At 32.8% G+C, this 116,218-nt stretch overlaps 5 protein-coding genes across 5 annotated transcripts; 3 read left to right on the top strand and 2 right to left on the bottom strand.

Moving 5' to 3' along the window:
* Nucleotides 1-47,794: 47,794 nt before the first annotated feature.
* LOC137919010 (carboxypeptidase B-like) lies at nucleotides 47,795-54,295 on the top strand. The gene is made up of 8 exons (XM_068761969.1): nucleotides 47,795-47,930; nucleotides 48,498-48,575; nucleotides 48,645-48,778; nucleotides 50,180-50,340; nucleotides 50,594-50,719; nucleotides 51,248-51,353; nucleotides 53,096-53,242; nucleotides 54,056-54,295. Exons 1-8 carry the CDS (start codon nucleotides 47,795-47,797, stop codon nucleotides 54,293-54,295), a joined length of 1,128 nt encoding a protein of 375 aa, XP_068618070.1.
* Nucleotides 54,296-54,521: 226 nt separating this feature from the next.
* Nucleotides 54,522-59,575, bottom strand: LOC137919009 (carboxypeptidase B-like). Its single transcript, XM_068761968.1, has 9 exons — nucleotides 59,513-59,575; nucleotides 58,357-58,450; nucleotides 57,836-58,030; nucleotides 57,367-57,500; nucleotides 56,781-56,941; nucleotides 56,585-56,710; nucleotides 55,848-55,953; nucleotides 55,378-55,524; nucleotides 54,522-54,800 (listed from the first exon to the last, which is right to left on the bottom strand). The coding sequence occupies exons 1-9, from the start codon at nucleotides 59,573-59,575 to the stop codon at nucleotides 54,522-54,524; spliced, it is 1,305 nt and encodes a 434-aa protein (XP_068618069.1).
* Nucleotides 59,576-63,370: 3,795 nt separating this feature from the next.
* Nucleotides 63,371-68,100, top strand: LOC137919007 (carboxypeptidase B-like). Its single transcript, XM_068761967.1, has 7 exons — nucleotides 63,371-63,620; nucleotides 64,071-64,225; nucleotides 64,635-64,795; nucleotides 64,888-65,013; nucleotides 65,471-65,567; nucleotides 67,299-67,445; nucleotides 67,837-68,100. The coding sequence occupies exons 1-7, from the start codon at nucleotides 63,371-63,373 to the stop codon at nucleotides 68,098-68,100; spliced, it is 1,200 nt and encodes a 399-aa protein (XP_068618068.1).
* A 273-nt stretch (nucleotides 68,101-68,373) lies between these two features.
* Nucleotides 68,374-74,734, top strand: LOC137918813 (carboxypeptidase B-like). Its single transcript, XM_068761727.1, has 8 exons — nucleotides 68,374-68,434; nucleotides 69,255-69,434; nucleotides 70,154-70,287; nucleotides 70,697-70,857; nucleotides 71,378-71,500; nucleotides 71,877-71,986; nucleotides 72,606-72,748; nucleotides 73,894-74,734. Exons 1-8 carry the CDS (start codon nucleotides 68,410-68,412, stop codon nucleotides 74,404-74,406), a joined length of 1,389 nt encoding a protein of 462 aa, XP_068617828.1. The 5' UTR covers nucleotides 68,374-68,409; the 3' UTR covers nucleotides 74,407-74,734.
* A 279-nt stretch (nucleotides 74,735-75,013) lies between these two features.
* Nucleotides 75,014-105,356, bottom strand: LOC137918921 (runt-related transcription factor 1-like). Its single transcript, XM_068761856.1, has 5 exons — nucleotides 105,171-105,356; nucleotides 103,817-104,033; nucleotides 87,437-87,634; nucleotides 75,859-76,020; nucleotides 75,014-75,507 (listed from the first exon to the last, which is right to left on the bottom strand). Exons 1-5 carry the CDS (start codon nucleotides 105,354-105,356, stop codon nucleotides 75,014-75,016), a joined length of 1,257 nt encoding a protein of 418 aa, XP_068617957.1.
* Nucleotides 105,357-116,218: the final 10,862 nt, after the last annotated feature.

Raw genomic sequence — 116,218 nt, 5'->3', positions numbered from 1 at the left:
TTTTGTTTTAAAACAAATGTATAGTAAATAAATTGTAAATAATAAGTTGTTGTAAATGCATCTTGTAAAGTGCAATAGTTTTGCAATTATAAAGTTGAGTAGATGTATACTGTATTACTTATAAGATACGATGTCTGTTGATTATATGAGAACTGTCCATTTGTAGATATCTATTGATACCTCAGCGCACTACCGTATTGTTTATACCATTGTTTTCAAAGGGCAATACTATTTTGTTAATTATTATAAAGCTTGATTCAGTTCTGTAATAAAACATACCATTGGTAATAACCATATATATGTTAATAATTTTAAGTTATTTAAATACTTACGAAAATTAACAGACAATTGACGAAATAGTGGATTAAAAATTAATCTAATATTTACTCTCACCTTCAAACATCAAGTTTGTAATTTGTTTTGAAAAAATGGTTGTGAATATTAGGTCCATCATGGAAATTTTGTATTTTACAATTAATATACGTAACAAATTTTGTTGACAACTTTTTTTTTCTATTCGTTAAATGTTCATCGCATTTAAAACCATCTAGTGCAATACTAAAATGTTACAATGTTTTTACAACCCATTAATCTAAGTTGCGTAGCAATTGATTTGTGATTTCCGCTTGTCGTTAAAACCATTTCTGTTTATTCGTAGCGGAATTAATTTTATAAAATAAAACTTTAAATGCGCACTCGTTTTTTTTATAACATCAATCCTCCAACTGTCAATTTAATTTGTTTAGATAAATCTACTTTTAGTTCATATACGTATTTTTTATATAAGATTGACAGTTCTGTGTAGTCATCGTTTCCGTCCCACTGCAAGAAATAGGACTCTCCCGAAGTTATCTAAGGAATATACCATATTCGCCATCTAGACGGATTGGCGATCGCAGTGTGGTATAGTTATGGGCAGAGGACGCTGCTGCCCATGCTTTGGAAAACTATTTGTGAGCAGCGAAAAACCTACACAATCAATGCATAAAGCGCGATTTATATAAAATCGTATTCGAGGAATTGAACCCGTGACTTACGATTGCAAGTCTTAATCTTCTACCGCCGAGTTACCAGTAATTTACAAAACATTGTCAACATTTTATGACCAGACTACACTCCAGAGATCTTCGCAAGGGACTTCACATATTTTGTATCATCGTCTTATTGATTAGTTAATAGTACTGGTTAGTTAGGAACCTGTAATGGAATTATGAAAGGGCACATATTAATGCATCAGAGACATTAATAGCAACAATACCAACCAAAATTTGGAAATAGTAATAAAATAATAAATTGTTGTTTCTTCTTGTAATAAAATAAGAACCGACCAAGATTCTAATATTCTAAGTTTTTTGTTCGTTTAAAAATCTTATTGTGAGATAATCTAAGCTTTCCATGTACTATTATCAGTACTTGCGCCTAATTATAATAAGAATATTTAATATCATTTTTATAAGCACATCAACAACGTATACACAAAGATATAAGAAAATCATAACAGTAAAATAATATAGTATAAGATGTAGACCACATTCTTAATTAATTTATATATATGCAACAAGTATAGTTTACCCTATATTAATCGATATTCTAACAATAACGAATAAAACATAAAATATAACAACTATAATAAAATTATAAGCTAAATTAAACAGACAAAAGAACAAGGCTTAGAATTCATTGAAAATAAGCAGTCTATGCGAACTGTCATAAGTGAAAGTAAGCCTTACCATGGGAGAATTGCATTCGATATTAGTGCAGTATTGACTTTAACTATGAATAATAAGACCAATGACAACGACCTAACAAGCCAGTGATTTTAACCTCATTTAAGAAATTGATTATAATTTAATTTTTAGACCAGTTATTAAAAAAAGCTTGTACAGCTTGTTTAGTTAGGATCTTTAGGGCTAAATACTAGGGTTAACAAAGTGAAGAGTCCGCAAAATCTCATGACCAAAACATTAAATGGTTAAGTCAAGTTAAGTATTTTTTTTAAATTTTTATTACGCTTTCTTTATTACAATGGTAACAAATAAATGAATTATTGTTTAATTTTAAAATCAAATTTTGATAAACATTTTTACGAGGCTTTCGATTAGAGGAAAGTTCTGTTCTTCTGTTTTATCTGCTGACCTGTGCTGCTTTCACGCTCGCTAAAACACCAGGTAGCAGGCATTTTATGGGAGAACGTTTCCAGCACTAACTTACCTAACTCTCTCACTATTAAGTTATTTTTATTTTAGCTTCCTCGCTATCTTTCTTACTTTCGTCTGAGTCGGTTTGTCTTCACTGCGTTCAATTTTTCAAAAATCTTGCCGATAAATGTTTTATGGTTGCCCCGATACTTTAAAATTTTACAGGGCCTTAACTATATGTTAATGGAGAAAAGTTAAGTGCGTCAAAAATATGCTAATACACGGTTGTATTGTATAATAATTCTGTATAGAAGGGCTATGAAGACGTATATCTTGCGTTCATTGTTACAGTAAGTTATTTATAGCAATATATATTGATATCGATATAATACAATAAACATATTTATTATACAGGCTAATAAAACTGATCGGGTGAAAAAAGTATGTATGGTGTATGCTGCGTTGTCGTCATTGTCGTTTTAGTCTATAGACATCCACTGCAAGGCTTCCCAATTCAAAGACTTCCCAAGTGGGAATTCTCTAGAAACTCATTTATGAGCAGGGGCAATCCCATATAATTATTGCACAAAGTGTGAATTTTATAAGATTGTATCCTGAGAATTGAACCCGCGTCCCGCGATCGTAAGTCTCAGTCCTCTAACGCAGCTCGTATGTTCCATTATGATACAAATTCATTAAAGCTATTTGCTGTCGGATGAGCTATACATTCTCCATTTAAATTTTTTTTAAATTATAACCAATCATCCCGTATATATGAAAATACTAGTGCTTTCTAAATATGAATTTTCATTCGTCTTATAATTTTTTAACTGTTGTGGGTGCGCAATTTCGCATGTGAAGCGACAGCATCAAACCAGCCAAGCCTATTAAGCTTATCTTTTGTCGAACACGAAAATAGCTGGACCGTTATCAACCTCAACTCCGGTAGTGTAGAGCAACAACCTTAATGAGCTCATTACTGCATCGCCCCAACGGCCGATACATTTGCATATCATCCGAATTTACTACGGCTATTTATGCATAGGTTGATCGAGAGGTGAATTGATATTCTGGCTGGCATCGGCAAACGAAACCCTGAAATAAATATCCCACCCTCATTAATTTGCGCCAATGCCATACGATGGACACACGGACGTACGCCTACTGTGGAGTAGGGCGACCAGGGTTTCCTGAAAATGTTCTGCGTTAGTATAATTTCTGTTCATAACGTTTACATGTTTCTTAACTTAGGACGATACATTATAATTTTAGCAGTAGCTAAAAAAATATTAGAATAATTCACTTTCATCATCAGGACGATTTTCAATTTTCTTTTGAAGTTCCAATAGTATACTGATTGGAAGCTGCCTTCATCCAGCGTCTTTATTAACAAGGTCTTCCGCCCGCCTTGTAGGTTCCACTCCCGGACCCTAAGGTCCCTGCGGCCATCTATTCTGCGCGCTAAGCCGCCTGCCAATAGGCACTTTAACTTTTCAAACATGATATATATTTTTTCACATTTTTAATTAGCTGCAAATTGTAGCGTTAATCATGATGCATTTGAAATATTCATGTATTATGATGTAGTATATATAAGCATATTAGATAAATAGGCGTGAATTTTTGCATGTCCCGGATTAAAACAGACGAAGTGTGGCCACCGCGCGTGTCACCTGAGTACGTACCGGCGATAATATATGCGATCCACCCGTGGCATCTGCACACATCGAGAAAAATCGATGCCAGACCGATTTGGACGACAATAATGAGATTTAAAATTGCGTAGTAATTAATGAGGATTAGTGAGATACTGGCAGTGATGAATGCGTTGCGCATCTCGCCATGTGCGCTAGGTCACTGACCTCATCTCTAACCGAACTAAAAACTTTTACTATTATATTTGTAATAGAGTTAGAGTTCGATCATAATCTATATTGATATAAATTCATCGACATCCGCCTTTGTCTGAAAAAACACACAATTAGTGACTATTTCTTGATGTAAAGGTTTAAATGACTGAATACTGATCTCTAATCCTGTATAAAATGATCTCTCTGAAATAAGTTATATAATATATTTTTCTTCAGGCGACTTCTGACAGTGACAAAGTTTGAAGGGACATATTACACACAATAAATAGTTTAAGTATAATACGTGTTTTAGAATGGCTATTACTTATATAGCAATACATTATATATTATTTCTGGAACTATTGTTTTTTTGGATAGTGTACATAAGACTACATATTGAATAACATCAAATGAGCTGTCCCCTTTAAACCTTACCTTACTTCTACACCTCTAACCAATCATCCTGTAAAGGCACGTACCACTGTGTTATAGCTTCTTTGAGATAAATTGAAACATTATAAATAATATTTATAATATTTCAATGGTTTATGTAAAACATCTCTAATATAAAATATGGCCTTCATACAGACTCTCGGTTTGCTAAAGATTATAATATAAATTAAAAGTATGACGTCTTGTAATACTATGTCCTACATTGCTCTACAGAGACGGTAAAAATTATAATTTGATGTCGAAATGTAAATATTGAAGATGTATTTATTAACCCTTCATTCCGTTACATGTAATAAACATTTCTATTTCGCCGGTTTATATTATACTCGACTGTTGGCAACCTCACAGTCGCCCAGCGAACAATGAAGAGGGATATGCTTGACATTTTTTACGAGAAAGAATCAGAAATGAAGGGATCATTGGACAAACAAAAATAAACAACGTCGTCCAACGAAATGGCTAGTTAAAGTTGTGGTGGGCAGGCTACATAACGCGCAGAATAGTTGACTGCGAGGGCCTCGTTATTAAGAGTGAAGACCAAGGACTAGCAAACGCAACAAAGAAACTTTAAGGTAGACGCCAGGCACAGGTCGCGTCCAACCGGTGCTATCGGAAATCTTTGTCTTCAGTGGATGTACTACGGGTGAAATAATGATGATGATGGTGATTACAGAAAAAAATCAGCATCACATTAGCTACAGACTTCGTAATGTTTTTATTTGGAGAACAACAGAAAAGAAATGGATAGTGTATGAGAATGTTTTCTCCATTTATTGATTTAAAACCTAAAAACTTAAGAAAATATTGCAAATAAAAATAAATTTTCTTAACCGAACACTGAAAATTTTTAGTATTTATTTACTTAACTCTTTATTATACAACAATACACAGAAAATATAACTCATATCAAAAAAGCAGAATTGGTTGTTATCGCAAACGGTAATTTCTCCAGACAAGCATTGGATTGACTTATTTAACAAAAAAAGTAGACTGTCCAGTTTTGAAAATGGATTTCAAATTTTGAATTTTCATAAATATAGTAATTATAACGTACATATCATAAATATAACAACATACTTGTACAGTTAAATACAATGTTACGATAAGCAGAAGTATTGAAACAAAATATTACAGTGATAAGTAAAGCTTCACTAGCCTATACAAAATATAAAGGTTTAGCATTTCTTACCAACACAGACAACTCGTTCGTAATTTACTATATGGTTTATATGGAAGAATTTTACTGTTTCTGCTACAATTTTGCCATTTGTGTTTCAAGAACCTTTTCAAAGTTGCTTTTAATTGTCAATCATCGTTGATTTTATTTACTGTAACAATAATAATATTAAGCCAGTTAACTTTTATCGTATCAACATTTTTTTTTAAGCAACCCAATATGTGAAGTCGTTTTCCTGATGTTATTATTTTTAAATTACGCTAAATAACCTCATTAATTTATTATAGAGATAAATTAATTCTTTATTAAACAATCGCAGCTTTTATGGAAATATTTCAAATATAGATAGATGCATAAATTATTGTAGATCACGATGGAATATACACGTGTATATATTTTAATAAAATTAGACATATTAACTTACATCTTGTTAATTCTTAATGTTTTAATTTTACTTTTAAATTTTTTTTTATGTCGTAAAAGCCAGTATGCAAAGTCTTCTTCCCGACGGCTAAGCTTTTACACGACTATAATCTACAGTTGCATCTAATTCTTTATCTAACTTATTAATACATATTGAATGTTATCGTGTAAAGGTAGCCTGTAATGTTTGCGTGTGTGGTATGTATGTGTGTATAGTCGATTCAAAACCCGTGATATTATTACCGCGGCTGCGATGATCCCCGCTATCGGTTCCCGTACAGTCCGTGTAGTAGTTTTCGCTCGGCGGAGCGCGAAATTATTGATTGTTGTAATTAATTGCAAATAGTCAACCGATAAAATGAATATCAATTTTAAACAATCTACAGTTATTGCAAACGCACGTTACCGCGGCGTCGGCAAACACTTGTTTCATATCTAAACAGCCACAGCGTGTAACCATTTGTTTCATTGATTATTTTCTAATTTTATTTAATAATTAGCTATGACAAAAAAACAAATAAGATATTTACGTAGCAACAATGTTCATTTGTTTGTTTTGTATTATTTTTTACCATAATAACTCATCTGCATACTTGTGTATCTAGTTAAAAAATAAATATTAGGCGTTAGGACCGCCGCACAAAGTGTATAAAGAGTAAAGTAAATGAATAATCATGAAGCGAGTGAGTCTTCGAAGATAGTAATTACTCATAACATTAAACTCTCATACTGAGCCTAAAAAGTGTTACTCTTCTTCGAGGCCTATTAAATAATAAATCTGATGAGATTTACAGGATCTATCGAATAGTAACTTCTGCGGCCAAAAACAGTAGAGTTATAAAAATATCTAATACAAAAGTAATTCTTATTAATCTAGAAATTTCCTGCGACCTACTCTTACGAATACAGTAGTTGTCCTGGCACTACTCATTGGCGCAAATCGCTTAATATAAGTTTAACTAAATTCAGTCTAGTTAAACTATAGTGCATATAAGTATAAATTTTACCTGAATGCTTGTAAAAACTAACCAAAGATTCCTCGTAGGAACACAATTTTCACATAAGAATATTGCGAAGCTATTCTACATGATGTTAGATGACATTTGAAGTAAACGAGTAAATGGTGAATCCGTAAGCTTTTAGAAATGTCTAGTTTACAAATAATAAAATAAATTGCATGATCCGGTCATTAATTTTCACAAAATGGCGACAATTTTTAATTACGTTTCAGCGTCATTATGGATTTAACCTATGAAAATTTTCGTCCCATAATTTTCGCTGTAGTCTCAGTGAGCAGCAAATGCATAATAAATTTCGGTTAGCTTTAATCTTCAAACAATTTTTCTCGAAAACAAAAACCAGTAACAGCAGTGTTGTTTCGGAATGTTCAAGAACAATATCCAGAATCACTAGAAATCACCAATCACCAGAATCTTTCTTTATCGGAACATCACGTCAATGCAATTGGTCAAATGAACCATCAAGTATTTGTCTAGGGTTGATGTTCTTACTTGCAAAACGCAGCTTTTATTAATGACTGAAAGAAAAAGAAAAACTTCATCATCATTATTCTACGTTTCCTGCTGGACCTAGGTCCTGGATATAGGTCCAATAGGAAGCGGTTTGCGTCTAGCATCTACTGAAGTTCTCAACAAGGCTATCTATCCACTTTGTGGGATGGACGTTAGTTATTGATCTCTTCATATAATGTAACAATGTTTTGATGTACTAAATACATTAATATTCTTAGAAGCCCGTCAGGTTTCTCTCGAATGAGTGTAAAACCGTAACACGAATTCCAATACAGAATGTTTAACGAAATGTTCATAATCTATTTATATTAAATACAACAAATTAAATTCTACATAAATGCGTTAACGAATTGCAAGAATTACGCACAATACGTCCTCTATGTCGCGCCATCATTATGTATTAAATGCGTAGGAAGTTAAATGACGACGGGCTTATCAACCAGTCATTTTCATAATGCAGCCGGCGTGCATTTTAGCCCGCCTATAATGCGAGCGTGCACTGCGCCACCCGCGGACACGGCGTATTAATTACATATATCGTTTAATTATTGATTTTTAGCATTAAACAACACGGGCATTTTGGCCGAAGCGGCCCCATGCCGGATTTATGCGCCGGTCATTATGTATCACATCTAAATGTCATTTACGATACCCGATGGGGGTTTCAGGGGATTACGTTAGGCCAATAAGATTATCCTATCACTAAAAAATTAGTTACAGTGCAGTTTACCAGAATATATTAATGAAAAGTTTTAATACTTCATGACATAATTCATATACACTATGTAGGCAGAAAATAGATAATAAAAAAATAATGTAATGATTATTCATTTACAATATTCTGTTGCATACCCATTTCATAAAAAAATATACTAATAAATGGCTAAAGATATACTCCAGTCCCAGGCAAAGACTTAACATCTGCTATAAGAAAAATAATTATTAATTTTTCGAAATGATTTCTAAATTGTTGTTCTTGTTATTCGTCGCTTCCTAGCTTTTTGATTATCCTCCTCCATGTACTTTTTAATTATATTAAATCAATGAAACATAAAATGTATCTCGGTAAGTTGCAGGACTTATGACAGTCTTCAGTCTAAATTTCGTTAAATATCCTGGGTCCATGTCATAAGCTTACCAAAACTTAATAATAAAAATACCATTTATCTCGCACTAGGAAAGTCGATGAGTGCTGGCAGCGCCAGGCCGGTCGTCGTGGCGATCGTTGAGGAAATTCGAATTGAGCTTCCCAATAAAATCATTTATCAAAAAAAGAGCCCACGATTAACTCGGCTGATTTTTTTGTGATAACTTTTACAATCCATTTAAGACAAGTGTATCTATTTGTGTGTGCGATGTTCGCCTAAAACTGTGTATTATTATAACATTCCAATGCAGATGTGTAAACGCAGAAAATTATTGCAGTCAAAAAATGAGCACTTGTAAGCTGGTAGTTTCCCAACTGAATCATCGCAACTATCCGCAACTAGACGAGCCTGTCGAACTTCAATCGTGGGGGCGTCGGGCGTAATTTAAAACCGCACCGCACACCCCCACGTGCACCCTTGCGAAATTAAGTGCTAGGCGGTCGCTACGTGACACCGGCAAATGCGCCGTGCCTACCGGTGTGTGCCCGCCTTAATTGTGAAGCTTCATTTGTACCGTGTCGCCGCTAGCGCCTTGGATATACGAGTAATGCCATGTGGGGACGTTTAACGATGAATAGGAGCGTGTTTGTGAAGAACCAGGTAGCTAATCTTAAATCCCGCGAAACATAGCCGAAGCGTTATTTTAACTCATAGAATTCCTTGAAAAAGCCGTAAAATTGAAGACCAAAATACATGTTACATTTTCAAAGTCTTAATATTTCAACCGTTAAAAGAACATATTTCTAGGAAGAGTGTAAATGGTCGGCAATCATAATACTTGACACATATCGGTTAACAATCACGTAATGGAGTCGAACTTATAATGTATATGTTATCAAAATCACTATTCATTAGACTACCACGGTCAATAGAAAGTAAGAAAACACAAGTAATTATTCATCATCGTCTTCATTTCAGCTGTAAACCACTGTTGGACATAGACCCCCACAGGTTTCCAATTAAAACGGTTGGAAGCGGTCTGCGTCCAATGTGTTAACAAGGTCGTCTGTACATCTTGCGGGTAAACGTTCTATACTGTGCTTGACGGTTTGAAGTCTTCACAACAAAACCTTAAGGCCTCAGCGGCCATCTATACGAAGCCTGCTCGATGCCACAAGTAATTATTTTTCTTAGTCGTAAGAAGCAGCTCTAACTAGAATTATTGACGTCTCCACATCTTCAGTGGCATAGCATTGTGTGCGGGCGAAACATAATTAACTTTATATATTCCTTTGTAGAGATAGACATAAAAGCATCCGATGAGCATGACAAAAATAAGAATATATCTATGCAGACAGGTCTCAGAGCTACTGTATAAGCGAAATGCCGTACAAGACACGAGTAATTACGGACCTTTCACACCACCCCCTTAATTACGAGCGTCTTTGTGCTTTTGTTTATGTGAAAACGCCAATTATTGCAATAACTGTGTTCGCATCGTTTGTCTATGGCGACTACACTCTGTCATCTTAGTGTTGACGCTTTGAAAAGGGGAAGGGAACTTAATTAAAATAATTATACATTAGCTGCTGTTGAATACAATGAACAAATTACGGATGAATATTTTGTATATTTTACTCCAATTAGCGATAGCTTATGACTTCTTGGAATCTAGAATAATCTGCGAATTATCGTAATATGTATTTCGAAAGGAAATAAAATATTAACGTGAAACAAATATAATGAAGTAAAAAGTAGCAGTTTAATTTTAGTACAGAAACATTTAGAATTATGAATATACTGTTCAAATATTTAAGGACTGCAGAAATGTATTTTTGCTGTTGTTTATTTTACAGAGTTTCATAAAGTTCATTTCATACATAATGTATTGTTAATTTACATTACTTACAATAATGGTCTTTCTTATTAAAATCACTCAAATCGACTTAACTAACATACTTCCTGAATAATAGATTATGGTAATCTTATGAGAAAAAATGATTCTTAACAGTTTTAAATTTTCATAAAGATTTGTATCTTTAGACTTAAATATTAACTTTTAAGGACTATATAGATAATATCTTAAAGATTTTTATTTCTTTATAAAGATAGTAACAATAATGTTTGGAATATATTTGGTTGCATTAAAATACAAATGATTAGGGCAATTTTCAATTAGACAGATCGATGGGGAGCGAACGCGGTGCACTCCGAATGGGAATATTTTAATTATCGCCAACCCTGGGCGTAAATTTCCCACGACTGCGATAAAGAATAAACATCAGCATTGTCTTGAGGCCCAAGAATTACAGCCCCGTAAAGCAGGGTTGTCAAAAACGGGCCTATGTTTTTTTTGAGCATGCAATAAATATGTTCATAGCACCTAATTTTCTTCTTTATAGGCCAAGAGCTCTGTTTATAAGATTGTAATGATCCTTAATGAAAATAGTTTATCGATTGTCTTATATATTTGCCTAGCTAAAATAATATTGAGTATAGGTTATTTACAATATTAGTTGAAGCGCTCGAATCGACCATAAATACTTTTTAGTTGTAACATATTTATTGCAAGTATAATGATTATAACGTGTGTATATTATAAAGAAACATGTCACATATAAATGTACAAGAAACATAGTGGTAAATCATGTACATTTTGATAAAAATAAATTAACTTTATTAATCGATAAATATTCCTATTTGTTTTTCTTAAAGGACACGGACAGGTATAAGAATAAAAAGTTTTTTCCGACTATTCGAAATTATTTTTAACACCAATTAACTCAATGTGGACAGACAAACGAATACAGAGTAATGATTTGTAACTCTATATTATTATGATTGTCAAGATATAACAATAAATGTCAGGTACACTTTTTTATGGTTCTGAAGTGAAGATCACAAATCGGCAAGCGCAGAGCAGGACGTACGTACAGCCACTAGATGAATAGATAATCTTGTTAAGGCTACAAGAAGACGCTATTTGCCTTTTCAGTGCAGTGCAAGTGCTACCACTAATAAAAGAATAAAGAGTTTATAACATTGCTATAACTTGTAAAATATGTAGAGAGACAATAAGACATAGTTTATTGAGTGGGTAATATATAGGGTGACAGCCCTGGGCAGCATTGTCTCAAGTCGTCGGAAGCACGACGTTGTCCCGGCGGGGCCATTACGCGGTCGCCGCCTGATTACCGCCCCCGCCTTGATTTCAACCCTTGCTTGCCCTTGCCCGCCCTCCTTCACCGTTATCAACACTACACGGAGCATTCGCTAATCTTATTAATTCGTTACATTTTTCTACATTACCTATAGCGTATTAATTTAAATACATATCCTTTTGTTTTCTTTTCGTTCATAAAGTTTGTGTTTTGAATTTTTTTTACATTATCAATAGCTAAATAATGTATTTAGGTAATTTTTAGTAATTGACGCATATGATTGATTGTACAAAATAAAATCTGTGAACATTCAATGATTATCACAGGTTGTTATGCTCATCACCACCATTATTTAAGCTGAAGGACGTCCACTGTTGAACATATGTCACCCCATAGAACATCAGATTTTACCTCGGCTCATGATATTTATATACTGTACACACTCTTTTCAATATACGCAAATTGTAACATTTGTATATCTTCGCCAAAGAAGTAGGAACAATTAGGGGTATCTGACAATCATAAACCTTTTTTATTCTTATACGTCATTGATATAAAATACACTTATAAAGTAGGAATGTGACCACAAATCACGAATTAATTACTCATAAATATAACGTAAAATGATTTGATAATCGCACGTTTAAAAATAAGAGTAATATAAAACAAAGCATTCAATTTCATCAAAGTATATAAAGGATAATCACGTCATTCGAAACTGGAACTTTCTAGTTGGAGGTCTGACTGTATCTTGTCTCTTAATTAAGCTGCACTTAAACCGGTGCGGGGTTAACCGTCCGCCGCGCAAATGCACTGTTTACTGCAATCGGTTGAAATTCAGAGCCACGTCTAGTATATTTTACTCTTAGAAAACTTTAATTTCACGGTCCGTCCAAACGAGCACGCTAATCAGCTCTGCTTGAAGCCACAAAACTATTCGCATGCGCTTCGCTGGAAAGAATATCTTTAATTTAAATTATACCAACAAATAACAGCACAAAATAGTAGTTTTGTATTGCATGATGTGACGGTTTAAAGAACTTCACCGTTTCACATAGGCCTTTACGATACATTTCCAATAGAATAAGCTAGAAACGGCCTGCATCCAGAATTCTCCAACCGTACTGAGTGGTTTTTAACTCACCTTATTATAGAACGCCTTCATCCGATCAGAGGTCGTGTGAACAACAGTCGACTTTAACAAGGTGATCTGTGTGCTTTCACAAAAAAATACTAGAAACTATCCGCGAACCAAAACATATGATAATCGAAACCAAAAAATGCCTTTGAGCTACGTATTAATTTTATTTATTTTTAAATAATCAAAATTATCAAACATTTGTAGTATACCTACACGGAGAATATTTACACATAAAAGCACTCTATACAACACAACATATTTGAATTTTTTTTACGTTTTTTTATATTTTGTAAAAGTTTTTTTAGTTGTAATATCAGGGCGCAGACTGCGGACATTGTTAAAATCATCGATAGATATTTTATGCAGTCTGTTCCCAACCGGTATTTTTGGAAATCTTGGAAAAGATCTATATCTAGTAGTGAATATTCTACAGATGAAATTACGATGATAATAAATCATAGTTTACGATTCAAATTACGTAAGAATTATTCAAAAGCTATAAAAATAGAAAAAGAAATTAATTTGAGATATATAAAAAAATTGTAACAGCCGCCATATATAGAGATCCTTGCAGTTACGGGAGGCCGTTACCATTAAAGCATTGCTATCTCGCAACATTAATACACGGGCACCGTTTAATGTGACCGACGAGAAATAAATAGTCCTGAAAATTACCAGAGCACCCGTCGACCCCGCCCGCCTCTCTCCACTCTTCTACTTATAGTTTATCGAAGCTTTAACACAGGACATAATTTAACAAAAAGTTTCTTTTAACGCATAAAAACTATTTTCATGATCTCCAATTTGGTCTTTCAAAGTTCAATTTGTGCGAAATGGTTTTCACCCAATTTATTAATATGAGTTCCCTCAAATTATAATCTACAGTCCGTGCAGCCTATAACTAATAAAATGGTTACTAATTTGTCATGCTGTATGCCTTCAAATGGTCATTGTGAACGTAACTTTCTAATTAAGACAAGGCATTTAGACCACGTATGGAGATCGATTCCGTAAAAAAGAGATCAGTAGGCGAACAAAAGTAAACGAACTAGCCCAGCGAGTTTGTAACTTGAAATAGCAGTGAATAGAACACATGGCATGGAGCACAGATGGCCTCTCGGCTCCTCAAGTTGATATGTTACGTACATACATATTAGTATTTTTTTTGTAACGGTTTGTCTATTTTTTAAATATTTTTAGTTGAATTAACAGTGAGCAGGCTATATAGTGCGCGGAACTAATGAGCGCTGGGGCCTAAAGATGCACACTACAAAGCGGACAGGAGACAGTGTGAAGGTGCTAAAAAGATGCTGAATGCAATCCACTTCTAACGGGTCCTATAAGAAAACGTTGCATGTTAGAGTTCCATGTGTCTAAATTAAAATTTTAACAAAAAATTTTACGCAAAAAAAATATCACATAATTCTTTCGCTACAAGTTGTGGACATCTTGCGGCTGAAATAATGATAATAATGATGAATCTATCAATTTCACGTCATACGTATGAGTACATATTAAAGTAATAAAATCTTATGTTTTAGTTCATAAAACCAAAACGGTAAAGTCAACCTCAAGACCCATTTAAACTTATGCACAAACTTGGAGAACTATACTTACTGCACGTAACAAGAACTATCATAATAACGAGAGAATTGTTTTAAAGTTTGGTCGTGGACAATTACCTCGCGTAATGTGTCAAGCAAGTGTCTTTGTTATTCCTTTCAAAGTATTACCCGCTTTGTCATAGCGGTTAAGTAGCCTTTATAACCCACGGTAAAGCTAAGAAGAACTTGCATAGGTGATTTTCTCCTGCTTGCCTCTGAGTGAGCGCTAGTTCAGACAGGTGTGCTCTACAAGATGTTCTGATACAAAAGTATACTTGTAAACCAGTGGCATAAATATAGCATAGAATTTAATATTTAAAAATATCAAGTAGGTATTATCATGAAAAATATATAAATAAAGGGATCAAAGGGTAGAGTCAATTTATTCATAAAATTTAAATTATTTATTTAATTTTCCAAATCAATTTCTTCCTATTCAAAGTTATCCCTGACTGAAAAATCGCACTTTTGCCAACGTCTTTTTCTCCTGTCTTCGAAACAGTATCTGAATAATATTTTTCCAGTAAAGCCATTAAGATTTCCTTCGATTCGGTAACGGTGTCCCTGCATTGACCTTTAGTCTCCTGAATTGCTAGAATTCCCACAGATTGAAGTTAGTCGAACGCTTTTTTTTTTCTAAAAAAATTAAGCTATTTTGGCCCCAATCGAAACTGAAAATTAAGATTTTTAACAAAAACACGTGTAACTCGTAGATATTTCAACCTTTTGACAAGCACACACTTGATAAATGTCATTGATAGTCCTACCAATCTAGAATAAAAATTACCTGCCACTATCCGGGTGTTTTAAATAACAATTTCACCTTACTTTTTGATCACAGTACCATTATTACATTTTTAAGGCACATCAACAACGTGAAAACAAACAAATAAAAGAAACAATATGGCATATCTTAAAACTAGTATAAACCTTGACCCAATGACTTTATAATGACAGATGTTTACATCTTCACTTAAATAAGGTACGACGAAACATTTTCTTAATCGGATACTGGGCTTCTTCCAAAGAGAGGCAAGACGGTATACAGTCAACGTCAATAAGAGCAAAGAAATTTAAAAGGAATAGGTCAACGTACGAAAATAAAAAAATAATAAAAAGTACAAAGTCAAAAGGACGAAGTCAAGTCAAACTAATTAGATCTTACATTCGCTTCTCTACATCTCCTCAAGTTGTTAGCTAAAAAAACGCTTAGCGCCATCTACACACATTTCTTAAAACTACAATCACACTAGCGCCACTTCTATGCACACTTACAAATTTCCTGTAATTGTACGCTCACAACAAAAAACAATGTACGTGAAAAATTTTGTGCTACAATTTTGTAACAAGTGTAGAAAATATTTGTAAACGAAATTCATCTTTACTGCGAATATAATATAGTTTAGTTTTCAGTTCAATTCGGGGAGTTTTAAATGCTTTTACTTCCAACCACAAGAGCTGTATCACAAATAAAAGAGCGTATGTACAATTAACTCTGCTAAGCAGTATGACTTTTGGGAAGTAAGAATACAGAAGAAGTAAACGCGGTTTAAAAGAGCGCAAAGCTATAATGAAGCGTATGAACTTATGACATTTTGGAATTCTCATATAATGTGGGGTACCCGTGCCCCTTCCGTAGTATGTGTGCGTGAGCAGGGGTGTGTAAACGAGCTTTCTTAAGTCCTCCGCTTTCTTAAGAAGGCGAAGAAAACGGAAAGGTTCGCACTTGAAGGCGTTTTGTTAAAAATCGTGACTTCTTGGTGCGGTATGCTTCCACGAGAGGGCGCATTTCATATTTTTAAAATATTTACTAAAAATTATATAGAAAATTTTTATCCAAATATTAATAATATGGTTTGAGTTAAATAGTAGTAGCTAGAATAGAAAATGTATTTTTAGATAGTTTTGTAAATTCGTTGCAACCTATTGTGTTATTGGAGAAAATTCGTGTCGGCGGTTATGTTATATATTAAGTGCAATAACCACAGGATAACTGTGTCCGTTTCGTGGATAAGCGGGTGGCAATCCCTCCCAATTGCGGCCGCGGCCCATTGTCATCTTAACGAATCGCGTTACGCGGTTAACCGCAAACCGGAGCCGACCAATCGCGACCGACGCCATATATTTTCCTTTATCCATTTTTCCGAGGGTGAAAATCTTAGAAACCGCAGCGCTAACCGCAAACGGCAGGTGATCGACCAATCCCAGCTCGTAAATATAACCGCAAGCCACGCCCATTTAACCGCAAACCAACCACAAGTCGAGACATACACATCTCATTATCGATTAGTCATTGTTGTCGTTTTTACAACTGATGTCTTCTATGTGTAGATACACTCACCTTTCACCAACTTACATAATTTTATCGTAAATATTTTTAAATCGTGTAAATAGATTTTGACTTAGAAGAGCGATTTCAAGTAACATTATAAATGATGTATGAAATAAACAAGTGGTGGCAACCCCAAAAACTGGTCATCTGCGTTCATCACAAAGATGAAATATCGATTCGAAGCTCTGCTGAGAAAGTCACGCACACACTCACACGCCTGCATGCGTACGCACGGACACAGCCGCGACCGCATTATATTCATAATGAATACAGCTATCCCACTCGGCGGCCGTCTTTGACTTTGTATAAATATACTTTGTCTCACTCTAGCGGTACTTGAGCAAAGGCTTTCGCGTCGAGGGAATGGGACGGGTGCGGGTTAGGAGTCTGTCTTCGGGAGGTCGCCAATTTCTATTTCATTAAGTGGCGCGTCTGCGACCGCAGCGGATCGATGAAACCTGGCCACCTGAAAAAATATCATCGTGGACAGTATTACAGACACACGCTTACTCGAACAATAATGTATTACTATGTAGAACATCAAAGGAAATTCTATAAAAATTAGACCAGCTTATCTTATACTATATAACTTCTTATTTACGTATAAATACAACAGTCACAATACAAATGTATGGTATGGAACCCAAAAGAACTGAAGACGCTGTCTTTGAAAAGAGTCACATTCCGCACGTGGAAATACTGACTGATAATAAAAATAGTAATTTGACAATTTTTTGTATTTACCACATCTATTTTTCTTTTTTCAAGGTCGGCAACCTAGTTTGTTTATTGTAAATATTCTTATTTAAGTATAATGTGCTAGCCGAATTCATTTCCAGAAAACCATACAGAAAATTGTAACATATTAATCTCTGTTCACTTAAATTTACGTATAAAGTGTAGATTGTTGAAAATAGAATAAAAAATATCCGATCCGGTAATGAACATAGGACACTGTAGATGCTATACAATGACATTCGACATACGACAACTTTCTCTATTTTACCAGTATGCGTTTTGAAAACTCCAGTAATAATCCATTATTCATCTAGGCAATATCATGCAAAGATCAACCCTTAACCATGTATGGTGCCTCAAGACTAAACATTTTTTTAAAATTTGGTCATTAGGAATTTCATAAAAACGAAAATGTAGTGATAATTTATTTTATTCGCCATCCACAATACAATACTGATCGGGCTGAGAAAGTTTCCCGAGCCCCGCCATATAGGAACACCGAAAGAGTTTTAATTGGTACAAGTCAGAAATAAGCCGTCGTTGTTCTCACAAGGTCAGATATGCGAAGCCATTTCCTCTTCGTAAAAAAGAAAATATAACTAAAAAACTTATGTACATTTTTACTAATGTCATCAATATTTTGGCGTAATAAGCTAAGGCGACAATCGTTTCTTCATTCATGAGGTTTTTCCGCTCGTATTAAGAAACATCCCTCCAGTTTTAAAATTAGTTTGTATTCCATTTCATAGCGCTTTTAAAACCGCTGTACAACATCTATGGTATACGTACAGCGAGACGGGGGATAGTGTTAGCCGCTCCGTTTCATCTGTTCGTTATCAAAACTAGCGTTGGGGGCACTCAAACTCTTTCTCCGCCATCACCTTATCGCTCTTTCCTAAAGCGATACAGTGGATTTCATAACACTACAATTCTATGTAACTTGTTTTAGAATTTTCCCTGATTCGTTATACAATGTTATTTTCCTACTCTTTTCAAAATAAAAGTTTCTTTAAAAAAAATTTGCCGGCAAGGATGACCATAGTAACATTATCGTCCCTATGAATACAAATAAACTTGCCCAACCTCGCCGTTCGCTTTCTCAAGGCGCGGTACAGCAGTTTCGGTAGCATTATACCAACCACTACGTTTATATATATTTCCCAACGTTAATACCAACGTAATAGACCTCTTCGTTTGAGAACGTACGAGAAATATTTGCACCCAAATTGTATGTTTGTTGCTTTGTTCAAAATCACTAATTACTTTTCCACCTCGCACGACTCACTGAAACTGATAGACGCGGCAGAGTTCGACTAATTCGAAACGCGGGAACGCGAGTAATATTGTATTCAAGAGTGTTTCCTTTGAAACTCGTATTCTTATTGTGATTTGAGTGCGCATTAAGAATTCATCAGAGGACATGTTGGCAAGAGTCGGGGCCTTGTGAACTATACGCGCACACTTACGCACGAATACTGTATAAAGAACTCTTTCGCACAGAGTAATTTATCCTAGAGCACACAAATTAATAAATACTAGTTTTTTTATATATTTTTTTAGTAATTGTTGCAATAAAGTGTACAATCTATTAATAATTAACTTAAATTTGTGACTAATGACGATTTATATGCTGGTAGAGGACCATCATTATCTTTTTAGTGGTACGACGTCCACTGTTGGACATAGACCTTCCCAAAAATATTTCAATAAGACCGATAGGAAGCGGTTTGCATTCACCGTTTTCCCACAATCACGTCTATCCACCTAGTGGGTACGCTTTATGCTACGCATGCCAGTTCGTGATTTCCACTCCGAGAAGAGAAGGCCTTTAAACCTTACATTTGTTCAGCGCGATATGTGACCTGCCCACCAGCTCTTAAATTTGTCAATCTGCTGGACTATTTCGGTTACTTTTATTTGTCTGCGGACCTTCTCACTGCTAATTCGATCTCGTAGAGAAAACCAGGTATAGCAAAAAGTTATTTAGTAGCATATTTTTTCAGTAATATTCCAAAGTCGTAACAGCGTTTAATTTATTTAAATATTTATACCTTTACTTTTTCCTTCTGTCACTTAGAGTGATCTGCTGATATACCAAAACAAATTGCCTAATCTTTTTAACATTTTTTTTAATATCGTTGCATTAATATGTACTATATTCATTGAATCTTTATTTGCTTACTCTTGATTACTGCAAGGCTAATAATTAAATCAGTAGCTAAAAATCTAAAAATTGGATTAGTAACTTTTACTGAAGTCAATGACTTAAGAACTTCTACATACAATTTGTGTCAACAGTAATGACTTACGATACAAAAACCTTGGTCGCTCACTTCGGGTTACATTAGGCTACAGACTTTGGTCGAGATTACTTTGCGAGATTCAATAAAAAATAAGGAGATCTATAGGCGAATGAATGTAACGGAAGGAACTCTGCAGAAAAGTGGAGTGAAGTGGCTGTGGTCGTTTGGACTCTTAAACCACAGATCTGCACAGTCGTCGGAAGGTGCCACAGGCAGACAGGTCTACGATCAGCGGCGCCCCTTCGACTTGACTATGAATATCTAAAATTTAAAGGAAATATCGCTAAACTCTCAAATGTTAAATCGCTAAACTCTCTAAAGGCTCTTAATGTAAAATCTCTAATAAATGTGAAATTACTTCATTTACTGTTATTTTAAACGAAGTATCATTTCAAATAAGAGAGTGAATTAAATGAAAAAAGTGTAAAAATTGTAACTTCATAATCAAAATTAGAGAACTACGTCTCTTTTAAACCATTACTCTATGTCGCCTTTCGTTTTTGTAAACTCTTTGTACCAAAGATTGTTGCTAACTTGAACAAAATTATCTTTTATGTTTTTATATACTGTCATTAACCGAAAGTTATTTGGCTTAAGACATTTCTCTATAATTAACGTAAGTGTAAAACACTATGTTTCTATAAGCGCATAATATGATTTTTAATTATAGTGAGGCAAAGATAAACATTTATACAGCCACTTGCACATATTTAACACGGGATTTTACAAGGAAATAATTATCACTGCTTTTTTATTCAATACAGAAAAATAATTATTTATATGATGACCCAATTTCTTACATTTTTTTGTTTATGTTTACTAATGACTTATTATATACAAGTTAGCGTTATAAAAAAATACAAATCAGTTTTAATTTATCGACACTTGAATGATTCGTTTAACATGCACTAATTTCATCTGCTTTTGGTCAATACAGGTTTGTACAAGGTGGGAAAAACCATATCAATGTCGTCGGAAGATGCTGGGTGCAAGGTGCTCTAAACCGGTCCTATTGCAAATTTATTTATAAGGCCTAAGTATAGCAGTAGACGTCTTGGGACTGAAATAATGATGTAAATATGGCAATTACAGATTATTTGTAGCATTTAATTATCAATGTTTTATCATAAATAATAGTAAAGTAGTAATTAAGTTAGTCTACTAACCTGCACGGGTCCGACAGTCACGTAGTAATACTGATATTTACAATGGTAGGTCGCGGGTTCGATTCCCTATATAATTCACACTTTGTACATTATTTAAATAGCACTGACATTGCTCCCAAAGAAGTTTCCAGAAGATTGGCAGCAACGTTCTTTGCACACCATGAAACGATACTGCGATCATTAACCCTCCCGCCAAGCCAGTGGATTATGGTATCCTTCATAGATATCTTTAGGTGAACCTCCACCTTGCAATGGCCGTCTAAAGACTGAAACGATGACGAAAAAACGAGGTGATCATTTTTTCTCTACGCTTCTTCTTCTTTGTGTGAAGATCGTCTCTTGATTTTAGGATCATAACAGAAAATTTATCGTCATCTATGATAATGTCAAATACTGTATTTGAGACAATACTTTCGAAATTCTATTACATTTTACAGCACTATAAAGTCATTGTAACGGCGTTTTTGAGCACTGGTAAAAATATGAGGTATCCATCTAGCACAAATCTTTTCAACAACAGCATGATCGTGCAAAACAATTAAAATTTAACTCATGTTAATTCCAAAATTTCTCCGAATATTTTGATAGAAACCTCGACAACTATGGGCTGATACGACGATAGGTCTCTGCTGATCAGGGCAGAGCAGAGATTCCCAAACTTTTTTTTCATGGACCACTTGCAAAGTTTACTTAGTTTCATTATACTTCCTGTAGCTAAATTTCTACCATATTTCCAAAGCTCGACAAAAAATTTAAAGATCAGATTTAACTTTCGAACTTAACGGTGCTCTGAGTGAATGCCAACAAAGCAAAGTTGGTCAATCAAAAAGTGATTTAATCTAATTTTATCAAGCTAAAATATTAACTCTTCACTATCGAAGACAGATAAATTTTCGTAGGTAGGAGCCAGAAGGAAGCAAGAGCTTCTAAATTGTGAATCCCTATTTCTTTGCGACGATAACGTGGACCATCATTGAGTCTCCCATGATCATCTGTGAGTCCTGGAACTATTTTGAAAATAAGGTTGTAAAAGAACAGAGGCGTGACTAAAAGAACATTAATAAGTAGGATATAACATTGTAATATGGCGGAGGCACACCATATTACAATGATATATTTTAAATTAATACATAAATTGCTTAAATAAATATAGATTAATAAAATATAAACTTGAAAGAAAATTACTTTACTATATACTTAATAATAAACAGAGGTACATAGTAAATAAGTCCATTACGCATTCACATAAACACCAAAATTGCATAATACACCCCTGTAGATAGTTATGCACATGGTGCTTCTAAGCGATTTACATATGTTTGAGGAGTTGTCCCGAAGGTGACCGTCCGCATTCATTATTCAAGAGAGACTAACAGTTACTTTGCGCGTCCTCTTCACGTAATATACAACCCTATAAAGGTGATGTAAGATTTATAGCTAAACCTTTCTGGTCCGGATTAAGTCTATTTCAATATTTACAAGAAAATTGTGCTTTAAGAATATTTCAGATATAGTTTTAGGCACTCTGATAATAATAAATGAATAAACAGTAAATAAATAATTAATAAATTCCTAATTATATAAAATAATTACTAATAAAGCGACTGTAGTGTATAAATAGCAGCTATAAGGAACTCCGCTTATCGAGCCGTCTTATGAATTTTCAGTTTGATTAAATAAGTATAATTTTGTACTATTATTTATAAATCGATCTACTAGCCATAAAGTTAATTTTGAGATAGTAATACTTACGCAATGCTATCTGGCTGGATTGATACAATACATACACAGTAGGTATGTAATAAACCTAGCACCTAGATAAACTAAATGCAAAAATACGACTAAATAATTTTTAAGCTAGAACCAATTATTACAAAGTTAAACACTAATTAAATGAAATCGCTCACCGCCGCTAATAATTCTAACAAAGAAGGCTTTACTCAAGAAAGCGTCTAACAAGCCGCTCCGCCCGATAGAAATTTCAGCCCCCTCTAACCGGCGGGCCCTTAAATTAATTAGCGAGAATATTTTGAGGGATATTATTTACGTAATAAAGCCTTATTTAGTACCCCTCAAATGAAATATGAGCAATTGAGGAGAGTAAGTGCTAAGCACGTGCAATATAACCACGCCGTTGAGAAGGGGTGTTCTCAGGTGCACAACGCCAGATGATTTTTTTCTATCACTCATTTACAGCTTTGCCCGATTTTACAAAATAGAACTTTAAAAGCACTTAGTTGAGACCTCTGTACGCATTTCGCGGATCATCAGTACCATCGTTTCAGCCTTAGAACTTCCACAGCTAGACTTATGCCTCCACCATTGATTTGCAATAAGATCAGCTGTAAGCGGCCTGCATCAAACGTATTTCAACTTTGAACAGGTCAATTGTTCACCATTTCCGGTCCGGGAACTTCACTCCAGAACCATAAGGCCACAACAGCCACCTGTTCTACGCACTATTTGATCTGCACACAGTCGCTTCAACTTTTATCTCGTGAGGCATATCGGTTATTTTTGTTTGTCCACGAATCGTCGCATTTATAATTTGATCAAAAAACCGCAACCATAGCCAGCTCAACACAACAGCTCTTCATGGCCAGTTGAGCGATTGTAAGCTTGCTAATGAGGCACAGAACAAATAGACGGAACAAAAAGGTAGTCCCTCACGACTACCTTTTTGTTCCGTAAGCGTCTGTTCATATTGATCGTAGACTATCGTCAGTGACTTAGTGATATTACACAATAAAATATTTCTTAGTTCAACTAACGCTGCTTACTTGTTTTACGAGTGCTAGTATGAAACCATTCGCTCACGTTTTTGTTTTATCTGTCGACTTAATATTTCTGGATTAAATACCCAAGGGTAAAAATCTTTTCAAATTAAATCCAGACATAATTTTATACTATATATTGATCCGAGAGATTTATAAACATGAAACAGAGGCGGTATCAAATACTATGCACACTAATTTTATTTTGAAGTCAAATTTAGTAAGTATTGAAACTGACTTCGAAATTAATTTTAATTATGCTTATACTATAATATTTATTGAAATATACACCTAATAAAACCCTTCCTATTATTATTTATCATTTGAACATATAGTTTTATTAGAATAATTCTATTAGAATTTCCTCATAATTTTTAAAGTTAACTTTAATAGCAGGATTTAAGAACTTACAATTATTTTCAAAATGCAATTATAATGTTTATTTAGTTATTATCTATACTTACATAAGTATACGTAATCCGTGCAATATTCATTTTATAACGGTTGATTGGTTATCGATGTTAAAGTTTTAATGAGGTGAACTATAGCTTATCTGCTGAGGATTAATGACACCACCCAAAGATACGACCCATTCAAAAATCAATGATTTCAGAAATAATAAATAACGTAATAATAATAAATATTGAAAAGGCGTTTTCTTAATTCTGATTCGTATTGAATTTAAATATTGTTTACAATCAGTCCATGCAGACTTTGTACTGTAAGAAGTTATTGGCCTGAATTCAACAGCAATAGAAAGAATACATATTTCAGAGCAATCACTTTATACAGTTTGGTTGAAATTAGATGTAAAACCTTTTTGATGATATATGTCTATATACTAACACTTTTTGTAATTGGTAATATATGTAAAAGCTTTAAAAATTTGATTATTCTGTATAAAGAGTGCAAGATTTAATAAGTGGATAACCAAGCTAATCGATAAGTATTTTTAAAAATACAAAAAAATCATCAAACAGTTAATATGTTGATTGAATTAGGCTATAGAATCAAATCGCACCTACAAATTCTATTCTCATTATTGGATCAGCAAAAAGTCAATACACGCATTATTTAAATACAATGGCCGTTCGTTAGGCCGGCGGTGGGCCTCAGGAGTTCGATGCAAGATTTAATTAAATCGACTCCCTCTCCCCTGACTCTCCACCCCATCCCCTACGTCGTCTGCAATTTCCTAGAGACTTGATTTATTATGGGGCATGGCCGCGAGGTGCCGCCTGCGATCTCTGACGCGCGGTAAAGGATTGAGGGTAGTTTTTCTTATGGCCGACGAAACCGGCCGGTGTTGATGAAAATATATAGAAGAAAATTTTATACTGTGTTTTGGTTGACTCTTATACAGGGTGATAGGTTGTAGGTTTCAAAGCTTTAATACAGTGAATGTGTAGCCTATTTACTGTCAATGGATGTAAGTGCACTCTATTAATAATCAATGGTTTTGGAAATAATAGATAACCTAATAAAATAAAGTGAGGAAAAGCATCCTTAAAATTCTGATAACTAATTATTAAAATTAAATACTGTTACACGCTGTCCCTGTTGACTTTATTTATTATTTCGACAAAAGTTTGCCTGCCGATTGCAATAGAAAGTATAAATTAACGTAACATTTTTGAGAGAAACACGTCTGATAAATGAGCTATACATTCCATGCTTTTAAACTTTTTTACCTATTTCTAATCAGCGGGTCTATTTGTAGTTAGTTTATGTATTATAACAGTACTTTGTATTGTCAGTAATCTGTAGTGTCATATACACAAAAGATTTATTTTGCAGTGTTGTGTAATTTTCCTTTGTACTATTACTATTGTTAATATAGGAACAATTATAATAAATAAGAATAATATTCTCATTTAAAACACATATGATCCCTATGAAGTGACTCAGGTCAAACAAATAAAAAAACACGTCAAGTAAAGTTGAAACAAATACATCTTTTTTTTGTATGTTTCATATTTCGACTTCCGTGTTTATATTTCAATATGATTACATTTATGCGAAAATGAAACAATTAGAAAATGTATATACATTATATAGAAAAAACACGTTAATAAATTACTGTGAAAATTTTGTAATAATTTAGAATAAAGATTGCATTCGTTATTTTCAGCACGCTATATGAAGTATTCTTTATGTTGATGATTATTACACATATATGATTATACAGGGTGATTAGTAAAAGTTGTAAAATATTTGGAGTTTTTTGTTGATAAATCAGCTTTACATTTACCTCTTTAAAGTTTTTACAACTAAAGCCTATCACCCTGTATATGGCCTTTTTAGATGAATGAAAGCGATCTACCAGTGACGCGACATAAAGAGATCTTTATTAAGCTAAAGCCTTTTTATTCTTATGTAATGTAAATCGAGAAACGTGTGAAGTAAATAAAGTCTCAAAAAAGGGTTTCAGCCCCGCTGGCCCCGGTGTACCGTGTTAAGTGTATTCCCTTGTCCAGCGCCGGCTCGGGTTACTTTTTCTCGCAGTATATTAAGACTGCAAAGTTTCTTGCGTCTCGCACTACAGGGTAAGGGCTACGCCTTTATGATTTACGACCGGTAGGTTAAAATAATTAGATTTACTTATTCCAATACATATACTATCTTTATTGGTTAATTTAGTAGCAAGCTACATCTTTATATATATTAATATATACAGAGCAGTCGAAGCTTAGTGATAAAGCAACCAGTCACGCTATAGAGCTTTCTAGTTTTACAACGCTCATGTTATTGTTTGTAGAATTAAAAGAAACTATATTTAGGCAACTCATAGCCTGTATTAAAATAGATCGACCATGAATATACTATTGTAGACTCATAATGAGTACAAGATTATAGAACTGGCCAATTTTGAAAAAATAGTAAAATGAAAGAAATAACAATTACAAAAAAAAAGTATTAAACTCATCGCGTACATTTATTATCATCGACATTTATAATCATAAGTTATCGGCAACTTCAAAATTTCATTTCAACGTAATTATATACGTAACACTAAAAATACTTATTTTATTATTTTAAATGATTTCCTATGCGGTGACAATCCACAACTGTCACGATAGACTACGGTTTGACAAGTTCAAACGAGGTCGTACTAATTTCAGTAATAATATCCGTGAGAGATGTCTATCACCGAGGTTGCAATATACGATACAGCCTTAAGAAAATTTTCTACCTTAATATTTTAAAAGGTTTTGGCTTTATCTTGACCTAAAATTAAAATATTTTGCACAATTATGATCATTGAACCCTCACAGCGTGGAGATAAAATGATTGCTTTGTGTTTTAGTCGTCGTTTCAGCCCACAGGAACCCACTGCAAGGAATAGGCCTCCTCCACAGATATCCATGGGACGATATACCATAATTATCATGCTTAGTACGTGGATTGTTGATTGCAGTGTTATTACGTTGCGCCGAGGACGCTCACGATCGTACATCTCAGTTTTCTACCACTGTAGTTTTGGTCAGGCTGCCTTAAAAGATGCATATTTGCAACAATAGTTCTCAACAATAGATCTCGAATAATAAAACAGTAACAACAGTTTTCTGTCGTTCTTTACCACTGTCACTATTTTATACGACTACATATACCTTTTGGAACTTATTTTTATGGAATAGAGTTACAATAATTATTAAAAAAAAAACTTTTAATAATAATAACGTTTAATATAAAATTTTTAATGTATATATTAAACTTATAAAATCGTCGTTAAACTTAATATGAGTAAAATATAATATGTTTTCTTTTGTTTATCTTTCGCAATAGGGCGACGCGATACATATCAGAGCTGGACATGACATATCTTTATTTACAATAAATCGTGAGCGTGTATGTCAGAACTTATATCACAGAGATACATTTTTTCTTTTATTTATTAACATATTGATATTATGTTTTTATCTAAAATCTTTTGTCAAAAATGGAATGAATTTAATAAAACCATTTCAATGTCTATACTTCTTTTAATCTATTTATTGCCTTATTACATTCCGACTTTATATCACTGATCTGTATTCGCATGTGAATTTTTAAAGCTAGGATCATTAATAAATTATTCTCTTTAGCTATCTGTGTCTTATTATTATTTATGGTAAATTTATTTTAGTATATTATACTATACAAAATAAATTAATATTAATTCTTTTAAAAAATTAATAAATTCACATTTTACAAGAAAATGGTTCATTATTAATAAAAATATATCGAGAATAATACGATAAATTTTATTTTTCAGTTCACAACACTATTGAATGTCAAATAAACGAAGTGAAAAATGTAAACGTTTTGTAAGAAAGTTTATAATCGCAACTCACGGGTCCGCCGTATCAACGCTCCCGGGGTTCACGCAAAAAGACGTTCAGCGGCCAAAGTTCCCTTTAATAAGCAACAAACTCAGTCGGAAGCTACTTTTCATATCATCCCTACTAATTAATCAGGCCGGAATCGAACAACAAAGTATTAAGTTACGAACCGTAACTCAGATCGTATCATTTTAATTAATAGAAATTTAAAAGTTTTAGACGTCATACCTATCAATGTATTTATTTATATATTCATCAGTTATCTACTATGCTTTAAATTAAAAACTGATTAAACCGGAACAAAAAATAATTAATGGATATCTACAACTAAATTAATATTTTTTGGTTTACCTACAATATTTATAAAATCATGATTTTTAATATTTAGATCGCTACTAAAGCCTTAAGGCTGTTGAATGGAGACCACGGACCACGGCAAGCACAACACAGAAAGTCCATTCACAAGGTGGACAGGCGATCGACAGAAAACGAAGGATGCAAGCCGATCCCAAACGGTCTTATTGGAAATCAATGAAGGAGGCTCATGTCTAACAATGGACATCAAATCGTACGGCTACACTGATGATGATGATGATGAATCAGATCAAACAAAACTCCATCACTTTTAATTCTAGTAGATTATTTAATTACAGAAATGGGTAACGTAAGGTTTTACGTATACGACTATAGTCAATAAATAATCAAACGGAAGATGGGCGAATGTGACCTTGTTAAGAAACCAGTGGCCATCAACGTCGGAAAAGCTCTATTTATAACAACTATCAATATAACAAGCAAATTCAAATTAATCTAAATAAAACAAAAATTATACACAGAGGATTTTCAATTTATAATAATTATATTTTATTGTAGTAAAGGAAATAGTATAATATTTCACAAAATTATATACATAAATAAATTTTTTATAATAAAATATCAAAAATGTTTTCAGAATCAAACTTTAATTTTTGTTATATTTATTTCTTTAACCCGCATGGAAACAGTTGTCTGGCATCGTTAGATATATAAAAAACCAATGAATAAAACATTTTATAGCACAAGAGTCTGAGTCTTATATAAAATTCATATTAAAAATTCAATCGCTTGACCTAACAAGTATCAAACACCCCAATCATAAAAGAAACGTTACAGAGAAGGGAAATAAATATAACGCTCGTTGAATTATTGCAATAGTATTTTGTCCCGGAGGATTGGAGGTTCATGTGAGTCCATAAATCTCAAGGGTGGACAAAGAAATGATAAATACAAGCGCGTGCGTATAAGTTATGACTAGACGATGATATACAACGCGGTGGAGGGCTGTGAAATTCTTCGGTCTTATGAAGACCTAACTAGAAGATACTTAGATATTATATATTTACTTATAGTAATACTAGTTAACTTATTCTTACCAATACTTTTCAATATACAAGGAACGAAACTTTTAAACCTAACTTTTCCCTTGCGTGGCAAAGGAGTGTTTTCTTACATTAAAGCCTTTAATTAAACAGCATTTCCTAACCTAATTGTAAAGCTTAAGAGAAGAGAACAAAAGAATACTATGTTATTGTTAAAAACCCAATGAAATCAAAATTCAACGCTATATTTAAAAAGAACATTTATGTAAAAAATGTCACCTTAATCATACATTAAGACAACCAACTAAATAAATAATCTAGATAAGCGTAAATTTACAAATAATAATTCCTTTAACTATTTTAGATACTATATAAAATTTATTATCATCGCATGCTTATTCAGATCACATTATATTTACTATTACTTCACTTGCAATATTTTGAAGAATTTGAAAACGTAAGTTGTACTAAACTAATTAATACAGACGATGATGATTATTCGCTAAAATAACTGGCGCGGTGTATTCGATTCATCACATTTGCACACTTTCATTCTTGTGTCGCGCAGTTGCGAATTACTAACTCAAGCTACTATATACGCCAAAACGTAAAATTGATCTCTAAATAGCGCCTACTAGAATAATCCTGACTCAGTCCCGAGTCGACGACGCGGAGCGACGCAAACCTTAGTTAATCATTCATACGGATCAGAAGATTAAATTCTTGGGCCTACAATCTCCTTTGTATCGCTAAGACATTTGATTATAAAAGACAAAGCATTATGGCAACTGAAGTCGGTACGCAAGTTCGGCGTTCTATTAGCCGGCCGACGGCTCGATTGCTATTAAAGGATTAGCGTGGGGCACAAAGCGATGGCATTTTCTCTCCTTGCCCCTTGTCCGGTGACCTCTCCCTACCCCCCGCTCCTGCCCTGATCCCTCCATCGGCCTGGGGCGGCTCGCCGACCGTCAAGACCTTTCTACATTTGCATAGTTTTATAGATCAAGCTTAGATTTTTTTTTCTTTTGCTACGTTCTTAAAGGATAATGGATGCATGGCATTTTCTTTAGCACATTTTCTTACTAAAGTCTTAAAGTCAAGTCTTTGAAAGGTAACACCGTTTAAATTACTTCATTCAAGTAAAATTCAATATAAACCTATTCCAAATAAAATTTCATTGCAACATTGTATGAGTTTCAAATTGGTTATTAATTATCTAAAATAAATCGACTCTTTAAATTTTATACGATATATACGCTGAAAAAATGAACGGTAAATTATTGAATATATTCCATTCTGGTATACCCATCTATTCTCTTATATAACAATCCGTGGCAAGGCAGGTTATGTCAACACGTTCCTGTGCATTCCTCGATCACCGTCAGCATCCACTTGCATATCTTAAATAGCAGGCCATCCATCACTTCAAAGCACGCTTGGTATGCGTCTCCGAGCGCATTCTAATACCGGCGCATTATCAAACTACCCTATCGAAATCTGTTATGCATCGATTGACTTCTGATTAGCACAATATAATTTATTTGTGGTCTTTGATTATTGGAAGTTTATGTCTTATTTTATAACGTATTTATAAAGATTGTTAAATTAAAATTAAAATCTTTATAGAAACATTTTTATCTATAAATAAAAGGTGTGGCAAAAGGGCGACAGATAATGATAGGCGCGAGAGGATCGCACGTGCCTGGAATGTCGCGCTCAATGTTTGACATGTTTGTGTTGCGCTTGACACATGCAGTGACTGATTATTATTTACTTGCTACACCATTTCGTAAATTCGTTCATTGAAAAAAAATCGATTAAAAACTATTGGGTTTTTAATCGATTTTTTTAATTAAGTAATTAATTTAATTAAGAAAGAAAATTTATACAATTTTTTTTAATGCATGATTTCTAAGAATATTTTTTATTTGTTAATATCGATCTGTTTCTGTATAGAAGAATATAAGCTACAACAAATTGATTTGTGGCATGAATAAAAGCGAAGATGCTAATCTGGGACAAAACTTCCCCTGTCGCCAATTCAAAAAGAGGTTTCATTCGCAAGAGCGAACATCAGGAATAAGGAGGTGGCAAAACAGGTGGCCGCTAGGGCCTGGAGTAGGTATGAACTACAGGACGTCCACTTCCCCGCCATACCGGCTACTTCAATTTGGATCTTTCGAAAATTAATAAGGATACCCAAGTCGAGTAATAAGCTAGCTACGGCTAAAACGATAATGATGATGAGTATCAGAAATTAAACAAACCATTTTCACCTTTGTACCATCAAGATTTTCAAGAATTATCAAGATTCACTAGGAGTCGAACTAGGGTGCAATTACAGTACGACTCGTCGGTCCCGTCGCGCGCCACTGCAAATTGTAGTTGACGGATATTAATTCATATTCTTTTATGTTCCTCTGTTTATGTCCAGACAAGCGTTTAATTCAATAAGAACAGTGGAGCTACGAAGGAAGTAAAAAAATATTGGATAGGTGAAACCACAATAAAAGTAGTATATCATAAACTATTTAAGCAAAACATATAGAGTTTTAGTTTATAAATGACTTTCGAATTTTTACTTGCTTATTATAGACATGTGTCAACAAAAAAATTACAAGATATACAATAATTTACATATAACATAGGTTTGTTACAAAAGAAAAAGATGTTTTTCCTTGATAAACTGTATCGTACTTACCTGATAAAACCGAATGAACTTAAGTTCTTAATCCTATAGTTTTGACTGAGTTTCGCGCCATAGAGATACTTTAAATAAATATAAATGTAATCATTAAAAATATTAGACAATGGCAAGCATAAACAAAAACAATTTATTTATTATAAATTATGATGTGTGAAAAGTTTATAGGAAAAGCAAAACGGAAAATTTCTTATTATCGTCGATTATATAAAATATTAATGTAAATTACGTTTGTATAAATGCCGCATCAAAAAATTAAAAATTCTGTTATCCGTGATAAACCCGTCGCAAAGTGCTACTTACACTGATTGGGCAAGTTTTTCCTATAACTCGAGAGGCAACCGTTAACATCCATTCTTCTGTGAAATTGGCCTCAAACTTTGATGAACATAGAGGGCTGGGAGACTTACGACTACAATGTTACGGTAACTACAATTTTCTTAAGGTTTCTGTTAAGTATAATAAGAAGTATAGTCATATCTACATAATATATTTTAGTCACAACACGTGCATAAGCATTATTTTAGAATTTGCTTTCTCAATGACGATAAATACGTAACCTAATATTTTTTTACAACATTCCAAATTTTTTAAAATTAATATATATTAGAAAATTTACGAAACTGCAGCTTCTATAATTCGAAACGATTTTGTTTTAGAATTACCAGTAGGTAAATGAAATATATAAGGTTCTTGACCACTTCATAAATTACATCAATTAATTATAATAAGAAAGTTATTGTTTAAAATCAAAAGTGTATCTAAATCATTTGGCAGTTTATAGTTTCGAATATAAAAAGTGCCCATACGGCAGCCAAAGCCGTCGTTTATAATCAATATCCTCTGTCCGTTTCTATAAAGACAAACGTGTTAAGCGTTTTCGTTGAACAAACTTCAAGATTCAGTTTTTATATTCTTTTACTTTTGCAATAAAGTTCAAAATTCAGTAATGAAGCCGCTTTGAAACGGACCGTGTAATATTGGCGTGATCACAGGCTTGACACGTGGGCCGTACACATCCAAACTTCGCCGACGTCTGCTGCACTCCCAAGATATCCGGATCGCCGACAAGTTTAACGTATCGATACTCGATTATTTGTACCGTGAATTTCTCTACGTATCTGTGTTGTTATGTATGTGTTAACTTTCCTCCTTCATTAACGCAGTTCGTACCAAAGAGTACAGTTCAAATATTAAACAGATGAAACGACAATGCACAAATACATGTGCAATATACACTGACTAACATTAATTCATTATTCATTGAAATTGCTTTTCATGTCTGAATCGAATACCATATTCGAAAGTGTAAGAGATTATTTAAGAAAAATTCCTGTCTTTAATGCACTTTTACATCAAATTATTTACGAAATACGGATGACACAACCTAATACTATCTAATGCGCTTATCGCTTATGCAGAATCGATAATGTCACTAATTATGAATTTTGTTATAAAAAAATCTTTGTTCTAACCTCAAAATTGCTTTTATTTAATAACAGAAACCACTACACATCGTAATTCTTATAATTATAATAAACAATAGATTTTTCTAATATTTATGTGGAATTTAAATATGATTTATGAGATCCAAGAAGGTCTGCATTTGTAATATTTGATTCGTTTTTCTCGAAGACAGATATAGAATGGTTCTAAAACCTATTCATATGTATGTTTATAAAGCTTAGTAAGAAGTTTCAAAAGACTACATCTCATAGTTAAAATTACCGTATGAACCCATAGGGGCATTACACAATTCAAAATAGATGTTTCCTACGCAACACAAGCCTGTAACAGGACGCGAGGGTCCATAGCGGATGTCTTAAGTGGCTGAGAAAGGGCTCGGGGCGTTTGAGGATATTTATATTCCCAATATATCCGAGAGGTTGTCAGTTGCCAACTTGAAGACAACTTTCCAACTAGTTTCCCGGAGGTTCCCGACAGGAACTGAACGTCGAATTTAAAGTTTGTAAGGCTATTTTGTTGTATCGTTAGATTATCATGGATTATGTATACATATATATACATATATATATATATATATATATATATATATATATATATATATATATATATATATAAGCTTTAAAGGGGTGAAGTAAAGCTCATTTGTTGCTTTGACAATTATTTTCAAACAACCTTTATTTAATGATTACTCTGAAATATCTATTTTCTGTATTGAAATGTGACAGTCTGGAGGCCTTGAATTATTAATTTTAATACGTATTAATCTGAATTTTCAATCCCCTTTTTAACTTCATTATCATATATGTAGGTTCGAAGCTATATTGACGAAATAATGACTTCGTACGTGTGATAAAATACCAAATTCAGATCAGAAAGAGCATGATGTGCTTCAAAAATAATATCGCTGAGTCATAATGAATTCGATTTTATCTTCGCAAATCGATTTTGAAGCGATCAATTTTACTTAACGTTCCCAAACATAACGAAGGAAAAAGTAAAAAAATCACATGACACCATCAAATACATTTTTTAGCGAGTCACTTTAATCCTGTTATATCAACAAGGCGTTTAATTCCGTCGACAATAGAGGCGTCGCTTGTACCGACGGCAGGGGAGAGTCGGTGATCGAGTGGAGTCCCTTGGGTGACCTCTGATTCTCAACACTTAAGAATGAAGAAAGAATGAATAGAAAAACATATTTTAATTTCATTTAAATTGTTTATTATTGACAGGTTTTTTTATACTGCTTTCCTCCAATTTTACTGGTACAGAGAGATCTACGAAAAAAAAATGCATTGCAGACATCCCTCACCGTAGATGATGGTCTATATAAAGATCTAAAAATAAATTTAAAAAAAAAATTAATTTCATTCAGCTTAGTGTTATATACATTATCATTATGTACAATGATCTTTTCTTGATGATGATCTTTCTACAATGATCTCTAAAAAAAAAAACTATTTTTTGCTTATTTCTCTAATAGATTCAGGCGTTACTTTGCTTTAGTCCATCCTAAGTATGAAAGGGACTAATATATACTTACTTACGGAAGTAGCTATATATGTCCCTTTCTTAATTTGCTTATTTCATCGAACACGGGACGGATGAATGACAGGACAACTGAAGAAACCGTTACGTGGTAATTTTTTTTATATTCTATCATATAATATCCCAGCGGACGTGGAATTATACTTAGGGCTACCAAGAAAAAAATTGTCTTATACCTTTTCACATAATTTTTAACCACGAAGAACCTGCGAGGTATACAATATATTATTCAAAATTAAATTAAAATTTTTGTAAGACGAAATGAAGTCTAGAGCTGTCTAGGTTTAACGTTTCCTCAATATCTTACAAAGTACCAAATTAATAACAATATTGCTTACCGGCAGGTAAATTTACGTCCGATTATTAAACTATACCCACGGGCTAATAATAGTAATAACGAAGTGCATCAATTATTACAAGGAAGTCTATCTCATTGTAGACCGGAAGAGCGAGGTGGTATTTGTACACCGAGCCGGTCCTTTCACTGTTTGCTCAGCGAAGCTCTCATTTAGCAAGTTAGACGTCCGACAAAGCCGCTCCCGTCTCATTTGGATAATGCTATGCAAATACGTAGATTTTGTCAACCGGACCCCTTTCAGTTCTCAGTGTCCTCGTAATTGTTTAAATTTTTAAAAGACCCCGTATTTACCCTGTACCTGCAGTTTAATTTTGTGTGGTTATATCGGCGTAATAAATTCATGTATGGCGAGGAAGACTGCACGATTTTTATTTTTTAGACATTAGAACCGTTCTTCATCCATATTCACTACAATAGAAACTACTTTTAACACTAGATTGTCTAATGAATTTATATAAACATTTTAATTTCAATTAGAAATATAATTACGTATTTCATGTCAGCAGTTAGACGACCTCTGCAAGATATAAACCTCCCATAAAGATCACTGCGATGAAGGTCTTGCGCAGCCCACACTCAGTCACTTTAACTTATAACATCGGTCCACCTAGTGGGGCCCACGCACGCCGCGTTTACTTTACTACGTTTACTAAGAATACCTTTCGTCCCAAACGATCATTGGTAATGTTTACAGCTAAAGCTTATAACGTTATTAAAATTTAAATTTGAAAATGTATAACAGAAAAGTTAGTTATATTGTTCTGTTATCTGTCAATCTAATTTACAGTTAAAGTTAACAGCAGTGTCTAATCTACAAACTTTCGTACCTTTTAATTCATAATCACCAGACTATAATTTGGTTAGTGGATACTATACCGTATACCGGCGTATTGGCGCGGCGCCGGCTCTGGCGTATACGACAATAAAATTTCACGCAACATAAAGCAAAAACACACCCCTACGCATTACCACTGTTATTTCACATGACCACACAAACCAGATCTCCCAACTATCGTACGCCTTTCCCCCTTTCGATATGTTATTATTAGAACGAAGAGGGGAGCAGTGGGTCAAGCTTTTTGGCGCATAAAACACATCTTGTTATGGTAGTGCGGATATCGACAAAGTTCTCTCGGATGTAGAGATAACTATGAAAAGGAGAACTATAATAAGAATCGTTTCAGGTTTGTTGTTCTGTTCTTTAGAGTAGGTACGTTAAGGAATGTTGTTATAATATATTAATCAAGATGTTTAAGTTGTTGATTAAAGTCGCGGAGAATCGCTGGATGATCGTTGCTATCTTTGAGGAAGGCCTATTGCAGTGGACGTCAGCTGACGTGATGAATTTAATGGATCAAGATGATAATCATTCAAAATAATGTTTACGTTAAAGGAGATGATATATAAAAGATGAATATTTTTGACATTAATAACGAGCAGATTTTACGTCATATGCATATATAAAAAACATGCTTTGATCCATGTCAAAACCTCCACAGTCGTAATATTAATCTTCATAAATATTCAACACAAAGTGTTCTTGATTTCTCCTTTTTCACAATGGCTTGATGTCACAGGTTACCGGTTCGTTTTCGTAGTTTCAATGTTGAACTTACGTTTTTTGAAATATTCATTACCACGTGTTACGCAGTCTAAAACCTGACATTAAAATATGTGACATCACTACATTGATCTTCTGTGGTATCCCAACAAAGTATATTCCTTTAACAAATAACCTTATCCGGTATAAGTAATCAAGACATCTTTCTAGAAAGTATAAAGAGTAACTTCAACGAACTCCAAAAGCGACAACCGATAATAAACACTCTAATAAGAAAGTCTGCTTTATTTCTGACGTGACGCGAGTTATCACTAACGTCAATATAAATGTGTATCTTAACGAGGACAAACATTATCTACTTATTATTAGCTCTTTCTAACATGTTATTATAAAAAATTAATACGGCATTTTACAAAACAACAACACTTTTACACTAATATTTGTCAATGGAACTATTCACAAATTGAATAGTAATCTATAATGCTTTTGAAACAAAATCTGTCAGTGTAATGTTATAAAACAGTATTATTGACTAATAGAAAATGTTTGAACAGTGGAGGGCCAGCGGTAAGGTGACTTGTTACGTAGGTCGCCGGATCGATTCCCTATATACGATCTTATACAATACAATAAGTGTGGATCACTTTGTGCATTAATTATAGAATTGTTACTGCGCATAAAGAAATTTTCAGGAGATGGGCAACAGCGTTTTCTGCATACCATACACGATAACACAAATTACATAATACCACATTGCGATCGCCAACCCGTCTGCCAAGCGTGGTGATTATTGTATATTCCGCATAGACGTCTTTTGTGGAGGTCTATGTCTTGCAGTGGGCGTCTAAGAGCTTAAACCACGGCATTTTTACTCGACACATGCTTGAACTTAAATTATGATAGATTCCAACGCGCCCTAATCTGGGAAGGGCCCACAACAATGTCAAAGGGATTTTTTGTGGTAATTTTATTCCCAAATTTGATTACTATTTAATAATCCTTTAGGCTATGACTCTTTTTTTACTTTTTACTCTCTATTTGTTTCATAAACGTCAAGAGATTATTGTTACAACCTACGACTATATTTTCAATAATCATTTAAAAATATGAGATACGAAGCTCTAACTGAACTATATAATAGAAGCTCTAACAATATGAATATAATAATTTAAAATATTTATATAATAAATATTTTTACAGTTAATGATGCACTTTATAAAACAATAATAAAATAATTGCATATATAATGATATGATGAAAAATGTACATGATTTTCAGATGACAGTATAATAATTCATTTATGTAATTGTGTATGAAAATTTATGAGGTAAACTCTACAGTAATAAGCGATGCGAGAGAATCCACCCGCGTGTGAGTTTACACTATAGCAAATATTTCGTGCAATTATTGCAATAATTATCTTCATAAATTTCATTAAAACAACTTTTAATTACGTAGATAAACAATTAAATCTCACCTTTATTGTATAAGCTATGGTATAACAGTGTAATAATTTCAGGCAATAAACCATTTACGGAAACGTGCGTGGTGTTATGGTGTAATTACCGACATAAAGTTTAAAGGATGGTAAAAGTCAACTTAAGCAAAATGTATGTACCGAAGCTATGTTTTCTCATTTTGAAATTCTGCTGAAAATATGCTTTAATATAGCTACCGGTACCGCTATATCGCGCCTTAGTTACGCGCGCGGTGAGGCGGGGGAGTGTCCGCTCCGCTCCAATAGTACGCTGTCAACGATTGTGACAACAGGGCTCGCGCTATTTGTTTCTCAGTCCTACCTCGCCGCTTTACCCTAAGGCGCGATACAACAGTTTCGGTAGCACTATGATTCATATTTTTTACAATTTTAGTTAGTTTTTTATACGTTAATTCGAAAACAAATCTTGCTGTACACTAAAATACAGATATCTAAAAAAGTCGCGCCATAACTTTTTCACATATATTTTTCATGGTGAACAAAATAAAACAGCTCGCAGTGTGCCCCATTCCTTGGAAACGTCTCGAACACTAGCGGCGGTGTGGGCGCGGGGTGTAATTTGAACAAATGAACGACGGCTACGGAACTAAATTAGATTCGCGCCGGACCCGAGCCGCTCGCCAACAGATTACGGAAGTCGACCGACGCGGCCTCTGCAATTTGTATCGATTTACACAACTACAACTATTCCGTGATAGCCAACCCGTGTTAAGTGGCTATACTTCATTCGTATGCTTTTCAATTCTATTTTCATAGACTATTTATAAAAAAGAAAATTAATTTCTTAAATAAAACTTTTCGTAACAAAACATTAAACTTTTCATCGGCATCATTTTCCACTCCTAGCTTCCTGATTTTGTATAGTTTCCCAATAGGAACGGTACCTCAGCTAGCTAATAGGTTTCACCGTGTAGGATGTATCTCTTGCGCTTGTCGATCTGTGGCTTCCTCTCCGGAGCTTTTAGCGCTGACAGATGCTACTTCTACTTTCTAATCCGCTGGCCATGTCGGTTATTTTCATTTATCTAGGGATCGCTTTATTCCTTATTCCGAGACAATCATATATGATTCACACTTTGTGCATTATTCGTAAATGATTGGCATTGTTCACAAAGAAGTTTCCAGAGAAAGGGTGGCAGTGTCCTCTGCGTACCATAATACCACACTGCAATCGCCAATCCGTCTGCCAAGTATGGCGATTATGGTGTATTACCCTATAGATATTTTATTTATTATGGGCTGAAACAGCGTCGAATCAGTATCGTTAGACCGCTAGAAAACCAGACAGAGTTTGTTGTGGATTCTGCTAAAATCTGTGCGTGGTTGAAATCCTCGTAGCTATAAGTTGAAGAGTTTCTTATAAATTAAAAGCTCAGTATAATTATAGTTTCTATCAATTGGGCTCTTCTAGAATTATGCTCATGGCGTATATAATTGGTCACTGTCAATGATCCTATATGAATAATGACATGAACCAATAAATAATTAGCACTGGATTCACCTGGGGATTAAGGTCTTTTATACCCTGTGTTAGAGACAGGAAACTACGTAACCGGGTAAAATAATGTCATAATCATTTTTAGCAGATAATGCCGTGCTCACGCAGATAAATTTAGTGAACACAAAATCTTTTGGAACGTCATGGAATTTATTTTTATAATTTTTTGATAAAAGTAAAAATTATAATCAACTCTTCTCTATTTAGTAATATTAATAATAAACATTAAAATAATTACTTGATAGGCGCAATATGGTCCCACTAACTAAAATATCATTCTAACGTGAATAATCGTTCAAGAATTTCGGATTTAAATTTCTAAAAGAGGTGCAATCACTCGGAAGCTGCCAGAAGCAAAACGCACATCCTTTACAAACCCAAATCAGGTCCATATTGACCGAATGCAAATAAATTTCCCGATCCGGTGTTTGAACGCGCCGGTCCACGCGGGCCCCTGCTCGCCTCCTAATCAAAAAATTGAACTTTCAATAAAGGGAATCATTAATTCTTTTTAGGGAGAGCTCCTGGAAGATTCTAACGAACTCCGCAACAATCTTGGGATGTTTTGTCGGATAATTATTTGAAAGAAATACTCAGTGGGGAGAGGTCCTATTTACTTGCCAGTGTCTTGTTTACTACACGTTTGATTAAAATAAGTTTTTTGTTACATTGAATGCTTTCAACTTTCTTATTTAATTCACTCTAGGGACATAGTCTCTTGTTAGGGAAGTAAAGCTGCGCTACAATTCCCAAGTAAGGACAATTGTAGTTTTTTGGTAGTCCCATATCTACTATGTTTTTAATGCTAAAATATTCTAACGAGTAAGGTGGTCATTTCGCAAAAACTTCGACCGTTGATCGCAGTCACACTCTAAGAATACACTTTTTGCTTATTACATTTAATAACTACAACTAACAATTATAATAACTTTAGAGTCCATTTTGTAAATGTATTATGAAGTAGACGCTTTAATAATATATTGAAAATATTTTTCTATTAATTTTATTACTTACCAGCAACTTAATAAAACGATAATAGTGTTAAGTTTTTGTTATTAAAATTTAGTGTTAATTATTTTAGTTATTACTATGTCTAAACTTGTGTGTTACACTGTACCCAAAATCAATGGTTCATGAAATAATAAACAATGTAAATATAATATAGTAAGAATAATGATTCAGACTACTAAATATTAAAATTAATAATTAATTACCATCTGTCTGTCTCTCTCGAATTTGTAACGCCAGGGGGTTTCGGCCTGTCCATTCTAATAGAAGAAATACATTTCTATAACGCATTTTAAAGTGATCACTTCAAACGGTGATTGGAAATAGACGTGAACATTTTACTAAAGATTTTACTGATAAATGAGGTATGTATTCATCTCTTTAAACTTAACTAATTCATCTTAACTAATCATCTGTATAACTTATATAATTACAGACAATATACGCAATACACCCACAAGCATAAACTCATGAACGAAACCGTAAACTTGTAATCAGCGATCAACCGTGACAACGAAGTCTCTTCTAACCGGATATTGATCCGTTATTTTTCTCAGAAGCTATTAGAGTAATGCGGGCAATCCCCGACGTGGCCGGGCGGCTGTCGAGAATTAATGATGTCCCTTATTGGAAGCAGAATTTTTTGATTCCCTTCCCCTCTAGCCGAAGGCGTAGGAAGCCAACAAAAGCTTGTTTACACGCCGATGTTCGCATTAAAACAGACTCTGGCCGCTTTAAGGCATTTAGGGACCCCATTGTGGATTATAGTATCGGATTGTCAAAAGCGATGTTGCGTTTTCGACGCTTCCGGTGCCTGAAGGGTTCTTTCATAAATGAAAATTTCTTCACATCTGCAAAACAATAACATAATACGCTATTTAACGTTTGATCCTTTTTATTGTTGTTTGGTTCACTAAAGTAATCGATAAACAATGAAAGTAATTATTAGAAACTGCTCTCCCCTACGAAGTACGTGATTGTCCATCATTACCTGTATTTAAAAAGCGAGTCAAAGAGCACTATTTATCGCTAGTTGTCTAGTATATATAATATTTTTAGTTATATATGTTATATATGTATTTATGCTTATATTATGTATATATATTATTTATTATGCTTATTTATGTAAGTATATAATATGTAAGTATACATTTATGTTCATGTTCAAGTATGTAATTATGGTCAAAAGTCGTATCTATTGTAAATATTTCAATTTAATTATTGTGCACGTTGTGTCTGCCTTACTTTTTATGAAAATCTCCTTCCGTAGGCCTACTGGAAGAAATTTCTGGTTAGAAATAAGTAGTGCCTGTTGTGTCAGTTATATTTGTATTGTTACTTTAGTGTTTTTATTGTGTACAATAAACTGTTAAATAAAAATAAATAAAATAGGTTTGCGAATTTTAAAAAGTGGAATATTACATGTAATAAAAAATTAAATAAATGCTAAGTTAGACTGTGATTATTTGAGGTATTGTATCATTAAAAATATTTATATCTTAAAGTGTATTACTGTAAAAATTACATCTACGCCACATCGGCGAATGGTGACCACAACTGATGCACCCTGTATGAAAGTTTAAAATATATATCACGCTGACAGCTATAAGAACTAGACAAAAGCTGAGTTTCATTAGTAAATCTAAAATGTCAATGTTAACTACTTTTTGTAAAAACAAACCGCACCTGCTACGTTTCGTCATATTTATTCAAAGTTATTTTAAGCTAGTTGATTTTTTCTTTACATATTATTAATCTCTTGTCGTATCTGTCATAAAGTTATTTTAACTCATTTAAGATACACAAAAAAAAACTCGTACGAAAAATAAATCTGAAATAATTCGTTGAAAACTAATTTTTTCAACTTTTCGAACCCATAAACAAATATATTTTCATTGACACGTTACGGCTTTTACAAAGAACAATTCCAAAATTATCTCAACAAGCCAACGACTAATTAGGTGCTTGTTGTCAAAGTGCCATGTTAAGGTAAGACTCATAATCGTTTCAATCCTTAATCAAGATACACTAGTCATAAAGACGGCTGCACTTTGATCAATTACCGAAACAAATGACGCAGTGAGAGTAACGCACCACAGCCTGCATCCGACGGTTCGATTCGGCTCTCGCGCTAAACGTAGAACGAAATAATACACGAACATTAACACGAACACACTAAGAAACTTTGTTTACTGACTGACAGATCAATATTAAGGAATACTTTTGACTCTTTTAACATGCGTGTATCAAATCACGTCGAGTAATATATCAATAAAACGTGCATTCTTCTATATAGTAAGTTGATAATTCAAAAATTGCTTGTAAGTTAGAAAAATCATAAAAAATTAAAATGTTTATCAAGCAAAAATAAGTGTAATTTTCTGCCAGTAATAAAAATCTTTAGACGATAATACAGCTTAAAAATTATTTACTTGGCAAAATTAAAGAATTTGTGAAAGTTATTATGGAAGTAAAAACTTTAGTGGTAAAGAGGTTCTCTATTCTAACAGAAATGAAACACTTTAGTGTGAAGTAAACGGAATACTTGGATTGACAAAACAACAAGGCTCTTTAAAATATCTTGGAAGTTATAAAGCGTTCCAACACTCGCGCAGCGTATGAACGGCTCGTTATGAAGATATTAGTCAACGCGGTATTCCGTTACGGTGGCATTACTCGAAGTGCATCAACTATTGTGGCGGCGTTCTAGACGGCGAGTCGCATGTCAACAAGATGTTTGCTCTCTCCTACTAATAACTGTTTTGTGACTGTATATAGCTTTAAATATGGCAGCCATATGATAAAAAAAGAACTAAAAACAAGACTCAATTTGTTGTATGCTCTTCTCGAATCAGAACATGTTTGGGGCCCGCTTTAAGTTACAGAATATCATTTTTGAAACTATTTTTTATTATATTGGAATATAAGTAATCACTATATAGGAATCCAAAATCGTAAATAAAGTGAATAGATTAATAAAAGTCAAAGGATTGTTTCTGTTCACTTTTAATTTTTTATTTCAATAGGTACTTTTACATTTCATAACTTATTTGTTATTTCTTAGGTCATACATGCTGTTTCTTTAGACTCAAAACATACATCGTAACTTGTAATTATTTCGAGTGCTTTTTTTGTAGAATCTTTAAATGTTTTATTATATTTATAGATTCTACAAAATATATGAATATATTTATTTTATCTTTATTCCGTTACATAGAATCACTCATACGAAACGCAAGACGGACCGATCCACATTTCAATTAGCGGAGAGCCGGCATTAACGCCACTATCTTCATGCTAATCGCGTTAATTACTCTTCCGCAACTTATGCCCGCCCAAACGTCCCCGTCGCCTTTTAGACCAGATTAGCTTGCAGAAAGTTTTCTTACTGCGTTTTTGAAATTTATTTTTCCTTTAAACTTGTTTTATGTGCCAAAAATAGAATTGCGAACAAATTTACATATCCAGTGAAATAAGGCCCTGTTTATAAGACTTATTTTTAAATCTCAGACATTAATTGGAAGTGTGGAAAAATATTATTTGTATTTACCTGAAAAATAACTTAAAATATTTTTGTAAAGCCCAACCGAAACCGCTCTACCGCTTGTTAAGTATGTGCACTCGTTTATAGCGCAATCTTTGTTTTTTATTTAATAACACAATTCTTATTAAAAAAATGCATTAAAATAGTGATTTCTACCCTTGTATGTAGGATTAGATCTAAGTATGATAGCTTTCTTTCTCTCTTATGCCTAAAGGACTTCGGTATAGAAACTGTGAATGTATTACTTTTGACTTAAGTATTTTATGTATTTGAAATAATACCTAATTGCTAAGTCAATTCACGAAATTGTAATTGCATGATTAAAGTTTTCATTATAAACTGTACACGTTAACTGTAATTTATTATCTCTATAACATGAAGTCTAAAAAAGACTAAAATTCACACAGTAGGTACTATTCCCGTTAACGTCAGTCGTAACCACTTTTTACTCGACAAATTAAGTTGAAAATTAAGACAGGAAAATCGTCAGCCTACTCACATAAGCCACATGTCCGTTACAATCAATCTCGTTTGTCCTAAATTAGACAGACTGCTGCTGCGTGCTGTTTAAACTTCTGCTGGAAAAGTTTGAAAGGATTATTCTGATCCTTTAAACTATACAAATGTTACGCTAATAGGTTACACTTGCGCTTTTGTGGAATATTTACGTAACTTTTCACTATTACATGGATTCGCCGTGCGAGTGCTAGGTCTATCAAATTCAAACGGTTTTCGTGGCTGCCGATATGCGTACTAGATTTAAGGAGGCCTCATTTTAATGGTTTACAAACCCAACTAGTCTCCCTTCTTAACCAAATGTTAAATCCTGTGATAGCTAAATTTGAATATAATATTGCTATAGAACAATATCATTTAAACAAATTCAACGAACCCATAAGACATGATTACCCAAGGTCAAACAAGGAAAACGTAAGACACCATCCGTAAGGAACTGTTATGCTAGAATAACTCGAAGATATTTAACTTTCTTGATATGTAACAAAATCAATTTCTTTCGAGATGCTACCAATCACCTAAATGTTATAACTCTAAGGCCCTACTGAAGAAATACTTTTTTCTCACAAAGTATGATGTAAATAAATTAAAACCTTCACTTATCAAATTGGTTCTAATCTAATAATCTACATGTTAGTGTAATATCTTCTAGTAATAATGGTACATGACCTACTTTCGCCAACACACTGCGTCTCCAGTTTGGCGATTATGTATGGCGACTAGATCATAGTACTTGGTTACCTCTAGTTGTCTAGTCTTTGTGTATATTTATTTGCCGGGAATAGAGACTAGTTTTTTTAAGTCCGGTCTAGACGTCACTGTTATTCTACTTTAAATTAAGAAACAAAATAACACACCAATAAAAGTAATGTTCAATTAAACTATTATTAATATATTTTAACATAAAGTTTTAGTTACGCTAATCGAAAAGAATTTTAAAGTTTTAGATTGCACAAATAAATATGGTTAGTGAAATTTCTTTGGTTAAAGATTTTTTTGGAGCAAAAATTTTTGAGACAGCATTTATTTTTACTGTTTGCATTTTCCCCCCGAGAGCTACCACATTTACGTGATAACTGTTTCATATACCATGTATATATTAGCAGACTATTAAATTAAATTGCAGTAATTAAAGAAATCACTGACGCGTCAAATATTTAAATTTGACTTTTGTTTTTTTTAAAAAAGTCAATTTTTTAGTAACAAATCAATATAGTATATCTGTAATGACTTTAAAATAGCTTTTAAATTACTTTAATAATACGAATAATAAGAATGAAAGTCACTCCAAAGAATAAGTTCATATAGAAACGACGATGTAAGTAACGACGTAGTAACGAAATGGCCGACTAAAATCGGAATAAGTCCATTTCATGATTGCGACTAACTAAGGACGACGCCTGGAAAGCGCTTCGCCGATTTTGTTCACTAGACATTAGGTTTACGTGCACCAAGTTAAATTCTATTGTTAGTTATAATGAAATCTTTTTTTACCACCGTACAATTAATCTAAAAAAACGACGATAATACTGAATCTTTTGTTACATAAATATAATTATTATATAGTTATTTAATACATATAATTTTTTTATTGTAATAAGTACAGTGAAACGAAAAAAAACACATAAAATTTAATTGAATTAGACAGATTGTTTTTAAATTCAAGAAAAAAAAGTGACTATATTATCTGTGTTCTCATAACAATATTAATATGAAAATGACAAGTATTGTCATAAAAAATTAAATTAAATTATATTAAGTTAAACAATTTCACTTTTTCAAAATTTTATGTTTAAAAATGTTCTCCAGGAATAGATGATATAGAGAAGAAGTAGAATTTTAAAATTCTACTCCGCGATTAAAACATTCTGTTTGTTCCTTGTTCTCTTTCATTCTATTAAGGTAATTTTTCTTTACAATAACATCCTTCCGATTGCTCATAATTAAATAACACATTTTCTTTTATCCTCTATCCTTTATTATTATCTAACCTTAATATATAATTATTATCCTCTAACCTTTTACTAAAGGTTTTAAATTAGGCTTCTTATTTATTCGAAGGACTCTTGTTCTAATTTTACAATATCTTTATATACAAACTTATATATTATTGAAAAAATTACTTACTGTAAATAATAGTTTTTATCTTCAACTCATAGACCGTGTATTGTTCTGGCTGTAAGGATACTAGACATTTTCAGAGAAAGAATGTAGGCATGATACAAACAGGTGTACTCAAGCGTGGATCGACGATCTGACATTTTGAGAATTTTTTAGTCCTAGAAAATGTTATGTATATGATATAAAGAAACCATCTTAAATATTCCATTAGCGATTAGTCCGGTTATTATACAATAATCTCGTGCACGCGCCGAGATTCGAACCCATAACTCACGATCAGTGTCATCTGATAATCTGAGTCTATCTATAAACCTCTATACTACCCCTGCACTGTTATTACATAACATATACAAAATATAAAGTTTTCAAGTTCTTTAGATTTTGACTCCGGCCACCGAATCTAAAATAGCAATGGATGAATATTTATCGCTACTGTCTGCCGAAATTTTGTACTTAAATAGAATGATTGATGAAGAAGATGAAAAGGAACAAAAAATAAAAATTAAGGCAAGGGGTACACAAACAAATGTTAGGCGTCTAAAGAAAGGTACGTTAAAGTATTAGTTTACATTCTAGCTTAGGATTACTAAGTACCTCTTTTAAATTCATAATCCAAACTTTCATCTAACTTATTGAGAAATTTCATTATCATCATCATTTCAGTTGTAAAACATCCACTGATAAACATAGCCCCATAGATTTCTAATAGGATCGGTTTAATGAGTTTTCATTCAGTGTTTTCCAACCACCTGAATAAGGTCACCGTAAAACGTATGAACCGCGCTTATTAGTCCGTAGTCTACACTCCAGAACCTTAAAGTCCCAGTGGCCATCTATCCTAAGCGTTATGTGGCCGGCCTACTGCCACATTAACTTGCCAATCCAGTGAGCTATGTCCATGACTTTCGTTATTTCGTTTATAAATATGCTTTCAATATATTTTTCTGTTTCTTGAACAAAGGTTGTCTTAAATTTTCTCGGAATATTCCCTTAAACATGATCAATAAACACTTAATTAGAATCTATACTTAGAGATCGCATATATATAAAGTTCATCTACATTCCACTATACTATTTGGCAAAAATTATCATTAAATAATTCTTTCTCAACCAGATAAATATAGTTGTGTAATCGCGAGACAACAAGTATTCAAAAAAATAGCTCCAACACCGAAATCAAGACGAAGACGAGGTATCGACTATATTATTTGTGTTTAAATTAAATCAAGAATGTGTTTTTGATGAACTAATTTTTCCCCAGTGCAATTTATGGATTGGAAAAAATATCATAGACTTAGTGTAATTTACTCCTTCATGGATGACTTGGAAAAGGATTATCCCGCCATTTGTACAGTGTCAGATATTGGTAAATCTGTAGAAGGTAGGAATATAAAGGTAAACAAAACACTTTCGTTTAATATGACTTTCATTACATTTATAACATTTTTCATTTTTCGATAAACGTTCTCTCAGAGAAGAGGTAGTTGAGACTTTAATTTTTCAGGCAAGGTTTATAAATTTGCGATAATTGTTTTCTGTTCTAATCGCTTCAAAAATTATAGAAAATAATTTTATGTAAATATTTGTCACCCAATGTAATACTATATAATTATTTTAATTAGCTCCTTATATCACTACACTATTGTTTTTATATGTACCTAAGGCTGTTGTTAGTCTTCCGTGTAAATAAATGAATGAATTAGTAATAAAAAAACTGAAATATTATAATATATAAACAAATAATGGTAATTTGGAATATGTAGTTCACCTTTAATTCAGAAACAAATCTTTACTTTCTTTAAAATTCATTACATATAATTATCTTAATTCATGTTATTGTTCCATTTATAGTGATTACTTTTGTAAGTCATAACAAGATCGTCGCCGTTTCAACCCATAGACGCCCACTGCAAAGTATAGGCCTCTCCTAAAGATATCTATGTAGGAGGGTATACCATAATCGCCACGCTTGGCTGGCGGGTCGGCGACTGCAGTATAGTATTACAATAAGTAAAATGGCAATCCTACGCAATTAATGCTCGAAGTGATAATTATATATAAGATTGTATTCCGAAAATTCGACCTACGGTCACAAGTTTCAGTCCTTTACCACTACGTTCAAAAATAAACGACAGAAGAGCAGAATTTGAAAGAAACTAGAATCAGATTGAAGTCGCCTACAATGGCATCCTTCAATTTAAATATACGAAGGTTCGAAACGCTCCACGATGAGAAGAACCAAAACGAGCTTGCATGAGCTTTTTTGAGATCATTTTCACAGTTATCCTTAATAATGTTACTACTTTGAAGGGCCAATAATTCTCAAACTTAATTGTCACTTAAGTTGTGGTAGCATGTCGTAACTTATTTTTTAACAAGTTTTAGTTTATCTTTTTAGATCTCCACAATGGTTGTAAGCCGGTTAAATAGAAGTGTTTTGTAAAACCATATTGAATTGCCCATTTAAGGGTCACAGAAGTCGGCAATTCTGTGTGTTAGTTAGTTACTAATTTTATGCAGCTTAGAGAAAACTTATCTAGACGAGTACTCCCTACAGCTCGTTGACTTTTTTGTGACATTAATAACATTCTTATATACATAGACACGATTATTACAAAATTATAGATATCGACTAAGTGTTGTCATAATTTTTCCTGGATTGTTTTCTCTGAGAGAGTGTTTAGCTCATATATTATAGATTATACGTACAGCTACCTTTTCGTCATTAAATTTTCAGCGACAAAAATAAACTTAAACGTATTTTTTCTTTCATTAAAGTCATTGGTTTTGTTTTAGATGTTAAAGATATCCAATACAAACGTCAGTAACACGCCCGTGTGGTTAGATGCTTGCATTCACTCCCGAGAATGGATCAGTACAGCTGTCGTTACCTACATAGCGAATAACATCGCCAAAAACTTTTATTATCTGCCACAATCAATAACTAACAAAGACTGGTAAGTTAAAAATTTTCAACGTTATTTATTTATTTAAAATCCTTTATCTTAAAAATAATTTCATATGACTGAATTATTGGCAACTATAGATATGTATCGTGATATAAAAAACACCGCATATAATTCAGAATATTTCCGAAATGATTCGTCAGCAATATATTTATGTTTTTGTTTATTTAGGTCATCGATGAAAGGAATCGAATAATTTTCTTCTTCAGTTCATAGAATGCTTATATAACTGATTATTTTATAGGTATTTTGTGCCGGTAGTAAACCCAGATGGATACGAATTCACGCACACGAACGAAAGGATGTGGAGAAAAAATCGCGCAAAACACGAGGGTAAAGTTGTCGGAGTCGATCTAAATCGAAATTTTAGGTAATTTTTATAATACGTTTCAATAATATCAAATCATAAACTTATATATTATCAATGTCATAAAATTTTGAGACTAGCGGCATTTTGTTCGAGTTAAACAATGAATAAAAGATAAATTTGTAAAATTAGTGTGTCTAGGTATAAAAATAATGTCTATTTCATTTTTGGAAATTTAAAGAAAAGATAAATCTTTTCACTATTACAAAATCTATCAAATATACTTATAAAGGAAAACGTTTAAAAACTAATTACATTTATATATTAATGACAATTACACGATTTTTGATGACTTCAAGCCATATTTGATTTGAATATAAACTAAATTTTTCGTATGCTTTGTATTTTAAAAACAATTAGCAGTAATTCCAGTTGTATTACGAGTTTTAAATCTCCTCTCTTTTATGTAGACCTGTGTTCTTACTGTAAAAAATTACAAGGATTTATACAAAGCGTTCTTTTCTACAATATTGTCTTAAAATAAAATTAACTTTGTAATTCTACATTCATAGATTTTCACGTCCATTTCAGCTGCGGGTGGGGTAAGGATGGTGACCAAGGTTCATCTGCGGAACCAAACAATGTATTTTATCGAGGACCTGCGCCATTTTCGGAACCCGAAGCTGTAGCTATTAGGGTAATACTATTTATTATTTTTCTACCGGCTTTGCAGATTTTTAGCGTCCTAGGTAACGGAACACATATATGATAATCTGGTCTATATGTGTAAAAATATTAATAAATATAAGAATAGAGACATACATAAGGTTAGCGCTAGATATAAAGATAAGCTTGTTTATATCCATCTTTAGGATTCACATAATTACTCTTTAATAAGAAACTGTGTACGGTTCCATGTGTGTAATATCTCTGAATATTCATGTAACTATATTAAAAAAATTGTAAAAACTCCTCTTACAGTTTGAAAGACTTTTTACGTGGTACAAAGCATTATAATAAATCACTTTACTACTATATTAAAGACATTATAAAAGTACGAAAACAAAGACCATCTGATTTAATGTGGTCTTTTCTTAGATCAGGGCGCGCTTTAAGTGAACAGATACGGTTGTACATGTACTCAATCTGATTCTAGTTTTTATCAAATTGGGCTTTTCCAGCATTCTTCTCATGAGGTAAACAAGTGGTCACAGTAAATGATTTTATGTGACGGAAAATTTACCAACGATTTCTTAAAAACCACTGATACGCCGTTATTTTTTATATCGATGAGGAGCTTTATAGTTCACCATCATCATAATTATTACATATTTTATTTTTTATTATATTCATTTTTTGGGCTCCACTTTGAGGACCTCTCGTTCCCTTATTTTAAATCTATGAGAGGGACTTTTGTTTCAAATAATTTTTCAGTAATTTTTTTAATGGCGTTCCCTTCCTTCACGACTTCTTTCACTATACCTTCTTTCATTATTTATATTTTCTTGTTAATTCGTTTTGTTCATTCGCAATCCTTACACACATCGCCTCTTTTTCTTCGCCGCATTCTTTTAGTATTACAGTTAAGTTTAGAATTTTTAAGTTTCCTTATTTCTATTATCATTGATTCTTATTTTACAAATGTTTTGTTACTAAATCTTATTTTTTTTTCCTTTAGCTTCATTTTTATATATTACCTTATTGTTTTAAACCAATGTTTTAATAATCTGTGGCGGCGTCCTTTATTTTCCATCATGGAGGCGATGGTGCCACTATCTATACTTACTTCCAGCTCCATTTCGGACTCCCTTGAAAAATACGGCAACAGCTCGTAAATGCATGCCTACGGCCTGGTCCACCGATGGGTCACAGGTGCACGAGGGAGTCTCCCTGAGCTTCTCCTGTGCCCCATGAATGTTGGGCCAGAACGGTGTACAGCTCCACTGTACGCAGTGTCATTATTACATGTTAGGAACACAAGTATATTTCATCATCATTGCATCCATCGAACGATTAATGCTGGACTTAGATCTCCGATTAAAAGCGGTCTAAATCCGGTTACTAATCCGACAACGTTTACAAGATTATCTGTTCACCTGTGGGCTATATTGCATACCAGTGTGCAATTTCAATAGAGGTTTCATTCACAGCTTCTTGACTTCATTGGAAAATCTCTTTGTTTATTGACATTTATAACTTCCCTGGCTTAGGGTTGTAGCTCTGTTTCAGAAGTTTGAGAGCTCTGAAGATGCTCAGTCTTAGGCCGCTTTACATCAACTAAACACTGGGCTCTCTTAGCCCCCAAACCTTGGCTTAAGCCATTTCATTGGAAGGTTGCTCAGAGCTATCACCCCTGTTTAGGATTACGATCCATGGATAACTGAGGAAACCAAAAATAAGCTTATCTTGCATTTATATTAATGAATCATTCACTTACAGGATGCTATAATGAATTCCAGAACAGCATTCAAAGTGTTCCTGTCGTTCCACAGTTACTTCGAACTGATAATTTTTCCCTGGGGACATATTGATGACGCTTGTCCAGACTATCTTAATTTATTAGAAGGAGGTGCGGTGATGTCAAGAGTAAGACATTTATATTAAATAAAGATCATTTCTAAGTCTAAATACAAGGCTTTAGAGTATTATTTAAGTCATATATTGACAAATATACAAAGTTATAGAATAATTTTTACTGCTACTTTATCTACATTTGAATATGCTCTAGAGGTCTTATGCTACCGACACTATCGTATCTCGCCTTAGGAAAGTGCGGCGAGGTGGGGGGAGAGAATAAAAGACCATGACCACCGCTGCCGTAATCTTTGATAGTGGACTAAAGGAACATAACACATCCCCCCGTCTCACCGCATGCATACCTAAGATGCGGTACAGCGGTTCCAATATCAATATACCACAATATTAAGCAGAAAAATAAATAATTCAGCTTTGAACAGTAGGTAAATTATTTAATTCATCTGGTGAAAATTACTGACCATAAATAAATCTAAAACAAATGTTCCAACAATTTGCACTGGAATAGCGTCTTTTTTCGGACTCCGTACTCTCTTTCTTTCACAGCGTTAAAAGCACCAATGTTCAGAAAATCGGTATTAATTAATGATTTATCATATTTTGGCAATCATTTCACTAACCGAAAATTCATTGCTATATATTTTTGACATATTCCGAATTGTAATGTCTAACTCTAACTAACAATCGCTAATGATCATAAAGTATTAAAATTGAATTCTGAACTTGTGATTATATCTTTTGTCACGTTAAAAATTTCAAATTATCAAGTTAAGTTTGACCGTTAGGATTTAAATAAAAAGTATCTGCTTCTATTCGATTGTCTTTATCAAGTCTATTGTCGTAAAATTAATAATTTCTTACCAGGCAATTTACGAAAGCAGCGGTATGATTTACAAAGTTGGCAGCACTAAAGACTTGACGTATAGCGCTTGCGGAACTAGCATAGATTGGAGCTACACTATAGCCAACATACCTTATTCGTATATGATAGAGCTACGAAGCAGAAGGCACAAGTTTCGACTACCTAAGGATCAGATCATTGAAACGGGAAAAGAAATTTGGAGCGCAGTTGACAAGCTTATGGCGTATGTAGATAAAACTTAATTATGGCTAATATATGACATTTTAATCCAAATATTCTAATTAAGGAACAAATTATTTTGATATTCGTTTTAGTGAGAGTACTATTAATTTTGTTTAAACTGGTATGTTTTTAAAATGTTTGTATATACATAAATCACGTTGTATTTAAACAAAATGCTTAAAAATAAAGTATAACAATCAAATAACTAAAATTGTTTAATTTAGCAATACACATTTATAGTTTACATCACATTTGTTTATTTCTTATGTTCACACAATTTAAACATTTCTTTTTATCGACGTGTTGGGCTAAAGCTTTTACACCACTCCAGACCTCTTCACAACACTCCAGTATTTCTTCCTTCGGTAATGTAAATTTGTGTTCCTTGCTCCTCAGCTCGACTAGATAGGAGAAAGGAATTCGCGCGAACCCGTAACTCCAGTCGATACTCGTGCCGCTGGCTGGATACATTAAGTCGTTGAAATTACCAACCTTGTACATACGACCACTTGTATCGAAGATTGCCTAAAAACATAAATGAGAAGTTCCTTTTAAAGCAGTACTGAGTAATCAAACCATATCTCACATACACTACTAGACTAATATGTACTCATCACACTATAACAAATGTGGTTGTTCGTTGGCATCTACAGTTTTAACATGTTAGAGGTCTTAGAGCGTTAATAGTACTTATCTTACAACAACAGTAACCTGATATGTTACTTCCGGAAATACGGGCTATATGCATTTTATATTTATTAAACTGTTTTCTAAAACCGAACGACATTTTGATCATTTTTGGTCGAGTTTGGTTGGTCTCGAGGAATCCTATAGATAATTAATGTCACCGGCGATCTGGGTAAACCGAGGCGGGTGGCTCTTTAAGCTACTCCCAAGCTACGAACTGTTACATTATTTCATTATATTAGGAACCCACTAAGCTCTTAGGTCACTCCGTGAAATAATTTGACTCAAGGACTTCGCTCAAATAACGTATAATGGAAGGTCGAAACATCGTCTTGATCGGTTGATATTATCTAATTATCGAGAAAGCTTCTACAGATTGCACAATCATTATAATAAATACATCAGTTAACATTACCTTAGCCATGACAGCGCCTCCCTCGAGCAAGTTAACGTAATCAGGACACGGATCAGTTGTAAAACACCAAGGAAAACATATAATTTCGCTGTACGAGTGTAAAGTTATGAAAATTTTGAACGGTATACTTGAATATAATATTAAATCCTGAAAAATAACAAGTAAAGATTTTAAGTGCTTATAAATATAACCATTTATATAGTAAACAGTGAAGTAATAATATTTGCCATCGCTCGGAACAAGAGCAAGAGTTAAAATTGAAATGAAAAAAATTTACACGCGCATTGTATCGAACCTGCTCCAAACAAAGCATGGAGAAAGTGTATATTTAAAAAGACGTAAATTAAAATAAAAAAAACTATTAATCATCATTTATTTGCGCTACTCTGTAAATGGACAAAAAAGAAGAAAAGGTTTATGTCACTAGTTCTTTTTATCGTACCCTGTAGTTTAATAAAAAATCGTCAAACCTTTATTGCGGCTGTTTCTGGTTCAGAGAACGGATGAGATCCCCTAAAATTATTGTGGTTTGGATCACCACTAGAGTGTAACGTTGTGCTTTCTCCCCATTTAATCCTGCAAATAAAATTATTACTATCAAGATATTAAAAACGGACAGAGTATTGAAAGAGAAAAGTACGGTCGCAACTCTTATGCTTGACTGCAAAAAACGCTAGCAATAATGTTCCACCTTAGAACCTCTGTAGCTAAATTAATTACATGATATTAGGAAGTACTACTAAAATTATATGTTAAAAATGGCGTCGTTTCACTTAACCGCAGATTCTCTCTCCTCACGCCCCATTCTTTCTTTCAATTGTTATAAAATGTTTTACACATCTATAAATTCTAAAATTGCGGTTTCTTTCTACTCTTTTACTCTCACAATTACAAAAGAAGTCCCCTCAGAGAAAAAAACACGATCTATAATTACCAAGAAAGAGTTACAATTGAAAATATTTTCGATCGATCCCATCTCACAATTATTTTAACTCTCCATCAATGTTGCAAGTCGTGGCATTTGACTACTAGACTACAATCTCATAGTATCTGGACCTACATATACTACAACGACTTGAAATATCTACGAAAAATTACGCAAGTATTTATTTTACTAAAAAATTACTAACGCGGTATAAAAACCACAAAACTGCAAATAAAAAACAAAAACTTGAAATTGGAAAATAAGATTGAGAAAAATAATTACCCAAAATTTCTATTAAGATCTACTCCGACTATAGAAGTGCCGAGACGCGATCTATTCTTTCTCCACATACGATCACTGAGATGACTATAAACATAGCCGTCTGGATTCACAACTGGAACTAAATGCCTGAGAAAGATTAACATTTAAACATCGTCACGGAGTTGATAAACAGTCTAATAGAACACGGCGTGTTTACCAGTCTTTATTAGTTATGTTCGTTGGCAGAGAGTCAAAGTTCTTGGCAATCTGCTCGCCTATGTACGTGACTACACATGCACTGATCCACTCCCGGGCGTGAATAGTGCCGTCCAACCACACCCCGGTGTTTGTTGCGTTGCTGTTGGAAATTCTTAACATCTGTAAAGTCAACATTATTATCTTCTTAAAACTGTACCACATATGTAAAAAATGTACGTGTATAACCCGTATCACATTGAAAATTACTGGAAACAAAAAAAAAATCTTAAAAGAAGTCTATAGTATTTGTGTGAATGTCATAAATATATTATGTATTAGATATTATATTAATTACATAAGACCAAAGAGAACGATATCTGTTTAGCATGTTCGACGACTATCTGTAGATACAACTACAATTCAACTACGAAAATTGCCTACGTAGACTTTATTACAAACTTTATTACGAATCAAGATAGAAGAGAAAACTATTTGCTGCATATAATTCTAATTTATAATTATATATGTAATTTCAAAATGCCGTTGATAAAATAATTTTCTCCCATATTTGTTATAGTCAAAGGTAAAAAATTGTTTGTACGTACCATTATATCTCTACCTTCAACTGTGGTACCGATTGCGCTTAAAGTACATGTAGATGGATATTGCGTCTCCAAGTCTTGTAAATGCTTATAAATAACATCAAGGGGATGGTATTCTTTCCAATCCATCACACGGGCTAAAAATATTTACTATATACACGATTTATTTTTTATTATTTCGGCAAATTGCACTGTTAATGAAGTGAAGATCACAGACCGCCAAGCGCAGCTGAAGTCGTCCGAAGTCGCTCGATACAGGCGGCATTCAACTGGTCTTATTATAAATATATATGGACGCCTATGTCCAGCAGTGGACATTCTACTGATGAAATGATGGTGATAATAATATTCGCCCATATTTTCTATTTTTATCAATGACCGTCGCTTTTTTTACTATGAAACCATTACACTTATAATACAAATTACCTCTTACACATCGGTTGACTAAATACTTCATTTAAAAATTGCTTACGTTTTGGTGATCTGCTTAGGAAGCAGTAAGAATTAATTGGGCTAGAAGCATAATGCCTTCCTAATATGTCTGCATTTGTGTCTGTTACTTCATATAATATGTTTCGATTTTGCAATAACTTTTGTAATTGCATCACTCGTGTACCCTCTACCGCCACGTTAATTCCATCTTCGTTTTCTTTGCAAATATTTATAGCTGCAAATGTTATATGTAATCTAGAGCAAACAGTATAAACGACAATACATTTGTAACTGATTTAAGATATAATATTAATGTCATACGTGCAAATAAACAATTAAATTGAAACACGAACCCGAAAATTTGTACAATTGAAATATTACCATATTCGTTAAACATTTAAATGAGATTATCATAAAGTAATGAGTTGTGAATTTTTTTTTACACCGCAGAAGTGCATTTTATTAAAAACCAAAGTGAAAGCCAATGTTTAAGTGATTATAGATTTATTTATTATTACAGATTTTCGGTATAACCTGGTCGATAAAAAAAAATTTACTCACTGCCTTTCACGTCCAAATTTTTCAGGAAACTCTTTTGACCTTCTTTTATATTTTTTACAGACCATATTTGATATCTCAATCTTTTTTGTGACACCTTGACAGATTTAAAGTAATCTTGATATTAATTTTTTAGTGGGAACTTTACAATTTGTACATCGAAATTTTAACGTTTGACATTTCACCAACAAAACTCAGGCCAAATGATTGCGTTGCAAAGTAAATGACGTATGGTAATGAAGCAATTATACCAACATTGAAAATATTTTGATGCATTTGTTTGTTATGATTCTTTTTGAAGTACAAGGTTTCATGTAATATAGCTTCATCTGACAAGATGATTTAAGATAACTTTCCTCATTCGTAATAACTAATATTCAGTAACACCAATGAAGCATACAAACTAAAGTTCAAATTGGAGAATATACTGAAAAATAGACCATATCTTATAATACGATGAAATCAGTGTAATTTAAAATGTCATTGATATATTTCTCATAGTCGAATGTTTTATAATAATTAACCATTTAAAAGCTGTAAAATTTATTTTAAAACTTGACTAGGTGATTGGTTATAGGTTTAAAAGCTTGAATTTGTGAATATATTCAAATAACACCATCATAACGTAGTTTTCCGGTTCCGATATTGCTCTTGGTTAAGACACGGCTCATTTATGCTAACTTACTTAACATCAACTCAACTTATTTAAAATTGATGTAATGACGTTGCAAATAATGATTGGATTGTTACATTATTGTTACCGATGTATTATATAGTTCATATTATAACTAAATGTTTTAAAATATGGTAATGACTGGACTGACTAGTCAGGGACAGAGAGAAAAATAACTTATTTAATGTGTTATAATGTGATTATTGAAAACAAATATTTCTTACTATGTTGTAGTTACGCTATTTATTTCTGAAACTATTGGTTATTAGACAGTGTACCGTACGTTAATCAAGGGCAAATGAGCTCTTAGCTAGCATTTACCCTTTAAAATCTTTTACACCTATGTATAACCATACTTTTATTACACTTTTAATACTCTTATAGGCCAACTAACATAGTTTCCATTAGACAACTTATCACTTCGATGGTTATCGAACGAGTGACCGAGCTCCCGACTCAATAATCAAAACGCTGTTTCAACCTCACCACTCTCAATCCTTTTACTGGAAGTTGACACATAAGAGTAACGGGGTCGAATAGTGTTGCCATTTAAGAAAAATAAAACTACCTTTTATAAAATTCTTACATTCAATTTAATAAGACAAGAACTATGTACGTACAATAATGCACTATCATAATGTAATTATATTCTCATCACTGCGAAGCTCTATTAATCACGAACTTTGACTGATGACAAACTATCATTAGCCCTCACTAAATTATAACAAAAGGTAAACGTACATTGAACTTAAATATTCAGAATAAAAAAAAGAAAGATTCTTTAAGGAAATTCTTAATCAGTGCATAGACAGAGATGGTTGTGCAAACAATGCGCGTGTAATCAAGAAGAGCGAGTCAAAGAACCAAGGCGCTAAGCTTGCGGAGCCGCTCGATAATTAGATGTAATCAGATATTTTCCGTCAACGGCCCCTTCCCTGCCTCGACTATGCACTCCCTGTTAATGAAATAGACTCCCCTACCATTAGTTCTCGCACTCACATTAAACTCGCTTTATTAATAACTCGAAACATATAAAAATCGGTTTTAATGCCTTAATTTCTCCTGGACCTTCGTATGAATTTTGTACATAGAACCCAACTACACAAAACGCTTTTAATTTATGCCGTATAAGTGCTAAATCTCTATTTTTGTTGAATAAAAATCCCGAGTTTTATTATGCATAACCGTTCAGTTTTCCTTTTGTTGGTCTTTTTTATAATTTTAATTTTAAATTTTTTAGTGTTAATTTATAAGAAAGGCGTTCGATTTTGTTATGTAATATTTGATGTTTTAGAGTATACGTAGAAATATGCGGATGCGGGTAGCGCAAGCCGTACAGTAGATGCCTATCGGCAATAAATTAGCGATCTTTATGTTTGTAAGTATGGAATGTCGATAGCTCTGATACACAAAAATCCTGCTTAAATTTTTTATTGATTTTCGAGATTATTAGGAGCCAATGGTAGCGTAGGTAGCTTGGGCAACCCGCTAACCAGACGGCGGACCCCAAACGGCGCCACCCCTCCCGCCGAAATGTCGCCTCGACTCCGTCTTACGGCGTTTATCTTTTTAATTGTGACGGTCGCTTGTTACTCGCTACTTGGATTTACTTTATAGTGATCACCTCTGTTGCTTGTTAGTGCTACGCCCTCATTGCGTTCCCGTTCGTTTTTAAAACATTACGTTCTCATTCGTCGATAATTGGCAGAAAATGTTAGAGTATAAAAAAATAAACAAATTAAACGTATGTCGATAGTAAAAATTGTCCGTGTGGATATTATGCTTGATGATTAATAGTTTGTCCAGAAATCTCGTGTTCAGACAGAACTAAAGTATTTTCCTAAATTAAACAGGTCTAATAAATCAGGTAATGTGTCACGTGACTCGTTTAGGACGATATGGAAGACATTCCTCGCTATGTTCGATAGCAAAACCTACGCTATTACCTCAAATTATAGAATTTTTCATACTTAGTTGTACATATATAGTTTATTTCTTTTAAAACTTATTAACCTTTTGAAAGACCGTTCTGAAGAAGGTTAAGTTCTGGAGTAAAGATGGCAAGCGCAGCGTAACACGCTCACCCACAAGGTGGACAGACAACCTGATGAAGGTCATCGGAAGACGGATGCAGTACGCTCCCAATAGGTCTTGATGGAAATCTTATTAAATGTAGAGGTCAGACTAATTTATCAGGCCTGTATTTTTGTAAGTAATTGATTGATAAATATCGAATCGTTCGTTTGGACTGTCGGTGAGTTTGAATCCCTTAAAAGATTGTTACGCCGTTAATCGAAAATAAGAAACTTCTTCGAAATTATATTGTGTCGGAAGTTTATATATTACCAAAACTACTTTAGTGAAGTAAACAAAGCTGAAATAACGTTTTATAAATACTATTGAAACTATTTCTCCAATATACAAATATTACAGTTTAATTATTATTTCTTCTAGTTCCACATAAGATATTTAATTAATTTATTAACGCTAGTACAAGGAAATACCGAATTTGAATGCTATAAAGTTTAAAATCGTGCCTTGCAAAATAAATTGCAAGGTTCGGTAATTAGTCGCTAAATGCAGAGAGACCGCGGGGTTGGGTCGGGTGGCGGTCACCCCAGCTTTGTTTTTCATTAGACGGCCCGACGTCGAGATGCACACCTATCTGTCGCGCAGACTTATTGTACGACGTGCAAACTACTTAAACACGTCTTCCTTTTTGTGCGTTTGTGTGCTTTAATGTTTATAAACGCCGATGAATCAGGACACTTTTCAATAAACTGTTGTATTTTAAAACACTAAACATGAGTTTTAAACATTCATATGAATTTTAAAATCATAGTTATTTATGTCTAACATAATGAAGTTCAGTATAGAAAATAATACAAAAAGGTACATTTGTTTTTGACGATTAATACATAGTGATTCGTTATACACACAAGCAATAACGTAAGTAAAATAAGTAACGTAATGATGATGGAGTACGAAAAAATGTTTACAAAATTCGGTTTACAACATATTAAAATTAAGAATTCTTTACTATCTGTCCTTGCAAAATTCTTACCGTCAAAATTTGTCGGTAAAATGTGACATATTTCAAAGAAATCAATTCGTACAGGATTTGAAATATGTGTAAAAGCTTTTTAATGATAAATAATACTTTCACCCTTTTAGAACTTTCGCATCTAAAACCAATCACTCTGTATATGTTAATTAAACAAAGAAAAGAATGTTATTTATTACTGAAAATTTATATCGTTGAAGCCTTTCGCGATTTTCGGGCCCATTTTTCCAAAAGACATTGAAATTTTCACATGCCTGCAAATCGCTATTGGAACCTCGGCATTTCCTTCACGAATGTTTTGCTTTGATTCAGCGAGTGTTTCCTGATACAAAAGACTAAGGTTATGATATTTCCGCATAAAAAGAACACAATAACATCCGGAGCTCGTGATGGCCACTCAATGTCACAATTCTTCATTCTTTTTCATTTCAATATTTCTCGAACGAAGGTCGTATACTGGAACTAAGCAACATACACAAATGGCAACGACAAATGGTTAAACTACGAAGAAAGGCGCGACCAAATGACGCTACTTTGTTCGTCTCACCTTGCGGAACGCTGTATTATCTAAAAAAAAAAGAATTATCTTTATTATGGTTCATTATGTCATACGAAAGATACGCACTGTATGATAAAAGCTTTTCTCAAAGATCGCTGCGCTGATGAACGGTCTTGCGCTGCCTGTGTACAACAACCCCCAGTAATCTTTACTAATTCGTCGATACATCTGATGATGAATAAAAATGAATGATGATAAAAAAAATGGTGATGATGAACCATCCACGCCACTTCTACTGGCTCGCGGTCGCCTTCCGAGAACCTCTCGTCCTTTTAATAATCAAACATTTTGCCAATTTTTTGTGCTACATTAAATTATAGCAGAAGAATGAATAACATTTTTTTAATTTCTTTTTGTTATCTATTCCAGAATGAAATATTTTCATTTGGATAATCTGGCAATAGTAATTACGAGAAGATATGTCAATTTAGAACGTCCTTTTGACAATCACTAATTCTCACATCACAAAATGTCCCTAAATCAATAAAATCTAATTTAATATTTAATATGAAACCCTCAAGTACATTTCAGTTTTTAATAAAATAGAAAATAAGCCTCCTAAGCCATGTTGTTTCCTATTTGTTAATACTCAAAGATACATTTTACAAAATATGGTTAAATTATTACAATTGTGATAACTGACCCATTTTATAGGCATCTTTATTTACTAAGTAAAATAAAAATATATAAGTACAGGTGTACAAATATTATAATAAAGAATATGGAGTATTATATTGTAGAGGAGAATCAAAAAGTGAAAAAATATAAAAGGAAGTACAATGAACTGGTCTTACTGGATATAACATATGACGATGATTTAGAAGTGTGCAGTTTATTGGATGAAAATAAACCATTTCATAATCTGATACAACGCAACGAATATTTGGATCTCTACCACGATAAGCCTTTAATCGAGGATGAATCGCCGCCTGACAATTTATATTCCGTTAAAATATCCGAACCGGCGATCAGTAAGTGAAGTATTTAAATTTTATTTTTAAATATTTTTGTTAATTTTCCGTTAGCAGACAACAAACAATTAGAAACGAGTAGGTTTGTAGACAAATGAATGTAACCGACAAGCCTCATAGGGCTCGGAACAAATGGCCACTGGAGCCTTAAGTTTCTAAAGTGGATATCACAGACAGGCAAACGCAACGTAGGACATCAACATAACAGGCGACACACGACCTTGTTAAGGTTGTCGGAAGATGCTAAAAGCAGGTCATTTACAATCGGTGCTATCAGAAACCTATGGAAGAGACAAATGACTAAATAATGATGACGTTGATAAATTGTAAAACCATTTTATGAGTAAAAGTGTATATGTCAAATATAATACAATTTTAAGTGTTTTTGTTAAGTAATTCTGTTTTAGTCACGTATAAATAATGTAATCATATTTTTGTTTCACTTTGTAGACGCCGATCAATCACCAAGCGAAGAAGAAATGAATTGGAGCGACTACCATAATTTAGAAGTTATTGAAAATTGGTTAGATAGTTTGGAAAACACTTATCCTTCCTTATGTACTGTTGTACCTATTGGTACCACATTAGAAGGCAGATTAATTAAAGTAAGTTTTGTTGAAAAATATTTACATTATTGTAATTATTCACGTCGTAACAATTATCATTTTAAATTGGCATAAAACTTTTAACTATGTAACTAAACGTTGTACAGCAACATTTATTTAAATAAATCCTGCTCGATATTTATCAACACTAAACGATAGGAATTTGCATAGTAACTTAGTGCAGTGAATCTCATATACATCTAAGGTGTGTTATCGCCTCGTGTACAAAATAGAATGCATCGGATATCGCTTAGTAAAGTAAGCGATTACGTCGCATTTTATCATAATCTAGGATCTAAAGTAAATTTGGTTTTCTATTGTTAATACGATTTGATTTCTTACAAACCTAACCCATGTATAATATTAATCAGTATAGAAGTCATTTTCTTTTACCGTTGCATTATAATAGGTTCTGAGAGTTTCAAACAGCGAGGTAGGCAATGCAGCAGTCTGGGTTGATGCAGGTATTCATGCTAGAGAATGGATAGCGCCTGCCGTCAACACCTTCATCGCCGATTACGTGGTGCGAAATTTCGATTCACTCCCTGAAAGTTTTACTAACAAAGATTGGCAAGTATTTCTTTCTTATTTGTAATTTAAATATTAAAAAATCGAAATTCATAAAGCCTAGATTTTAAGCAATTTATTAAATACACACTCAGGTATTTTTTGCCCGTTGCAAATCCTGACGGATACGACTATTCACACAAAGTTGAGCGACTGTGGAGAAAGAACCGAGCTTGGTATGGAGGTGAATGTATTGGAGTTGATTTGAATAGGAATTTCAGGTGAATATTTGATTTTACTGCAATAAAATCAACTATAGTGTTACCGAAACTGCTGTACAGGGACTTAGATATGCACGGGAATAAACAGGTGAAAGTATCAGCCGCTCCGTTCCTTCAGTCGGCCATAAATATCTCGTCAATTTCTCCTTTGGCCCCCGCCACACCGCACGTTCCTAAGATGCAGTATAGTGATTTCGGTATAACTTTACTGGTGTTTTAAGTATCTAAGCTGTTATTAAATATAATAGAATCCAGAGTTTTTGATATTTAGAAAAATTTAAGATCTTCATAATAACGATGTTTATTTATGTTTGGCAGTGTGTAAAATTCTCTAAAACGGTCACGATACAAACAGAACTATGCTTTAAAACAGTTTTAATAAAAATTATTAATTAGTATATAAAGGAATATTTATTATTATTATCGTAATACTAATAATAATCTGCGGATGATCTAGTTTCGCGTGGGGTGGCAGAAACTCATCGACTGATCCATCTAGTCCCTTCTTTCGCGGTCGACAACCATTTTCCGAGCCGGAGTCTTCAGCTATGAGAGTAAAGTATCAATCTCTTATTCTATTTAATAATGTACAGGTTGATTGGTTACGGCTGAAAAGATCTGAAAAGGTGAATATATAGCTCATTTGCTGTCAAATGACAGATAATACAAATCAATGGTTTGAGAAACAATAAGTAACGTATTCATAATATTGTAAGAAAAAGCGTTTACAAAATCGGATTATTATGTATTTAAATTAATTATTTTATACTGTGCTTGCAGACTTTGTATCTATCGCATGCAAATAGAGTTTCAGAGAGATCACTTTAAAGCTTTTGCTGAACAATGAGTTAATGCCCTTTAAAGCATTTACGCCAATAAGCAATCAACCTACAATATATAATTATGTAGAAAATGGCGAAGTTAAGTGATGTAAAAGTCTTTGTCCTAAATGTTAAGCCGTAGTTATAGAAATATGATTCAGAGATTCATGATTATAATGTAATGTTACAGATAATTATAAAGACGTTTTATATACCGATACAGGAATAATCTGCGAGCAAACAATAACTTTGACGGAGCAAAAGTTTCTCTAGTTAAATAATTCTGCAAAAATCACGCAAAAATATGTGTAACATTTACTTAATTTTTTTAAAGTTTTGTTGTAATTCCTTTCTACCACCAGTGTTTAATGTTGATTGAATTGAAATGTTGACAGCTACCCTAATTTCCCTTATGACAAATTATTATTATTAAATCAAAAATAAATAGTAATAATAGACCATCTATTGTTACCGTTTATTTTTAATTAAAACGATTTATTGAGTGTGAAACATTCTTAACGATTAATGTCTTTACCTGGTGTATTAATATAATTTAGTTAAAATAATAAAAAATCTGCTCGCTAATAAATATGTGTAAATCCACTATTACTTAGCTGTAATATACCGTTGATACCAAAATCGTGTCATCCGCGATGGACGAAGAGATTAAACAGCAAATAGGATTTAGTCGTAAATCAATTGCAATGCATCGGTTTTAAATCTATCTGCAGCTTTAAAATAACACTCTATTTATTCACACACTAATAGCTACGCTATAAATGCTACGGAGTACTTTTGATTATAACAAATTATGATTTACGGTCAGGCGTAGAACTTTTAAGTAAAGGATGTACGCTTAAAAGGTTAACTTTTGTGTTTTAAATAATTTCTTAGAACCAAAGCATCCTGACCTCAATGAGTACAACGTGACCTGATTCCAGCTGGCGTTAGGTGTGTGAGAAAAGGTCTCTTTCCGGGCCTTTTCTCACACATCTAATGCCAACCGTATGAGAAATGTTACCAAGAAAATTAATATCGAACAGAGGTGACATTGAGTGGCCACCATGTAATCCAGTCTTGAGGTTTTTTTATCGCGTACATCTCGGAAGCAGAACCGTCTACAATTGCCCCAAAAACACTTTCTAAATTTCTAAAAAAGCAATGCGTTCAAAAAAAACTAAACATGCAGGCGTGTTTTTGACAACCTTTGTGTCGCGGTAGAATATTCGCAAAGATATGGAAAATAACTTGACAATATAATTACAAACAATCTATTACATTATTTCCTATATAAAAATGTATATCGGTTAAAACACAACACGTATTTTTATTTAATACATACAAAGGTGAACTTTATCATTATTTTAAAGTCTCATACAGTCAAAATTAATGTGAGAATGTAACTTTTAATAAATAACAATTTTTTATCAATAAGTTTCGTTTACTAATATTTTATTTCTCCAGGATATACTTGTAAATTCGGGGATTAAGTTCAAAGTGTACATTACACTTCATAGCTATGGTCAAGTTATAGTGTTTCCATATGGCTATAGAGATGAACTATGTCCTGATTACGTACGACTCCTCGAAGGTGCTACTGCGATGTCAAAGGTAACTTTGTCGCAATAGCTATCGTATACATATAAACTTCCGTTAGGGGAAATTATAACGTTGACTACTATGTAAATTTTTCATTTTGCAATAAGACCGATCTTTGTACTTCGTTTTTTTTTGCTTTTTTTATTTTTTTTCTATATTCCGTTAAGTTTTCAAATAACTGCAATTCATTTTTATATCGCGGTAAACTAGCACATAATATATAAAACGGATCAGATAGACCCAAAGTACATAAAATTGTTTTTAAGAAATTATTTTTACATAATAATGTTTGAATATTGAGATCGAACATTACTTTTAGTTAATAATTATAATATAATATAAGGACTAAATTATTAATTATTTATGACAAGACAATTGTTTTTCAAATTCATGTATTTTACAGGCTATATTTGCTTCCACCGGTAATATTTACAAAGTTGGAATATCGAAAGATGTAATGTATGGAGCTTCTGGGACCAGCACCGACTGGAGCTACGGGTCGGCTCATATACCTTTTTGTTATTTAATTGAATTAAGAAGCAAACAATACAAATTCAATCTCCCAAAGGAAGAAATACAAGAAACTTGCAACGAAATTTTGAACTGTGTAAAAGCATTAATGAAATTTGTCGATAACCATCCAAGTAGATCCGATACCTCGTTATAAATAAATTAATTTCACTAAGATAACAATCAAAAAGTTTTTACGCAAAGACGGCGATCACAAAAAAAAATATGAAATTTAATGTCACGCACAAACATCAAAAATATGTCTCCGTTTTAAATACTTTATCAAATTAAATATAAATTTCAAAGTCATGATTTGTAATTTGTATTTTTAAGAAATAAATACCTATGTTTTTGATTTACCGATTTTAACAATTCACTCAAAGTGGCACCGCAATGCCCAAAGACGCTGTGCGGGAAAACACAAGTATGGGAAGTTAAATTTAAGAGTGAGAAACAGAGGTGTTTCATGAAATCATTGGACACTGTCGGAGGTTTGTTAGAAATCAATTTTACTAAATAAATTTTATAAGATGTTAACAAACCTATGAGTAATGTAGATCAATTTAAAGTATTTTTTCTTTTATTGGAGGATATTGGATTTACTATTTATAGCAATATTCTTTCTAACACAACGGAATTTCTTCGGTTGTTTATTATTTGTTTACAGTTTGATAACAATTAAGATAAAAAATAAACAAATTTGTAAGGAACACAAAGCATTTTTTGGTTTAGTGTCTTAGACATAAAAGTATTTGGCTGTAAGTATAATGCCTTCAAGGGTTTAGTGAACGCTAATTAGTCAACTAAAAGCCAAAACTAAAGTTCATGTAACGTATTTCCAATCAACCTGTAAAGCAATTACTCTGAAATATGATACACATATACAATATATTCATTTTTTCTATTAGTTCGCCAAGTCTAATAATTTGTGGTAGTACAGTTTGCAGGGACAGATAGTAAACAATAATAAAGTTAATTTTTAAAATTATTAACACGATTTTTCTTACCATATTATCATACCTCACTTATTATTTCTGAAACTTTTGGATAGGGTTTATTATACATTAACTTATTGTAAAATTCACCCCTTTATGGCCTTTACACCTATAACCAATGATCCTATAAATTTTATAGTAAATTAAATTTGTAGAGTGAACGAACATCTTTTATTCCGTAGGTACATTTGACCTTTAATTTTAAATTGTTATGATTAATTTACATTGCACACATGTACCGTGAATTCATTGAAACATTGAAACACTTTATTTTTTAACGAAATATCGGATTAAAATTGCTTCTTCTAATTCGCAGCGATTAATATTTGGAAAGAAGAGCGTAGCACGATGGACGTAATGGTCGAAGGTCGGAAGGCCGCTCAGGTGGCAGAGCTGCTCGATGAACGGTGCATTCCCTTTGCTGTTGCTATCGGCGACGTTGGCCCTCTCCTCGACCAAGAAAAGGGATGCAAACCTAAATCTTGGAAATGTCCAAGTATAAACATACAATTTTTAATATGTATATATATGAATTTCTTTTTACGTACTAACTCATCCGGATATCTCTGGAACCATAAGACTTAGAGACTTAACATTTTATAGGAATATTCGAATGGAAAACAGTGCATGATGATTTTCAAAAACTACGTTTGGCTCCATTTCTACTTTATGTAATGCTATTAAATCAATTCGATTTACTTGATCACTCCTCTCCATTTTAATATCACAGGCAGATTTAACAATGATAAGCGGAAAAATGTGATTTTTAAGAAAGTAGAAACACTTTAAATATAGGAATGAGAAATTTCAAATAGAAATTAAAATGTTTGTTTTTTAATTGTAATTGTATTTATGACCAGACTAAATATGTGCAAGTTTACGCCCTTTTTTAAATTAAAAAAAATAAAGGCAGATTTATGTCTCAAAAGTCATCATTCTTAAAAATATTTATAAATTTTTAATCACTAAATAATTACACAATTATCATTACAATCATATGAACATTGTCATTTTCTGATTACTTCGGAATATTATAATTGTACAACAATGCTACAGATAATTTAATTACCTAACGATAGTAATTAATAATTCAATTATGACTTTCATGTTCATTATCATTAAACCGTTTAGAATTAAGTTGATTCGAAATTTATTTTGTAATTTCTCTTGAAAGGAACGAACGTGTTTAGTTGTTATATTTAACCTGTCTTGCAGAAACGTGTATGGATTGGAAAAATTATCACCGTCTTAATGTCATTTACGAATTTATGGATTCTCTGGCCGAAGAAAACCCTTCATTGTGTACTGTTTGTACAATCGGACGGTCCGCTGAAGGGCGTGATATCAGAGTAAAGTATATTTCTAAATTTTGGTTATAACGTTTTAAAATTATTTGTTGTTTACTATCTGTCCTTGTAGGCTTTGTACTACCAGAAGTTATTGGCCTGTCGCATACCAATTTAAAAAAATAATAAATTTAACATATATATTAATCACTTTGTACAAAGCGGAAATAGGTGGAAAAACTCAAAGCTTTTTACTGATAAATGTGCATTCACCCCTTTAAAATATTGACAGGAATCCATGGCACTAAAGATGTATTATTAAAATATCTCAAATCTTATAAAACAGGTGACGTGTAAATGATTAAAAACCACAATAAATAGTCACGAAACCGCACACCGCATACAAACCATTTTTCGGATTAACAAATTTAAATTTAATCCTGCCAATCAAATTGAAATATTTTTCCATTAGCTATTAAAGATCTCAAATGGAGGCTGCAACAACGTGGGCGTCTGGATGGACGCAGCTATACATCCCCGAGAGTGGATCAGTACAGCCGTACTCACATATTTTGCTAATGAACTCGTCGAAAATTTCAACGGTCAGCCGGAGTTCATCACCAACAAAGATTGGTAAGGTTATATAGCTAATATCTCAATTTTTTAACTAATTTCCTTTTCGATTTTATCTGAAAGACCGGTTTTAAATATTTTTAAGTAAATTAAAATATTTCATTATTATTAACTATTGCTTTGGCACAGCGATTTTGCTATCATATGATTTTATTATAAACTTGCATACTTGGCATCATATATTTAGCATTAGGTGATTCTTTCGCTTACACTATTTTAACATTTGATATCAACTGTAATCTACATGTTTAAAATAAACAATTTTTTCATATATTTGTTTGTATGTTTTCATACACAGGTTAACTAAAGAATAAATTCTCTTCTCTTTAAAAATAAATACATGTATTTTTAAACAAAAAAGTATGCTACTATGATGTGCCTATTGTTGTGACTTCCCAACAGATGGCGCTACCACGTATAAATTTCCTAACCGTTCAACAAATCATCATAAAAATACCTTATAAACTTCTTGCGATTTGGTATTTCTTTATAGTTTTTTAATGTAATGATGCATTCACAGGTACATTTTGCCTGTAGTAAATCCGGATGGATATGAATATACGCACACGCACGACCGAATGTGGCGTAAGAATAGAGCACGATACGGTCAGTGTTACGGCGTCGATCTTAACAGGAATTTCAGGTAAGGTATATATATTGAAAATTACGTTTAATAATCTCCACTAGACACTTTTTCTAAATATCATATCACTGCCACTGGTTAAGAACAATAGATTGATGTTTTTCACATAGCTAAATAAGAAGAAAGAAATTGAAAGTTACATAGACGCATTGAGCAAGCAAGGTATATAAAGGGATTGCAAGTTGTAAGTTCTCTTTTGGAAAATTCTTGAATCCTAACAATAGAAACATTACAAAGCTGATAAGAACAAAACTTTCATAAATTTTACTTGCGCCATTGTTATCGCATTAACAGCTGTAATAACCATAAAGTGTCAAAGGGGTTAGAGCGTTCGTTAATCTGAGATTAATTATTTACCACTTCATAAATTTTTCAGCTACGGATGGGGCGAACGAAATGAAGAAGGATCTTCGGAAGACCCTGGTAATATTTTCTACAGGGGTCCAGAACCTTTTTCGGAGCCGGAAACAACCGCTATAAGGGCAAGTTTTATAATTATTATGCTGACGATATCTACAATATTATATTGATTAATTTTTTAATTACCTTTCCATTGCCCGTTTAAAGTGGCCAGGATGGTTTTTGCGTAAAATTTTTAAAACCATTCCTGGTTATTTTTAATAAACCAAAAAATATTATGGTCAGGTAGAGCTACAGATTTTTAAAATATTTGTTGTTTTAATGAACGCCTCCTCGACCTCCGTGAAATTTCATATTATTCTTTTCTCTTTATTTCATTTTAATCTTTTCTCGGTAAAAGAAATATTTTCGACTAATGAGTAGTCTCTAAGCTTTATGGCTTCAAAGAAATCGTGTTGAATCTATAAATATGTGTAAATCTCGTATATGGACGTAATTAGTCTTCTACTTACGACGAATAACTCCTAGAGATATTCCTTTGTACTCTTCAAGTTACTATTTTGTAAGGTCATGCTATACGTTAACTTTGAAATAATATAAACTAATGACTAAAAATATTTATAACAAATAATGCAATGCGGCAAAATCAACTACCTACTTTCATATTTAAACTTGCCAAAAAATAAAGTGAAAATTTCAGCAACTGTAAATCAAAATTAATATTAGTTTTTCAATTCCCAGGAAGCGATCTGTGGGAATGATCGTAAATTCAAGGTATTCCTTTCCTTCCATAGCTACGGCGAAGTGATTATATTCCCATGGGGTTATACAGGTGATCCCTGTCCGGATTATGTTCAGATGCTTGAAGCAGGAACTGTTATGGCAAAGGTATAGAATTTAAACTTTTTTTGTGAAAAAACTTACTTTCACTTGATTGTACATTTTTATTATTGTCTATCTATTGCAGTATATGTTTAGTATTAATTTACAAATTCAATATATTTAACAATTTCACTTCCAAAACCATATAACAGAACTTATATGAACTTTACACCTATATTAATATTAAAAAACCACCTTAGTACACATGCTTGTTCTTTGACTAATATTCACGAGAATAAATAATTTAAATTAATTTACTCTTTTGTTTTTGAATAATATTCAATCCTTAGACATGTATTTTATTTAATATGTTATGTCTTTTTAAAACATACATAGTAATTATAGTGCTAATGTTGTTTACACGGAGTAATGACACGATATTTCATTATAACACGAATCTTATTTAAATTTTGTAATGTCATAAACGTTATACATCGCGTCTAGAATATGCACCGCATCTACTTTTAGATGGTTTACAGTACAAATTTTTGTATTGAAAACCATCTTTTCTTCGTCATATTGGATTTGGTGGTAATAGCTGATTATCATAAATCGTAATTAGGTTACAACCCATGTAAGCATATGTGATCTTAATTGGATAATATATCCCTGATCTTGCAAAAATACCACTAGATTTTCTTAAGCTAGACCCACATCGGTTGCGACACTTAAAACGGTCATGAAAACCATGATGTAATTAACGAAAATAAATATTGTAAAACCTGACGAATGAGGTGATGGATCAAAAGCATCGAAAAAGAGGGAAAATGGAATGGAACGGTAAGACAGATGAAATGTAGGAAGTTAGGAAAAGAATGAAAGATGTTAAGACACATAAATTTTTTTAAAAGAAAAATTAAAGTCCCTGTCCCAAACTAGTTAGGAGTATGAGAGGCCTCCAATAGCGGGGACTATAAAAAATGTAACTAACAAAATTGAGCCGTAATTTTGCTAAAGCTTTATTGAATACGTAGATGAACGATTGAATTTACGAAATATTGTTTTTTCAAAACAAGCCAAAGTATTTATGTAAATTTTTGGTTTTATTTTGATTTATCAATCAAGGTTTTTTTAAAAAATTATCTCTATTTATTTATCGTATATTGCTGTGTTTAAGTACTTGTAATAAAAATGACATGTTGTTCATACAGGCAATTCAAGCAGCCAGCGGTCACACATACAAAGTAGGCAGCACAAAGGATCTCATGTACTACGCTGCCGGTACCAGTACGGATTGGAGCTACGCCGTCGCAAACATTCCTTATTCATATATGATAGAATTAAGAGGCAAAAGGCATCGATTTCTTCTGCCCAAAGAGGAAATTATATGCACCGCCATTGAAGTACTTTGCGGTGTCACGAAGCTAATGGAGTACATTGACAGGTGTAGCAGAGTTTCTAGCCGACGAAGTTCCGAGTCGTGTAGAGTGCCTTCAGCCCACGTATGCAAAACTCCTAGAGTAATATCTTGCCGGAGCTCAAGATCTCACTCCTGTCGCAGTTCAAGGTGCCACTCGTGCCGGAGCTCCAGGTCCTCGTGTAAAAGTGCACGGTCATGTCGAAGCCCTCGATCTCACTCACGCTGCAGTTCCCGCAGTCGGGGCTGTGACAGTTCGCATTCAAAATGTTGTAAATCACCAACAAAAACCTGCAACTTTACTTAGTAATGTTTTAAACTTTTTTTATTAAAATGTATGCAAATAAATCACAGAAACTTAAAAAATAACGTAAAAAGCTTTAGTACTAAACGATTGTTATACAAAGTAAAATGAGGAAGCAGTAAAATCTCTACATGTATTATAATGTAATTCGTTTCGTGTAAATTTCGCAGGCATTTTAATATTATGGAAACAATCCAAAAATTTGTCTCTCACAACCTGCTCTTACATTATGTTCAGCGTTGGCTTATTTATTCGAGACATTCGTTGCCAATTTTTAAATTGTATATTATCATTTTATTTTACATGATTTTCAATATGTATGGAAAATAAAAAGCTGATTAAAAATGTCAATAACTTTATTTACAGACTTTTGCATTATTTCATAATACAGTCAACAATTATTTAATTACGATTCGAAGTTCACATTCATTTATCTAACGTAAAAACATCTATCGACACTGATCACTATTGCATGAATTTATTCCTTCTTTACAGTCCTACACGCAATACAATAATTGTCCATTCGAACGTCTTAAGCACACCGGACGGTAAAGCCGCACGAAATCTATCCGTTAAAAGTTCCTGTAGTTGTTCATAAACGAAGTTCTACCTAATAAGGACGCCAGACATCTATCGGTCGCCGCTCTGGCGTTATCATTGACTTACTGCGAGTCCTAACTCCGGGATCTGACCAATCGGGTGACGCTGGTCTTTTCTTTGGCAAGCCCGATCCTGTAGAACCACCTTCATCTTCTCGGTCGGGGCTGGAGCCAGAGTCTTCTTGAAGCGGTGGAGGCCTGAGCCACCAGTCATATCCTCCGTAAAGTTGAGAGTACAGCCATGCGGGAGGTGTTGGAAGAAGTGGAGAGTTGAGGAACAGTTGGGCTGCTAGGGCGCTGTGGAAGAGGCTTGAAGGCGCTGGCAGGGGTTGTAACGGTTTACGTGTTCTTGTTACTGATGTGAAGGCTCCAGGGCGCTCGTCGGGCGGCGGGCTGCTGGACGCAGTGACGGATATATCGTCGTCCTGGGGCGAGCTCGGACGCGAGGTGACGGGACTCGTTGTGCTATGGGCGTTCATTGTAGTTGGAGCTTCCGACGTAATATCTACATAAAAAATCACACAGCGGTAAATTAATTGGCAGTAAAATATTTGCTTATTATCTTAATAATAAGTAATGAATAATTATTTTATTAATAATATCAAATATAAAAAAGTTTTGCTTAGGCTTTTAAACTTAATATATTTTAGAAATTAAATCTTTTATAGCGATTTACTGTGTATATTTCATACATACACCATAAAATTATCTTGTTATAAATTAAATTAACAAATTTTAACTTTTTTTTCTTTCGTTGTAAATGGAGAAAAATGACAGTAATAAAGTAAGTCTTTGTAAACATTCTGTGTCTTAAATTTTATGAGTGTAAATTAAATCATGGTTGGTCGCACGGTACCTGTTTCATGAGGGGCTGCAGGAACGTGTGGATGCTGCGTGTGTGTAGAGGGCAGAACATGCGGTGTGAAGTGTGCATGGGAAGGCAAAATCGGAGGAGGATAGTGCCGAGCTAATGCTCCCCACTCTCCACCTGGTAGTCCTGCCAGCTGATGTGCAATGCCTAGAACAAAGACAGAATACTGTAATATAGTAAAGTTGCTTTTTTTAAAAACCCTTTTTCATTATTCAATCTCATGTACATGTATACTATATATATTACATGTATAGAAGTGTTTAGATAGTGAGAATATACGCAATTAACAAATAATAAAATAAGATAATAGTAAAATAGGAACTAGTAGTTTGATGTAAAAACTTGCCTTCTACTGTAAATCCAGCACAGTAGAGTGCGGTTTTTATGCCAGGTACTAAAAATAGACTAGCATTTTAAAGTTTCGAAAGATATTAATGTTGTTAATCCTAAGGATTTTACAATTTCGTCGGACAACAGTTCACGTAGCGGAAGAGCCCGTGAACTATATAGGATAGTAATAGAAAAACCCACGTGTACAAAAGACAGCGTGGTGTAAAATGTAATTAGCACCATCTAGTATGGTATAGAGGAACTTCATATATCTTCTGTTGACATTGTTTTCTCCAAGAAACTTACTATATAATGAATATTTTTTTTAAATTTTCCTGCTCGCTGCATAGAGTATGCTATTTTTGAATGGAACCTAAGCGAATGTAAATACATAAATATTTACACCACCATTAAATCGTTCTGACTTGACTCAGCGAATTGCCATAACAACTCAATCAACAAAACAATAGCGCTAAGAGTTATCGGCTAAATGCTCCACTTGCGCTAACGGGATGCTTAACGCACTCATCGGAATATTTAAATAATGAGTGAGACGATTTCGGTCCTCCCCCACAAAGCCGGCTACAGTTCCCTTCTTATCTCAACCAAAGCACTCGTCAACCTACACTGTTAACTTCGCATTGAAATGTCATGGAATAAAAATATTACAATTATTAGCTGTAAAATTCATTAAAGACATCGATACGAAATACAACCAAACATACCAAAAAATAATTATGATATATAACTAATTCTGAAAGTACTTAATAAACTTGAAATTTAAATTGGTTTTATTATGTGTTTTTTTTTTTAATTTCCTGATAATTTCTAAGCAAATTGAAATCGTAATCGAGTGTTACTTTTACTATAATACCCAATGATATTTTCAAAAATGGAAGGAAATTATAACAAATAAGACTCGCAAGAACAGCGTATAAAACAAAGTATAATCATAAACCGTATTTGTGAAATAGGAAATGTGTTTTGGTGTCATAATTTCCAGTTGACATTTTTAAGCGCATAAATTAACGAAGTTTGCCGGCGTCGCGACCCCGTATATTCGGCTTAACCCTTTAGCACCCACCTTGGGTAATTCCCACCCCGAGCCAACCCAACCCTTTCAGCAATAGAATAAATTACAGGCCGTTTTATGTCGCAGATAGCGTCGCTGCGAAAATGTAAAACACATTATTTTGAATCCAACCGCTTAGCCTTTATAGGTGTAGTGCTACCCGAGCTCAGTGCAATTAGACGGGAGCTGTTTTTTGGGATTAAGCCGAACCAGCTTACTGTTTTTACGATAACGATTTAAATTATTGAATCCGCCTTAACTCGCGGAGACTAAATCCGCCACTTCTGTTAATAGAAACATTACGGAATTGATCGAAATTATTTAGTAGAATACTCTAGTGTCTCGTAGTCAAACCGGCCAAACTAACCTATATTGGCCACTGGTAACAATATAACAAGAGAATTTAAGCACTAGTTACAACGGAAGACCTTGAAGCACTATTAAGATGGTGTTAAATAAATTTTAGCTTGATTGAGCCCTTGTTTTAACTAAAAACAACTGCAAGATCACGAAAAGTCCTACAAAATCATCTGTCTTAAAAAAGAGTATCGACATTCATCAAGACTTCAGCCGAAGGACATCCACTGCTAGTTACAGGCCTCCGTTCTATTCATTTCTAGAACCATTTGCCCGGCCATTACCATGGTTATTACCCATGGCAGGAATAGCTGGCCTGCCGTGGACTGGGGGCCTGCTCTTCTATCTTTATCCATATAAAGAGTATGTACCAAGTTTCGTTTGCGAGATTCGGCTACCTGTCGTCTGAAAATATTCTTCCTTCACCCCACTACTTTAGGAGATGTTGGAGACTAACCTAAAGATTAACATGGCAATTAAATAAATCAACATGGCAATTAAATATATCATCTAACGATGATTTATACGTCCTTCGTTGTTTTGTTATACAAAATCTATTTCAATGTTTTCAAAAGTGCTTTAATGTGTTATAATTATAATAAAACATAGCAACGGAAAAATTATGTAGTGCGAAACAGTAAATATATATATATATATATATATATATATATATATATATATATATATATATATATATATATATATATACATACAATAATTTCACTTAGTTTTAACCCAAACTATAAACAAATTCGTTTTTGGTTGATTTAACCATTTCAACTTTCTAAAATATTTACCGTTTTTTGCTATTATTTTATTTTAATATATGAATCAAGTTACATATCAATAATGCGAATGATAGCAAAGCATTGTTTCATTTCGTATTCCCTACTCAAAGTTTCAGAAGAAAGGGCTGCTCCAGACGATTTGCATTCGTTAAAAATGTTGGAATTCTTTGTTGTTGTGTGCACAGTGTGTAATCGTATTGTACGGCGACTGAACATTTTACATCCATTACTGTCTAAGCTTGTGTTTAAATAAACTTCGCAAAAACATCTTCGGATATCTAATAACTTACTTTCTTTTCTCATAAGTGCCTTTTTACACTTTTCTTAATGTTTTGACCTTGTAAGACAAAAGTCAAAAATCTCATAAATCTCTAAAAGTGCATCAACTCACAATTTTAAACTTGTGAGTTGATGTATTTCTCAATTTTTTAAATACGTTACATTATTTTATTGTGTATGTCCGAAACAAATTGATGTTTTCATATATCAATAGAAAATATAAATTAATGTAACATATTACAGAATGAAAACTTTATCTATTAGTCAAAGGTAAGAGAAATAAATAAATTTATTGATCGATATTTAATGGCCGATGATGACGTTAACGACGACAAAAATTCGCATTGTGCAAAAATGCGAATTTTGAATGAAAATGAAATTTTGATTATGAAACGTGCAAAATAGCCAATAGCAATAGACATGACATGACATTTTTCATAATTTTTCAGGTTTCTGAACATTTTTCTAATATTTTTTTTTCATAAGAACCTTTTACAAAGTATAACAATCTTTATGAAGAAAAGATGTATGAAATCGATAAAGTCGTTCGCGTTATGGCATCACCAAAGGAAATATTGATTCCTTAATATGTATTTTGTGTATGCCAGTTTTAGTGGTATATTCAAAAATTAGCACAATATACGTGTATTCTATACTTGTCATAAGCGAAATATCACTCAAGTTTGTTTACCGATACTGCCAGTGATAAGTCCGCCTATTTTTCTATATTAACGTTATACAATTTTAAAACTAGTTAAATAAGGTTAGAAAAGTCCATCACTAAATAGGTACGGATGTGAGATTGGACATTGAATAGTTATTCATCATCATTTCAGGTGTAGTATGTCCACAGCTGGACATAGGCCTCTCATAGCATCTCACAAACAGCGTCTTCGGACGATCTTAACAAGATTACTTAATAGTTAGTTTAAATATATCGCTCCATAATCAATACGAGTATCATAATTATCTAACGTAAAATAAAACAAACATAGTGGAAACAATAAATGGTGTGTTCACATAAGACGGCACACCCAATAAAGTATCAAGAAGGCTAACTCTCTAAGCAACGGCTCGGATCGGTCGTCTCCGAAGACGTGCCCGTCCGCTACATTGAGCCGACCGGATGGATTTTTTCTTCGCGGACTTTGAGAAATCGCGCCACGCCGCGAGAGGGTTGAAGCCAAAACATTTTAATGCCATTTGCTAGATTGCGTCTTGCATTTTTCCTGCTTTAACTTCGCCCGCCGCTACAGTGCTAATCCGCGAAGACGTCTGGGATTACCCGGATAAAAGTATTTGCGTTTTTAGTGTGATTCCGATGCCCAGGGATTAGGGCGGAATTTTTAAACGATTGTCGGAAGCCCTTCGTGGCGATTAACGAAAGGGTTGGTAAAAGCACTTTCGAGTCATTATTTTACATCCCTTTTCACATTTAGCACATTTTTAAGAAAGCTTTGTTCTATTTGCCTTTCGCTTTACTTTTCCGTTTACAGGTTTTCGATTATTTTAATTAACATTTTGTAACCTATCTATAGACAAAACCTCCTTATAATATACTTAAGTAAAAAAATGTATTAAATTGTTGCGATATTAGTAAAAGAAATTATTTTCGAAAATAGTACCAACTTTGTGATATTTTTCTATAAATCAATCAACAAACAATAACATGAGGCATGTTCGGTTGCAAAACAAGACTAGTGGAGCAACTGAGATTGATGTTCCCAGTATATCATAAGGTTAATAAGAGGGCTCGCGAACTAACGACTACGCTTTGTCAACGCGCCTTAACCCGCCCGACGCCATCTTGTGCGCCATGTTGGATTTCAATCTGCTTAGCGCTTAATGAATTTCCCTCTATTGATTTTGTTTAACCCCTTTTTGTTTTGCTTAATTAACCTTTCAATGTACAAAAGTGACGTAAGATGAACGGCTGTTAAAGGTTACATGAAGCGACAGTTTTGTCACGAATAAAAGCTATATTAAAGTAAACTATAATATCAAAGTTAAGAAGTAAACGTAAGTTTAATAAAGGGCAGTTTTTTTGTCGAAATATTTAGATTAAAAAAAAAGTTTATATTATCATGTTATTTACCTTAAAATCGGTAATCTTATGCTGATAACTATGAACATAGTACTATTAATATTATTTGTGATGTTTATTATAATAAGAAAAATTTTAATGTTGTTAAAAAACTATGTATGTGGGATGAATCAATATTTGTCATAACAACTTCTATGTGGTTAATATTACAATTAAAATTAGCGTTGGCTGCACCATTATGGTTTGTGTAGAATTTAATTCAAATAATTCCTTCTTCTAATCGTAACTTCAAGTTAAACCCGGAAACCGTTGAAGGAAATATTTATGACTACTTAGTTATTCAAGTTCAATATAATACAAGCGTATAATACAAGCGTAGTACATTACTTCAGGTATATGCCCAGATACATGCAAGTAACCTATCTTCTTATTTGACATATATTTTAAACTTAGAAAAGAAATAAATTCCTACATAAAATACTATGAGTTCGGGTTCTAAGTGGGACAAAAGTTTGAATATACTATAAATTTGAAATATAATATATTTGTGTAATACGAAATAACAACTTTAACAAAAAAGGAGTATAAATTATTGATAAATAAACTTAATGTAAAGCGTAATCAGAAATGCTAGTTTCTAATAGGGAGTTTTTAATTTCTATTAGAAACATTATATCCTAACAAGTTTTTGTGTACGCGGTTACAGTAGTAATTTACGTATCAAACAAAGGCGTGTTTAACGATAAAGCACCAATAACACGTCGTTGTCATCCACACATCTAGTCATTACAAGGCACGCGTGTCGTTCAACGCGCGGCAAATTGCTCGCAGCATTTAGAGGTAATCACATCGCGTCATCATCATATGAATTCATTCAAAAGCGTTTAAAGTGTCGGCGAAAACGCGAATCACGCCATACAAAAGACTGTATGAGGCGGGCGCGACATTTAAAATTTACAAATGCGTAATTATGCACCCGCATTGTCGCGCGGCGGAAGGGTTACGGGCCCCCACTCTTTCTTCACCCCCCCCAACCCCCACAATCCCGGGGCTTCCGGGCCTAATGCTATATTTAATTTTCTCTAAGGCTCCCTCATTAATAATACGAAGGCTGCGACTTTAAGTGGCGCTCACACGGCGGCGGAGGCACAAGGATATGTAAAATAAATGAAACGCTAGTGTGAGCCTGACTTATGCGCAAAATTATTTCGAAGACACTCCTTTATAAACAAAAATTGACACATTTAATTTAATTATAAAATAATACTCTTTATTGTACATATAACAAAAGAATTACAGAGATGCGTAGATTTGTAATTATAGAAAAAAAATTATATATTTTTATATAATATTTTTTCAATGGGCGCTCTGCTCTCATCACTCGAGTCAATTTATTTTTAATTACCATCGTAAGGAAATATGTAAAAGAAAGGCTTGTCTTCATTTCTAGCGAGTCCTAGACATACACATACAAAAAAATTTACATATATTTATATCGATATCAAAGGAATTAATTTAACTTTTTTTACGAATCTTTACAATACTTCTGCGTTAACATTACACTAAATCCTATCTTAACTAATAGAAAAGTCTAGAAGCTATTTAGTCCACTGTTATTTCTTCTTAATACATCTGATACTTTTCAAGATATGTAAGATAATATATAAAAATTCACATTCAATTACTTTTAAAATTCTCCTCAACTACCACATCCGAAATTCGTGCCTCGAAAACTCAAGTATCTGTAAGAGTGATGCGTGAGTGAAGATAATTTATCATGATTTTAGAAGGGTTATTGGCGCGGGTAGTTAAGAGGGTTACCGAAACTTACTTTCACACAATAGACAGATATTTGTGGAATGCGCATATTGAAATCGGTGCCAACATAACACAACCATTGTTTTTCGAATCGTGTTCATTATTCAAATTTTGAGTTGAAAGGGAAAACTTTGGCTATTATAAAAAACAGAAAGAAATATCCAAAAGTTAACCAATACTAGTGTCCAATCTCCATTAATACTATATGTCTCTTTTTTATTTTTGAATAATATTCTTTTTAATTTTGCAATATTGTAGATCTATTTTCTGAATCGAATAATAAACCGCAGGCAACCATTAAAATCTCAAACAGATTATTTATTTTAGAGTAATTAAACGAGCACGTGACCGTTTACCTATACATCGGCCTGATCAAGTCAAGTTACGTCAATAATTGGAATCTCTCAACCTTGATAAAAGTAGACGCTTGCATGGAAAGAACTTTCAAATTGTTAAATCTATCAATGTGTGACAGTCACGACCTCTAGAAGTTAAGAAAAACTGAGAAAATGTTTCTTAATGAGTCATAAGTTTGTCTGTTTAAACTTTAATGTAGCCTAAAATACAGTAGCGTAATTACTTCACCGAGACGGTCTATTAATCAAACGAAAATTCTTAAAATAAAAGCAATTGTGAAATTTAGTTTTCAATAAATTCATTGTTTCGATGGCAGAGTGACATGTAGCATTTATCCTATTGAAACCTTATTTCAATGGAATCCATATAGCATTATATTTATAATGTAAAATCAAAAGAATGGTTTAATTAGTTTTACTTCTTAACGTGTAAAGTTTTATAAATTTTAATGTATACACGAAGTCTTCTTATGACTTTAGATTAAAATTTGTTCTTTAAAATGGTATCAATTTGAAAAATAATTTCAAGCATATGCATTATAATTATATTGAACAATCAAATAAGCATAAACATCGTATCACGTGGAGATTTATAAATAAGTAATATAACGTTTATAAACAAGTCATATATTTAAAAGTCCATCGATAGTGTCCACCGTATCCGTTTCGAATTATAGTGCGTTGGTGTCTTGGAGACGCCACGCTTCGGGTGACGCTCGCTACGCTGTTCCGGAGCGCGAGGTGTGTAATTGAGTTACGGCCCTTTGACACCCGCCTTAACGAGGTTTGCTCCACTTGCGTAGTGTTGCCTCACGCCCCGCCTCACCCGACTATTCGAAATGACAGTAGTGACGTCTTGGGCATTACTGCTTGGTGTTCGGTCATCCGTTATTGCACGACAGTAATTTTTATTACTGCACTTGCTGTACATACTTTATACTATCTAAAGTAATTGTAATGTCACAGATCAATAGAAACGGTAAAAACTAAACTTGCTTCGAAATGATCACTTTATCGACTTAAGTGAAATTAATAATGAAAACAATTACTTCCAAATATAAACTTACTATTTCGTACTCTACAAGACTTTATTGTTTTATTACTTAATAATATTTTTTGGAATGTTTTATGCGATACTTTTATACAATTGATAATAATAATAATAATCCTCAGAGGCGTTCTTTATATAATGATAAAGGTTTGTCAAGCAGATATTTAAAATTTAAATTTACTCTGTGGTTTATGTAAATAAAAGTATCATATACTGTTTTACTTGCAATATTTCCTTTATTTCTATTTTTAAGTGTAAATTCTAAAGATCTAAAAGTCATAATAAATTTAAGTTGTTATTATTAATCCGATACGTTTCGCTTTTTTGGTTTTTAAAACTCCTAACATAATAGTATAAATACAAATTTATTATCTTTATACGTAATATTAAAAGTGACGAAATTTTAAAAATTACTATGAACCTGCACGTTACTCTGGAACCCTATTATTTTTCGTTATGCACTGTAAGTTACGTGTATGTGTGAGATCGTATTTTATGTTACTTTAGAAATAATTGTGTATTTACACTAAAAACAGCAATCCAGTCAAGTAAAGATTTATGGTTATACTTAATACCGTTTTGCCTTGTGTGGAAGACGTGGATTATCAATACGTTTATTATTTCGTCATGTAAAGCAAAACGTTCCTTTGATTCCAATGTACTACGAACAAATGAACATTCGTTAACTTTATTTACTAAAATACGTACGTGTGAATTTTTGATATACAACATTTAAAATTCACAGGAATTGAATTTCACATTAAGTAAATTACATTTTTTTTCTTTATTTTATTCGTATTGTTTTCGGTACATCTGCCTCAAATTATCACAGTAACATGGGTTGGATAGCAGAGAATATTAAATAGTATTAATTTAGTAATTTGTATTTATTTTTAAAGAAAAAAAAATGTAAATCAATAAGTACAATTCCGAGAATCATATAGCAAACGAAGTTGTGGAAAGTTTTAGGAAATTCAATTTTATTTTTACAGCGACAAATTTTTTCATTACACCTTCTCGATTTTATTGACACCTTTGTTAGACCCATAAGGCAGAAGGGGTCCGCGATGCTTAGCAACGGGACTGTCGCGTTGGAGACGGGCTGTGATGTCGGCGGCGTTATTAGCTAAATCTTTTGATTGAAATTTCAAAGAAATTTTTTTACAGCATTGCTTATTTCTTCGAAACATACATAAGAAACTATGTAATGTTGCAATCGTTCATTGATCTGTTTTAAACAACTCAACACAAAAACAATTGATGGATCAAACGTTATGAAACAACTTTTTTAAGAAATTTAAAAATGTAAAAATAATTCTCATTGTGATGAATACAGAAATATAGTTCTAATGCTTATATTGTATGTGATGTGTAAAATATTTAATAAGATTTGATGTACGTAGGTAAATAATTAGTAGTAGTACGTAGTTTAAGAACGTTGTTTTGTTTTAAATTTATATCACTATATGTTTTTAAATTACTTTTAATTCTAATAGGATTATTTATATTGTGATCTATACAAACATTTCTTTTACGACAAAAAGTAATTTACTTTTATTTTTATAGAAATCTATTACTATGAAAATACATTATAATTATAAATAATAGGATCCATCAATAATTCTAACCTGTGTCAAAAGAGGGTTGAAACTAATAATTAATTGTTACTTGAAACTTTTCCTCCAAATTAAATCCTCTTTTGAAACATTGGACACAGAAATGTGACAACGGTCCGAGCTGACAACGTTATATTCAAAGGATAGAAATGTTTTTCTCTTCGAAGTGAATTGCGTAGCGTGGGTCAATGACCTGTGCCTTCATTCTCTATTACAAAGATTGTATTTTATTCAATAAATAAACAAAATTAAAATATCTACAACAAAAATCCTATAACTTGTCAAAAATACTTTAAACTGTTCCTTGGTTCTTTATTTATTAATTTACTTAGAAATAACGGTTAATGTTACAAAAATATTATAATGAAACATAACATATACAAAAAATTGTTTATCAAAATAATAATAATAAAAATCCAATCAAAAAAACATGAAGAGATTTCATTGTATACAATACAATTCATTACTATAACATTTTAATAAACAGTTTAGCTTGATCGATAAGATTGTTCATAATTTGTCCTAACAATAGAAGAAGTACATCCCCTTTCTCCTTATAAATATTACTTGATTGTAAATTTTTGTACTATTGAAATATATTGAATTATAACTCCACAACATCACGCTATTTTGTAAATAACATTTTGTAAAATTTATAGTTTAGTGATTAGATAGATAGGTAGATTTATGGTTGCAACGTTAGCGGTGCCGGTTTGTAAGCGACTTGTTTAAAGCGCTATTTAATAAAAACGACCATCTCAACACGCTTCTAGCATCGTTATAATATTCTTAAGTTGTGGTGGTTTAAGACAAGATTTTTGGATAAACATCGCATCACCCATCACCACTATTTTTAATTGATTAAATACTGCGATATTAAAATAAAGAGTTTCAATGTTCAAACGGTCGGATAACAGTGATTAATATCTGTTATATAGTATTAAGAAAACAAACGTGCACGGCTGAAGCAAACAAATGTAATTATAAAAATAAAAATGAAAATAAAAAAAAATGACGGAAATGTAATATTTTTAGAATTATATGATTTTCAATTTTAGAATATATCATTTTCAATTTTTAATCTAACCAAATAAACGTAAAACAATTATGAGTTTTAAATAATATATTTATCCTATTTTGATTTAAAAAACAAAGATATCATGTGAATGAATATAACATACAAAAAATATTGTAAAACAGATGTAAGTTGTTTCAACTATTTACATCTAGTTCTTTTTTCAGTAATATATTTGCAAAAATTCAATAATACATTTGCATGGCAACCATTCTCGATCACAAAGCTCAGTCTTGAGTCAGAAATGCTCAAAGATAGTTCCTCAGCAAGTCATTAACTGCTGATCTGTAGATTAAGACCCTTAAGAGTCAATTATATAAACTAAATCTTTTTGACCTTTTAGATTTCTTGTCACGCTGCATTATATTTAATGTCTTAAAACTGTATTTTCCTTTAGTTAAATATATATGTATTGTGTTTGTATTTTATTAACAATTATATTACACATTATCAGTTTATTATACAAATATGGCTACATCTTAATTCCTAATACATTATATAATTCTTTTTTCATCTTATCAGTTGATATTCCACTATTAAATACAAATCTTTTCAATCGCCAACAACAATTCAAAACCGCCAATTATAGACCTGTTTTATAATAATTCTCAGTAATGTTTATAACATATACAAAGTTATAAATATATACTTAACATAAATATTACTCATTAATTACGCGTCATTATCTTCAACATTTCTTTATTTCCCAAATATTTCCAATAGGACTGTTAGGAAGCGACCTGCGTCAGTCTGCTAAGTATATAAGTAATAACTTACCTGATAATTTAAACGGTAATGACCCCATTAGAGGATCTGGTGCAAATCTGGGCCCGAAGTGGAAGGGATGGAAGCCGTGGTGACGCGTCTTGGATCGGGGCTCCCGTGGACCGTCTACAGTCACCTTTATCGCCTTCTGGTACGTCGCCACTTGAGGGGGTGATGTAGCCAGCATAATGGTCAGAGTAAATGATTTGCCTGTACACAAAAAAAATTGTATTAATCTTTGGATACATAGGGTGATTGTTACACAACATAATAAGAACATAGTACAAAGAAACATTGTTAAAAATTTTAATTAGTAATATTTCACAATCTATCCTTGCAGGATTTGTACTTTCATAAGTTATTGAAAAAATATATCGCTTAACATAACACTCAGCATATCACCCCGAATCACCATAGAAAATAGGTGTAAAAGTTTTATTACTTTGACTTTGACTTGACTCAGTGAAAAGTATATGATGTTAGCCTAATTTATTACAAGTTTAAGATAATAGCCATACAAAATTCTTTCAAACTTCGAACATCAACTAGTGAACAAAGGCCTCTCCGATAAATTTACATAAGGCCAGTTGGAAGAATTCTGCATCCAGTGCTTTCTGATAACCTTTATAAAGTTGTTCATTAACCATGTGGGCGACGTCTTGCGCTACGCTTGACGATCCGTGGTCGCCATTAGTTTTGCGCGCTATGTGGATTGACCAATGTCTCTTGTGCCCACCCGCTGGGTTATATCGGCTAGTTTCATCTTGTTTAATGATTTCATTATTCTTAATTCGATCTTCATTTCTTGCACATTACTTTTTCACGATGATTTTTAAACTATAAGGTCTATATGCCTCAGCCAAGTTCAAATTAAACCATAGGCCCTTCAGTTATGTATAGAAAATTAAAAAAAAAAAAACTCCGTTTTTAGCAATATTGCGTAATGCTTTTAAATATCATAAATTGTTCCTTAAAAGCAATTTAATAATTATCCGATCGATTCCTCTTATGTTTTAGGTTCGAATTTCCTACAATGAACGAAATGATAAGTTAGCAACAATGAATCTATTTAATATAATCGTTTTAAAAACTATTCAATTGTCGTCTTTCTTCAAATCGATCGTCTATCTATTTTGGTATCATATAATCATATTTAGAGGAGTTAAGAAGGAACTTTGTACGTCACAAATTCTTTACGGCGTTTTCTAGAAATTTACGTGAAAGCATTCGTATCACGTCGTAAGATCATCTAGCAAACGTAGCTGCAGGAATGCATTAAGAATTCGGGTTGGGATTGTCAACAATTATTCGCCGACGGTGGCGAAGCTGATTTGTGGCGCGCCGAGCAAGACGCGCCACGCCGAATGCCGCCGCGTGCCGGCAGATTCCGACTAAAATTCATGACACAAAAAACGTAACGATCTTAACGTAAAATACCCTTTCTATGCTAAATTAAAATAGAAGTCATTTCAGTCAAGAACTCTTTTTATTTACATATTCCAACATGAAAGTTGTACATATTTTTGACATTTCAGTATTTTATCAAGCTAGTATACAGTACAGGTTTCTCGGAATAATTGATCCAGTCTCAAAGACATTAATGAAATAAACGTGTATATAATTTAAATATATGTTTATAACCATATCAGTGAGGTACTAATATTGTTTTTTGCGATAATTTTTAAAAGAATGACACAATTATTACGAGAGTAATCTGCTAACCACTTCATTAAAACCTATTTGCTGAACGCAACGCACATATCTCTGTGATATATATATATATATATATATATATATATATATATATATATATATATATATATATATATATATATATATATATATATATAGTATAAAGTACAATAATGTTTACTTAATCCCACACTTACATATATTAACTAAATTCAATTTTTTCCACATAATTGGTGTTTTGTTATTATTTGTTAATCCGTTTGCCAGTTGATAAAGGCCTTCTCCAACCTTCTCAATTCTGCTCTAATTCTGCTCTGACCACTCTGCTCAATGTTACTCCTGATTTTTTTAATGTAAGAACATTTAGAGCTGCGACAAATATTTTGTGACTGTTTTTGGAGTTTTTTTTTCTTTGTTGTTGGAGGGTTGTTGTCTCTAACCCCAAAGAGGACCAGTAGGCTTGGGGTAGATTGCATAGTGTCTCTTGGTTGGTTTTCGAATAAATATATATATGAATATATATACATATATAAATATGACACATACATATGTATATATACCCTACTAGTCTAGTTATGCACCCTACTAACTTAACACTTATCTAACACTTATAAAAATTTATAAATAGTATTTTATCATCATGATTTCAGCCGTCTGAAGTCCACTGCCGGACATAGCCTCCCCATAGATGTCGTTTAATTTTGAACAATAACATTTCCAGATTTATACTGTCCCAATAAAGAAATGTCAATATAACCAGTTAATAATTAATTCATTCTAGAATATCACCGTGAAATTTTAATTTAGAAATATGCAATACAAGGAGTATAACAGTCGAATTGGCAACGTATCACATCCACCGCAGAGTGGCCACAAACACGGCGCCAAACGCTCGAACAATCGCATCCATATCCGAATACAGGAAATTCTACTATAATATAAATCATTATATCCTCAATGCAATGATTTGACGTAGATTATTCGTAGCATGTGATTTGTACAAAGTCTACGCGTTACCATTACGCTACGTATTGGCTACGAAGCGTAGCGCGCTACTTATTTATGGATGTAAAAATTTTAAGATAATTTATTAAAATGTAAAGTCAAACTCACAGAAAATACAAACACAGAATGCGGTTAGCCACAACGCCGGTCTGCTTTCTTACAGAAAGTTTCTTTTAAAACTAAAATATAAAATATTTCGTTTGCTAAATTCGAGTCATTCCTACATTAAAATTCATCTCTAAATAGAAAAGAGGGGCATTCCGCACAAACAAAGAAGAGGCGAATACTCCCAGAGTCTGGCTTTTGGCCAAAAGCCGTGGCAGTGGTCCTTCGGCCATGAAAACGATATAAACACCCCTCCCAAACCCTTCCTGATTACTCCCCGCCGACCCGAAATGAGCGGGCACCCGCTTATTTTCATAAAACATACATAAACCTAAAGACACTAAGAAACCTGTACGGTTTCATGTATACAGTGTATGAAATAAACTATATTTTTTCTTGTGTACACAATCAATACTAACCATTATCAAGGTATTAATAAGGTTATTGCATTGATATTAAAACTTTAAAACAATTTATACATTTCTGCTGTAGTAATTCTTGAATGAAAATGAAAATTAACATAAAGTACATGTAGATATCAAGGTTAAGAGACAGAACGATTAATTTTTACCAATTTTACCAATGAAATATACAACCTTAACTGTAAATATACTTTGCAGATTTTTCGATGATTATTATTTTCAATTAATACATGTATCACCTTTAACACAGGCGCTAAACTATTCCTGATACCCCTGACGCTTATTTACATCGTGCCTCGGCTTTATAGTCTCATCACACATTGAGTTACGCTCGAATATAAATACTGACACTAGAAAATTATGTCTGACTTTTTCAGTTACCATTTTTAAAAATAAAGACATACACTTCATCGGAGCATGAGGTACATCGTCCACAGAATTAAGAAATATGTGTGTACATAAAATACATGAGTTTCGTATGTTTCATGATTTGATCTGTGGTAAAATTAGAGTAATTTTAACCACACGTCGGATAGATTATATATGCTGCCACTAGTGAAAGTTTTCTTTAAACACTAGAAATAGGTACGACAGAGAAAAGCGTCCGTGTAGTCAAGCAAGGATTCTCAAACATTTCTCATTCTCATCTTTCTCGTTTTTAATGGAATACTCTACGGGACAATCGTGATCACGGAGACCGCAAACAGCCTAGTCACGTTCAGGTACTATGTATTTCTCAATGAGGCACTTCGCACTCTCAGTTTTGTTTTTATTTTCAAATCGTATATTTTAAACAAAACTATATCATACAATCACAACCCATCTTTATTTCTATACATTCGTAAAAAACAAAAGTGTAAAGAGAATTCTGTACTATTCATCTACTCGTGAGCATTTGCACACAAGGTAAAATTTTTAAACGCAACAAAAGTGGTGGCGTCTGTATCAAAGGGCGAAAACATCTGGAGGAAAATAAAGGGACTCGACGCATACGTACGGCATAAATCATTTATGCTATTCATAAAAGACTTGCGTCTACACTCCCTACGGCACCGCTACCGACTTCGCGGCCTTAGATGTTGTAAATTCAAATAGGTTTTGCGTTGTCGGTAGACACTTGTTTATTCAAAGGTTTCAAAAAAATTTCAAACTTACCATCCGAAAAAAAAATCTTTTCATCGCTTTCTTTTAATAAATAAGTAACTTAATAAACATACTGTTAGTACTTTGCACATAAAGACCAGGAAACTTATATCAAAATCTATTATAGCTAAAAAATTCGATTCGTTAAAATGAAAAAGTCTCCGTCGGTAATTTAGGCACAGATTTTATACAATGGTATTACAATTACGTATATACATTAGTAAACGGAAAGTTTAAAAGGAAATAATGTTGATAAAGAAGGTAATTATCAGCCTCAAAGAATACGCAATTTCTTATAAGTTACATTATTATTATGTAATGTTATAGAGGGTTTTTTTATATAATACAACAACTCTTGACTACAGGTAGAAGCATGTAAGCTCTATGTCTCGTCATAATCATTATTATTCGTAGAACGATCACTGCCGGATAAGGGCTTCTATCATAAATTCCTAAAAGGCCCGAAGAGGTCTTCGTACAGTGACTTCTATCGAGCTTAACAAGAACGTCTGTTCACCTCGCGGGTAGACGTCCTATGCTGCTATACAAGTAGATCATTGTCCCAAGCCATGTAAATATCAATTTTTCGCCGGTTTTTACAACGTAGTTGCAATTTAGAATACTGCCATTTGCTGTGTGTTCACAAAAATTTGTGACTAGTTAATATTTCACAATTAAAGGAGCCTTTATTATTGTATAATGATACAACGAATTCACTACTATGAAATATGAAACTATGAATACAAAAATTAAATAATCTATGGCCAGTATAGGACAATTAAATAAAAACAGAGTGGTTATGCGCAGATAATTTTAAATGAACATCAATTAGGAGGGCGACGAAAAAATCTTTTCTACAATAATTAATTGACTCTTTGCGTAGTATCCTTCTTGATCTTTGGAATATTTTTTTATTCTATGTTACGCCATCTGTGCCGGTCTTCGTCGGTGTACATTGCTCCGGTTACAATGGTTATTAGCGTGGTTCGGACTAGTGATTAAAAATCTTTTCAAGTTGCAAGCTTTTCCTGTCTATGGAACCGAAAATATCAAAAATCCGTTTTGTGCATATAGTGCGTTTTCAAAAGATGCTCGAACATGAAAGGCAAATGACAAGTTAAAAGTTACATTAAAAAACATAAATGAGATATAGCAAGACACAATAAAAGCTCTGCATTACAATATCCACCCCTGTTGAACATATTGCAGCCAACACGTGCGACACACTTCATAAACTGTGGATATTGATCCCGACGCGAGGGGGCGCCGGTGCTCTTCATAAAAATATGTTTGCAGCAAATAATATCGTTTTTGCACATAATATAGAAGGACACAGATAAAAAATAATAACGTCGATTCGTACATCTACATTATTATTCGATTTTATTTAGACTGTTTAACCATTTTTGTGCTTACACTTACAATATATATGTACATAAAGCCTTTCTGCGAGATATGATTTATGTTCAAACGGTAATTTCGGTATAAAAGGTATAAAAGTGGTAAATATACAGCTCTTTTATTGTCAATTAATAAATACTACAATGCAACACAAAAATAATATATGAATCATAAATAAAATACGGATATAAATAAAACAGAAGTAATGTAAATAAATTAATAATCGTATTTGTGATGAAATGTGATAACCTCTATTAAATAAGTATAAGAAATAAGAATACAAAATAGTATAGCATATAAATAAAGCTAAAAGCTTAAAAATTTTGATAATTACCTAAACCTGTGATATTTGAGGAACGAGGTAAAGGAAGAGAGGCGATGCATGTAAGGAAATTAATGTGTAGAGGAATGCTAGAGAGTTATAGAATGAATGAAGTAGAAAGATAGATCATATGAGGAATAAAAGAAGCGTAAAGAAATAAAAGAGAATGTGAAAAGATTTATTTAAAAAAATGTAAATACCCTGTCCCAAAATCGAACAGGGAAGTAAGAGGTGTCCCCAATAACGGGGGCCGCAAAAGAAATACAGTAAGAATTAGCTTTTTAAAAATTTAAATTACTACATATTTAATTAATAATTGTTCACCATCTGTTTTCTGAAGTAAGTGGCTATGTGGCATTCTAATATATTTGAAGTCTATTTCAGGGTGAACACATACATGGTAATTGGAAATAGATGTAAAAGCTTCAAGAAAATTGTAGACAAATGAGATATACATTTACCCATATGAAGTTTTTACACCTATAACCAATCACCCTGCTTATTTCAATCGAAAAAATAAACCAGTCATGACCCCCGTTGAAACTGAGCCGCGGCAGCTATTTCCCGAGCATGTTAGATTAAAAATCAGCTTTATAACATCATAAAGTAGGCGGGGGCCGCGTTAAGATAAGAGTTCCAAGCTTCGAAGAGCTAAATAAAAAATGAGCCACAATCGTAATGGCAGCGAGCTCCTTTGATCTCGGTTTCATGGCTTACTGGGGATTTTCAGCTCAGAGACCGGCAATTTGGATATAAAATACCTAATGCGCCCCGATACGCATTAAGGACATTAGCAAATTGACTATGCGGTGCTCGCAAAGCCGTATACACGTAGAGCCAGCACTGTATTCCAACTTTGTTGTTCTTTTCTTTTGTCGTCCTAAAAGTTTAACATTACTGTGGACCACTTGATCAGATCATAATTACTTTTATATCGCTAACTTAACCTTCAGAATATTTCTTGGGGTGTATGATATATTATTTGTGATTGTTTAATATTTTTTATAAATATATGACTAAGCTCTTTGGATTAAACAAAAATTTAGTAATACGCTATTATACAGTGTAATTGGCTATAGATATTAAAGCTTAAAAAAAGTTCAATTAATAGCACATATACTAACAATTAATGTATTGATTTCTGGACGGATGTACATCCAAAAACCAATAGTTTCATAAATAAGAAATAACCTGATAATAATACAGTAATTGGCATGTCGCATTCATATATAAAAATTTAATTAATGTAACATTTAACTTTAGAGCAGTCACTTTACACAGAGTGATTAAAATTAAGTGTACAAGCTTTAAATTTTTTTCTGGAAAACGAGCTAAACATCCTTTAAAGCTTTTCACCTATAACCTGTAGATCACTGAAGATGGCCATAAAAATCACCCTTTAGAACCATTGTCTAGGTGAATAATATATTATTTGAAAAAGTACAAAAATATTTTTTAATATAATGTAATAATATGACAATACTTTATGGATTACACAAAAAATTGTTATTTTACTTATTATTTAATTAATGTAGCAGTCAATATTTAATGCAATAACTTATTATTATAAAATATATGTTATAAAATAACATATTACTATTTGCCTTTATTGGTCTTGTCGTTTATAGGGTTACGTTCCAACCCTTACTCTGATTGTGATATTATAATCGGATAAAGATTAGATATCCGTATAATTTTAGGTATAAAATCAAAATTAAAAATTGCTGTAAGGTTGTTTTACTATTACATATTTTTTATTTCTAGATATATCAAGGAAATTCAATTACATAATAAAGAGATTGAGTGCATCAGTACATAACATAAATGGTCTAGGGGAAAATATGCCTGTAAGTTTTATTAATATCTCTCATAAAAGCGTTCTAGACCTAAGTGATATCGATCGTCAACAGCCAGACAAATAAAATAACGTAAACAGTGCGAAGCTCAAGGCGAGCGAGACAGCGTAAAATCCAAGTTTATTGAACCGTCTTAAAAGAACACGAGGAAAGTCAAAAGGCAGCACAATTAAAAATCTCCCCCGGGACTCGCCTCAGCTGAGCGGTCAATATTACTCGACGAGACCCTCAATTTTCACCACTCACCCCAGCGCTAATAACAATAATTAGGAATGAGTGGTTCAATAATTAAAAACGGAAAGAACAACTTGAAAAAGACGGGCCATCTCGCAAGGTCTCTCATCTCCCTTCACGCAAGCGGTATCGTCTCCTATTATTTTTTCCGGAGTTTACATCGTCGACTAAATTAATGAAAATTAAAACTGTCCCCCTTTGTGCTGCGGTAGTCAGTTTTAATTATTTTCTCTAAAACTTGTATCTGTTTTCACTACATTAACAAGAAAATGTTTCAAATAATCGGAACTTTATGGTCACTATTGTATTGTATCCGTGAAGAAAAACAACAAAGGCAAATCTGTTGTAAAAACATGATATCTGGTTATCATCACAAATACCAATAAAATCGCAGTAACAATACGCTAATACGTGTATAAAAAAATATAAGAATTTTTACAAGGTGATTGAATAAAGGTATAAAGGCTTTAAAGATGTATATAGCACATTTTTTTGGAAATGTATGTCTATCTTGGATATGTATGTCCCTATCTAAAAATCAGTGATTTCTAAAGTAATTAACAGCGTAATAATAATACAGTAAGAAAAAGCATCTTCAAAACTAGGTTTAATTCGTAATATTATTAATTATTGTATACAATCTGTCGCGGTAGACTTTGTACTGCCAGAAGTTTTTGACCTGTCAAAATCCAATAGAGTTTCAGTGTAATCACTTTATACAGAATGATTTGAAATACTTTTACTCCGAGAACTGAACATCCTGTATATGCTCAAATAAAAAATGTAACTCCCGTTACCGATGTAATTACTTAAAATAGCACATATTATTTTTATATATAATAAATGATATTCATAAAAGGCTTCGGGCTTTAAAATAACGGGGCAAATTTAAAACCATTATTTAGTATAAGGGCCACCGGTTCTCTGCATCAAAGAGGAATCTCTCCAGTTAATAACGAAAGGTGAAGCCGAGCTCTTTTCCGCCGCCATTCTGACAAAAAAAAATAATTTTCTACGTCGTAGGGAGAGGGATGGCTAACCTCACCAATATCCGAAGGTGTTCTATTTTCAAACATTATTAGTAGTACTTAAATTTTAAATAGCCAATTATAAAATGTGAAAATTCAACTGCCAGTTGGATAGTTGAGTTGTAATAAAACACAATTATGTTAATTAATCAATATATCTCGTGGATCCTGACCGCTACCATTGACCATAGACTGAGAGATTCTGTAAAAATGTGTAAATCTGAAAAATCTGTAAAAAAAAAACATAACCTACACACGAGATAGACAGGGTTTTTTTTTAATTGTCACGCTTTCTGTCCTTTACCATTAAGCGACAGAGACTTACACTATCGAGTTATTTAAGTTTTTCAGGTAATATTTTTATTTAGAATTTTTTAGCAATTTCTTTTAGTATTGTAGCCGATACAATAGTGCCTGTACTACTTATGTATTCCTTACCAATTATCTTACATTTAAATGATTATTCTCAGTTTGTATATGCCAGCCAACTAGATGTCAGATTCTGTATTAAAAAGTATCCTGAACACGTTTTCGACACGATGACTCAAAAGTGGGGTCAATCGATCGATTAGCAGATGTCGCTTCATGACTACTGGTGCGGTAAATTGGCTCCTCACACAACGCGATATAATAAGCCCGGGCTAATCATTTGCTTCTGCAGGGAAGCAATTTATTATTTCAATCGTTATCTGTGTCTGGTCTTTCAGTAAGCCTGTATTTAAAAAACAAGAATGTTTTCTAGAAAAAATAAATAATTTTTAGAATTAACCAGTGTTTTTCTCTATTTAAAACAAGCGTTCAATCGGCTGCTCAAAGAAAATTTTAATTGGAGCCTTCTAACAATTTAACACATAGCTGGCCACTAAACACGTAATGTTAAATTAATATTTTTTCATTCGAAATTTAAAAAAAACGAATGCCCGTTTCCCGCGCGTAACGCTGACACTGCCAACCGAAGCAAAAAGGTCCGTGCCCTCATTAAATTTCTCGCTTATTAAAAATTCCCCACGCCCGTCCGTCAACATTAGATAGGCAACTTTTTTTTCTAAAAAGAAACAAAAGTTATGTTCCGCGGGGTACCGATCTCCCCTCCGTCCTTTAGCTCGATAATTTGAGTGAGATTTTCTCGCAATTTAAGATAAACAAAGAGAGCGCTTACCCTTAATTGGAAAGCAGAGCGTTATTCAGGAAGGAACGTGACAAATAGACACCTCTTAACTTCTTTTCCACTTTACCGCCGCTCTGGACTATATTGGTTTTTAAAGTCCTGGGAGCATTTATTTATTTTAAAGAAAATTAATGAACTTATTAACGGCCAAAATGTTTTCTGACTTTTCATAACATATCAAATATGGCATGCATCATTACGTCATAAATAATATTACGTTGACATTCATTGTAAGCTGATTTCAACTATTTTTTTATTTAAATAGGAAATAAAGTTTTGAACAAATATGTTTAAGAATTCTTGTCTATTTTTAAAGGATTTTTAAATTTACAAAATAAATGTTAATCACAAAAAACTGGGTTGGTGAATAAAAATTTAATTGCTTTCTCTACGGTTTTAAGGTTTAAATATTTTGCGTTTGTATTCACTTAAGAGATATAGCCCAATTATTAATTCAACCAGAAAACATGTCAGTAACTAAAAACAAAATTAAACTAAACTACATAAATATCTCCTGAGCTCCTAAGGACTATAACGTAAACATCTTTGTGATCTGGCTTTAAATCCAGGTAGAGTATTATTGCTTATTTAATGAAACATGTGATCTTAAGTTGGTTAAAAGCCTTAATAATCATTACTCCAAAATACTTTTTAACTGTTTAAAACTTTAAGGAAAGTCGAAGAGCGCCATACGATGCGCACAGTGTAGAATTAATCAGAGACTCAATATTCTTATTTTAAAAAAGATCTCCTTAGGAAAATAAAAAGTCCTACAGCTGTGACAAATGTTAGACTGTGGTACGAAACAATAAGTTACAAATCTTATAACTTTTAAGAATAATATTTCCTAAGCCAGACCTCATCGATATTCGATAATACGGAACAGTATGAGCAAGTCTGTTCGTGTATCGCCGACGATGAGCAAGTTCGCGAACTTTAACATTGCGATTATTAGCTTGTCCGTGTGACACCGTTTGTACTATTTTGATAACGCAATGTTGCAATCGTTACTCGATTCTTTTTTAATGTTGCGAAGCAAAATAGACACATTCTGCGAGGTGAGACACGCAGCGGTGCGAGACACATTCTTCAATATACTAGTACCGGTGACAATAATGTGATAATTTAAGCATTAGCTACATCTTTATTTATTAAAGAATAATTAGTTGGTGCATCATTAAGTTGATATTAATAATACTTAGCTATTATTATATAACTTAGCATATTACATGCAATATATGACACTATATGTATAACCTATAGATATACGAGCCTATATGCTGTATAGCATGCATAAGCCTTAACTACAAGCAATACTAGACTGACTGCGACAAGTCCGATAGTATAAGTTGAATTGTGAACCGCTAAACAATTTTATTCTTATAAATTATAAATTGTATATTTAAGTTGTTTTACTCTGTGCATTGACACAGTAATCGCGCCCTCATCACAACGAGAGCGGGAGTCTGTTGATGTTTCATACAAGTAGCAATCCCCCCACTCTCCGCATCCGCTCCCCTCGTTCCCCCAGAGTCGCCCGCTTCGTTAGCTCCCCTGCACTATTTGAATATGAGAAGCGAGGCAACTTTACAGTTCAGCGATGCCCGCGACCCCTAAACTTAAAGTTTGCTCCTTTCTGTTTGTTTCAATATAAAATCGAAATAGTTTAAGATATACAGCCCTCGCTTGTCGACAACTATTCCGCAACCCTTCATGAAACAGATAAAACATAATATTAACTGTAATATGTATAGTTAACATTCAGGTAAATAGAATCTGTCATTATTGTAACCGCATTAGCAGTTTTTCTGTCAACTAAATAGATGAACCTTTAATAAATATTTTATCAATGGTCAGTCAACTACTTTTCGTTCCGAAATATATACGACAAAAAGATTTTGTTGTGCACATGGTAGGATTGTCAGAGAATAATTTATTACGAGTTACTGCAACCAAATCCAAAATATGATGATAGATACTCAACAACTCCAAAAAGTGCAAGTGATTCTCTACTGAGAGCATCCAGTAATCATTAATCTTATAAAGACTATTCTTTTATACGACAATATGCGGCAGAATTGAAATAAAAATATCAGAAAATGTTTAATATTAGACTGTATTTTTATTTACAAGCACCTTCCAAGATTTAGTTTGCCAAATTGTCATATTTACTGTTACTTGATTTTTTTATTAATTACGAGTACAATAAAAAGGGAAAAAATACGTATTAGAGTATTATTACTAAATTAATTTGATTATTAATACGATATATTTAAATTTGATTCAAAAAAGTAGTTTCTGTTGGTTATACTTGAATATATGTCTTATAAAGGGAGCAGCACGAATTGTGATTCATATTTTGAATTTTATTGAGTAGCGCTTTGATCGGAAAGCATGCTTTGATATTAAATCTCCAAAAGCTCTGGTTTCTGTATTCTTCTCACTATTTGTTTAACAAATTGCAAACTGGACCAAATACTTTAATGTTGTATAGATCCACGGGTGTTTCTTGCCAGGGTTTTGATCCGTTTCCTGACTGAAATGACAACATGTATTCGATGAATATAACAAAACATTTTAAATTAAAAAAAAATCGAGAAAATAATTATAACTTAAATATAATATACAAACTAAAATTACTGCAAATTTAACACAATTACATAATCAAACAAACAAAACATTCAAATATATTTCAAAAACCCAAAGCGATTCAACAAATGGTTAATTCGAAACCAGTAGTAGCGGTGTAGTTAGATATTTGAGCATTATTGACAGTTGTTGGTATTTTTGTTTAAAACTACCAACCGCAGTTTTGTACTGGCACAAAATGTACTTTTTTATGTTTGTACTAATATCTGTTCTTTATATATTCGCGTTCTATATCAAAATACCTGATTAATAGTAAATGATTATTGTAACCTTATGAGAAATAAAGTATTCCTAAACCGCAGGCAAAATATCATCGGCGTCGTTTTATCGCATAGGCCTTCCGCAAATATACCATAATCGCCACGAATGGCATACGGGTTGGTGGTCGCAGTGTGTGTCAATCCTACATAATTAATGCAAAAAGTATAAATTATATAAGATTATATCCCGAGAAACGAACCCACGACCTACTATTGCAAGTCTGAATCCTCTACCATTAGTTACGGTGAAGTGGTACCCCAACTACCTGTGCTGTACCAATAACTAAAATGTATTATTAAAATGTTTTTACCAACAACTAAGAACAATTAAATGTTCATTCTCAAGTGAAGGGGTTAAAAGTGAAGTATCGTTTACAAGACTAGTCGGTAAGTGGAGACAATTGCGAAGAGCTACAAGTGCCACCGATGACTGGATAAATTGCACTAACGATAATTACTCTACCGGTTCAATTTTAATACGTCCATTAAATGGCAGAGGAAAAATGTAATTGCAATCTATTCCATACTCATTACTACATTAGTGAGTCGATTAATTTACTTCGGAGACAAACGGGCGTCAATAATTGTGAATTAATATTAGGATGCGTTTATACTACTTACTGCCTAATTTTTAAATGCGTGGAACTGTCAATAAAAATGAACATGAGAAAAACATAGGAAGTATGCGCTGTGCAGGATGTTCACCTAATAGAAGGTAAAAGCTGGATGCACATCCCTTGCGGTCGCTGTGGAAACCAATTTAGTAAGCTTATGTCCAGCTGTCGACATCCTACGACTAAAATAAAGAAGATGATGAACTCTGTCCAAGCAATACTGGTAAACAAACCATTTGAGAAGAAATCGCACTGAGAAGTAAAATATGAAATATAGGAATAGATCTTTTTTAACATAGTACTTGAACATAAAGTATCTCAATGCAAACCATACATACTCTATCGATGATACTTAACAATTAAGATTTGTGGTATTTTTCTCTATCGTCAAGCAATGGAATAGAGAAGGAGTGACAAGTATTACTGTGTTACAGTTTAAAAATACCGTATGAAATTACTGATCTAATCAAACTTTTAAAAAATACATTCTTTTCACTGAATAACCATATACATCATACGTTATAAACGATACTAATACTTGGTAAATTCAATAAAAAATAGTTATAAGGCAATTAATATATTCTATCCAAATGTAAATCACTTAAAATTAAATCCTTTAATTCTTTAAATGATTATGTTAGATGATTATTGTTTAAGTTCCAACAGAGTACAAAAAATAATTTTTCTTAGATTCTTTATTGAAATTTTAAGATTATTTAAAATTTATTAATACTGCTAATATTCATTTACCCTTTCTAAAATACTATTGGACTCCTCAGTAAGAAACTGTTTGTCGCGTGCCACAAGAACGAGCATATTTAAAAAAAAAAAAACAAAACCTGTTTCCAATATCAAAATAATTCGATTTGCCATGTGCGTTCTAAATTCACCGAATTTCAAATGTCCAAAAAATAAACTACGTAGATCACATTTTATTAAAGGTTCATAATCAATTTCTATTTTAGTATCGTACCATGGCCTGTTGTAAAAATTTTAGTTTTTGCCTATTGACGCGGCCACGTAAACGACCGCCACACCTCTTTCTATAAGAATCACTAGAAATGCAGGAGTCGCGACGCTGTCTACATAATCAAGGTAATTGACCGCTTCCACTTGATATTACACTATTACTTAGTATGTTTTTATTTCATTGTTAATTAAGTTTTATTACTTTGTAATAATTCATAACATTGTAAGTTTTTAAAGTAAATTTCTTTATCTTTATAAGATAATATTTATTTTACTTTATTCAATATAATTATGTACACCTTATACTTTATATATGCTCAACAATTCAAGGAGCTCATTTTAGTGAATAGACAAGTTGAAGTGACAATGGGTATGCCACATGGTACGATAACACTAGAAGGATCTGAAGTGTACACCATGGACCATTCAATGTAAGACGTCCATTCACAAAGTCGACGGAAGACTTTGTTGAAATTGCTTGAGAAGCAGAATGTAAGCCGCTCTCTATTGGTAGTTTACGACAGCTGTGGACGTCGTACGGCTAAAATGATGATGATGATTTTTATAATTTTCATAAATAATTGCAGAATTAGTCCTTTATATTATCATAGGGTGTAAAAATCAAATTAAAATCTTTATAAGCAACACAGAGGAGCTAATATCAAAACATTAATAAAATAAAACATTCAAAGCCAGTTTAAATATTTGATATTTCGAAAGTATAATGTTCTCAAACGTAGACATACTCTCGTAAAAAATCCTCCGCCCCCATGGTAAGTAAGCACTCCAAAAACAAAGCCCCGAACGCCTAAGCTCCTGAATATTTCAACAGATCTCTTTGACGGAATATTAAGTCAATAGCAGTAATTGGTCTGTTAAAAACCTCACTATAGAAGTATTTTCGATACAAATCATTTACATGTACCGACGATTTACAGTAAGCCTCAATATTTGATTTAAACTTTATGTAAAGCTGTTGTAGCTTAGTACTTAAAGACGAACACAACGCACAGATAAGTGAATCTTTCAGAAAAATAAAACATTTATTTAGTTTGTGGTCGATCTTTTTTACTATAGTGTTAAGAAAGAGCGGCGTGGTAAAGGCCGAGAAAAAAAAACAGCATGTGCGTCGCCGTCGAAAGCATTGACCGCAGACTGACGGAACGGAGCGGCCTGTACTAACCCATACTTGCCGCGCTCATACCTAAGGCGCGGTAAAGCGGTTTGGATAGGACTATACTATGATCCTATACCGATCCTATTCAAATTTTAATAAGCATTTACATGCACTTTTGAATCGTCGATTATTTTAATCTTATAAGTAACCAAGAGCTATACCTTTATGGAAGTTTATTATATATGCATTCTCTCAGAGTATATGGAAGATACCTATGTCCACCAGTGAACATCCCACGGCATTGATATTATCATTATTTTGATGATAATAATATCATTGCTCGTTACTTCTATTATAACAATCCTTAATGTTTCATTTGTAACAAGTAAACATATTTTAAATATTACCTCTGCCACTTCGACCGACAAATCTTAGGTCATTGAACTTCGCTACTTGATTCTTCATAACAGCCGTACAGTTCCTGAGTTCCGCGGAGCAGTTCTCGTCGTTGCCGGCCCGTACTGTCACCAAGGTACCATCTCCAACGTCACCCAGCGCCACGACCTTGAAGGCGACGGGCAGTGTCTTGTTGGACCGCCAGTGCGGTGGCAACACAGTACATACCTGTATAAACATTTTCATACTTTATCCGTAAGAATTACATTCATCCGTACATACCTAAAAGTTAAAAATACAATGCGATAGGTGTAAAAGCTTTATAGGAGTGAATGTACTATTTTACCTGTGTTTATTATAATTATTATGCACATAAACCACATTATAATATATAAAGTTTCGTCGATTATGGATGTAAAAATTTTAAAGGGTATGTATAGCTCATCATCCCATCCAAAAATCAACAGTTTTTGAAAAATTAATATTTAGTTGTTATTTATTTAGTATTTTCAAAATTCTAATGTTATTTATTTAGTATTTTCAAATAATAATGTTATTTATTTAGTATTTTCAAAATTCGGATTACTACATATTAATTTGCAGATTCTATACCATTTTGAATTAAGATAAAAGTAATAAGAAATTGACGTAACATATTTCAGAGTGATCACTTTTAATAGCGTAATTGAAAATAATTGTAAAAGCATTAAAGCTTTTTGCTGACAAGTAAGTTACATATTCATCACTTTAAAGCTTTTAGACCTATATCCAATCACCTATTACTTTATACTCGCAGTCATAACGACGCAGACATAACAAAATTGCAGGCATAACGAATTTACATGGCAGAACCAATACATATATATACATTTATAACTTTATATCTATAGCGAATGGAGATTCCAATTTTATATAACCTTCACACAAAAGATATTTTCATCATCTTCACCATTTCAGCCATATATCGACCACTGCTGAATATGGGCCTTCCCCGTAGATTTCTAAAAGAACTGTTAGGAAGCTATCGTTGTCGTTTCAGTCCATAGGCCCCAAGAATATCAATACGTTGATATACCATACCATAATCGCCCCACTTGGTAGGCGGGTAGGCGATCGCTATGGGGTATTATGGTACACAGAGAACGCAGTTGCCCATCTTCTATAAAACTGTTTGTGAGCTGTGGCAATCCCATATAATTAATGTACAAAATGTGGATCATATAGGATTGTATCCCGGGAATCAAAGCCGCGACCTACCATTATATTACCATTATATATAACTAAGCTATCAGTGCTCTTGTTAGAAATAGTAGATAATAATAAAGAAATTTTCTTTGAAATGTATCTTGTTAAGAAAATACTCACGACATGCGGACTGCCAGTTTTTACGAGTTCACCCGGATGATCTGCCAGTAGCCCTTCAAGCGTTCTTTCAGCTAAAAGCTCAGCAGTTAGAGGCTGACTCGGCAAACCACTACCACCGTAACTCGAAGACGGCGCTTCGTGCCCAAGTCCGTTAGTAGTCGAACTCACTTCACTCGATAGATGCATCGTCCACTATATTAGTCAAATCACTTTAAAATGTTATGTTCACTATAATGCTTGTTTATATTTACTCTAACACATCATTTTAAAAAATTGTAATTGGATTGTCAACACATCTGTCACATTATTTCGATGAGTCGTTTCATGTTAAACTTTTGGAATCTGCAATTCTTTAATAGCCGTGTCGTTTTGGTGTATAATGATGCCATGTTGAGATATAGTCTGAAAAGAAAAACACAAGATAAATGATGGTTTCAGATATTATTATAAATTAATTATTTTAAAATATAATATAAAATGAAAAAAAATTCGGCGTTGCTGTTCCCGTTTCAGCCCAACGACGGCCTCTGGTATAGGCCTTCCCTAAGATATCTATTTACCTAGAGGTAGGATATAGCATAATTGCCACGCTTGGCAGGAGTGTTTACGACCGCAGTGTGGTATTTTGGTACGCAGAGGACGCTGTTCTCCATCCTCTGGAAACTTGTTAATGAGTAGTAGCAATCACACATAGTTAATTCACAAAGTATGAATTATATAAAATTGTATCCAGGGAATCAAACCCACCATCTACGATCGCAAGTTTCAGTCCTCTACTACTGGGCTACTATTACTCGTTACAAAAATAAAGTTAAAACGTTATAACTTGTTAATTAATATCAATCCATTGACAATTACATTGATCGTGTAAGTAAATCAAAGTTAACTAGGGTCGTAAAAACTATAGTTATTAAGTTACTACTAAAAATTAATCACTATCTTGAACTAATAGAATCACATTTTTTATTAACATAAAAACGGAAACATTTGTTGCCTTGGCATACCGATATTAACATTTTTTAATACTTACTTTTTCACTAACAGAGTTCACTAAAAAGTTTTCGTACATTTCCTCCATAACAATCTTATATAAATTATCTTTAATGTCTATTGTTTAATTATCTGTGGTGGTCGAAGTATAACATGTAAGAGAGCGTCATGAGAGAGCTGTCAGAAATGTAATAAAGAACAAGGAATGTTGTTTCTTTACAGATAAAGAAACTCAATTGTGTTTTTTATTCAACATATAAATAACAGTTTGATTAAACAACCAATACGATCGTAAGTTCTCAGCATACCATTGATTAAAAAGAGGCGCAGGGTATGGTGCTTGGGGCGGACGACTCATGTACCAGGTTCAGGGCGCCTTCTTGCGCTGGCGTGAATTTTCATCGACCGGATACCTCGCCCTACCTAACCATATTTTAAATGATCATGCCAATGCTGCTTTGGAACCATACTCCAAAAATGAACGGGTGTACGCTTTTGACCGACCTAAATCCTTCAGCCGGTTTCGCAGAGAGATTTCGCTATGATACCTCTCTTTACTTCCACTGCATAAAAAATCACTATGAGTTTATTCCTAGTTATTTCTTTTACACAGTGGTAGTATTTATTCACCTTAGTTGTGTGGACTTAAGGTATATATCTTACCCAGGGAATAGTAAGCTCTGTTAGTATTACATCTCTCAATGTACTAAAAATTGGGAATAAGTCCGGTCTAATCCGATATCACCGCAAAATCCTCTTTATTGTTTCTTATACGTCCATCTAATCAGAAGCTGCTTGCAGAATAGAACAATAGACTTTTGTTATAGTTCTATTGCTACTGAGAGACCATCAGCTTCGGGTTTAATTTGGAAAACTCTATCATAGAAACCTTTGCTAACACTCGTGATAGACACGTGCACAAAATAAACGTAGAATTGAAAAGATTTTGAACCAAATAAATATTATAAGCAGCTGTTATATTATTTCGATTCAGTGACATTTTCAATAAGACTCCCGGCTGTCAAAGAAGTTTCATTTTACAACATTAGTACAAAGTTTCGGGCACCGTTAGAGAGTATATCTTACTTTTAGCAATAACCAAAAGGCGGCATCAAAGTGACTTCCGCGCGAAAAGAGCACGCACAATCAGTAGCAAGGGCGGGCGCACCCGGGGTGCCAAATCAAGCGAATACAATAAAATATTCGTGTTTTTTGTAACAAGGCTTCGCAACACCCAATATTGGCTTTTCGAAATAATACCCCTTTGCTTATATCAGTGTTAATTTTTTTCCGGAATACGTTAGTCAAACTTATGCATAAATATTTACTTTTTTTATTATTTCTATTTTGATCACCTAAAGTATTTGGTTGTTTATATTGCTTCGGAAATCATGCTTATAAACAATACCGTATTTATAATTCATAAGTTTAGCTTGAGTACCTACTAAATGCAAATAGATGCAAATATCAAACTTGATACGTAGTAAATAATTTAAATTACCAAGTACCACAAACCTTTAAGGAAATTTATGGAGAATCTTATTTCATATAATTATGTAGCATGATAGTATGGTGGAAAATTTAAGTCGGCAATTCATTTTGAATTTCGCCGACTAACCATACGCCATGGTGGCTTACGAATTATTGCATTTTTCCGGTAGTTTCTTTTAAGTTTTTCATTAATTTGATTCGTTTCATACTTGATTTTTATATGAATATGAAGCCGGTACAAGCCGGGCTTGATCGTTAATTACTTTTTAATTTCCAAAGATTACGTTATTGTATATAATACTATAATTGAACATACCTAGTAAAAATGTTTCAACATTAATACATTGAATGTTTAACAGCGGACATTAAGTCCGGCCGATCGCATTTTCTATCAGTTATTCGTCACATTGTCTTACCCCACTACGTAAATCTGTAATTTGAGATTGAACTTGCCCCTTGCATACATTGTTCGTTTTCTCCTACGTATTACAATGTCATCACAAACTAAAATTTTAATACTGTAATTGACATATAATAAAATAAATAATTAAGTTAGGTAGTTAAAAATAATACATTATTTAGGCAATTAAACCTTGTTAACATTTAGTTAAGTATGTAAACTTATGAAGAATAGTTTTTATGGCAAAAGTTCAAAAATAAAAAATAACTGTGATAAGTTTTTTGCTCAAAGCGTTGTACACTGTTTTGATGGCACTGTAGCTATTGTAATAACTGAACTACTTCTAATTAGATCATGTACCAAAGCACTGTTCTGACTGGATACTCGCGGGGTCACATTATTGTGTGAAGAAAACGTAAACGTATTCACTGTATAAACGAACAATTATTCTTTGGCTAGGTTAGCATTTAGGTTACTAATTATTTGCATTGTTACTCCGTCTATACAAGAAGAACGTCTGTCAACATGCCCAAACATTAAAGCCCTGGAGGCCATCTGTTCTGCACGCTATGTGACCTGCCCAACGCCACTCTCTAGCATCTATTACGTTTAACAAAAGAAATGACTTTAAATCACTAACAGGCAGGAATATACTAATCCTTAGTTGATACTTAGAATTTATACAAATTAATTATTACATATTACGACATCAAGGTTCGGGGGTAGCGCAAGACGATTCATTGTGACGATCTTTAGGGGAGGCCTATGTCTTGAAGTGGGTATCCGTCAACTGATATGGTGATGATGATGAAATATTTCGTTTTATATTGTACGAAATCTAGACACAAACACTAAACTTCAAATGTGTTCACCGTACCTTCTTTCAATTTAACTTTGGTTAACCTTGACACTTTTTTTTATATTGTGGTCATTTTTATAACATTTTTTATCCATTATGATTTTTAATGTAACTGTATAAATCTGTTTTAAGAAACTGATTAACGTGTTTCATATAAGAACAAAAAATACATAAAATTAGGGTATCTAGTAACAATGAAAAGTTTTCGTAATAAAGACGAAGTCTAGATAATCCATAGGCAATATTTAGGAGCCTCGTTCGCGACCCTCTAGGCGGGGTACACGACAAATAGGCCGATAGATGTTTGCGTAACGCGATATGTCGAACGGCATGTTAAACTTAATTTCTGAAGGGGTGATACGAGCCCCGACAACATGTCTTTTACTGCCTTTCACCGTGTTTGCTTTGATTCCTATCGTAAATGGATTCGGGGGAACGTTTTCAGTAATTGTATGATATTTTATATTTTCTCATAATTGGTGTACTTAAATTATCAAATTACTAACTCAGAAGGCTTAATAGAAAAATGATACAAAAACCTTTTAAAGACTTAAATCTATTTTAAAAGTAAATTAACGTAATGTTAATATACTTTTAAAATAGATAGATTTTAGAATAGATTTTAGAATAGATAGAATATAAATAGATAGATTTAGAATAGATTTTAGAATAGATTTACAAAGACCATTTTAAAATTTGTAAAAATAGTAGAAAGATGCAAATAAACAAGGTATCTGACTTTTTTATAAGAATCAAATAAAATATTAATTCTCTAAAAAGTGTATGTATCAAAAGTACTTTGCTGATGATTCCTTCGATGTATTACCCTCTATCATTTTCTTAAATAATATTGATATAACTTGTAGTATGACATATTATACATATAAAGAATGATTTTTTACTTAATGTGTGTAAAAGTTTTAAAGCGGTAAATATACAGCACATTCGTTAACAACAACCTTTAACTCTCTTACACCTATTTTCAAACACCGTGTATAAAATGATCACTCTAAAATATGTTTGATTAATAATTTTTTATTTAAATGCGACAGTTCAATAATTTCTTGCTATTCAAAATCTGCAAGAATAAATAGTACACAATAATTAATTTTAATGCATAGTTGTTTAAATTTTTAAAATGCCTTTTCTTGTTATATTGTCATTACATTATTTATTATCTCTAAAATCATGGATTTTTAGATAAGGTATCCTTTACGATAAATGGTGGCAAATGATCCTGTGTACGGTAAAATCGCACTCAGAACTATATTACCTGCGATAAAAAAAATAATGTTAACACGAGCATGCTAAAAATTTGTTAATGATAACACTGCTTTGTATATATTCAATACTTTATAAATTATGCAAAAATTTTATGAACTGGTTTATATCCTTAAAACCTTTTCATTTATTACTTAACTTCCTTTAAAAAGGATTCAATCTCCAACAGAAATAACAAAAATGTTGTTTTCTACGACTAAATATGAGTAATATTTATTCATTGTTATTTATTCATATTTATGTCTTAAAATCAAAACTGAACCCACGTTTCGGTCCTCAAAGAGCACAACATAAAAGAGAGGTTATAGTCGACTATGCAAATATGAATCCTCAAGTTCTTTGGGCATATCATCCGTAATAAGGACTCAATGGAACGTTTGATAGTGCAACACAACGTGGAAGGCAAGTTCTCGTGGTCGCGCTCCAACTAGATGGATATTAAAACTGCCACTATAAAGTAAATAAATGAAGTTTCTTTCGCTAAACATCTAGTTACATGGCGACGCGAAGCGAGAACAGCGGGGGCACCAGAACTGACCCGGGCATGACCACGATCACTATGTCAAGCATGCCCAATAGAGAAGGAGATCACAAAACCAGGTTTCTGCTGACAATAGATCCAGTCGAAAAGCCATAACCTGGCTAACTAGTATGACATTTACATATGTTAACAATTATCTTATAATAGTAAGAAAAATTATAACTTATGTATATATATATATATATATTTATATATATATATATATGTATATATATATATATATATATATATATATATATTTATATATATATATATATGTGTATAAATATATATATATATATATATATATTAATTTTTATGATATACAAAATAATATAGCGCAAGCAAGAGTAATCGGCTAAAAAAACCATATAAAAAGTTCTACTCATTGTTAACAGTAATAATTAATAAGTAAATAAAAAAAACGGTTAATAATATAGATAAGCTTCAAAAACAAAAGCATTTATTAAACATGCACCCATAAACGTAACCCTAAAACAACATCAACCGGGTCTCTGGCAGAGATTCGCAATGGATTTATCTCATGAATAGGAACGCAGTAAAATCTTAACTTAAAAACATGCGGAAAGGGAAGAGGTCGTAAATAATAAAGCGCGTACGGCCGTGTAGGGTACCGTACAAGTGGGTAAGTGCTCGTTACTCGGCCTGCACCCTTCCACAAAGGAACGCGCCGAATGGAGAGAACACACATTGTACCAAACGTTTCTCTTTCACGTTCACATTCGGACAATGTTCTCATAACGTATCTCTTTAAATGAAAAGTTTCGTGACGGAAAAATTATGACACTACATAATCTATATTGTTTATTTTAAAACTTCACGTCACGAAATTTTAAGGCATTTACACCTATATTCAATCATTCCGACGTAAAGTGATAAATGTTAAATTTTTTAAATAGTTTTAAAATTTTGTCTGAAATGATCACATTCACACTCTATTTGAATGCGATAGGACAAAAACTTTTGACAGACATTATCTGCAGGAAAAGATAGTTAATAACTATTAATTTTAATGTAGTGCAGTTGACAATTCATTATTAATACGTCGTTTATTATTTCAGAAACTATTTATATTTGAATAAGTTGCACTATTCATTAATTGATAACAATTGAGCTATACATTCAGGCTTTTTAAGATTTTACTGCTATAATCAATAAACCTATATAGGTGGTTTATGAGCATAAGAATATTAACAAATATAGGTATAAATAGGTAAATTAGGCTAGCACTAGAAACAGATGAGCATGTGCCTTTTTCTAGGATTCATAACCTTAGGAAATCTTTTTTAGGCAAATGGTATTACAGAATACTCTCATATAACATCTCTGAATTATCATTTATTAAACCAAAACATGATAGTAAGGCTTTGAAAGCAATTGGTGTGGTGGTCGTTGAGTTGCGGGCGCTTCTCAGATCGTGACGCGCTTGGAACCTTCAAAGTTGAAGCATAACCAGATTCTAATTTCAATCAAAATGAGTTCTTTTGAGATTCTTCTGATGACTTACACTAGAGGTCACCGTAAATGGTTCTGGGTTTGTAATAAAATGTATATATAAATGAACATCACCCGGAGATATTGGAAAACTTAGTAGTTTTATTAAATAGATTTTTTTATTAACAACATACATATTGAAATCATAATTTTGATTACCTTTATATATATATACCTATTTATTTTAATAGGCGTTCAAATATTACAGTAAAAAAGGTTTAGAAATGGAAATTTTGTTCGTTTATAGTCGAATCTAATTCCGTAGCAGCTGGCCGACGTTCAGAAATAGAAACCCTTCGTTTTCTAATAACATCCATTATCAGCCCCAGTATAAAGAGGAGCGTACACGAGTAGAATCAATAGAAGTGTAGGGACACGAATTCCTGAGGGCGTCCCTGGAGACGGGTCGGACATGGATAATGATCGTTCCACCAGCGACGGGTACAAATAGGTTAGCAAATGTAATATCCGATCGTGTCCGAGCCCTGCCAACTGATATTCAAATGGACGCCAAGACGGACGCGCGACAAGAATCGGACTTCCGTCGCTCGATATACGTTAAAATCTTTCCTTTAGACTTATGTCAACTACAAATGAAATTCACTGAGCAATTAAAAGATTTTATATACACTTTTTGCAATTAGCTTTTAACGTAGATTATCATATAATAAATAAAAATAACAATCACTGATTGCTTTCCTAATCTTAAGCGTTAGCGTTCTCTATCACTTGAGAAAGGCTAGACTAATTCAGCTATTTTCACAAGGAAGTTTCTTATGCAGAGAAAAACGAAACTGGCAAACAGAAAAAAACGTCACTTTTCTCTTCTCATAAAAACAGAGTACATAAAACATCTTTTCGTGTTACGGTGCTACACAAAGTTATAAATCAATGTAAGGTCACTGAATGTCTTTTTTTTTAATTATTTTTATACCAAAACTTCTGCCTACTCGAACTATTATTAGTGACTACTGCAAGTTATTTGTAAAACAAAACAAATACGTACCATTCAAAAGACTGTTCGATATCCACCATTTTTTTTTTGTTTTAAATCGATAGCGTGTCTGTGTCGATAAAAATTAATAACATTGTTTTCATTAAATAAAACAATTTCAGGAAATCTGTAAATGACTAAAGAGGATAAATATTACATTAGATTTTTATGTCTCTTACTTCTTGTTGGTGCCCCTACATATAAATGAAGCAATGTAAGAAATTTCGAACAGACTTTGCTAAACACTTTAAATAACAAATATAAATATGTTTATAATAGTATGTAATTCTAGCAAGAAAAACCGGAATGACAGTTACTCTTTTAACACGAAATTTTAGTTTTCTCCTGTTATAAATTCATCTTCTTATACGTGAAAGTCACCATGATACTAATTCCAACTCCTTGTTTATCTCCTATATTAACTTTAATACTATAATGCGGTTTATTAATCAATCTTTTCTTTACAAAAAACTCATATTTTGTCCCGAATGAATTTATAATTGCTTCCTTAATTTTATTGCAAAAGGAAACTACCTAAAAACATTTGTAGAAGTAGTTAAAACAAAGAAACAAATACCCGTATGTTAAAAAAATGTAACATTCTTTCGATTTTAACTAAAGTGTGATGTGTAGTATATTTGTTGGAAGGTTCAAAGGGTCGGCCCACGCTCGTGTAATAACGGTGACAATAAACAACGTCGCACAATCAAGCAGTTAAATAAGAATCGCGAGGAATGTGGCGGAGAGGAGTCGCGTCATTTATTAAAATCTAACCCCGACAAGCAAAAACATTGCCTCTATAACTATATATGTAATTGTTAATAAAATAGTCGTTTTGCGGTATTACTGTATTTAATTTCATTAAACTGCTTAGCCTAATAGAAGGGTAAGTTAAAGGCGGGCCACAGATGGCCGCTGAGGTTTTAAAGTTTTAGAGTGAAGGCCACGGACCAGCAAGCACAACATAGGATGTCCACAACATGGACACACGACCTTACTAAAGTCCTCGGAAGTTGCTTAATTCTGTCCGAACGGGTCTTTTCAGAAATCTTTAGGGGAGCATATTCTAAGCAATATGACCGAAATGATTATAAAAAGATTTCCATAGCGTTAAATTCAAAAATGATATCTAAAACATACTATTTACAAGTAAAAGCGTTTGATATAAGAAAACATAAAAATTTAGAAATAAGAAAACGTAATAATTTTAAAATTATTTATTTATATTGCTTAAAAGTATTAAATTATTCTTTCTTTTATGGCTACCTAGTGGACCTAGCGAACTTCGTTACACCTAACAGTCTATGCGAATTGTAACTCACTCAAAATTATTAAGTTCAAATTTTTACCATCGCTAATAGTAAACAAATTTATTAAAAAAAATTGTGGTTTCATTTACACGACTTTATGTTATAAATAGATGAACGGCGAGACTAGTGTTAATTTATTTATTAATCGGAGGAAAACAAATCCAAAAACACAAATATCGTCAAAATTAATCTAGCTGTTTTTGAGTTATAAATAGTGTGAATAACTCAAATTTTTTAAATATATACGTATGTACGGATACGTTATTACTCATAGCGGCATCAAAACTTTAAGTACAAGAACAATCAATTCAATAATAAATTTCAATAAAATGGATCATTCATTAATTACAGATTTTACAACTATAGCAGTAATTATAATGCTATATACAGAAGACGCTCGACGTAGGCCGCTTCCAACCCATCCTATTGGGGAGACGTCTGTTTTTTACCAGTGGAACTCCTGAAACGATGATAATACATATCCCGCGCTTGAAACACAATATCGATGATGCTAAATAGATCGCCCTCGCTATTATTAACATGACGATATTTTCAAAGCCGGATAATATAATACAACATGTCTTTTTTAACACAACTTTTAAAAGCATGTCAACTATTATAGTTGCAAATTTTTAATTATCAAATATATTATACAAACCCTAGAATTTCTAAGAACAAAATACATAGAACAAAATCGAAAATTACGAAAATCGAGAAGGAGATTTTTAATCTATTCAAACGTTCGACGTTCCAAATTTAAAGCACGCGCTAACAACAAGCCCAATCTCGTGAACAATGCCGCCAACCCCATCGTATGAATGTGCAAAGGAATTACTTTCCTCTGCCATTGCCATCAGAGGTTATAATGAAATTTACGGATGACGTTTCAAATAGTATTTTTATTTTATCTGTGTTTATTTATTATTAATATACAAGTACGGTATTTTTGTAGAAGCTCTCCAACATACAATTAGTGCACTAAGTTCTTTCAAGAATTACAAAATACATTAAAACATTTTATGATGTTAAATTTCAATAAGGCTTTATGTCTTGTCTACAACGAAGACTGTCTGGATATATTTAAATGGTATTTTTTTGCCTTTATTACTTATCTGAGAAAATATTTTCATTTTAATGAATATTTTTAAAAAAATATTATATTTTAAGGAATGAACTCATTCGTAGTGTATATTTTGGTTTTCGGGGAAAAATAATACTGGGTAAAAGGTGTAAAAGCTTTAAAATGAGCGAATGTCCCTCTCTCTCTCTCTCTCTCTCTCTTTTGTCAATAAATACTTTTACGTTTATTTTCAATCACCTTATATTTGAACAAAGTGTGAGTATTTACTTTCAAAAATGTATGTTACATTAATTTATTCCTTGTAATGCAATAAAAAATACATTCGATGGGACAATAATTTCTGGCAATTCAAAGCCTGCAGAAATTCATAATAAACAATTATTAATTGTAATACGTCGTTGTCCGAATTTGAAGATACTTTTACTTACTATCATTATGTTATTTATTGTTTATAATACCTTTGATTTTTAGATTAGGTGTACTATTTTTAACTGACAGCTAATGAGAATATACATTTTCTTTAAGCTTTGAGCTCTATATTTAAGTACACTTGCGATGCTTTGTTTATTTATCTCAACTCATATTATTATATTTTATAGAACGAATA

The sequence above is a fragment of the Battus philenor genome, unplaced genomic scaffold (genome assembly GCF_028537555.1).
Source record: "Battus philenor isolate CCGP_79_NKW_IND1 unplaced genomic scaffold, ilBatPhil1.0.hap1 SCAF_15, whole genome shotgun sequence".
In the NCBI taxonomy this organism is placed as follows: domain Eukaryota; kingdom Metazoa; phylum Arthropoda; class Insecta; order Lepidoptera; family Papilionidae; genus Battus; species Battus philenor.
This window is presented reverse-complemented; position numbering and strand designations above follow the sequence as displayed.

What these genes read in the sequence shown, in the direction of transcription:
- LOC137919010 (XM_068761969.1), top strand. Translation starts at nt 47,795, where the DNA reads ATGGATGAATATTTATCGCTACTGTCTGCCGAAATTTTGTACTTAAAT. An exon ending in TGTTAGGCGTCTAAAGAAAG is followed by an intron (nt 47,931 to 48,497) that starts GTACGTTAAAGT and finishes TTTCTCAACCAG; the next exon opens with ATAAATATAGTTGTGTAATC. An exon ending in GAGGTGCGGTGATGTCAAGA is followed by an intron (nt 53,243 to 54,055) that starts GTAAGACATTTA and finishes ATTTCTTACCAG; the next exon opens with GCAATTTACGAAAGCAGCGG.
- LOC137919009 (XM_068761968.1), bottom strand. Translation starts at nt 59,575, where the DNA reads ATGGCAACACTATTCGACCCCGTTACTCTTATGTGTCAACTTCCAGTA. An exon ending in AAATTTGGACGTGAAAGGCA is followed by an intron (nt 58,031 to 58,356) that starts GTGAGTAAATTT and finishes TAACATTTGCAG; the next exon opens with CTATAAATATTTGCAAAGAA. An exon ending in AACATAACTAATAAAGACTG is followed by an intron (nt 56,711 to 56,780) that starts GTAAACACGCCG and finishes AATCTTTCTCAG; the next exon opens with GCATTTAGTTCCAGTTGTGA.
- LOC137919007 (XM_068761967.1), top strand. Translation starts at nt 63,371, where the DNA reads ATGGAGTATTATATTGTAGAGGAGAATCAAAAAGTGAAAAAATATAAA. An exon ending in TAGAAGGCAGATTAATTAAA is followed by an intron (nt 64,226 to 64,634) that starts GTAAGTTTTGTT and finishes GCATTATAATAG; the next exon opens with GTTCTGAGAGTTTCAAACAG. An exon ending in GATTTGAATAGGAATTTCAG is followed by an intron (nt 65,014 to 65,470) that starts GTGAATATTTGA and finishes CGGATGATCTAG; the next exon opens with TTTCGCGTGGGGTGGCAGAA.
- LOC137918813 (XM_068761727.1), top strand. Translation starts at nt 68,410, where the DNA reads ATGAAATCATTGGACACTGTCGGAG. An exon ending in CTGAAGGGCGTGATATCAGA is followed by an intron (nt 70,288 to 70,696) that starts GTAAAGTATATT and finishes TTTTTCCATTAG; the next exon opens with CTATTAAAGATCTCAAATGG. An exon ending in GATCTTAACAGGAATTTCAG is followed by an intron (nt 71,501 to 71,876) that starts GTAAGGTATATA and finishes TAAATTTTTCAG; the next exon opens with CTACGGATGGGGCGAACGAA.
- LOC137918921 (XM_068761856.1), bottom strand. Translation starts at nt 105,356, where the DNA reads ATGCATCTATCGAGTGAAGTGAGTTCGACTACTAACGGACTTGGGCAC. An exon ending in AAACTGGCAGTCCGCATGTC is followed by an intron (nt 104,034 to 105,170) that starts GTGAGTATTTTC and finishes ATGTTTATACAG; the next exon opens with GTATGTACTGTGTTGCCACC. An exon ending in TGCAGCCCCTCATGAAACAG is followed by an intron (nt 75,508 to 75,858) that starts GTACCGTGCGAC and finishes TTTTTTATGTAG; the next exon opens with ATATTACGTCGGAAGCTCCA.